At 42.0% G+C, this 144,179-nt stretch overlaps 2 protein-coding genes across 3 annotated transcripts; one reads left to right on the top strand and one right to left on the bottom strand.

The window, feature by feature from the left end:
- The first annotated feature begins 14,890 nt into the window (after window positions 1–14,890).
- rfc3 (replication factor C (activator 1) 3) lies at window positions 14,891–49,919 on the top strand. Its single transcript, XM_072577223.1, has 9 exons — window positions 14,891–15,085; window positions 20,319–20,456; window positions 24,036–24,103; window positions 28,478–28,575; window positions 31,841–32,022; window positions 34,480–34,616; window positions 35,233–35,331; window positions 40,194–40,263; window positions 49,537–49,919. The coding sequence occupies exons 1-9, from the start codon at window positions 14,999–15,001 to the stop codon at window positions 49,726–49,728; spliced, it is 1,071 nt and encodes a 356-aa protein (XP_072433324.1). The 5' UTR covers window positions 14,891–14,998; the 3' UTR covers window positions 49,729–49,919.
- A 13,783-nt stretch (window positions 49,920–63,702) lies between these two features.
- trmt9b (tRNA methyltransferase 9B) lies at window positions 63,703–121,561 on the bottom strand. 2 transcript variants are annotated; one of them, XM_072577222.1, is made up of 5 exons: window positions 121,460–121,528; window positions 103,306–103,433; window positions 86,838–87,038; window positions 79,250–79,423; window positions 63,703–65,144 (listed from the first exon to the last, which is right to left on the bottom strand). In XM_072577222.1, the coding sequence occupies exons 3-5, from the start codon at window positions 87,004–87,006 to the stop codon at window positions 64,081–64,083; spliced, it is 1,407 nt and encodes a 468-aa protein (XP_072433323.1). In that variant the 5' UTR covers window positions 87,007–87,038; window positions 103,306–103,433; window positions 121,460–121,528; the 3' UTR covers window positions 63,703–64,080. The 2 variants fall into 2 exon arrangements, with proteins under 2 accessions (XP_072433323.1, XP_072433322.1); XM_072577221.1 differs by lacking the exon at window positions 103,306–103,433 and having other exon boundaries at window positions 63,704–65,144; window positions 121,460–121,561.
- Between the last annotated feature and the right edge of the window lie 22,618 nt (window positions 121,562–144,179).

The following is a 144,179-nucleotide window of genomic DNA, read 5'->3' as shown; positions in this document are numbered from 1 at the left end:
GACTTTGCCGTACCCTTGTGCGGTAGGCTACAATGTATTGTGATGTAGGAGTCCGGAATGATGATTGCTTGAGATCCTGACTAGAAGTAGGACTGTGAGCAATTCACCGCCATTAAATATTCTAAGTGCTGGTCCAACAGTTGCGTTTGGAGTAAGCCCCATTATAATTTGATGGACAAGCTCCAGACATCATAGGTATCTCTAACTGACAACCAATCTGTTAGTCATGAACAACCCCTTTTACTTGATTTTTTATTAAAACAGCATCTAGCAACATTGCACACTCAATTTGTTTGAGCAGATAAGGGAAAATCATGAAATGGTTGAAGATCAGAAAATAAACGCATTATGTAACCATGTTATTATGCTCTAACACACATGCCCATGAAATTGGGCCACTTATTGTGGGATAGTTTCTGAAAATCCCGAATGGAATCTTGGAATTGGGATAGTATTCTTAAAAATTGATGATGAGAGAAAATAATTTCCACTTTTATCTTTGGATTTTGGGGAAATTAGTTCCAGTTTTAATTAAATGCTATTTGGGTTTAATTGTAAAGGTGAAAATTCAAATTAGTCAAGATTGGATTTCCCAAATTTGGCATCCCGCATTTTGGATTAGTGGGTCAGATTAACATGAAATGAAAATATAGAAGAACCATCAGCATCTCTAGAAGAAAAGGAAAATTTAGCAATTGGGTCTCAAATGAAATGAAAAAAAAATCAGCCTTGTCCAGTATTATTTGAGTTACAGCATCTGGAGGGCCATTTAAAAGCCCTTTCTGCTGTTTTAGACCAAGTGTACACTGTGGCCCAAGCTGAGTAATGTTATTGCAGCCTCTAGGACTGTAACATCAAACAACCATTCTGGCTCATTTGACACATGTTCTTAAAACTTCAACTGCCAAAATCAAAATCAAAAATAAACTGGAAGTCAACCAAAGGTGATTGAGACGACTGTCTGTAAATTGCTAGATCTGTCAGACAGTTTGGGTGCATCTTCGCGCAGGAGGAGTGGAGAATTTGATGACCTATCTACATAAATGCTTCACAAGGCATGATGCTACAGTTACAGCACTTCTGGATTTGCAACACAATATGGAGATGAGAGCAGAAGCTGTAAAAAGGTAAATCTCTGTGTGGAAGGAGGAAGAAGAGAAGGATGATGTAGTGGGGAAGGATTTATGACAATTTCACTCTGGCCAGACTGATGATGTGCACAGAATCAAACTTAGGTTCTCTTAGGACATCATCCATTACTGCTACTCCTTCACTATTTTCCTATCTATCTGTGACATCCCATTGTAGAATTCTCTTGATTAGAATTCTGCAATAAAACTTTCTATAATACCCTAGCAATTTAACATTAAACAATGCAAGGATCAATTAACTTTTCATCCATCTGTATTCCCTTCGTGACTATCTTGTAAGTGCTCTCACCTGTCTCAGTGCTTCAATTCTGTGCTCCTCAATGGTTGCAGCACAGTTGGTGGAAGAATACTGATTTTTCACTGTGCAAACTCAGATGGCTTTGCAGCATAACCATAATCAGCTCTCAACTTTGAGGCTACATCTTCAAATGACACCATCTCAACTTTGCTCAGAGCTGTCTGAGCTGCTGGCTAACAGTTATCAGTGAGGACACTTGTCAGCTGGCAGACATAGCAACACAAAAGCTGACATCCAAAAAGGAAAATAGATCGCTGCTCTGCAATGTCACCACCACTGCAACAGAATGGCACATCAGCAATTCTGCTAAACTGTTGGAAACTGCAATGCTGTCAGACTCTGTTTGCCCCTTTCAGTTCAGGGATCGCAGTCATGATGGTAGTGGTTGAGCTTGCACAGAAGCAAGCATAGATCTCATGGCCTCAAACTAAGCTTTCACCACAGCACAATGACATTGATTGTTTTTGTTATGTTGCAACGGAAACTAATACTTCAGCCACTAGATGCTGTACTACGCAGGACCATAAGTGCTGTCATGGAATTGGTCACCACTTTAGTGGTGGTAAGATTGAATTCAAGTTCTGTATAGGCTCCAATGGAACTGCACTCCTTTGACCTTGACAACAAACTGTCTGTCGAGACTGTAAATCCCCTATGCACCTTGTGTATATGCTCATCTGCATTCTCTTGTACATCACCGCATTTGAGTCCCGACCTGAGTTCCCTGAGAGAGGCCATAAAATGTCGGAGCAGTAGCAGGCCATTCAGCATATCGAGTATATTCTGTCATTCATTGAGATCATGGCTGATATAATAATCCTCGACTCCATTTTCCTGCCTTTTACATCTAACCCTTGATTCCCATACTAATTTAAAAAAAACTTGATCTCAGCCTGGAATAAACTTAGTGATCCAGTCTCACTAATCAAAGCAAATACAGCACTTTCTGCTGTTTTTGACCAAGTGCATACTGTGGCCCAAGCTGAGCAGCGTTATCGCAGGCATACCATTGCAGCCTCTGGGATTCCCTTACTAATTTTAAAAAAAGTGATCTCAGCCTGGAAGACACTTAATGATCCAGTCTCAACAGTCCTCAGTGGTAACAAATGCCACAGATTTGATACCCTCAGAGAAAAAAAAATCATCCTCATCACTGTCTTAAATTTGCAACCTCTTACTGTGAGTTTGTGCCCTCTGGTCCTAGACACTTCCCACAATGAGTAACAACCTTTCCACATCCACCTTGTCAAGACCCTTTGTCAATAAAGGGGAGAAAGTGAGGACTGCAGATGCTGGCGATCAGAGCTGAAAATGTGTTCCTGGAAAAGTGCAGCAGGTCAGGCAGCATCCAAGGAGCAGGAGAATCGACGTTTCGGGCATGAGCCCTTCTTCAGGAATGAGGAAAGTGTGTCCAGCAGGCTAAGATAAAAGGTGGGGAGGAGGGACTTGGGGGAGGGGCGTTGGAAATGCGATAGGTGGAAGGAGGTCAAGGTGAGGGTGATAGGCTGGAGTGGGGTGGGGGCGGAGAGGTCAGGAAGAAGATTGCAGTTTAGGAAGGTGGCGCTGAGTTCGAGGGATTTGACTGAGACAAGGTGGGGGGAGGGGAAATGAGGAAATTAGAAATCTGAGTTCATCCCTTGTGTTTGGAGGGTTCCTAGGCGGAAGATGAGGCGCTCTTCCTCCAACCGTCGTGTTGCTATGGTCTGGCGATGGAGGAGTCCAAGGACCTGCATGTCCTTGGTGGAGTGGGAGGGGGAGTTGAAGTGTTGAGCCACGGGGTGGTTGGGTTGGTTGGTCTCTGAAACGTTCCGCAAGTATGCAGCCTGTCTCCCCAATATAGAGGAGGCCACATCGGGTGCAGCGGATACAATAAGTGATGTGTGTGGAGGTGCAGGTGAATTTGTGGTGGATATGGAAGTATCCCTTGGGGCCTTGGAGGGAAGTAAGGGGGGAGGTGTGGGCGCAAGTTTTGCATTTCTTGTGGTTGCAGGGGAAGGTGCCGGGGGTGGAGGTTGGGTTGGTGGGGGGTGTGGACCTGACGAGGGAGCCACGGAGGGAGTGGTCTTTTCGGAACACTGATAGGGGAGGGGAGGGAAATATATCCCTGGTGGTGGGGTCTGTTTGGAGGTGGTGGAAATGACGATGGATGATACGCTGTATATGGAGGTTGGTGGGGTGATAGGTGAGGACCAGTGGGGTTCTGTCCTGGTGGCGATTGAAGGGGCGGGGCTCAAGGGCGGAGGAGCGGGAAGTGGAGGAGATGCGGTGGAGGGCATCGTGGATCACGTCTGGGGGGAAATTGCAGTCTTTGAAGAAGGAGGTCATCTGGGTTGTACGGTATTTGAACTGGTCCTCCTGGGAGCAGATGCGGCAGAGACGAAGGAATTGGGAATATGGGATGGCGTTTTTACAGGGGGCAGGGTGGGAGGAGGTGTAGTCCAAGTAGCTGTGGGAGTTGGTCAGTTTATAGTAAATGTCCGTGTTGATTCGGTCACCCGAGATAGAAATGGAAAGGTCTAGGAAGGGGAGGGAGGAGTCTGAGACAGTCAAGGTGAATTTGAGGTCAGGGTGGAAGGTGTTGGTAAAGTGGATGAACTGTTCAACCTCCTCGTGGGAGCATGAGGCAGCGCCGATACAGTCATCGATGTGGCAGAGGAAAAGATGGGGGGTGGTGCCAATGTAGCTGCGGAAGATGGACTGTTCCACATATTCGACGAAGAGGCAGGCATAGCTGGGGCCCATGCGGGTGCCCATGGCTACTCCTTTGGTTTGGAGGAAGTGGAGGATTGGAAAGAGAAGTTGTTGAGGGTGAGGACCAGTTCAGTCAGTCGAAGGAGGGTGTCAGTGGAAGGGTACTGGTTGGTACGGCGGGAAAGGAAGAAGCGGAGGGCTTTGAGTCCTTCATGATGGGGGATGGAGGTGTACAGGGACTGGATGTCCATGGTGAAGATAAGGCGTTGGGGACCGGGCAAGCGAAAATCATGGAGGAGGTGGAGGGCGTGGGTGGTGTCCTGAACATAGGTGGGGAGTTCTTGGATTAAGGGGGACAGGACCGTGTCGAGGTATGCAGAGCTGAGTTCGGTGGGGCAGGAGCAGGCTGAGACAATGGGTCGGCCAGGGCAGTCAGGTTTGTGGATTTTGGGCAGGAGGTAGAAACGGGCGTTGCAGGGTTGTGGGACTATGAGGTTGGAGGCGGTGGATGGGAGATCCCCTGAGGTGATGAGGTTATGGATGGTCTGGGAGATGATGGTTTGGTGGTGGGAGGTGGGGTCATGGTCAAGGGGGCAGTAGGAGGAGGTGTCCGCGAGCTGGCGTTTAGCCTCAGCGGTGTAAAGGTTGGTGCGTCAAACTACTACCGCGCCTCCCTTGTCTGCCGGTTTGATAGTGAGGTTGGGGTTGGAATGGAGGGAGTGGAGGGCTGCACATTCCGAGGGTGAGAGGTTGGAGTGGGTGAGAGGGGTGGAGAGGTTGAGGCAGTTAATGTCGCGGCAGCAGTTGGCTATGAAGAGATCGAGGGCGGGTAAGAGGCCAGCACAGGGTATCCAGATGGATGGGGTGTGTTGGAGGCGGGAGAAGGGGTCGTCAGAGGGTGTGCGAGAATCCTGGTTGAAGAAGTAGGTGCGGAGGCGAAGGCGGCGGATAAATTGTTCGATGTCACGCCGTGTTTTGAACTCATTAATCTGGGAGTTTAGGGGGATGAAGGTGAGGCCTCTGCTGAGGACTGATCTTTCATTCTCAGAGAGGGGTAGTTCTGGAGGGATGGTGAAAACACGGCAGGGCTGGGAGCTAGGCTGGTGTGGGGCTGGAGCTGGGAGTGGGGGCGGGGTTGAACCCGCGGCAGCAACCGCCGCCACGAACCATGATGTCACTTCCGCCCCCACTGACCTCGCAGCCTCCGCGATCGCCACCCAGACAACCGCCTCCACGATCGCCAGGAAGACCATCGCCGGCAGATTCGCGGCCTCCGTGGCTATCGGGAATAACACCGTTTCTGTCGTCACCACAGCCACTTCTGTCCCCAGTGACATCACTAACCTGCGCAACCACCACGCCGCATGCGTCTCCACCCCCACGCCAATCTCCGTCACCGTGCCTAACTCCGCTCCCACGCCAATCTCCGTCACCGTGCCTAAGCCCGCCCCCACGCTGATCTAAGCCCGCACGCCTAACTCCGCCCCACGCCAATCTCCGCCCTGCCCCACGCCCAACCCCGCCCCCATGCCAATCTCCATCACCATGCCTAACTCTGACCCCATGCGGATCTCCGTCCCAGTCCCCACGCCTAAGTCCACCCCCACGCTGATCTCCGTCACCATGCCTAACCCCGCCTCCACACTGATCTCTGTCCCCGCCCCCATGCCGATCTCCATCTCTGCCCCCACACCCAACCCCGCCCCCACACCTAGCTCCAGCCCCACACTAAGTCCTAGCTCCGAGCCCTGCTGTGTTTTCACCATTCTTCCAGAACTACCCCTCTCTGAGGATGAAAGATCAGTCCTCAGCAGAGGCCTCACCTTCATCCCCTTACGCTCCCGGATTAATGAGTTCAACACGCGGCGTGACATCGAACAATTTATCCGCCGCCTTCACCTCCGTGGCTACTTCTTCAACCAGGATTCTCGCCCACCCTCTGACAACCCCTTCTCCCGCCTCCAACACACCCCATCCACCTGGATACCCCGTGCTGGCCTCTTACCTGCCCTCGATCTCTTCATAGCCAACTGCCGCCAAGACATTAACCACCTCAACCTCTCCCCGCCTCTCACCCACTCCAATCCTGTCACCCTCGGAATGTGCAGCCCTCCACTCCCTCCGTTCCAACCCCAACCTCACTATCGAACCGGCAGACAAGGGAAGCGCGGTAGTAGTTTGATGCACCTTTACACCACTGAGGCTAAACGCCAGCTCGTGGACACCTCCTCCGACTGCCCCCTTGACCATGACCCCACCTCCCACTACCAAACCATCATCTCCCAGACCATCCATAACCTCAACACCTCAGGGGATCTCCCATCCACCGCCTCCAACCTCATAGTCCCACAACCCCACACCGCCCGCTTCTACCTCCTGCCCAAAATCCACAAACCTGACTGCCCTGGCCGACCCATTGTCTCAGCCTGCTCCTGCCCCACCGAACTCATCTCTGCATACCTCGGCACTGTCCTGTCCCCCTTAGTCCAAGAACCTCCTACCTACGTTCGGGACATCACCCACGCCCTCCACTTCCTCCATGATTTTCGCTTCCCCGGTCCCCAACGCCTATCAGTCCCTGTACACCTCCATCCCCCATCACGAAGGACTCAAAGCCCTCCGCTTCTTCCTTTATCACCGTACCAACCAGTACCCCTCCACTGACACCCTCCTTCGACTGACTGAATTGGTCCTCACCCTCAACAACTTCTTTTTCCAATCCTCCCACTTCCTCCAAACCAAAGGAGTAGCCATGGGCACCCGCATGGGCCCCAGCTATGCCTGCCTCTTCGTAGGATATGTGGAACAGTCCATCTTCCGCAGCTACACTGGCACCACCCCCCATCTTTTCCTCCGCCACATCGATGACCGTATCGGCGCTGCCTAGTGCTCCCACGAGGAGGTTGAACAGTTCATCCACTTTACCAACACCTTCCACCTCGACCTCAAATTTCCCTGGACTGTCTCAGACTCCTCCCTCCCCTTCCAAGACCTCTCCATTTCTAACTCAGGCGACCGAATCAACATAGACATTTATTATAAACTGATCAACTCCCACAGCTACTTGAACTACACCTCCTCCCACCCTGTCCCCTGTAAAAACGCCATCCCATATTCCCAATTCCTTCATCTCCACCGCATCTGCTCCCAGGAGGACCAGTTCAAATACCGTACAACCCAGATGGCCTCCTTCTTCAAAGACCGTAATTTCCCCCCAGACGTGATCCACGATGCCCTCCACCGCACCTCCTCCACTTCCCGCTCCTGCACCTTTGCGCCCCGCCCCTCCAATCGCCACCAGGACAGAACCCCACTGGTCCTCACCTACCACCCCACCAACCTCCACATACAGCGTATCATCCGCCGTCATTTCCGCCACCTCCAAACGGACCCCACCACCAGGGATATATTTCCCTCCCCTCCCCTATCAGCGTTCCGAAAAGACCACTCCCTCCGTGACTCCCTCGTCAGGTCCACACCCCCTCACAAACACAACCTCCAAGCCCGGCACCTTCCCCTGCAACCACAAGAAATGCAAAACTTGCGCCCACACCTCCCCCCTTACTTCCCTCCAAGACCACAAGGAATCCTTCCATAACAGCCACAAATTCACCTGCACCTCCACACACATCATTGATTGCATCCGCTGCACCCGATGTGGCCTCCTCTATATTGGGGAGACAGGCCGCATACTTGCGGAACGTTTCAGAGACCAACCAACCTAACCACCCCGTGGTTCAACACTTCAACTCCCCCTCCCACTCCACCAAGGACATGCAGGTCCTTGGACTCCTCCATCGCCAGACCAGAGCAACATGACGGTTGGAGGAAGAGCGCCTCATCTTCCGCCTAGAAACCCTCCAACCACAAGGGATGAACTCAGATTTCTCCAGTTTCCTCATTTCCCCTCCCCCCACCTTATCTCAGTCAAATTCCTCGAACTCAGCACCGCCTTCCTAACCTGCAATCTTCTTCCTGACCTCTCCGCCCCCACCCCCACTCCGGCATATCACCCTCACCTTGACCTCCTTCCCTCTATCGCATTTCCAACGCCCCTCCCCCAAGTCCCTCCTCCCTACCTTTTATCTTAGCCTGCTGGACACACTTTCCTCACTCCTGAAGAAGGGCTCATGCCCGAAACGTCGATTCTCCTGCTCCTTGGATGTTGCCTGACCTGCTGCCCTTTTCCAGCAACACATTCTCAGCCCTTTTCAATAAAGTCACCTTTTCAATAAAGTCACCTTTTGTTCTTCTAATTTATGAGTAAAGACCCAACGTAGTTAATCTCCCCTCATAAAATTGTCTTTCCATACAAGATATCAGTCAAATGAATGTTCTCTGGACTTTCTCCAATGCCAGTCTATCTTTCCTTGGATATGGGGCCCAAAACTGTTCATGGTATTCTTGATAACTTCCAAACCTTCATGTTCTTTACCTTACACCACGATAAACTCCATTAGGTTTAAGCCTTCCCACATTCCCACTCATCTTTTTATTTAACTCTTTATCTCACAACTTTACCAATGAACCCTGGGACTAAGTATAGTTATGCCAAACATTAACATATACTGTCCTCCTTAGTGAAGCCAGGATGTGGTGCTATCAATGACCACCATCCCCCCTTCAATGCATCATGCCCTCCCATGCTCTATAATTTCATGGGCAGCAGGATGGCTCAGTGGTTAGTACTGCTGCCTCACAGTGCCAGGGACTCAGGCTCAATTCCAGCCTTGGGCAACTATGTGTGTGGAGTTTGCACATTCTCCTTGTGTTTGCATGGGTTTCCTCCGGGTGCTCTGGTTTCCTCCTACAATCCAAAGTTGTGGAGGTTAGGCGAATTGGCCATGCTAAATTGCCCACAGTGTTCAGGGATGTGTTGGTTAGGTGCACTAGTTGGGGTAAATGTAGAGTAATAGGGTAAGGCAATGGGTCTGGGTAGGTTACTTTCTGGAGTATCAGTGTGGACTTGTTGGGCCAAATGGTTTGTTTCCACATTGTACAGATTCTATGATTTCCCACCATTATACATTGATTTGCTTCCTTCAAAGTTATTGTCCATCCTGCAAAGCATGCTTTCCTTGATTTGCAGTGCAAAGACTCGCAGGATTGATTCTGGGTCATCCAAGGCGGAGGATGGAAAAAATTTCTGGCTGTAACAGCTTCCCCTTTTAGAGGTATTTTAGGTGTTGGAGGTGATTTCCTCGAATTCCAGGAGCAGCAACTACTGTTTTATATGCTGTTGCATTGTTTTGGAACTTTGGAGAAAAAAAAGTCAAAACAACAGCATTTTTAAAAGGGAGAGTTACAGATAAAGGAAGGACATGGTGAGGTCAGTGCAGGAGAGAGATAGAGAAAGAAACTGACAGCAGTGAACCTGCGCAGTTACTGCCTTTGCTGTTTGAATTCATGTATCGCTGGACATGGGAGTACATTTGGGAAAATTAACAAACAGTGAAATTCACAACTAATCTAAGAGGAACTTGTTTGGGAGAGGTCACAGCACAGAAACAGAAGTGAATATTTAAGTGTGGGCTTACAGTAAGTCTGCAGTAGTGAGTAGAGTGGGTTCTTTCTTGATTATATGTTTTATTGAGATATGTCTCTTGATTAAACTTAAAATATAAGCCATAACTATTATTTTACCTGGATCAGTGTTTTGTAGAGGAATAAGAAGGTGCTATTTTCTGGGTTTGTAGATTGTGAAGAAGCAAAAATGGCCTTTAGTAGAGTGATATGCTCTTCTTGTCAGATGTGGGAGTTTAGGGAGAGTTTACAGGTTACTGAGGATTATATCTGCAATACATGCTGTTGGTTGCAAACCCTATCAGATTGAATGGATCAGTTGGTTTAGACATTTAGAGACAATGAGGAATTTACAAGAGCAAGGGGATGTGATGGATGGCAGTTATAGGAAGGGGAAAAGTCACAGAGACAGTCACATAGATGGGTTAACTCCAGGAAAGGTAAGAGAGGTAAGCAGATAGTGCAGGAGTCTTCTGTGGCTATTCCCATGTCAAACATGTATGCTGTTTTGGAAAATGTAGGGGATGGATTCTCTGGGGAACATAGTACGAACAGCCAAGTTTCTGGAATTGAGACTGGCTCTAATGCAACGAGGGTTACATTGGAATCCAAGAGATCAATTGTGTTAGGGGACTCTCTAGTCCGTGGCACAGACAGACGTTTCTGTGGCCATCAGAAAAATCAGAATGGTGTGTTGCTTCCCTAGTGTCAGAATCAAGGATGTCTCAGAGACGGTGCAGAATGTTCTCAAGGGGGAAAGGGGCCAGCAGGAGGTCATTGTAGACATTGGAACCAACAACATAGGAAGGGAAAAGGTTGAGATTCTGTAGGGAGATTACAGAATTGGGAAGGAATTTAAAAAGGTGGTCCTCGAAAGTATTAATATCTGGATTACTTCCAGTGCTATGAGCTAGTGAGGGCAGGAATAGGAGGATAGAGCAGATGAATGCATGGCTGAGGAACTGGTGTATGGGAGAAGGATTCACATTTTTGGATCATTGGAATCTCTTCTGGGCTAGAAGTGACTTGTACAAGAAGGATGGATTGTACCTGAATTTGAAGGGGACTAATATACTGGCAGGGAGATTTGCTAGAGCTGCTCAGGAGGATTTAAAGTATTAAGGAGGGGGTGGGACCCAGGGATATAGTGAGGAAAGAGATCAATCTGAGACTGATACAGTTGAGAAAAGTAGCGAATCAAGCAGTCAGGGCAGGAGGGACAAAGCAGAGAACAAGGTAGGACTGATAAATTAAACTGCATTTATTTCAATGCAAGGGGCCTAACAGGGAAGGCAGATGAACTCAGGGCATGGTTAGGAACATGGGACTGGGATATTATAGCAGTTACAGAAACATGGCTCAGGGATGGACTGGATTGGCAGCTTAATGTTACAGGATACAAATGTTACAGGAAGGATAGAAAAGGAGGCAAAAGCGGAGGGGTAGTGGTGTTTTTGATAAGGGATAGCATTACAGCTGTACTGAGGGAGGATATTCCTGGGAATACTTCCACGGAAATTATTTGGGTGGAACTGAGAAATAAGAAAGGGATGATTACCTTATTGGGATTGTATTATAGACCCCCAAATAGTCAGAGGGAAATTGAGAAACAAATTTGTAAGGAGATCTGAGTTGTCTGTAAGAAAAATAGAGCGGTTATGGTAGGGGATTTTAACTTTCCAAGCATTGACTGGGACTGCCATAGTGTTAAGGGTTTAGATGGAGAGGAATTTGTGAAGTGTGTGTAATAAAATGCTCTGATTCAGTATGTGGATGTAACTAGTAGAGAAGGTGCAGAACTTGACCTAGTCTTGGGAAATAAAGCAGGACAGGTGACTGAGGCGTCAGTGAGGGAGCGCTTTGGGGCCAGAGACCATAATTCTATTCGTTTTAAAATAGTGTTGGAAAAGGATAGACCAGATCTAAAAGTTGAAGTTCTAAATTGGAGAAAGGCCAATTTTCTCGATATTAGGCAAGAAGTTTCAAAAACTGATTACCTGCTGAATGTTCGCAGGCGAAGGGATGGTTGGAAAATGGGCAGCCTTCAGAACTGAGATAAAGAGAGTCCAGAGAAAGTATAAAGGCAGTAGGAATATACTAAAGAGGGAAATCAGGAGGCAAAAAGGCGACATGAGAAAGCTTTGGCGAATAGAATTAAGGAGAATTTGTAAAAAAAGGGTTTTTATAAATACATTAAGGTCAAAAGGGTAACTAGGAAGAGAATAGGGCCCCTTAAAGATCAGCAAGGTGGCCTTTGTGTGGAGTCGCAGAAAATGGGGGGATACTAAACGAGTATTTTGCATCAGTATTTACTGTGGAAAAAGACATGGGAGATATAGAATGTAGGGAAATAGATAATGACATCTTGAAAAATGTCCATATTACAGAGGAGGAAGTGCTGGATGTCTTGAAACACATTAAGGTGGATAAATTCCCAGGACCTGATCTGGTGTACCCTAGAATTCTGTGGGAGACTAGGGAAGAGATTGCTGGGCCTCTTACTGAAATATTTGTATCATCAATAGTCATAGGAGAAGGAAACATGTTATGAAACTTGAAAGGGTTCAGAAAAGATGTACAAGAATTTTGCCAGGGTTGGAGGATTTGAGCTATTGAGAGAGGCTGAACAGGCTGGGGCTGTTTTCCCTGGTGTGTTAGAGGCTGAGGAGTGACCTTACAGAGGTTTACAAAATTATGAGGGGCATGGATGGGATAAATAGACAAAGTCTTTTCCAATGGACGAGAGAGCATAGGCTTAGGGTGAGAGCAGAAAGACATAAAAGACATAAAAGGGGCAACTTTTTCACACAGAGTCATAGAGATGTACGCATGGAAACAGACCCTTCAGTCCAACCTGTCCACGCCGACAAGATATCCCAACCCAATCTACCCGATATCCCTCCAAACTCTTCCTATTCATACACCCATCCAAATGCCTCTTAAATGTTGCATTTGTACCAGCCTCCACCACTTCCTCTGGCAGCTCATTCCATACATGTACCACCCTCTGCGTGAAAAAGTTGCCCCTTAGGTCTCTTTTATATCTTTCCCCTCTCACCCTAAACCTATGCCCTCCAGTTCTGGACTCCTCGATCCCAGGGAAAATACTTTGTCTATCCTATCCATGCCCCTCATAATTTTGTAAACCTCTATAAGGTCACCCCTCAGCCTCCGACACTCCAGGGAAAACAGCCCCAGCCTGTTCAGTCTCTCCCTATAGCTCAAATCCTCAAACCCTCGCAACATCCTTGTAAATCTTTTCTGAACTCTTTCAAGTTTCACAACATCTTTCCGATAGGAAGGAGACCAGAATTGCACGCAATATTCCAACAGTGGCCTAACCAATGTACTGTACAGCCACAACATGACCACACAACTCCTGTACTCAATGCTCTGACCAATAAAGGAAAGCGTACCAGACGCCTTCTTCACTATCCTATCTACCTGTGACTCCACTTTCAAGGAGCTATGACCCTGCACTCTAAGGTCCCTTTGTTCAGCAACACATCCTAGGGCCTTACCATTAGGTGTATAAGTCCTGCTAAGATTTTCTTTCCCAAAATGCAGCACCTCGCATTTATCTGAATCAAACTCCATCTGCCACTTCTCAGCCCATTGGCCCATCTGGTCCAGATCCTGTTGTAATCTGAGGTAACCCTCTTCACTGTCCACTACATCTCCAATTTTGGTGTCATCTGCAAACTTACTAACTGTACCTCTGTGAGCATAAGAGGTACACTTAGTAAGTTTGCAGATGACACCAAAATTGGAGGTATAGTGGACAGTGAGGAGGGTTGCCTCAGATTACAACAGGATCTTGACCAGAGGAGCCAATGGGCTGAGAAGTGGCAGATGGAGTTTAATTCAGATAAATGTGAGGTGCTGCATTTTGAGAAAGCAGCTCTTAGCAGGACTTATACATTTAATGGTAAGGTCCTGGGGACAGTTGCTGAACAAAGAGATCTTGGAGTGCAGGTTCATAGCTCTTTGAAAGTGGAGTCGCGGGTAGATAGGATAGTGAAGAAGGTGTTTGGTATGCTTTCCTTTATTGGTCAGAGTATTGAGTACAGGAGTTGGGTGGTCATGTTGCGGCTTTACAGGACATTGGTTAGGCCACTGCTGGAATATTGCATGCAATTCTGGTCTCCTTCCTATTGGAAAGATGCTGTAAAACTTGAAAGGGTTCAGAAAAGATTTACAAGGATGTTGCGATGGTTTGAGGATTTGAGCTATAGGGAGAGGCTGAACAGGCTGGGGCTGTTTTCCCTGGAGTGTCGGAGGCTGAGGGGTGACCTTATAGAGGTTTACAACATCATGAGGGGCATGTATAGGATAAATAGATAAAGTCTTTTCCCTGGGGTGGGGGAGTCCAGTACTTAAGGGCATAAGTTTAGGATGAGAGGGGAAAAATATAAAAGAGACCTAAGGGGCAATTTTTTTCATGCAGAGGGTGGAATGAGCTGCTAGAGGAAGTGGTGGAGGCTAGTACAATTGCAACATTTAAACAGCATTTGGTATGAATTGGAAGGGTTTGGAGGGATATCGGCTGGGTGCTGGCAGATGGGACTAGATTGGGTTGGAATATCTGGTCGGCATGGACAGGTTGGACCAAAGGGTCTGTTTCTGTGCTGTACATCTCTATGATTCTATGACTTAACACAGACTGAACTGAAATGACAGCCCCAAATGATGATGACGCAGACCCCTGTTTGATCTCCGTGCAGCGCCCTGACTAACACACTACTAATCCTCAGATTTGTTGGACTTGACATGCAGGATCAAACCTGGTCCACTCCCCGGACTGCAATGACATGGATCTCCACATCACCACAGCAGCTAGCTAACCACATCCAAACTGTGGAAATGAGATCCCATTAAACCCTTGATTGACTGGCAGCAACCTTAACTGGATTAAGGTCTACACCTCTTTTACATTATACATTGGCATTTGGTTGAGACATATGTCACTTATCAACATTTCCAACTCCTTATTACAAATGAATATGACAAACTACCTAGTTTTGTGTCAGAGGTAAAAAGGCATAAGGATAGAAAGGTACTGTTCTCTTTTGAGTTCTGAATGAAGCAGCAATATGCAAAAAATAAAAGCAGATGTTGTGAGTTTCCAAGTACTGTACAAAGAAAGCAAGACGCCAGAAATGTATCCTGTTCTCACGCAGAAGTTGGATGGCTGTCATCAGTCACGTGCACACCGTACTGCGGCTGCGCGTGGCCGGAAGGCTGTTTGAGGAGAAGCGCGCGCTGGCAGTTTGTGAGCGCGGGAACTGGGTGGCGGGTTACCGATCACCGAGTACCGAGTTACCGGTTACCGACAATGAGTCTGTGGGTGGACAAATACCGGCCAACGGCTCTCAGCAAACTGGACTACCATAAGGAGCAGGCCAGTCAGCTCCGTAACCTGGTGAGTGATAGCGCTCTGTCTTCTCCATTCCAGTGTTGATCATAAAGAGTGTAAGGCCGGAGATGTACGGCATTGTATTTACTCTGCAGTTTATGAACAAGTGGCGAATTTTACCCCCGTCAGCATTGCTGCTGCAAAGAAGGATGCCGATTGCTGTGCCGTAATGATAGTTTTCTGCTGATATTGCCTTCATCTTTCCGTTCTTCTTGCTGTATTTGATAACGTTTTTAAACTGAGGATGTCTAATCTCTGGGTAGAATTGTATTGTTTCCAGTTGTGCTGAGTTTCTTCCCTCATTTAGCCTTACGGGGGATGTGGGCATTATTGGCAGGTCCAGTATTTGCTCATTCTTAATGGTCCTTGAAATTTAGATTCTTAGAGACCATTTTGGAGAGCGGTGAAGTCAACCACCTTCAACCAAATTCAGAGATATTGGAGATATTTTCTAACTAACCTATTCAAAGATGTTATAATACACCTCTGAAGCAAGTGCAACTTGAACCCAGTTCACCTGGCTCAGAGGTAGGGATGCTACCATTGCACTATTACTGAAATTTAAATGCTGTCAACCAGTGAAGCCCAAACCATCTGAATGGCTTTTGATAAATGTATAGGTTTGCTGACCTATCTACAGGGGCACCTTGCAGGAAATTAAATCAGTGCAAAATGAAAGCTAAAGGCATGTGGTTTGGAGAACTTTTCACTGGACTTCTGAAAGCATTTTGTAGTTTTGTTTAGTATGTTGTAGTATTGAAAACATGGCAGTCAATGTGTACACAGTAAACTCCCACAGTCAAGCATTTAATTGTGACCAGCTAACTGGTTTTCATGATGTTGATTTTTGGGATAAATATTCTCCAGAAAATTTGGTATAAGTGTATTGCTCTTTGAAATAGTACCATCTTTCCAAGTGGGCAAATTGTAGCATTGATTTAATATTTAATCTGAAAGATGGCACTTCTGCAATGAAGAAATCTCTGTACTGCACTTCATGCATCATATTAGCATAGACCATAGGTAAACTTTGTGTTTCTCGTTCATCAATAACACTCAGACTTGGAGCATGTGGAAGGGCATTCAGGCCATTACCAACCAAGGGAACAGCATCACTTGCTTGTGCTGGTGACACGTCCCTCCCGGATGAGTTGAACAACTTCTATGCACAGTTTGAGGCAATAACATGACATGGCAGTGAGGAAGATGCTCCCCTCCCCACCCCCCCCCCCCCGCCCCCCCCCCACCCCCCCCCGCCCCCCCCCCACCCCCCCCCCCCCACCACCACCACCAGTGACCAAGTGCTGTGCTTAGCATGATTGACGTGAGGAAAACACTATGCAAAGTTAACCCACGTAAGGCTGCTGGACCAAATAACATCCTTGACAGAGTGCTCAGAGCATGCTCTGAAGTGCTAGCGGATGTTCTCACTAACATCTTTGACATCTCCCTGAGCCACACCATAGTTCCAATGTGCTTCAAGGCTTCTACATCGTCCCCGTGCTGAAGACGTCTTCAGTGTCCTGCCTCAATGACTACCGCCCTGTTCTGCTAACACCCATCATCATGAAGTGCTTAGAGCTGCTTGTAATGAGGCATTTTAAGACCCTGCTGGCCCCCTCACTGGACACCCTGCAGTTTGCATATCATCCCAACTGCTCAACAGAGCATTTCCACCATCTTCCATCTGGCCCTTGTCCACCTGGACAAGAAGGGCATCTACGTCAGATTACTGTTCATAGACGAGGTAAAAACAATGACTGCAGATGCTGGAAACCAGATTCTGGATTAGTGGTGCTGGAAGAGCACAGCAGTTCAGGCAGCATCCAACGAGCAGCGAAATCGACGTTTCGGGCAAAAGCCCTTCATCAGGAAGGGCTTTTGCCTGAAACGTCGATTTCGCTGCTTGTTGGATGCTGCCTGAACTGCTGTGCTCTTCCAGCACCACTAATCCAGAATACTGTTCATAGACTTCAGCCCTGCATTCAACACAATCACTCCTCTGTATCTGATTGAAAAGCTGAGTCTGCTGTGCCTGAATACCTCCCTCTGTAAGTGGATCCTGGACTTCCTGACTGTGAGACCTTAGTCAATCAGGATTGGGAACAGCGTCACCATCACACTGAGCATGAGGGACCCTCAGGGCTGTGTGCTTAGTCCACTGCTGTTCACCCTGCTGGCATGACTCTGCAGTGGTGCACTGCTCGAATCATCATATCGTTAAGTTTGCTGATGACACCACTGTAGTGGGTCTCATTCGCAGGAACGATGAGTCAGCATACAGAGAGGAGGTGCAGTGGCTGACAGACTGTTGCAGAACCAACAATCAGTCTCTGAACATGGACAGAACTAAAGAGATTGTTGACTTCAGGAGGCCATGAAGTGACCATTCTCTGGACATTGACTGCTCTCCTATGGAGATCGTGAAAAGCACCTGATTTCTTGGTGTCCACCAGGCGAAGAATCTCACCTGGTCCCTCAACACCAGCTCCATAGCCAAGAAAGCCGAAACATCTCTACTTTCTGTGTAAGTTGAGCAAAGCCCATCTCCCACCTACCCCCAATCCTCACCTCTTTTTTACAGAGGGTTCATTGAGAGTACCCTGAGCGGCTGCATCACTGCCTGGTTCGCAAATTGCACCGCCTCAGATTGTAAGACCTTACATTGGATACTGAGGACAGCTGAGAAGATCATCGGGGTCTCTCCTCCCTCGATTATGGACATTTACACCACACACTGCATCCGCAAGACTAACATCATTGTGGATGATCCCACATATTCCTCATTCAAACTCTTCTCCCTCCTGTTGTCTGGCAGAAGAAACTGGAGCATTTGTTCTCTCACGGCCAGATGTGCAATAGTTTCTTCCCCCCCCCCCCCCCCCCCAAGCCATCAGGCTCCTTAACTCTCTATAATCGCACTCTCTTCCATCTGCAATTCTTTGCATGACTTTATGAATTGCTGCTAAAACAATAGTTTATTAATGATCATTCATTATTACCCTAATTTGTCCACCACTGTGCCTTTTTGTCTTGTCAGGATCACTGAGCTGTCTTGTGTGTTTTGCACTTTTCTTATGTACTTTATGCTGCCCTATGTATGACTACTCTCGTGTAATTTGTGTTGTCCATGCAGCATCTTTGGTCCAGGAGGAATGCTGTCTCATTTGTACTGTCAGTTGTATATAGTGGAAATGACAAAGCTACTCTTGATGTCTGCCTCCTGAGTTACAAATGTAGGGCAAATTTATATATCAAGTTACTTTTCAGTTTGAAACAGAATAAATAAATTACATCATATAGACAAGTTAATGGGAATAATCTTGCAACCAGTAGACGTGGTTGTAAGGAGATCAAAGCTGGAAACTGAATACAGTATTTATATGACTTCAAAGTGACAGGTAGGGAAACAATGGTATCGCATTGGGTGGCATAAATGCAATAGCAAAAAATAATATTGGATCAGAAGACATAGAATCCATATATGTGGAGGTACGGAAATCTTAAAAAAGGGGGAGAAGATACTCTTAGGAATACCAGCAGGCCCCCTAAGAGAACCTTGGTGATGAGATTGAGAATATTTCTGGTAATAATGAGGACATTTAACAAAGTCAGTATATCATCATGGGTGACTTAATATTGACATAAATTGGGATAGTCAGATTGACAGGTATCCATGAACAAAAATTCAGTGTATTTGGGAGTTTATTTTAGATCTGGTTATGTGTAATGAGGCAAGCTTCCATGGCACATTTTTCTCTTGTGAAACGGTGATTGTATTTATTTACTATCCTTATTTTGCCCCTTGAATCTTTTTAGTCAGTTTGGAATGCTATTCATGTCTTTTACTGTGAAGATTGACTTTTACAAGTATTTATTCAACTCCTTTGCTATTTCTTGGTTTCCCATTGTTATTTGCCCAGGCTCACTTGACTTCACTCTTTTAATGTAGCTGGAGATGCTCTTGATGTCCAGCTTGACATCACTTGCAAGTTTTCCCTCAAAGTTTATTTTCCTTGTCTTTATTGTGCTTTGGTCAATTTTTATTGGTTTTTTAAACTTGCCCAATCCTCTCGCTTACCTCAATAGGTCTGAGGACTAGTTCATGAAATGCATCCAAGATGGAACCACCTAAGCAATAGGCTGTTTTAGACAAGATAATATGCAATGAGACAGGTATTTGGAAATTTTATACTGAAGGATGCTTTGGGGAGCAGTGATCAAAATAGTGTAGAATTTCATATTAAGTTTTAGTGATGTGGTTAAATGCAAAACAAGATTTTTCTTTTCCCTTTGAAACAGGTAAATGGATTACTTGAAAGTTCAACATTTAACTGCATTTGCCATCTGCACAATACTTTCCTTCCTTAAATGATATTCTTTTTCAGTTTGCTGACCATTATACCTACAGGTACATAATCCTTTATCCAAAACAGAGGAGCACCTCATTTTTGGAATTCAGAATTTTTCAAATTTTGGAATGAATGATAGTTTGACAGTGAATTTTTTTAAAAATCTTACCGAACAGCAGACTCACTGTGAGCACTACAGGCCCTGAGACAGAATTTAGGCACTGCAAGTGCCGGGCCATGCCCACCCACATCGCATTGGAGTGACGTGCATTAAGTGGGTGTGGAGTTGGGTTAACTGTTTGCACGCCAAACAACCTTGTTAATGAGAAAAAAACTTTACCAAAACAACCTTCAGATTTTGGGGCTTTTCGGATTTCGGGATTTCTGAGAAAGGCTTGTCTACCTGTATTTGGATGTCATTTTCAAGTTTGTGAAATCAAAAAAATGGTGCCTAGTGTATTTCATGATCTAAGGACCTCCCAAAATGTTCTATTTCCATACAAGTACTTTCAAAATATGGTCAAAACAGAAGTGCAGCAGAACTGAGAGTGACTTCTATGAATATTTCAAAAAATATGCATTTAAAGCAGTTTTATGAGAAGGGCGAATGGATGGGTCTAAAAGTAATGGATCAAGGATGATGTGATGAATTGCTGCTTTCTGTGCTATAAACCTGATTTTTAAAAATATATTCCTAACAATATACATTACTGTCATTGGGGGAAAAAAAAAATCTTTGTTTGGCTCTTTGGACTTAATTCTACATGAGTTAGCCACTACTTTTATTCTAAGCAGTGATTTTCAAATAATGATCAAAATAGTATCATGCTGTATTTATCAAGTGAATTTCAGTGGCTATTAAGTGATCTTTGTTTTATTTCCACCAGGTTCAATGTGGTGATTTCCCTCACTTGCTTGTATATGGACCTTCAGGCTCAGGGAAGAAGACTAGGATAATGTGTTTACTTCGGGAGCTTTATGGTGCAGGAATAGAGAAGCTAAGGATTGAGCACCAAACAATTACAGTAAGGAATTGGGTTGTGTGTATGAATGTAATTATCAGCAAATTGCAGCTATTTTGAATCAATATAATTTTCATCTGGAATTTAGGTATGTTTGTGGAATAACCTGTATGTTTTTTTTTTACATATTCAGTGTTTTTTGTTTTCACAGTGCAGTTTGAGCAAAGTAACTGAAAATTCTGTTTTTGCAAGTGCCATAGGAACAGTTATTTATGGAAATTTTGCTAAATGACTTCTGTTCTTATTAGCATCAATTTGGAATACTGTACATTGTCATCTAGTCATCTCTACAAATCAGTGTGATTCTACAGCAGAATCTACTGGTCAACCAACATGGTGCTTGCTCCCAAAATTAGTGTGTAGTATATTTTAATTGTTTTAAATGCTGCAAATTTGTGATCCTGCATATTGCTTTCAATGATCCCAACCAGCAGATTTCCCAATCCCTATGAGGGATTCAGGATCCACAACTGTCTGAACACTAACTCCTCCCTTCAAATGTGTGCAAACTGGATAGGATCGGAGTGGGAATATGAATATGTTTTCTACCTGTGATCTAATTGTGCTGCAGGTGATTTTTAGGCTAACTGCTGATTTCTGTATTCTTGAATTCCATGCTTTTGTCTTGTGCCTCCCTCTATAAAATGAAGGGTACTGCATAGCTTGTTGAATGTTTCCTCAAATTACTGTGCCACAATCTACTTATGCCCTGTAAAGATCATATCTTATTTTACAGTATTTTCAATTGTGGTCTAAAATGAGCAGTTGTGAGAAGACTGGGATCCACTTTGTATCCTGTCACCAGATCCAAATTTTGAATTTAGAGGAAGTTATGGAATGTATCTTGATTTTGTAAAAAATACTCTTTGGAAGAAGTAATGATTACATTACACTGCAATCGGTTGTTGTAGTATATACTAGACTAATGGTTATGTTACAGTGCTATTAATGCAGGCCTCTGAGTTTAATGAATTCAGATCCCACCAGGGCACCTCGGAGATTTTAATTTCAGGTAGTCGTCGTCTTCAAAATTCATTTCAAAGATCAGTATTCATGAACTTAAATGACATTGTAATTTGGAGTGGACCATTTAACCCCTTTAACCTTGCACCACCATTCAATAAAATCGAAGCTGAACTGATTGTAGCTTTGACTTTTTTTTGCTGCCCCTTAAGGCAACTGCATGATTGTTATTTAAAAAGCTAATCTACTGTCCTTACCTGGTCTCATTTTATGTTTGGCTTTAGACCCATAACAGCGTGGTGTATTATTAACTTGCCTCTGAAATGGCTAAGCAAGCCACCCAGTTGACTCAGATTGTAAATAAACTTTCACAAAGCCAGATGGACCACCTGGTATCAGGCTTGGCATCAGCAAGTTATAAGATCAATGCAGCCCTGTCAACCTCTCTCATTTGTTCTAACTAATGTCTGGAAATGTGTATAAAAGTTGGGAGTGCTCTCCAACAGATGAGCCATGTACAGCCTGAGAGAGTTGCATTCACTCAACCAAATCCCAGATTTCTCTTTTACCAATGTGGTGATGGTATTATACAGAGAGGAAGAGGACCTGTGCAATAAATTGAATGTGGACTGCAGATTACATGAAGTTTTATGGTAGCAAGTTAAATATAGGCATGGAAAACTCCTTCTTATTATGCAAGGTTAGATTGGGTAGATACAGATGTCTCTGGCTAGTGGGGTTTCTGATAAAGGAAAGCCATTTATGATTGAGAGGAGGAAGAATTTCTTCACTTGGTGAATCTTTGAATTCCAATGTCTTGGTTGTTGAAGCTGATTATTTGTATTTTCAAGACCAATTGATTTAGGTTTCTGATGGATTTTAGGATGGCATGGGTAAAAATGTTTTGGTTGATCATTAGTGCTTCAATATAGTGCTGTCTTGAAGGGCTGAGCAGTCTACTCCTGTTTTCTTATGAAGACTCGTGGAAGATGTTTGCAGTCCTGAGTGGACTTGGTCTTTAAATTGGTCATCCAACAACAATTCCCACTTAGGCAGAAGCATATTGTTATTACAGTTCCATTAATCTGTTACTTATAGAAATGCTAACAATCTACTTATAAACTTTTCTCTCTCATTCTTATTCATCTTGCTGGCAAAATTATTCATTTTACCTAATATTATCATCACTCCTCTTAGAAGCTATAGTTGGACCATTTTTTCTGAGATTTCTGTTCCTTAAAGGAACTAATGTGTAAATTATTTAAACGTTAGCCATTATTGGTCTATCACACTTTTAATATTCCTCAATCTATCTTAGCCATCTCTCCCACCTGTGCCCATGTAGTTTTGCTTTGAGATTTAAAGCCTGCAGTTTTAGCCTTCACTAAATTACTTTCAATTGAATCAACTCCTGTAAGCAGTGCTTGCCAAACGATGTCCAATATAATCCCATTTTAAAATTTTAATGTTAGCCGAATCCCAAATGGCAACAAAAACTCAATAGCAATAAAGTAACATTGTAACTTTTCAATATATAACTAAATTGTGTATTATAGACCTATGTATGATTTTGGATGGACTTTTGTATGTGTTATTTTATTTCATCTACTTCACAATCTATTACTTCATGTGAACCACTCCAGTGCATAGCCCTTGAGGATCTTAAGATGGTAAAATTTGGACACCAGACTTTTCTACACTGTCAGAATGATAGCTGTGGAGCTCAAACAGGCCATAGTTCAACTATTGGAGGCATCACTGCTGTGTTCATGTCTGGGCTGAGCTTTGAAAAAAATTGAACGCTTCTGAAAAGGCATGAAAAGTAACATGCGATGATTATCGGTGACCGAGGTTTTACTACATCTCTCTTTACATTCCCTGGTGACAAGAGAGTCTGAAGCGGCCGTGATAGGAACCCCTTGTCCAGAAAGCAGTGGTGAGAGATGTAGAACCAGATGCTGCTTTGGTGTTTGTATTAATGTGGGTACAGTGGAGTTGAGGTCATAAGGCATAGTTTGGGAATAGCTGCTCAACAGGGCTCTTTTACTACGAGGTTGGGACCATAAATAACGCTTCCCTTCTTGGTTCCTCAACATACTATCACAAAACTAACTTCAGTGCGTCCATGTACTTCTCACTGCCTCTGCATATTTGGGTTTCTCATTCTGTATGAAGATTAAAGCCCCTCATTGATCACTGTATTTGACTATATATGTGCATCTACTTACTGATTTGGTGTAGCCAACAATTCTAGCTCCTACCTAGTGTGGATGGCCTGTAAGCAACTTCTATCAATATTCTCTGCCCCTTGCTGTTTCTAATTTTTTTTTTCCCAAACTAATTCTGCCTCTGAATTTTCTGAACTGGGATCCTTTCTCTATCCTTAGTCTTATCAATTTTTTTTAAAATCAAGGACATCCATTGTCTGTCTTTTTGCCAATCTCATCAAACTGTATCCTTTCACATACTACAAAGGTTCAAGAAGGTGGCTCACTGAATTTTCGAGTTCAGGATGGACAGAGGTTGTTCCTATAAACTAATGGTTGAACTCTGACAAATCAAACTGGCATGAAGTATTCATACTGTAAATTCTGACTACTTTATTGTGCATCCTTGCAGACACCATCCAAAAAGAAGCTGGAAATAAGCACAATAGCAAGCAACTATCATCTTGAAGTTAATGCAAGGTAGGTGCTTAAAATAATGAAAATTTTATTCCGTTATCTGCAGTTGTAAGAGTCTTAATCTAAAAATGGTGATGTCTGTCTGGCAAATTGAAATTGCTTTTGTTGTTGACATTTGAAATTTGTGTTTGCTATGCACTCTGACCATTTGATGCCAATTTTCCATTATTCCTGATGTGTGTCGATTTCTGAGGATTGAAACAAGATGGAAGCCTTTGTACTTCACTAATACTTACAATTCACACTATGGAAGCATTGGGTGTACCAGTTTCTAGATATCCTGTGTGTAAATGATGATACTGGAGTGTTTATTATGTCACAGCCTAGTGTGCTGCAGCATCCACTGGAATTTAGGCTTTGAGGCTGTGCCCTGGTGAAATGTTATAATAATAATGAACAGAAACAACTGTGTCCTGCTCCATTTCTTAAGAACCATATGTCCAGTTGTACTTATTTCCTCTGTCAAATGTCTTTTGTCCCTATGAATCACTTTTACATAAATACAAATGTATGAAAGTTGTGTGTTGATTCCATAGAATCATATAGCAAGGAAACAGACCCTTTCGTCCAACTCATCCATGCCACCAGACATCCTAATCTGACCTAGTCCCATTTGTCAGCATTTGGACCCATATCCCTCTAAACTCTTCCTACTCCAATATCTATGTCTTTTAAATGTTGTAATTGTATCAGCCTCCACTACTTTCTCTGGCAGCTTATTCAATACATGCAACACCCTCTGCTTGAAAAAGATAACCCACAGGTCCTTTTAAAAATCTTCCAGTGCACCAGGAGAAACAGCCCCAGGCTATTCAGGCTCTCCCGATAACTCAAACCTTTCAGTCCCTGCAACATCCTTGTAAATCTTTTCTGTACTCTCTCAAGTTTCACAACATCCTTCCGATAGAAGAGTGACCAGAATTTTACGCAATAATGTGAAAGTCTCCAGTACAGCCACAACATGAAGTCATCCAACATCTGTGCTCAGAGTTCTGACTAATGAAACCAAGTATGCCAAATGCTACCTTCACCACCCTGTTTGCCTGCAATTCTACTTTCAAGGAATTATGCACCTGCAACCCTAGATCTCTTTGTTTGGCAACACTCCCCCAGGACCCTACCATTTAAGTGTACAAGTCCTGCCCTAATTTGCCTTACTAAAATTCAACACTTTATTTATCTAAATTAAACTCCATCTGTCACTCCTTGGCCCATCAGCCCACATCATCATGGTCCCATTGTACCCTGTGATAATCTTCACTGTCCATTACACCACTTATCTTGGTGTCATCTGCAAATTTACTAACTATGACTCTGATAGTCTCATCTAAAACCATTTACATAAATGAGGAAAAACAGTAGACCAGCACTAACCCTTGTGGCATAAGGTTGGTCACAGGCATCCAGTCCAAAAAGCAACTCTATACCACCAACCTCTATCTCCTACCTTCAAGCCAATTTTATATCCAATCGGCTAGCTCCCCCGGATCCCATGTGCTCTAACCTTACTAACCAGTCTACCATGCAGAACCTTGTGAATGTTTTACTGAAGTCCATATAGACAAGTTTACCACTCTGCCATTATCAATCTTCTGTGTCACCCCTTCAAAAAAAACTAAATTTAGTGAGACATGACTTTCCATGCACGAAGCCATCTTTACTATCCCGAATCAGTCCTTGCCTTTCCAAATGCATGTAAATTCTGTCCCTCTGGATTCCCTCCCAACAACTTGTCCACTACTGATGTTAGGCTTATTGGTCTATATAGTTCTTGGCTTTTCAAAACAACCTTTCTTAAATAATAGCACCGCATTAGTCAGCCTCCACTCTTATAGCAGCTCACGCATAGGTATCAATAATGCAAATTTCTCAGAAAGGGGCCCAGCAATCGCTTCCCTAGCTTCCCACAAAGTTCTGGGAAACACCTAATCAGGTCTCAGGAATTTATCTATCTATCTATATGCATTTTAAGACATCCAGCACCTCCTATTCTGCAATATGGACACTTTTCAAGATATCACTACTTATTTCCTCAATTATTCTAGCTTTCATGTCCTTCTCTACAGTAAACACTGCAAAATACTCATTTAGTATCTCTCTTATCTCCTGTGGTTCCACATATAGATGGCCATGTTAACCTCTAAGGAGCCCTATTCTCCCCCTAGTTATTCTTTTGCCTTTACTGTACTTAGAGTCTCTCCTTTTGGATTCTCCTTTGTTCTATTTGCCAAAGCTTTCTCATGTCCCATGTTTGTCCTCCTGATTTCCTTTTAAAGTTCACTCCTACTGCTCGTGTACTTCTCAAGAGGTTCACTCGATCCCAGCAGTCTATACCTGACCTATGCTTCCAGTTTTTTCTTGACCAGAGCTCAGTTGCTCTAGTCATCCAGAATTCCTACTAGCCTTGCCCTTCACACTAACAGATAAATGTCTTCTTTTGATTGGTAACTTTTTTATTGAGTGTATTTGACTCTTGTTTCCAGCAAATGTAAATGAACCGTGTTATCAACTCAACTGATTATGTTAAATTGTTTGTGTAGTTGTTAGTGCATTCAGGATAGTTCAGTACTCTCTCAGAATGGCATATAACAATAGGCATTTTGTCTTGAACGTCAGAAGTCTATAAAGTTAATTTAATATTCCTCAAGTTGTTCATGTTTGACCTATTCATTTAACTCACAAAATGCAAACAAATATTGGCACGCTTGGATGTGATTCCATGATTGGGCTGCATTTGCTGAGTGCAGTAATAGCTACACTAAAATCAATTGAAGTCTCAACGTGGATCATATACATTCATAGTACCTGTTCACTATGACAAAGGAATATGCTCAAGGCTGACATAGTTTTTTTTTAATTATTCAGAAAAATGAGAAACTTGTAGTTCCCATTGCTTTCTGTGTAGGGCCTTGGCCGGAATTGTCTTTCTAACCAAACTATTCCTTGAATTGTGTACTTGAATTTGTCATTTTTGGGTTTGTCCTGAAAAGCGCAAGATGAAAAGTTTCTGAAACATGCCTCTCTCTTCAGTAGCTTTCAGAACTAATTGATCTAGTCTTGCATGATACCCCTTGAGCTAGCAAAAAGGCCATTTCTGGTATCCTGTTTGAATTCAAACATAGATCCCAGAAAAGTGAGAATTTGAACTCCTTCCCAATTGCTTTGCTTTTTCTCTGCACAGAGACACACATGATGACCAACATTTCTAGATACTTTCTTATCAGCTTGTTAAGAGATATTATCATACTTGTTTGATTATATCTAATGCATATGGCTTGATACTGTTCTAGTCTGCATTTTCAGTTGGACTTTTCAACCAAGTATGTGCATGGCTCTCAAAGGAACCTCAGTATGTTTTACTCTGCTTCTCTAGTAAGTAGAAAATAACACTGGGTAGATCTTATAAGGAAATTGTTAGGTTCTTTTCCTGAGGTTTCACACACCAGATATAATTCGCACACACCATTTCTGCAAACAGTTTAAAGATTATTAAAGCTTATGCAAGCTAGGTGACCCTGCCCCCCGCCCGACCCTTTTCACATGCATGCGAAGGTGAGTCAAAGTGAGGCACTGAACAAAGAACATAACCCCTTTTATACAGGTTAGTTGGTCATGCTGACAGATACTCTGGCCACTCCCCCATAGTCACATGCCACTCAAGACAATCCCCAGTCACTTCCTCAGAGTCACATATTACCCCAGGTACAATGGTACGATGAAATCATCCTCAAGAAATAATGCAAATGTAAATATCCTCATCCTGCAGAATCGTTATGCAGCTAATTTCCTGACTCAGTGACTCCCCAAGCAATGCGGGTGTGACATACCTAGCTTTAGGGGGTGGCTAGAAAGCATTTCTGAATGGAAGATATTGAACGATAGTTTAATTTGATAATAAGGGGAGTACGAGCAAATGCCTGTTTAATTGCACTATCATTTGCATTCTTTCATGAATGTTGTCCCCACCTACTTCCAAAATGTTCACTCAGTGCAGTTTAACTCTCTCTGGACACTAATGTGATATTAAAGAGAGAGTCCCATTTAATCTTTTAACATTTCAAAATGAATCTTATTTAGTGGAACCAGATTCAAATCCTGATCTCTGCTGATGCTCCGACTACAATTTGCAGCAAAATTCCTGGACTTGGGAAGAGGAAGAATCACCTGGAGTTTCTGATACTATTTATGGGCAGAATCGTTTGGTTATATAGTTTTCCCCTGATTAAATAGCTTATCAATGACATCAATCAGAGCTTGTACGAATAAAGTTTGTGTTGAATATTGGATATCACCAAGTTTGTTTCATCTTGTGCGTCCTTCAGCTGTCATATTTCTAGCTTAAACAGATCAGAATCCCAAATTATTTTTATGTTACAGTGATGCTGGGACCAGTGACCGTGTAGTTATTCAAGAACTGATTAAAACAATAGCACAATCTCAACAGCTTGAGACAAGTACTCAAAGAGACTTCAAAGGTAAGAGGCTGTACAATTTAAATCTAATCATTTAAGGATTTCACTAATTTACGTTTTGTGCACATTGCACAAAAGGGATCATAACACAAAAGACCCAAATCTACCAAACAATCTCAGGTGAGGCAAAGGTCAAAATTTAAGTACGATTGCTAAGCATGAATTAATGGATAAACCAATGATTCAATATAAATTGCTCATTAAATAGCAAATTCAAAGATTCACAAATATGTCAGACAGTCCACTCAGCACATACAACAGCAGTTTCAGCCTTTGATCTTCTTTGGGTGGAATTCCAGCTCCTTCCCTTTAATGTGGTGGTCACCAATTCTCACCAAACAACAATTTTCCCTTCAATCCAAGTCTCGTGTATAGACTTGAGGAAAATGATACACCTCTGCAAAACTTCTTCAGCCCTGCTCTTGATTTGTTTTAATGGTGACCTTTAGTCTATCACTCATTGAGAACCTTGTACATTGCATTCCTGATCTAGGTCAATCAGTTTTTTTAAAAATAATTTCTGAAACCGTGCAGCAATCTTCTTTTTTCCTCTTCCCACTCTCGGATCCAGTCTTTGTTTTTCCTTTTTCTTTACAATCTTCTTCCTCATATGAGCTATGGCTTAAAAACTAGCCAAAGTCGTATGGGGCTGTTTAGTGAACCTTTTTGCAATTGAATCCAACTGGGAGCCTGGCTTCTGGTCACCACTTTTGCCTGAATTCACACCTAGCCAAATAGCCACTTATTCTGGAGAAGCATCATTATTGTCAGCAGATGGCAAGACAAAGACTGATACAGATGTGTCTTGATTGATTGATTTTTTTTTCAACCCTTTAGACCCCTACTATCTTAAGTTGAATCATTTCTGGCAGCTCAGCCCATTGATCTTGCTGTGCCTTATTAATTAGATTGTGGTTGATCACTAACCTCTTTGCCCAATTCCTGAGCCATCTCCAAACCCTTGATAACATTTGTCGTCAAATTCTACTTTAACATGCTTGGTAATTGTACTTGCACATTTCCTGGGGTGGAGCTTTCCAAAGGTCACTACCCTCTGAAGGAATTCCTCTTCACAGATTTCAATAGCTTATCCTAATCATGAGATCATGTCACCTGGTTCTAGATTCGCCAACCATGGAAACAGCTATGTCCACCTTAACATGCTGTGTATGAATTTTTAGTCTAAGCCAGCTGCCATCTTGATGTTTGAAGGTCTAGAAAAGACAAATCCTGTGTCCTTGTTTACCACATGTGTGGAAATAGATTTTCTACTCAGCCAAAAGGAAATTAAAATTGAAAATAGCAAGAATATTATGGCTGACCTAACCTGTCCAGATTTATTACAGCATAATGTTTCCAACAGTCTGCACAGGTAAAAGAACTGCCTAACTAATGTATATTGCCCCTGTAAAAAACAAAGAGTGGAGATAAATGGTTGTTTTTCTGGTTGGCTAGTGGTGTGCCTCTGACCAATGTTGGGACCATCGTTGTTTACAATTTTCACCAATGATTTGGAGTTAGTGACTGAATGTAGTGTTTCAAAATTTGAAGATGGCACAAAGGTGAGTGGTACAGCAAAATGTGCAGAGGACACTCAGTCTGCAGAGGGATACAGATAGGTTAAATGAGTAGGCAAGGGTCTGGCAGATGGAGTACATTGGGAAATGTGAGGTCATACATTTGGTAGGAATAACAGCAAAATGGACAATTTAAATGGTGAAAAATTGCAGCATGCTACTGTGCAGAGAAACCTGGATGTCCTTGTGAATGAATCACAAAGTTGGTTTGCAGGTGCAGCAATTAATTAAGAAGGCAAATGGAATATTGACCTGTGTTGCAAGAAGGATGGAGGTTAAAAACATGGAACTTCAGCTGTATAGAGTATTGTGTACAGTTTTGGTCTCCTTACTTGAGAGAGGAGGATGTACTGGCACTGGAGGTGATGCAGAAGTAGTTCACTAGATGATTTCAGAGTTGAGAGAGTTGGCTTATGAGGAGTGAGTGAGTAAACTGGGCCTATACTAATTGGAATTTAGAACAATGAGGGAGATCTTATGGAAATGTATAAAACTATTAGTGGAATAGATATGTTAGAAGACAGACAGATGTTTCCATTGGTGGGTGAAGGTAGAATAGGAGGCATTGCATCAAAATAAGAGGGAGCAGATTTAGGACTGAGTTGAAGAGGAACTTCTTCACCCAAAGGATTGCGAATCTGCGGAATGCTCTGCCAATTGAAGCAGTCGAGGCTATCTTGTTGAATGTTTTTAAGCCAAAGTTAGATTTTTGAACAGTAAAGGAATTCAGGGTTATGGTGAATGGGCGGATAAAGAGAGCTCGGTCCACGATAAGGCAACTATAATCTTTTTGAATAGCTGAGCAGGCTCAAGGGCCCAGCTGGCCTACTGCTCCTATTTCTTATGTTTTTAGTGCTAAGGTATGTTTGGCTTTATTTTGAACCGTAGGGGTGGGCGAGCAATTTTAAACTCTAAAGTTGTCTATTCATTGTATGACAAAAATGTTTTTGTTTTTCATTGTAATGTCAATGGGTGCCTTAGCATTTTCTTCTTTTGCTATCTTGTAGCCTCCCACAGTCCATATCTCAACGTTTATCTCCCGATCTAGTGTTTTGTCTTCTGTTATCACATTCCAATTCTCCAATTTTGCCAGGACAAGGCTTTTGGGTCTTTGTTTCCAGTGCTTGTATTTGACTGTCTTCTGTCTTACTGTGGCTGGGAATCCTTTTTGATTTCTGAACAACTTCTCTTGATCCAAGCTTTCTGTACATCCAGCTGATTCTAAACATCCTCTATTATGCCGGCATTTCAAAAGCTGCTCTCCTTTATCCTTTCTTCAGAGAGTCTAACTTTTCAGCTCCATGCTGTTGCTTTTAGATTTCCAGACATTGTATAAGTGACTGGTCACATCGCTTGTTGTAACTAATCTAGCTTGAATTTCATTATTGGGTGTTAATTTGGATATTATCAAATCTTCGTACTTGGAATTGTCCACTGTCTCTCTACCTTGGTCCTTCCAATCTTAACTTTTCCATTGCTATTTTGAACCATAATATTGGTCTTTGCCTCATTTATGTTCAATTTAAAAGACACTATCTTTTGAGTAGATTTGGCATGGTCTTTAACTTTGTTCTGACAAAACAACCCAGCATGTTAAACAAATTGTTATTATAGATTTTGTTTCTACATGTACAATGTAGGAAAAAAGCAAAGCAATAAACTAAACATTCTCATTTAAATTATTCTTTCAGTTGTATTGCTGACAGAAGTTGATAGATTAACAAAAGACGCCCAGCATGCCTTGAGGAGGACAATGGAAAAGTACATGTCGACCTGCAGATTAATTCTGTGCTGTAACTCAACATCGAAAGTCATTGCACCTATTCGTAGCCGATGTCTTGCAGTGCGAGTCTCTGCGCCCAGCATTGAGGAAGTAAGTGTTCTTGGCTTGATGCAGTTCTTGATTTTAGGATTTTACTTGACCACATAAGTCATCTACTAAATTGAAATGCTTCCCTGACTGTTCATTGCATATAATAATTTCAACTTCCATAGATCATTAGTGTCATAGCTCAATCTGAACCCTTCCATATTGAGTTCTGTGGCCTCTGTCACCTGACTGAACACTTTGTCTCATTTGTATGCATGAGAAATGATGGGGATTGTAAGAGACAAATAATGTTTACTTATAGTACAGGACTGAGAGTTGGTGGTTAATCATAATATGAAAACACTGTTAACTTTTCCCTGATTTTTGGAAAATCTATTCCACAAAGAAATGTGAAAATGTGTTTTCATTTTTGTAACCGGTCAGTAAGGATCAATTGCGTCTGTTTATTTTCCCTTAATCAGTAGAAACTTAAATTTGGCAATATGATATCACTGTCCTATTTTGTCTCTCGGCTTGTTATGTCTTAAAATTTCTCTTTCTTAAAAAGGTTTTAAATGTCTGCTCGAAATAATCTTGAAATAAATCTTCAACAGTGCTATTAAGAATGTTATTATCATAATACTATCTTTAAACACAGAACCAATAATTGAATCCCAGATTATTGCTCCAATAAAACAATTTCCAATCCAATCACAGCGGCTTTAAATTTAAACTCTAATAATAGTTCTGGAATATAGAACTAGCCTCAATAATATTGACTGTGAAACTATCTATTGCCATAAAAGCCCAGTTGCTTCACTAATATCCTTTTGTTAATGGAAGCAAATCAGCAGTCCTTACCTGATCTGACATCCTCATGAGTCCTGACCTACAGTAGTTTGTTTGACTCTTAATTGCCCTCCGAGTAGGCTAGCAAACCTCTCAGTTCACAGGACAGTTGGAGTGAATAAATGCTGGCATTGCAATTAATGCCCACATCCCATGAAAGAATTATCATAAAAAGTGCAACTTAATGAGTGGCCTTAATGCATCCTAGAAAACTAGGCCACCTGTCTTACAGTCAGACCCTGGGCAAGGATTGCTAAAATACCAGTGTTCCAAACAGATATCAAATCATTAAGCTCCCAAGTTAAGGGTTAATGTGGCTCTTCCCCTTTACTCACCCATCCCCTTGGTTGGTCAGAACAAGATTAATGTAAAAAGGATGCTTTTTGTTTGTTAATGCCTTTCGCCCAAAGCAAATAATATTTTGAGGCACCAATTTAACCAGGCTTCCTGAGTTAAGAGTTTATTCAGTATTAAATGTAAACAAAATAAAACAAGCATGAATAACAGATTTAGTAATGAGATGTGAATCCAAATAAAGATTAAAGTTAAAAGATCAATGGTACCTTTGGAACATGAAGATTACAGCGGAAAGTTGGTAGTTGAATAATTGATATTGTAATTCTTGGCTTTTGCAGGTTCGTTGAAATCTGTTAGTTGTTTTTTTTTGTTCGTTGGCAGCTGTCAATTCTTGACGTCTTTTATCCTGTTGCCTTCTGATACAAGAGTCCTTTTACCTGAAACTGAGGTGATCAGAGGGTGGTTCTTCAACTGTGACGTTCATAGTACATTAATACATGAAGCTAATCAAAATATTATGCAAACCTCTGTTCATTAGCACACCTCCTTCCACATAGACTAGGGTTCCAGTCAGTTTTTAATCCTGTCCTTGTATGTTCCTGGAAGTGAAAAATACAAAATATGCCTGCAAGAGATGACCTTCTGCTGAGAGAGGAAGGCAGTCAGCATCCTGATGTCACTCTTGCGCTCACTCTCTCACACTGCTTAAAGCTTCTCTGGTATATCTGCAAGTGCAGCAGTCCATGGATCCCAGATAGGAATTTGCCAGACAACAGAATTTACATCTGCAGTCCTTTTTTGTTGTAATTCTCCTTTTATTTCTGAAAAAAAACCACTCATTTAAAAGTTTAAAAATGTGTGCAGTACTACAGGTTGCGATCTGTTGTCATGACATTCTTTAAATTCAGTTATGGTCCATTTTGTGTCCATCAGAAAAGCCAAGTAAGTTGGCTATATAAACATTTCATCAGGAAGACTATTGCAGTGTTTCTCAAATCATATTTTCCCTATTTTATCACTTTACAATTAACTCCTTACCTTCAGCCACATTTCCAACTCCTACACATTGTCCCAGCCCCTTTCCTTAGCTCTGCCCCCATATACATTGAAGTCCCTTCACTTGTACCACTCCCACAGCTATTCTCAGCTGTACCAGTTATCAGTGTCCTTTGTAGATTCTGATCATTAGCGTTCTCATTTAAATGCTTCAAAGTTATCAGTGTTTCTGACATCGATCATTTAATCTTCACACCCAGTGACAAGTGTAAAATAGATCTGAGGCAAATATTTGGAAAATACTAGGGTTGGAGGTCTTCATTTAGACCATATTTTACAACATTGTGAACATGATAATTCGTGCTTATCTGTTCCCAGATTTGTCATGTGTTGAGTGGAGTTTGCAAGAAGGAAGGTCTTGTTCTTCCTCAAGACCTGGGTAAGAAAATTGCAGAAAAATCCAATCGCAACCTGAGGAAAGCATTGCTTATGTGCGAAGCCTGCAGGGTTCAACAGTAAGTAACTCATTTTTAAAAGATATATTTAATTTATTCTTGAATATTACCGGAAATACTGTTTTACCTCCTCTCTTGAGGTAACTCTGAATTCTGTGTAACTGAATTCAACTTCTGAAGCTTGTACAGGTAGTTCTGCTATAAGTAGTATTTCATTAATGCAAATTGGCTGTAATGCAATTGGTGATGAGGGAACGCTGTTTCTAAAATGCAAACTTTTAAAGTATGTGTTAGCTATAACACAATTACATTGCCAACACTTTCTTTAATTGCATTTGTATTGCACAATTTTTGTATAACACAGGGTCGCACAGGAATGTAACTATCGCAATCTGGAAGAAATACTACGTGTTGAGACATGCATCTATTACTTGTCTCATAACATAATGATACTATAGTAACAGCTAATCTGCTATACCGTCATACCATGCTTTGTGATTTCAAGCATTTTGAAAATACTCATCATTACACACATTTTAGAACATTTTAAAGTAGCAAACTTGAAAATGCATAATTTTCTACTAATTCAACTGCTGTGCATTTGCCCCTTAGAACAGAAATGAGAGACTTGAGATTGTTTTGATTTTACTTGTAAATGTATTTTTATACTCTTTAGATATCCATTTATAGCAGATCAAGATATTCCTGAGACAGATTGGGAAATATATCTCCAAGAAACTGCTAATGTTATTGTCAGCCAGCAAACACCACAAAGGTAAAGCTCCTGGAATTTTCTTTATTTGCAACCAAAAATGGAGGGATTCATGCTTTTTTTTTTGGCCTGCAATCTATTACATGATTCTTATAGTGTTTGGGTTTTGCCATAATTGAACTTACTGTCACAAGTCTTTTTTTTCAAAGTAGATATAGACTAGGTAGACCTAATAGTTGACCTTCAGTTGAAAGCTCAATATGTCATTTCATCTTAGTTGAGGCTCAAAAGTCAGCACTTGGAACCTCACATAAGATTTAGACGTAGAATTAGGTCATTTGGCCCTTCGGCCCTTGGTCATGGCTAATAGGTTTCCAAACACCATTCTCCTGTCTTATCCCCATAATCATTGATCCCCTTACCAATCAAGACTCTTTTTCTGACTTAAATACACACAAAGACTTGGCCTCCAGAGCCCTGTGCAGAAATGAGTTCCACAGATTAACCATTCTCTGGTGGAAGAAATTCCTCCTCCTCCCCCTCCTCATCACAGTTTTAAAGGTTCGTCCCTTCATCCCGAGGCTATGACCTCTGGTCCTAGCCTCTCCTAGTGGAAACCTTATCTCCCTGTCCACAGTATCCAGGCTTCTCCATATTATGTAAGTTTCAATCAGATTCCCCCTCATTTCCAAACTGAGTGCAGACCCAGAGTCCTTAACTGTTCCTCATTGGACAAGCTCCTCTTCTCTGGAATCATTCTTCTCAACTTCCTCTGGATCCCCTGCATCAATAGCATATCCTTTCTTAGATATGGGGCCCAAAAACTTCTCTCAATGTTCCAAATCTGGTCTGACTAGAGCCTTGTATAGCCTCAGCAGTACATCTCTGCTCTTGTGATAAAGCCCTCTTGAAATGAAATGAATGGTAAAATTGTATTTGCCTTCCTACCTGTCAACTGAACCTGCATGTTGTTCTAAAGAGAATCCTGATCTAGGACTCCCAAGTCCTTTTGTGCTTTTGATTTGATTTCCAAAGTCTTTCCCCATTTATAAAATAGTCTATGCATCTCTTCTTGCTACCAAAGTGCGTAGCCTAATACTTTCACACATTTGTGTTCCATCTGCCACTTCTTTGCCCACTCTCTTAGTCCTTCCAAGTTTTTCTGCTGCATCCCCACTTCCTCAACACTATCTGCCACCTATCTTTGTGTCATCTACAAACTTAGCAACTTCAGTTCCTTCATCCAGATTGTTAATGTATGATGTGAATAGTTGTGATCTCAATAAGGTCTCCACTAGTCACTGGCTGCCATTCTGAAAAAGACCTTTTTATCCCAACTCCCTGCCTTCTGCCAGTCAGTCAGACCTTTAGCCATATCAGTACCTCACGCCTAACACTGTGGGTCCTTATCTAATATAGCAGCACTTTGTCAAAGGCTTTCTGAAAATCCAAATGGATCGCGTCCAGTGGCACTCCTTTTGTCTAACTTGTTCATTCCGGCATTACCTCCCCTTAATAAAGCCATGCTGACTCATCCCTATTTATCATGCACTTCCAAATACTCTGCAATTTCATTCTTAATAACAAACAGTAAAACCTTATCAACGACCAAGGTCAGGCTCAACACCCTATACTTTCCTGTCTTCTGCCTCCTTTCCTTCTTAAGCAATTATGTCACATAAGCCTCTAGGGCCCTCCTTGACTCCACTGATTTCTGAAAGATCACCACCAATGTCTCCACAATCTCCTCAGGTGTCTTTTCAGAAAGCTGGAGTGTAATCCATCTGGTCAAGGTGATTTATCCACCTTCAGACCTTTTCAGCTTCACTAGTACCCTCTCCTTAGTAATGACCACTACACTCACCTCTGCCTACTGACTTCCTTGAGATTCTGGTATTATGCTGGTACATCCATTGGAAAACAATGCAAAATACCTATTTAGTTCCTCTACCATTCCTTTAAAAATCACACAACACCAGGTTATAGTCCAACAGGTTTAATTGGAAGCACTAGCTTAGGAGCGCTGCTCCTTCATCACCACCTGATGAAGGAGCAGTGCTCCGAAAGCTAGTGCTTCCAATTAAACCTGTTGGACTATAACCTTATGTTGTGTGATTTTCAACTTTGTACAACCCATTTCAACACTGGCATCTCCAAACATCACCATTTCTTTGTTCCTCATTACGACTACCATAGCCTCATTTTCTAGCAGTCCAATGTCCACTTTTGCCTTTCTCTTGCCTTTTTCATTTTGTAAAAACATTCTTGCAAACTTCTTTCATGTTACTAGTTGGGTTTCTTTTTATTTCATCGTCTCACCCCCTTATTGCTTTTCTCATTACCCTCTGCTGATTTTTGAAGGCTTCCCAGTCCTCTGGCTTCCAACTAATCTTCACCACATTGTCCCTGATTTCCCTTGTCAACAGTGGTTGCATAATCCTGCATTTAATGTTTCTTCGTCCTTTGAATGAATTTCTGCTGTGCCTTCTGAGTTAGCTCCAGAAACTTACCATTGCTGCTGCACCATCTTCCTTGCCAGGGTCTCTTTTTCCAACGAACTCTGGCCACCTCCTCCCTCATGTCTTTGCAGTTGCCTTTACTCAATTGTAATACTCTTACTTCGGACTCCAACTGCTCCCCCTCAAACTGCAGGGTGACTTCTATCATATTATGGTGACTGCCCCCTTGGAGTTCCTTTATCTTCAGCTTCCTCTTCGGGCTGCTTCAAAAAAGCATCATCTAGAAATTCCATGAATTCCTTTTCTTGAAGTCTGTTACCAACCTGATTTTCCCAGTCTACCTGTATATTGAGTCTCCCAAGATTATTGTAATAATGCATTTCTAACATTCCTTCTCTAACTCCCGATTTATTTTCTTCCCCACATCCTGATTTTTGCTATCAGGGCTTTTCTTTCCCTTTACAGTTCATCAGCTGTTACCATACAGGTTCTATGCCTTCTGACTCAATATCACTTCTTACTATCGACTTAATTTCACTTCTTACTAACAAGGCAACCCTACCTCTCTATACGTTTGCCTGTCCTTTTGCTAGGACGTGTATTGTTGGATATTTAGTTCCTAATCCTGATTCCCTAACAGTCACATCTAAGATACCCACAATATTGTACCTGCTGATTTCAATCTGAGCTACAAGTTCATTTACCTTATTTCATAGACTGCATACATTTAAGTACAGAACCCTCAGTCCTGCATTTACTATCATAGTTGTCCCTGGTTGAGTTTGTCCTATTGGAACAGCTCCCTCCTTCCCCATTACTATTGCCCATTCCCATGAATTCAGACCCATTTTTCCCAAACCAATCTATGAGCCATGCATTTACCTCTTTTTATTCTTGCTGACTCTGTGCCTATTTGCTTGGCTCAGGTAGAAATCTGGAGATTATTACCTTTTTTGATTCTGCTTTTAAGGTTAATCCATAGCTGCTCATATTCACTTGCCTATACCATTGGCACCTGTGTGGACTATGACAAATGGATCTTTCCCCTCCCACTGCGCATTCCTGCGCAGCCCAGATGAAATATGTAAATGTTGGCATCGGGAAGGCAACAGGCTTCAGTACTCTGGATCCTGGCCACAGAAAACAATATCTATTTCCAACAATGCTAAGCCTGAAAACAACTAATTTTGTTTTTAAAAAAAAAGCTTACGAACTATGAGACAAAAAAGCAAGCGCAAAGCACGTCTTTTCCTCTGCCTCCAAATTCCCTGAACTATATATACACTCAGCTGTGACTCAATTTGGATGTAGTCTCTCCTTCCTGACCAAGCGAAGCTTACCAACATACAATGAGATAAGATAGTCTGTGGCAAAAACTATGCACCTGATATTAAGGCTTGTTTTATTGGGGGATGAGACCACAGAACACATTGCTCCCTAGAATGGACATGGGATTGGTGGCAAAAGTAAGTCAATTGTCTATGATAGCCATCTGGGAGATTTAGAAGGACGTAACACAAGTTGGGTTTTAAGAACGGGCCTAAGAAAGAAATTCTTTTAAGGATGAAACTAATGCAGGGCTAAGGTGTAGAGGTAGTAGAAGCTCAGGTGAAAACCGGTATGATTGCAGATCTGGAAGATGAAACCATATCCAGTAACTACTACATATGAGAATCTTACATTGAAATTTGAAACAATTAGTCTCCTGACTTCTTTTCAAAAGTAAGTAATTGCTTGTGAGCAAAATTAAGTGACAAAAGGTGCAATGCAACAACCTTTAATTTTTTTCCCCCTCCTTTTCATTTTTTCTTTTCTTTCTTGGCAGCATCAATATTTATAAGCACCTTTTCAAGCATTTGTTAGAACTTGACAAATCTTTGTTCTTAGGGTCTTGAGGTTATGTTGTCGGGAAGGTACTGTTACAATACATTTCTCCTTCCTTCCTCACTTATCCTTTCCTCTTTCCTTGAACCTATGTCAATGAATCTTTTTTTTTGCCTTCACCTTTTAGGCTATGGTAAGGTGGCACTTTGTACAGTAAATTATACACTTATTAGAAAATCTTGGAATGTATGTGCTCTATTTGGAGATTAATGATATTGCAGATTACACTGTAGATACTTTTCCAGTAGAAGTCGTCAGCTTTCTGGTTTGCTAATATTTAAACAGCATAGCATTGGTATCAGCACAATTTATAATGAAATTTTGTGAAGTCTGATCAATAAAATATCCATATAAAAATGTTATACTGTATTAAATGCAAACTTTTATGGCATTTTTGAAGCATTTTATAGTGAAGTAATAAAGGAAATAGAGGCAACAATTTTTGTTACAGTATGTAAATTAGATCACTCTCTCAAAGCATAATTAGTGCTGAAATATTAATTTGGTCCTAATGGCAATAAAAAAGGTTTCATTAAATTAATTATACAAAATGTTATTTAAGATGTTTGTCTCTGCTTTTAGACTGCTTGAAGTGCGTGGACGGTTGTACGAGCTCCTGACCCACTGCATACCACCTGAAATAATAATGAAGGTATATAACAGATTTATGACTTAATTTATGTTACATAATACTTGATGTTCTCTGGCCAACTAAAATGCTTGGTATAATTGAGCAAGTTGGCCATCTTGGTCACAAAACAATAGACGTGTCTGTGGCCCAATGGATTCTTTAAGTCCATGTTCAAGTTTAGGAAGTGAGCATCCACCACCTGCAAAACAACTGTACCCTGGATGCTCTTGGTAACTTGGTAACTCCATTGATATTAGGTGGCTGAACAGAGGCTTTGGTTTATCTGGAGACAACATAAAAGACCCATTTGCCATTGGAAATTCGAGCCAATGGCGTCTAAAATGAGTGCATTCTGGTGAATGTGTTCTCTGGCCATACGTCCACAGCTGTCAGTCAGTGTGGTAAGTTTATGGGAGGTATGGTGCAAGGGTGTCCTGCTGATTGGTCAAGGAGCTCATTGAATATGGGCAGAGTTGGGTTGGAATAGACCTATTTGTAGATTTCTGTTGCAGTTAACCTTATGATGTAAAAGGTGTAGAGCAGGAATGTTGCTCAGGGACCGATTTGAAGAGTACCTGTGATGGTGCATGTCATTTAAGTTTGTCAAGAACTGATTTGTACCATGCAAGGACATGGTATTCTCTAGTTGAGTACACGATGGCATGAGCAAAGGTCCTTGGAGACCTTGCCAGTGATCCCCATAAGAAAGAGGTACTTGTAGGTTTTAATTTTTTTCTTGTAGATATGGTGTGCTTTCTGTAATTAAGGGTTCTGCTGGTGTATCAGTTAAACTAGGTGGGGGATTATGTTTTAACGTGGTGTTTAGTTCCTTAGCATCAGTGCTGTGGAAGCAGGGCATTCAGCCCATCAAGTACACAGTGACCCTCCAAAGAGCATCCTGCCTCGGCTCACCTTGTACCCTATCCCTATAGCCCTGCATAGCTAATCCTTAAGCATCCCTGGACAATGGACAATGTAGTATGGCAATCCACCTAATCTACACATCTTTGGACTGTGGAAAGGAACACACACCTACACGGGGAGAATATGCAAACTTCACACAATCGTCCGAGCTGGAATCTAACCTGAGTCCCTGGTGCTGTGAGGCAGCAGTGCTAACTGAGCCTAGTGATTGTGCTACCCAGTGATTGTGTTAAACGATTTTACAGATCCAGAGTTTTAGACACTTTGTCTTGCAGTTGTCAGGCTCAGTTTTGCAATATTATTATTTTAACATGTCTGAACCTGTAGGTTACTAGTTTTAATTAGCATAGGTAAGCGTTTGGAACTGGATTGTGGCTAGCTTGTTGGTGTACAAGTTGAATTGAGTTGAGGTGAAGACAGATGCCTCTGATAACCTGTTCAGCTGTTTCTTCGAGCTCTAGTCTTGTTACCCAGATGTAACCTGAACCATCTGTCTCAGACTAGCAATAAAATGGCTATTCCTGATGAAGGGCTTTTGCCCAAAACGTCGATTTTTTTTTTTCCCCTGCTCCTCGGATGCTGCCTGACCTGCTTTGCATTTCCAGCACCACTCTAATCTAGACTCTGGTTTCCAGCATCTGCAGTCCTTGTTCTTAACCTAGCAATAAAATGATGTCAGTAACCTAGGGAGTGGAATATTTGATAATTTGTATTATGCTGAGCTTAATGGCAATTTTACCTGTTTAGAGATTCCATTGAAAAGCATCTTTAGTAAGAGCTATTATTATGAGGACTTAATCATGGGTGCTTCTTTCTTAAGACCTCTTTGGTGAGCACTCAATCTGCTCTCCTTTTCTAGCTTGATCAATTATCGGATAGGTGCTGCACTACAATTTTTAGGCATACAGATAACAGATATTGGCTGGGAGTTTGATAACTTTGGCTGTTTAGTTTTAGGATCTTGGTGACCTTAGACATTCACCAGGATTTTGACTTGGTTAACAATGTATGGGCTTGGGGCCAAAGTTGAAGATTTCAGTGAGCATGTTGCCGTAATGAACAGCAATGTCCACTTTGCTGATTCGTTGTACTACATGGTGTTAAGGGGTTCAGGGAAAGATCCAGAGTTGTGCTATTTATTCACTCTGGATTTGGAATTCTTCACCATTTTCCAAACAGTACCTTTCATTTGTATGAAGGATGTAACTCTACCTGATCGGCATTTTAAAAGTGCTTGGCAGTAATGGTTGCTGGGCTATTTCAAAATGGTACAGGCCTCCAGTCTGAAAAACAACCCTCCACCACCATCATCTGTATTTGACCTTTGTGTCAGTTCTGTATCCAAATGGCTAGTTCTCCCTGTATTCCATAGGATCTAATCTTGCTAACCAGTCTCCCATGGGGAACCTTGTCGAGCGCCTTACTGAAGTCCAAACAGATCATGTCCACAGCCTTGCCCTCATCAATCCTCTTGGTTACTTCATCAAAAACTCAATCAAGTTGTGAGACATTATTTCCCATGCGCAAAGCCATGCTGACTATTCTTAGTCAGTCCTTTAAGTGCAAGCAGTATATTTGACAAGTATAAAAATAACTTTAGCAGATGCATACAAAAGGCATTAATGCATAGGAAGATTTTACTTGACATGTAAGGATCTATACATCCAACCCAGATACATTCAAGACCCAGATTCTGACTTCTTCCCAGAGTCCTGCTGGGAGAATCTCATGCTAGGGAGATTGCAAGCCTATTCACCTTGTGTGTGTGGTTTAAAAGTCTCAAAGTTCTTGTCTGAACAACTTAAAAGCTTACTTAAATGATTACCACAATTGAACCTGCCCCAACTATACTTCCAGGCAGTGCATATGCTAACTACTCAGTGTGTGAATCAGCTTTTCTCGCCGCTTATTTGGCCAAACACTTCAAAATTGTGCCCTCTGGTTTCATCCATTTACTGTAACAGGTTCTCCATATCCACTCACTTATTTGAAAACTTCAATCAAATCTCCTCATAGCCCCCTCTTCTCCAAAGAAAACAGTCTCAATTTCTCCAAAGTTAAAAATTACGCAAGACCAGGTTATAGTCCAATAGGTTTATTTGGAAGCACGAGCTTTCGGAGCACTGCTCCTTCATCAGGTGGTTTTGATGAAGGAGCAGCACTCTGAAAGTTAGTGCATCCAAATAAACCTGTTGGACTATAACCTGGTGTTGTGATTTTTAACTTTGTACACCCCAGTCCATCACAGGCATCTCCAAATCATCAATTTCTCCAATTCGTCATCTTAATTAAACTTCTACACACTCACTCTGGATTTGGAATTCTTCACCATTTTGTAAAATGAGAGAATGAGGAACCTTCCATAAGTAGCACAACTCTGGATCTTGCCCTGAATCCCTTGACACCATGTAGTACAACGAATCAGCAAGCTAGACACTGCTGTTCATTACGGCAACATGCTCACTAAAGTCTTAAAAAACAGCCAGATCTGTGCACAACACTGCAGCTGAACTCTAACGTGTCTTGTAAAATTTCATCGTTATCTCCTGTTCTTATATTCAATGTCCCTATTTCTGAACCACAGGGCCCTCTGCGCTCTATTACCAATTCACATTACCTCCTCTGCCACCTGTAATGTCTTATGTAGGTCTCTCTGCTCCTGCACTCTTTAGAATAGTACCCTTTATTTTATGCTGTTTTGTACCAAAGTGTGCCACTTCACACTTTTTCATATTGAACTTCATCTGTCAGCTATCTTTCTACTAATGCTAACTTCTTTCATGTTGTCAGTTTTCCTAGTTTCTTTGAATTTCTGCATCATCTTCCATGACAATAGTCCCAGAATAATTATTTATTTTCTTTTCCATTTACCTATCCTCCATTATAAATTGTCCTGTTCTGAACTTTAATGGGCCCATATTTATCCAAGATTTTTTTTTGTATACCTAAAGAAGTTACACAATCACCCTTTTTCATTGGCCTGCCTCTGTATTCTTTTCTTTGTGTTTGTCAGTTTTATATTGCTCCCAATTCTCAAACTTACCACCTTTTTCTTGCATTGTTAAAAGCCACTTCCTTTAATGTAATGCTATCCTTAATTACTTTTATTAATCACAATTGGTTCGCCTTTCCCTTTAGGTGTTTGTGCCTTAGAAGAATGTAGATGTATTGCAGAACTTGAAATATTTATTTAAATACTGATTACTGCTTGACTCGAGTTAAAATTGTATTGTTTTCTTAATCCACACCATAGCCAAACTCTCCCCTTCCAACATTTTAGTATTGTTTGTTCAGGTTTAAGACCCTAGTTTCAGAGTTAACTATATTACATTTCAAACTTAATGTAAAATGTTATCATTTAAGGTCACAATTTCTCAAAGGCTCCTTTTTATAGTGAGGTTATTAACCCTTTCTCATTGCATAATAAATTTAAAATAACCCGATCTCTTTTTGGTTCTTCAATATACCGCTGAAGAAACCCGTCCTCTATAGTAGTGCTGATTATCGAAGTTGCCTTTTATTGTGATATTACCCACATTACATTACATTGCATTGTATCTCTAATTTCCAAGCTTATACTGTGGTCAACATTGCCACTTGATGAAGGGCTTTTGCCCGAAACGTCGATTTCGAAGCTACTTGGATGCTGCCTGAACTGCTGTGCTCTTCCAGCATCACTAATCCAGAATCTGGTTTCCAGCATCTGCAGTCATTGTTTTTACCTTACAAACAACTCCTACCAACATCTGCTTCCTCCTGCTGTTTCTTTCCTCGACCCAAACTTATTCCATATCCTTCAATTTGAGATTGTCACTTTCTGATATACTAATTTTGTCCCTTATCAAACATGCAACCCCACCTCTTTCCTTTTTGTGTATTCTCCTAAGGTATTTATTTTCTAATTCTGGTCCACCTGTAGCCACTATTCTGAAATGGCAATTAAGAAAGACGTGCACACCTGAATTTCTAACTTGTCCTCAAACATTTGTGAATGCTGAGTGCATTGGAAAGAGAGCCTTTAATTTTGCCTTAACATTATTTTTTCATTTTTGTTCTTACTTGATGCTTGATCTAGATTTGGCTCCCACCTTGCCAATCCAGTTTAAACTCTCTACATCAGCACTAGCAAATATCCCTGTAAGAGTTTTCATCCCAGTCCAGCTAAGATGCAATCCATTCATCACGTACAACTCCTAGCTACCCCAGAACTGTGCCAGTACTCAGAAATTTGAAGCTCTCCCATAAGTTCACTGGCATGTAGAACTGGATGTATGTGTCTTCTGTACAGTGCCGAGTCACACCAAATATCTGTTCAGTTCATCTGCCATTTCCCTATTTTTTGATTAATTTCCTATTCAGGTTCATGCTGTAGAAAACAAATATTCAGTTTACATGTATTTTCCTTTTAAATAACTGTAGAAATTCAATGCCTATTTATTCTTGTAGCTAGCTTTCTTTTGTACTCAAATTTACCCTTCACTAATCTTTTAGTTCTTATTCTTTAATATTCTGTTCAATCTACTGACTGGCCATTTCTCTTCACAGAATTATATGCTTTTCCTTTTTAGATTTATGCTATCTTTTAACTTTAGCTATGGATGATGCATCTTTCCCTTATCTATTTCTCTACTGTGAAGAAATACTTTTTCAAGTGTTCTGCACTATCATTTTATATTTAAATCCTTAAATGAAATATTCATCATCTTAAATATCTGGCAGTGCATCCCTACTCCACTAATCCCATAACCTAATTTCCAAGTTCACTTTAGCCAGATCTTTCGCGATGCTCTGATAATTGCCTTATTTAAATTTAAAACATTAGTGTTTAACCCTCTCTCCCTTCCCACAAACTGAATAATTGCTATCAAGCAATGCGTTTACATTTGTTGACTGTCCAGGTCATTACCTTGACCCTTTTGTTATGAACCAAATCAAACCATATCAAGGATGTATGGTCGAGCCTAACTTTTATCTCGGGTTAACTTTTAAGGTGCTACATTCCAGGTGTGACTCACTTGGTTTATTTAAGCAAAACACTTTCTTATTATACCACAGTTAAAATGCAAACAAATGAATACTTAAAATAATATATTGTTTAATTACTGCTCATCAACTGTTTTAATATAGCAGTATCCTATGCATACAACCTTGGCAAAGGCAAATTCACTTGCTATCTCCTCCAGTCCAGGAGAAGGAACACCAACTGAATGAATCCGGCAGCAAAGAGAGAGCTCTATCCAGCAGCTTCAACTCCAAACCCCAACCTCAATAATTGAAAGCAAAAACGAAAATCCTGGATCTGTGTGAGCCTGACTCCAGCCACTATGCTGCTTTTGTCTAATTTTTTTTAAATCCCAAAGCTATTTACTCTGCTTTTCATAGAGCAGAAACCTCAGCGTCATGTTTACAACCCGCCCTCCTTCAAGAAAAATAGCACAGAACAACTCCCTTTAAAGGCATATATCATCATAATTCACTGAATACAATTCTCCTATCATATTGTGCCAATAAAGAATTTCCACATTTAATATTTACATTGGAAAAAATTATAGAAAGCACACCTGGAGCTAAGATGAATTGTGATCTCTTTTCACATTATTGAGAGTCATAGAGTTGTACAGCATGAAAACAGACCCTTCGATCCAACCCGTCCATGCCGACCACTTATCCCAACCCAATCCAGCACCCGGCCCATTTCCCTCCAAACCCTTCCTATTCATATACACATCTAAATGCCTCTTGAATGTTGCAATTGTACCAACCACCTCCACTTCCTCAGGCAGCTCATTCCATACACATACTGTGTGAAAAAGTTGCCCCTTAGATCTTTTTATATCTTTTCCCCTCTCACCCTAAACTTATGCCCTCTAGTTCTGGACTCGCTGACCCCAGGGAAAAGACTTTGTCTGTTTATCCTATCCATGCCCCTCATAATTTTGTAAACCTCTGACGCTCCAGGGAAAACAGTCCCAGCCTGTTCAACCTCTCCCTATAGCTCAAATACTCCAACCTGGCAACATCCTTGTAAATCTTTTCAGAACCCTTTCAAGTTTCACAACATCTTTCTGATAGGAAGGAGACCAGATTTGCATGCAATATTCCAACAGTGGCCTAACAGATGTCCTGTACAGCCGTAACATGACCTCCCAACTCCTGTACTCAATACTCTGACCAATACAAGAAAGCATACCAAATGCTTTCTTCACTATCCTATCTACCTGCGACTCCACTTTCAAGGAGCTACGAACCTGCACTCCAAGGTCTCTTTGTTCAGCAACATTCTCTAGGACCTTACCAGTAAGTGTATAAGACCTGCTAAGATTTGCTTTCCCAAAATGCAGCACCTCGCATTTATCTGAATTAAACTCCATCTGCCACTTCTCAGCCCATTGGCCCATCTGGGCAAGATCCTGTTGTAATCTGAGATAGCCTTCTTCACTGTCCACTGCACCTCCAATTTTCGGGTCATCTGTAAACTTGCTAACTGTACCTCTTATGCTTGCATCCAAATCATTTATGTAAATAACAAAATGTAGAGGACCCAGCACCGATCCTTGTGGCACTCCACTGGTCCCAGGCCTCCAGTCTGAAAAACAACCCTCCACCACCACTCTGTCTTCTACGTTTGAGCCAGTTCTGTATCCAAATGGCTAGTTCTCCCTGTATTCTGAGAGATCTAACCTTGCTAACCAGTCTCCCATAGGGAACCTTGTCAAACGCTTCACTGAAGTTGATATAGATCACAATTATTATATATTACATATATATATATATAAAATGCAGAATATATATTACTATATTATTTATTATTATATTCAGTTCCAAATTACAATTTTAATTACATCCCTGTGACCACATTAGTGATAAATTTTCTCAATAGTCTATTCCAGCAAATTTCTATGTTACAAAGAGGTAATTTATAATCCTGTCTCATTACACCTTACTTGATTTGAATAATCTGTCTCATTGGCCATAGAGCATTTTGCTCTAAGAAAGTGTTCCGAAAGTACTCTGCCGAGGCTACCTATGTCAAACGAATTTATCTAATCTATATGGAAATTCATTGTGACAGAAGGCTGTGGAGGCAAGGTATTGAGTATATTTAAAACTGAGATAGATAGTTTCTTGAGTATCAAGAGTTACGGAAAGAAACTTACTAGCCATGATTGAATGGCAGAGCAGACTTGATGGGCCTAATTTCTTCTGTTATGTCTTATGGTCTTATAAATTAAAATCACCTTTGTCACGGGAACCCATTATTTCTTCATGTATATACTGTCCTACATTGTGATTTCCGTTGGGATCTCTGAACTGCTACCACAAGTGACTTCTTACCTTCACTCCATCTCCTCTGTACCCAAACTGATTCCATATCATGACGTCCTGAACAATGGTCATATATCCTTAATGTACCGTGCCACTATGAATTAACAGAGTTATCTCTTCACTTTTCTTTCTTGGTTCCTGTTAATCCTAAATATCACCACATCTTTGAATGTTAAGGCCCCAATCTTTGTTACCTTAACACATCGTTAATATCTGGAAGCAAACTTTGCTATATGGGTGGACTGAAGAAGGTAGGAATGAAATTTTGGCACGTCCAAACTTTATAGTTGTGCTGGCATAGACATTTGAAATTTCTCACTAATTTTGTCCTAGTGTAAAGGAAATGCAAATTCGCAATTAAATACTAAATAATAATCGGTCATAATTTTATTGGTTGTTTACCAAAACAAAGTGCTCAATGCTGTCATTTTTGTTGCAGTGTAGTACAGTTATATAGATTTTAAATACTTAATGCAAATTTTCTGAAATCTGTCTTGTCGGTTGGAAATATTCACAGGTCTCCTTTTAAATTGTGATTTTCCACATCAGTTGTTCTACATTTTACACTGTTAATGTAGGAAAAACAAACTAAATCCAAAATTTCATTTCAAAGTGGTAGTTTCACCCACATGCTTTTCTGGATACAATAATAATTGAACCGCGAGAGAATTGTTCCTTTGCTTTGAATTAATTTGTAAAATCCTGCAGGGTGCAGTTATTGAAATGATAACTTCAAGGAATTTACCTTTTATGGAATTGCATTTAATGAGCAATCAGATCAACTAATGTTGGGTTTGAATGTCTGAGTAGAATTTATGCCCAGCTATTGAAACAAATAATCGTAGGACGAAAAGAACAAAAAAAAATCACTGAAATGACTATGGTTGTTTGTGACATTTCATATTGAACTGAGTCAGAAATATGCATTAATCAAACCTTATCAGTACAATTAATGTCATTGGATAATTTGTAGTTTAGAGTCGTTCAGTCTATTTATAGTAAACTAAATTTTTAAAATCTTTTGTTTAATTTTTGTGTCTTAAGGGTCTCTTGACAGAGTTATTAAACAATTGTGACGGTCTGCTTAAGGGGGAGGTTGCACAGATGGCTGCATTTTATGAACATCGTCTACAGCTTGGCAGCAAGGCCATCTATCACCTGGAAGCATTTGTGGCCAAGTTTATGGCTATTTACAAGCAATTTATGGAAGATGGTCTGGAAGCTATGATGTTCTAATGTTATGTCTGTTTATAAAGATGTTCTGACTTCATTTTGGGAAACAGAATCATAGAAACTTTTGCTTAAGACCTTCAATATTATAGGCAACTGAATCATTCTTGTCTCCTACTTTGTCCTATTATATCAAATCTGAAACCTGTAAATAAATCTGTCTAAATCTACAATAAATAGCATCATTTCTATTAGAATTCAATCTGTTTTGTGCATTTTTTATTTTATAATTCAGGGCCGCAAACAATTGCCTGAAATCTTTTTTAACACTGGGGGGGAAAAAAATAAGGAAATGTGTAATAGTAAATCGCTGCTTTGAAAGTTATTTTCATTAATTAGATCATAAAACAGGCCCTTCAGCCCACGATGTTGTGCCGACCACTGATCCTCATGTATGCACCCTTAAATTTCTGTGACCATATGCATGTCCAGTAATGTCTTAAATGTCCCTAATGACTTTGCTTCCACAACTGCTGCTGGCAACACATTCCATGCTCTCACAACTCTGTGTAAAGAACCTGCCTCTGACATCCCCTCTATATTTTCCTCCAACCAGCTTAAAACTATGACCCCTCGTGTTAGTCATTTCTGCCCTGGGAAATAGTCTCTGGCTATTGACTCTATCTATGTCTCTCATTATCTTGTATACCTCAATTAGGTTCCCCACTCCTCCTCCTTTTCCAATGAAAAAAGTCCGAGTTCAGTCAACCTCTCCATAAGATAAGCCCTCCAGTCCAGGCAGCATATAATAGGGCGACCAGAACTGGATGCAGTATTCCAATTGCGGTCTAACCAAAGTTTTATAGAGCTGCAACAAGATCTCACGACTCTTAAACTTAATCCCCCTGTTAATGAAAGCCAAAACACCATATGCTTTCTTAACAACCCTGTCCACTTAGGTGGCTATTTTAAGGGATCTATGTACCTGCACACCAAGATCCCTCTGGTCCTCCACACTGCCAAGAATCCTATCCTTAATCCTGTACTCAGCTTTCAAATTCGACCTTCCAAAATGCATCACCTCTCATTTATCCAGGTTGAACTCCATCTGCCACCTCTCAGCCCATCTCTGCATCCTGTCAATGTCCCGCTGCAGCCTACCACAGCCCTCTATACTGTCAACGACACCTCCAACCTTTGTATCGTCTGCAAACTTGCTGACCCATCCTTCAATCCCCTCATACAAGTCATTAATAAAAATTACAAACAGTAGAAGCCAAGGACAGAGCCCCGTGGAACACCACTCACCACTGACTTCCAGGCAGAATATTTTCCCTCTACTATCACTCGCTGTCTTCTGTTGGCCAGCTAATTCTGTATCCAGACAGCTAAGTTCCTCTGTATCCCATTCCTCCTGACCTTCTGATTGAGCCTACCATGGGGAACCTTATCAAATGCCTTACTGAAGACCATATATACCACATCCACAGCTCGACTGTCATCAACTTTTCTAGTCACATCCTCAAAGAACTCTTAAGGTTTGTGAGGCATGACCTGCATTTAATCAAGCCATACTCTTCCAGATGGTCATAAATCCTATCCCTCAGAATCCTTTCTCACACCTTGCCGATGACAGATGTGAGACTTACTGGTCTGTAATTGCCAGGGATTTCCCTACTTCCTTTCTTGAAGAGAGGAATTACATTTGCCTCTCTCCAGTCCTCAGGTACGACTCCAGTGGAGAGCGAGGATGCAAAGATCTTTGCAAGTGGCGAAACAATTGCATTTTTCGTTTCCCAAAGCAGCCGAAGACAAATCTGGTCTGGGCCTGGCGACTTGTAAATCTTAACGTTTGACAAAATTTTCAGCACATCGGCTTCCTCTATCTCTATCCATTCCAGCATGCACACCTGCTCTTCAAAGGTTTCATTCACTACAAAGTCCGTTTCTTTCGTAAAGACAGAAGCAAAAAACTCATTTTAGGGCTTCCCCTACCTCCTCACACTCCACACACAAATTCCCTATGCTATCCCTGATCGGCCCTACTGTTTCTTTGACCATTCTTTGATTCCTCACATAAGCGTAAAATGCCTTTGTGTTCTCCCTAATCCGTTCTGCCAAGCCTTTCTCGTGCCCCCTCCTGGCTCTCCTCAGACCATTTTTGAGCTCCTTCCTCGCCTGCCTGTAATCCTCTAGAGCTGAGCTTGACCCTAGCTACCTCCACCTTATGTCAGCTACCTTTTTTCTTTTGACGAGAAGCTCCACCACTGTGGTGGCCAGTATATTAGGTCCAGGTTGACGAGTCTCATCCACAGACTCTATCAACAAACACATCGACCTGGACCCAATATTCTGGCCACTACAGCGGACAGCTCGAACTGACAACCGGAAGCGGCAGAGACAGGCCACTATAAATGCCGGAGAAAACAGCACAGAAGCGCTTCACAGGTGGCTCCCAAGCACTGAGGATGTCACCTAGACAGGGGACGAAACTTTTGCCAGACAAATCCCCAGCTCAGCGAACAGAACCACAACAATGGCTAAACATGTCAGGCAGAGAGTTGTGTGGAGGGATTTCCAGAATGGAAGATTTAGGCAGCTGATATCATGGCTGCTAATGATCAAGTAATTATGATGGAGAATGTACAAGAAGCCAGAATTACAATAATGAAAGATGTCTTAAAATTGTGGGTTGGAGAAGATTAGAGATTAGGAAAGGCAACAATATCAAGAGATTTGTAAAAAAAGCACTGTAATTTTACCATGTAGGTCAGCATGCTCAGGTATGACATAAAATACGATTTTTATCCAGTCAGTCTACTAATATGTGTGTGTGTGTGTTATTGCGAAGTTGGGTACAGTATTTGTGGATTGGAAGACAGGGTGTTAGCATTTGATGTTTGTAAAATGTTAGGTGGGGGGGGGGGGGGCGGAGGAGAGAGAGAGAGTGTGGTCCCTTTGAAAGATTATGGTTCCTCCCCCCGCTTAGCAATTTAAAAATGATTGTCTGGGCAGCAGCTTGCCAGTTGCAGATGCTTGAGGGAGAAATAGCCATTTGATACAGAACTGGCTCCAAGGTAGAATACAGAGGGTGGTGGTGGAGGGTTGTTTTTTCAGACTGGAGGCCTGTGACTAGTGGAGTGCCTTAAGGATTGGTGCTGGGTCCACTACTTTTTGTCATTTACATAAATGATTTGGATGTGAACAGAGACGGTCGAGTTAGTAAGTTGAGGTGCTGCATTTTGGGAAAGCAAATCTTAGCAGGACTTATACACTTAATGGTAAGGTCCAAGAGAGTGTTGCTGAACAAAGAGACCTTGGAGTGCAGGTTCATAGATCCTTGAAAGTGGAGTTGCAGGTAGATAGGATAGTGAAGAAGGTGTTTGTATGCTTTCTTTTATTGGTCAGAGTATGGAGTCTAGGAGTTGGGAGGTCATGTTACAGCAGTACAGGACATTGGTTAGGCCACCTTTGGAATATTGCATGCAATTCTGGCCTTCCTATTGGAAGGATGTGAAACATAAGGGTCTAAAAAATTTACAAGGATGTTGCCAGGGTTGGAGGATTTGAGCTATAGGGAGAGGCTGAATAGGCTGGGCTGTTTTCCCTGGAATGTCTGAGGCCAAGGAGTGACTTCACAGAGGTCTATAAAATCATGAGGGGCATAGATAGGATAAATAGCCAACGTCTTTTCCCAGGGTGAAGGAGTTCAGGATAGGAGAGCATAGGTTTAGGATGAGAGGGGCAAGATATAAAAATGGACCTAAAGGGCAATATTTTCATGCAGAGAGTGGTGCGCGTATTGAATGAGCTGCCAGAGGAAGTGGTGGAGGCTGGTACAATTGCAACATTTAAAAGGCATCTGGATGGGTAGATGAATACGAAGGGTTTGGAAGGATATGTGCCAAGTGCTGGCAAATGGGACTAGGTTAAATTGGGACATCTGGTCAGCATGGATGAGTTGGACTTAAAGGTCTGTTTCCGTGCTGTACTTCTCTCTGATTTTAATTTAAACATTTGTATCAAAAGGCTATATTGTTAGCAGGCAAAGCAACATTTTTACTAAGACAACAGAGTTTTAAATTTAGCTAATTAATTTAAACCAGGCACTTGGAGACTAAGGACCAATTAAATTTTGACAACCTAGAACCTATCTAATTGTAAGGAATAGGTCAACAGAAGACATTTGAAAATCAGCAGAGAGCAAACTGCCATCTGAAGAGGTTAACTCTGAGTAATTATCATCTGACAATGGCTCTCTTAGCTAATATTCTTGACAAGAATTTGACGGAGAGAGGTGTTCCTGATGCAAGAATTCTAAGGAGGAGGCATTCCTAAAAAAAATCAGTGGAGAGGGTGTGGAGCATTCCAGAAGACTTATTCCAGCTATAATTTCGAGAGACTAAATTCTATTGTTTTGTTATATAAGTGGGACTTGTATTTATTAGAACAGCATACCATTAGAATCTTGTTTTATTCAGAATAGTTAGTAGTTAGAGGGGAACTGTTCAGTTTGTTAGTTCTGTTAATTTGTTCATTGTTGGAGCTAGATAAATTATTATTGGGTGATTATAGAGTGAATGAAAGAATTTAATTTCATTTAGCCAGTCAGTTATAACCGATTGGGAGGTCAGAGGTAGGTTATACCACTTATCACACTTTTACTTTTGAACAGATTATGAGGAAAGGTGAGCCTATCTGGGTGTTTCTGTTTTAGTTGTCAAAGGGGCTTGACCTCTGCCTCATAAATGTACATGTTATTCACATGTACTTTAGCAATTATACTAAAATTAAAAGAACTGGAATCACAGTAGGCCACGTCTATGCCCAGGCCTTTTTTAAAATCCATTATCAGGATTTGATTTGGGACCAGCTTTAGAGCTATTCTATAGATTACTGTAAGATAACAAGGTATTGGGCACACGATCATTCCCATAATCTATATTTGAAAATAAATTGTTGTCATTCACCCCAATAGGTTAAGAATTCTTTAATTAGGATTCATTCGAAGTATAAATATTGGTTTTAATTTTGTTTTATAGCTGCTTTTGTTTATTGAACAGCAGTGCATCCTTTTAGCTATCGCTATTTTAATGATATATGCATTCCCATAAACTCTACTCCATAAGTTCTCATTAATGTAATTTCATCAATCTTGGTGCATATTGAGTTAAAGACACACTTACCTCTGGCAAAATATCATTACCCTATTATTCATTTTGTGTTTGAAAGGTTTCCTTGAGGCTTTATTATTGAATTCCTATCACTTTCTCACACAGTGGAGACCTCCTGCTTTTAAATCCAATTTGCTGCCAACATGAAATATTTCTGATATTAGCAAACTGAAATTAAATGAGTTTATAACATGAATGAAAAGAAAAATAATTAAAATAAAAGCATACCAAAGACCATGTAAAAGAGCTCAAAGAAATGATATTAACTGGTTTATTTAAAAAATTACTTTTATATAATACCTCTCATGACATCTCAAAGTACTCTACAACCAATTCAATACTTTTGAACTGTGGTTACTATTGTAATTTAGGAAATGGATAGGCAACATGTATACAGCAAATTCTCACAAACGAGAATGTTTTAATAGCCAAGCAATTGTTTTTGCAATTTCAACTGAGGGATAAATATTGCCAAGTCACTGGAAATCCCTCATCTTTGAAATCGTATTAAGATATCCTACCTGAGAGAATGCCTTGATTTAGTGTCTCATGTGAAAGATGGTACAGCTTACATTGCAGAATTCCCCCAGCGAGGTAGCAAAAACAGAAAATGCTGAAGAAAGTCAGGTGGTCTGGCAGCATCAGGAAAGAGAAAACTGAGTTAATGTTTCGAGACCAATGACACTGGACTTGATAAGAACATAAGGAGCAGAAATAGATGGTTGTTCTTGATTTTTCTTGCCTGCTTCTAATATCCCTTCATTGTAGGAAACAGAAAATCTGTATATCCCAGTCTTAAATATGTTCGACATGGAAGCATTCCTAACTCTAGCGATAAAATTCCAATGGTTCTCACCCTTTAAGTGAATATGTTCCCCCTCATCAGTCCTAAATTATTGGTCCCTTACCTTAAGGCTGTGCCCACATGTTCTTTATTCGCTAGTTAGGGGAATATCTTTTCTGTGGCTACCCTGTTAGGCCCCTTCAGAATCTTATGTTTCAATGAGATCTCCTCATTCTTCTAAACTCCAAACAGTACAGCCCAAGGTACATGAACAAAAGGCCCCCCTCAGACCCATAATCTCACTTCCTGGTACACTGACATACAGACTAGCAAAGTAACTGCAATGCAAACTGAAACACGTGGTAGAAGTCTCAATCCACTCCATCCACTGCACCCAGGAATTCCTTAACATCAAGGTAGACGAGGTGGTGGTCATGGTTTCCTTCGATGTGAAAACCCTATTCACATCAATAAACATCACCTTTGTCAAAGAAACATTGGCCTCACTACTAGATGAACCAAGGATACAAATGCTTGACAACGCCAACTCCATCAGCATGGGCAGCATCCTCAAACAAATAGACTTGGGCCTCACAGCCCGCCTCACTTTCACCAAAAAGATCCACAAGCAAATCAACGGGATGCCTATGGGATCACCAATATCAAAACTCTTAGCAGAAGCAGTTATACAGAGGTTAGAATTAATAGCCCTTCCCACGATGCAGCCCAAGCTTTGGGTCCACTATGTGGATGACACCTTTGTCATCATGAAACGCAACAAATTAGAAGAAACTCACAAGCACATTATACGAATAAAGATGTTAAGTTCACCAAAGAGGAAGAGAACAACAGACTCCTCTTCCTAGATGCAACAGTAGAACAAAAAGCCAATGGAGAGCTGCAGATCAGCGCGTACAAGAAAGCTTCACACACTGACCAGATACTCAACTACAGCAGCAATCGTCCCAACACTCACAAACTGAGTTGCATCAGGATATTATTTAAATTAGCCATAATGCACTGCAGCACCCAGGAACTATGAGAAGCTAAGGAAAAACACCTGTACAACGTATTCAGAAACAACATGTACCTGATAAGCGCAGTCTGCCGATTGCTGCACAACAGAAGACACAACACTCCCAGAGACTCTAACCACCCTGTCATTCATTAAAGACATCTCTGAGATTATGACCAGACTACTCCGGCCCCATGACATCACGGTAGCCCACAAACCTACCACCACACTGAAACAGCTCGTGATGAATTTAAAGGACCCCATATCAACAACCAGCAGTATGAACATCAGATACAAAATACCCTGCAAGGACTGCAACAAACATTACACTGGACAAACAGGCAGGAAACTAGTCACCAGGATAGATGAACACCAACTAGCTACCAAAAGACATGACTATCATGGTATCCATACCCACAGACGAAGAAGGACACCAGTTCGACTGGGACAGGCTAAATGAAGACATACACGGGAATTCCTGGAAGCCTGGCAATCAAACCAGAACTCCATTAACAAACATATCAATTTGGAAGACATTTACCAACCTCTCAGAAACAGAACTGGAAGTGATTTCACACCACAATAAACCAAGACAGATAAATAGAAAGCAGGACAGAACACCAACGGTTCACTGGAGGCTCACTGATGAAGTTACTGAGCATGGTGATGAAACGTCTGAGAACAAACCTACCATCTCAGCAAGCAAACTTACACCCTGATCCACAACCTGAGTTACAATTCTTCTCAAAAATTACACAAAATTTGAAATTATTGATGTTAAATATTTTATATCAGTGTCAATGCTATAATTAACCTAATTATAAATTATTGAAATGATGTTAAAATATGCAAAACTATATTCTAGTTAGACTGGAGTACAGTGATTTAATTTCAAATGCAAAACGTTTGATGCTGGGATAAAAAAAAAACAGGAAATGCTGGAAATACTCAGCAGATCCGGCCACATCTGTGGTGGGAGAAACAGACATTTCTGCTCAAGACCTCTCATCAGAGCATTAGTCAATTCCTTCTTAAAGTAAATGAAAGTTATTTAGAACTGTTCAAAATATACTTAGTGGTGTCCTTGCGCCCAACTGTCCCCTTCCTTGTTGGGAGTTTTATTTACTGGCTAATCCTGGATGCAACATAAAATTTTTGTTCTGCTCCTACCTTATGCACGAAAATCATATCAGTTGATACTTAGTAGTTAAAACTTCTTTCTATTACTGATTTATTATTACACTTCTCCAAAATTTGATTACTTATTTGTTCTTCTATCTCTCAATGATTTTTTGGAAGCTAATAATACAGTCAACAGTATATTTTCCCATTTTGTCTGCCTTCTACCCATATTGGCCTCACTTGATTAAGATAAAACAAAGAACTGCAGATGCTGGAGATCTGAAACAAAACTTAGAGAAACTTAGTAGGTCGAGCAGCATTTGTGGGAAGAAAGCAGAAGAGTCACTGGACTTAAAACATTAACTCTGCTTTCTTCCCACAGATGCTTCCAGCCTTACTAAGTTTCTCCAGCAATTTTAATTTTGTTTTTGGCCTCATTGGATGATCCTTCCATGATATCTTTCATTTTCAGTGCCACCATCAATTCCTTGGTCAATATTGTGACCTTGTCCTTTTCTATACCCGCTTGCAATCTCGTCTGAATACCTGAAAACCAGGAATTTCAAGCTGCCAATCCTGCCCATATTGGTCACAGCTCCAATATGATACTCTCATATGCCTATTTGTATACTCAATTTGTCTGTCTTATTCGTCAGGCTCTTTGTATTGAAATATATTCCATGTATCCTTGCTAAACTCACTTTTTTTTTTAAAGTAGCCTATTTCCTGTTTTCATCACTATCTGCAGAGAGAAACAGTGTTATTGTTTCCTGTTCAATATGACTTTTCTTTACAAGATGGACCCTTGCTTTTATTTTACACTTACTCTTAAGTATAAATTAGAAAATCTGTAATTATGTTCCAAGTCTCACTCATGGCAACTGACAGTCTTTTTGCTTTTCTGTGAGGGGTCTCGCCTCCTGTCAGTGATACTGTCCACCTGACACCTTGCCTACTCCTTTCCTAAAATGTAATTCATTTATTGCTGGACCTGTTAAAATCTCATTTTGTATTTCACAATCATATCTTTTGCCACTTAATCATTTCTGTTTTCCACTTAATATAAGCCTTCCTTTGATCTTGCCTCTCTCTCCCTCACACACGCGCACGTGCAATCACACACTTTACCTCCTACTTTAACTTTTTTCCAGTTCTAATGAAAGGTCATTGATCAAAGCATGAAGTCTGTTCTATTGGCTCAGGTATTGTTGGAGCTGTTGAGCATTTCAGTGCTTTCTGTTTTTATTTCAATTTTCTGAAAGATCTTGCTTTTGAACCTCAGGTCACTAGATGGCAGCACACTACACTTCTATGCTCCGTTTCCTTGCACAAAACAATGAAAACATGAAGATAGTTCTAAAAAAAAACCTAATTGTATTGCAAAATTATTAACAAAATAGAAATGTTATTTCTTGTAGGTGTTTTTGCCACTTCAATCCTTGTTGTAATTCTTATTCTAATTCTTTGTTCTGTTTTGTCTGTTATTTCTCCTAATCTTTACTTTTTCTTGTTAATAAAATAATTTGAGAGACATATACAAACACATTTCATATCTCTTCCCTTTTAAAAAACAATTTTTAAAAAATGATATATTCAGTTGAGATGTGGGTATCAGTGGCTGGCCAGCTTTTATTGCTCGTCCCTTGAGAAGGTGGTGCTGATCTGCCTTCTTGAACCATGGCAGTCCATGTATTGTAGGTTGACCCACAATGTGCTCAGGGGAGGGAATTCCAGCATTTTGACCCAGCAACAGTTGAGATGTATTTCCAAGTTAAGATGGTGAGTAACTTAGTGGTGGCTCAGTAGTTAGCCCTGCTGCCTCACAGCGCCAGGGACCTGGGTTCAATTCCCACTTCTGGCAACTGGCTGTGTGGAGTTTGCACATTCTCCCAGTGTCTGTGTATGTTTCCTCCGGGTGCTCCAGTTTCCTCCCACAGTCCAAAGATGTGCAGGTTAGGTGAACTGGCCATGCTAAATTGCCTATAGTGTTAGGTGCATTAGTCAGGGGTGAATGCAGGAGAATCTGTCTGGGTGAGTTACTCTTCGGAGGGTCAGTGTGGACTTGTTGGGCTAAAGAGCCTGTTTCCACACTAATAATAAAAAATGGATCATCCTCTTGGCACTTCTGGCCAAAGGTTGCTCCAAATGCTTCAGCCTTATCTTCTGCACTGATAGGGTAGGCTCTTTTGTCATTGAGAATGGGGATATCTGTGCAGCATCCTTCTCCAGTGAGTTGTTTAACTGTCCACCATCATCCACAACTGGATGTGGCAGCAGTGCAGACCATAGATCTCAGCAATTTGTGGGAATGTTTAGCTCTATCACCTGCTGTTTGTGTGGTTTGGCATGCAAGTAGTCTTGCTTGGTAGCTTCACCCAAAACATTGATTCACCTGCTCCTCAGATGCTGCCTGACCTGTTGTGCTTTTCCAGCACTACACTTTCGACTCTGATCTCCAGCCCTCACTTTCTCCTTGTTTGGTAGCTTCACCAGGTTGACATCTCATTTTTAGGTATGCCTGGTGCTGCTCCCGCTCACACACGACAAAATGTTTCCCCCCCATCAAATCACCATAACTTTTTTTTATTTTTAAACCAACAACCACCACCACCAGTAAATTACCCATGTAGCCAACTGACATTTACAAGCAAAGCCCATTATGGGCAAAGTAGACCATCAAAAGTAAGGGAAGCGTAGGAAGATCAAGAAAAGCCTAATTCAAAATGGAGTCATACTTAACCTCATTCTCAGCAATCTACCTGTTGCGTTTGGAAGTCATTTGAATCACTACGTAGTTTCTACAAGGACTAAGTCCCATCTTCACATTGGAGAACACGTCCCACAGTGCTCTGTAACATTACTAGCATGCTAAATGGGACAGACTTTTGAACAGATGTATTAACTCAAAACTGAGCAGCAATGAGGTACTGTGGGTCATCAGCAGAATTGCATTCAACCACAATTTGTAACCTCATGACCAGGCATATCCTCTAATGTACCATTATCAAGTGATTTAACAAAAAGATGCATGAGCGCATGCCAGGATTAGCACTAGGCATTAAAATCGATGTGTCAACTAGATGAAGCTATAGCACAGAACAACTTACATACCAAAGAGCAGAATCAACAAATAATTGATAAGCATAAGCAATCGGATCTAAACTCTGCAGTCTGACACATCTAGTCATGAATGGTGTTGGACAATTAAACAACTTGCTGGAGGAAATAGCTCTACAATATCTCCATCCTTAATGATGTATATGCCCAGTGCATTATTGTAAAAGACAAGATTTATGCATTTGCATCCATGTTCAGACAGAATGCTGAGTGGTAATCTATCTTGACCTCCTCTTGGGAACACCAGCATCACAGATGCTAATTTTCAACCAATTCAATTTATTCTACGCGATGTCAAGCAATAGCTGAAGGTACTGGGCACTACAAAGGCAATTTACCTGATAACATATACTCCAGAACATGCCTGCTCCCCTAGCCAAAATGCTTCAGTGCAGCTACAACACTGGCATCTACCTGCCCAACTATGTCACTTCCACAAAATGTGAGAGAAATCAAAACCACTCAATGCCTTCCTCACCTCACCCCACCCTGCCATTAGTCTACTCACAAGCAACAAAACAAGGTGATAGAAGATGTCATGAAGGTATTAACTGGTACTTGTTCAGCAATAATTTACTCACTGTAGAGTTTGAGCTCTCAGGTCTACTCAGCTCCTGATTTCATTGGTGCAGACATGCACAAAAGAGCTAAATCCCAGTGTTGAGGTGAGGTAAAAGTGATCGCACTTGACATCAAGACAGCAGTTGACTGGAAATGGCATTAAGGAGCTCTAACAATACTAGGATCACTGAAATTGGAGGGAAAACTCTGCTAGTTAGAGCCTTACTTGGTACAAAGGAAGATGATTGTGCTTATTGGAGATAAAGCATCCCTGTTCAGAACATCACTACAGGAGTTCCTCAGAATAGTGGGCTCTATCCAACTACTATCAGTTGCTTCATCAAATCGTGCCCTCCATCGTAAAGTCAGAGGTGGTGATGTTTGCTGACAATTGTGCAATATTCAACACTATTTACAATTCCTCCAACATTGAAGCAGTTCGTGTTCACATGAAGCAAAGCCTGGACAAAATCCAGGCTGGGTTGGTAAGTGGTATACCACACAGTGCCAGGTAAATAGGCAGTTCAACCATTGCAGCTTGAGTGGTATTACCAGGACTGAATCTTCACTATCAACACCTTGGGGGTTCCTGTAAACCAGAGCTGGTCCAGCCATATAAACATGGCTACAAGAGTTGATCAGAGGTTAAATATTCTGCTATGCATAAGTCAGTTTCTGACTCACCTGTCCATTGTCTAAATGGCACAAATCAGAAGTGTGAGGTAACATATTCCACTTACCTGAATGGGCGCTACTTTAACAACACTCAAGAAATTGGACACCATTCAGGACAAACTTGCCCACTTCATTACGATCCAGTTCAACAACTTCCACATTCACTCCTTTCAATACCAATGAACACTGTCCGCTGTTTTCACAATCAAAAGACAGAATAGAACCATCAGAATCCCTACAGTGTGAAAGCAGACCATTCAGCCTATTGGGTCTACACTGATCCTCTGAAGAGTATCCCACCCTATCCCTGTAACACTGCATTACCTTTGGCTAATTCACCTAGCCTGCACATCACTGGACACTATGGGTAACATAGCATGGCCAATCCAACTAACCTGCACATCTTTGGACTGTGGGAGGAAACCGGAGCAGCGAGAGAAAACCCACACAGACATGGGGATTATATGCAAACTCTGCACAGATGGTTCCTGAGGTTGGAATTGAAATTGAGTCTCTAGTGCTGTGATGCTGCAGTGCCACTGATCTACTATGCCACCCCAATGAAGACGTACTTCAGCAATTCACAAAGGCTACTGTGGCATTTTAAAAGTCAGCTGACAATGGCCTGACAAACAAAAGCTATGAAAGAAAAAAAAGGATAGATAATCTTTAGAATTCTCTTTCCCAGAAGGTGGCAAAATCTCAGTTATTAAGTTCCAAAACTGATTCTAATAGATTGTTAGTTACCAACGACATCAAGGAATATGGAGATAGCCTGGGGAGTACTGCATTGAGGTAGATAATCTGCCATGATCCTAGAATGGTAGAGCAGGCTCAAGGGACTGAATTCTGGATTAGTGGTGCTGGAAGAGCACAGCAGTTCAGGCAGCATCCAAGGAGCTTCGAAATCGACGTTTTGGGCAAAAGCCCTTTACCTCAAGGGACTGAATGGCCTACTGTTGTTCCAAAGTTCCTACTTTGGTATTCTCGTCAATGAAAAATGTTAACAAGATAACCTTTTTCAACAATAAGTGCTTGACTACCACTGATGTTCATCATGTGAATGAAAAATTGGAAAATTATGAACATTTCAGTCATGAACTTTTTTGACTCTGATAAAGGACAGCACGAGTCAAAAATAACGCTTTAATCTAGGTCTAAAATAGATGTCAATTTGGAATGGAGACAGGAATAAAAATAAGTAGGACAGCATAACAAAGAGGTCACAGCTCTTGTTTCAGTAAAACTTAGTCAAATTCTAACTTAAATAGTAAAAGTGTATTATGAACTTCAAAGTGGTCTTCAGTGGCACTGTTTCAGGTCGAGTTTAATCAAAGCTTTGATATTTGTTACGAAGATCATTTGTTGATTTGAGGAGAAAATGTGTCTGTTTCCCAGCAATAAGATTGTGATCAGTACGGAATAGAGACCTGCAATTAAACTAACCAAATGATTTTTTAGACAATACTCTAGTCTGTTTGATCAAGCTCAAGGACGGATGCTCAGAAATCAAAGTTAGGTATAACAACATTGGACGAGAAAATATTCTTGTGACCAGACAGAAAAAGAAACAAACATGTCAGCAAAATTTTAATGAGGGTATAAATGGCATTTATGACAACTCCCATAATTAATTTAAAAACAGAACATTTATTGGTAAATTGCACACTTTATTGTAGTGTAAAATAAGTTAGCAAAGTTTTACGAGCAGCTCACCATACTAGTTATTAAAACATTTCAAGGTAATAAAATTAAATTGATTGAATTAAGAGTGCAAAGTTTTATCGGTCACAGTAATTATATTTGGAAATGTATTGTTCATTTATTGTCACTATCTGTAAAGTTAAAAGGCACATCACTAACACAACTTAAATAAAGCACATCAAAACTATATGCAGGCACTTCTAAAAGATGCGAAAACCTATAACTAATGATTAGCCTTAGTCTTAGAGCAAGGTCATGGTGCAATCTCAAATTTTGCAAACTCTGACTTTTTCCACAACAACACACCAGTTAGCATGGTCATAATATGTTTGAACCACTTGCAGATCTTTGATGTGCTTTTCTATTAGTTCAATAAGCTCCCCTTGTTTGAAAACATGATAGTATCTGAGGCAAGTACTGTTGTAATTAGTCTGATCCTTTTTGTCTTTTGCCAAAACCTGAGACTCCAAAGGCCAGTTACTTGAGTCAGTAGTCACATTTCTCTGCATTTGTGGATGCACATTGTTGATGTTCTCAAAGGTGGAGTCACTTGCAGACTTATTTTCGCTTAGGCAATTGAAAGACTCATTTTGGAATAAGGGCTGTGAAGTAAGATCAGGCAAGGGAACTTCAGAACATCGATGTAAAATGCTGGAAGACTCCTGGATTTTAAATGATCCCACGCATGGATGCTCAAAGAACGGGGTGTGGGGATCTGAAATGTTGTAATGGTTAAGTGATTGTGACTTGGAAAGGACATCAAAACCATCTTCAGAACGTTGCCCATAGGAAAATACATTAGAAACAAATCTGGTCATATTGTCAGTTTTTCTTTGTTCAGAGAACTTAATATTTGTTTTAAATGAAGAAATATAATCCCAAATCATCCACATCTCTTTGAGGGATTTTGTACTATTGTTGCTGCTGAACTGTTGTGAAGAATTCAGTGATTGAGAAAATATCCACAGATTTAAAGATTTTTCAAATAGTAATGTATTCTCCATTACCAAAGAGGAAACTTGGTTTCCTTTAATGTGTTTTTTGCACAAATTGAATTCACTGTTTGCCAGTTTATTTGAATTTACAGGTTTGCCTTTGTGAAAAATTTCATGATTAATTTGTTGGATTGATGTATTTTGTTCATTTTGAATTTTGGACCTTGGTGGTGGTGCAGGGTTCCACGGAATAAAAATATCTTGCTTTTCAAATTTACGTCGATTTTGTTCCATTGCCCAAACATAGATCATCATTTTCCCTCTTACTCGCAAAATTCTCGCCATTTCTTTTATTGCTTGAACACGACGTTCTTTTGTGGAAAAATGGTGTATCACTAAAATGAAAAGTAAGATTTTAAATACTTTATTATTATACATATAGATGTGACATATGTATTGATGTTTATACACACATACATACCAAATATATGTATATTAAATCAACATATTTCCTAAGTCATGGTTAATAAAAATGATCACCTCCTCTCAATTTAAACTGTGCTGGTTCAGAAAAATACTTCATTACCTACAATACAAAAATAACAATTAACACAAACATTATAAAATCTAATTTTTTTCAGTGAGCGTTCTAAGTGGCAAAATGGACCTGAACTGGCACAATGACAGGTCTATTTCAATTAGCATTCTCAACATCTAAAATTACTCTACTTGCATGCTGTTAAGAATTCTTTAATAACATTTCTCCTCATTAGCTTTACCCGCCTGCGAGCTGAAACCTTGATTATTTCTCTTCATGAAGTTACTCCATCTTCTAGATCTATATTTTTGATTTTCATTGCTTAAAGCTTTTTGTCCCTCAATGCCTCTTTGGGCATGTACAGTCTTTTATTGCGGTTTTTCTTTTGCTTATGCTCATTCCCAAATACCACCAGCCACCAGCCCACACTTACTCAAATTGTTGCTAAAATCTCTCATTTTTTTGTGTACTTTACAAAAGGTGAAGAATGTGTTCAGGAAACATCAGTAAATTAATATGTGTAAGAGCCAAAATAAACATTCAGAGGCAAGAGAAAGGTAACAGAAAGAAAGGGAGAAGGGATCTAGAGGTAAGACATCCACACCAATGAAAAGTGTGGGGGTCATGAAGGTAGAGTGAGAAAAAAAATCATAGCAAGAAAAGGAGGCAAAAACATAGTTGTAAACATACAGAAAAAAAAGTTAGGAAGATTACAGTTCAAAGCATTTGTAAATTTCTTTGGATATCAAATACACAATGCCACATATATTAATTCTGAACTGAACTGATATTGTTTTAAACAAATGCAACAAATATCATGTGCTAATGACTCTCAGAACAGCAGAAATAAATAATTAATTGAGTTTTGGTGATAATGATTGAGGGAGAAATATTAGCCAGGTCACCATGACAACTCCCTGCTTCTCTTCAAAGACATTAAATTTATAACATCCATCTGAACCACAGAAACACCTTCTAAATCTGCAAACTCCAGCAGCTAAAAAAAACAAGGGCAGCAGATGCATGGGAACACAACCACTTGCAAGTACCCATTGAAGACATACACATCCTCATTTGGAACATTTTCACTGCCCCATCGCTAACGCTGGGTTAAACTCCTGGAGCAATTCTATTAGCATTCAATGTACCTACACTGTAAAGACTGTAGTGGTTTAAGGCAGCAGCTCACTGCCAATTTCTCAAGGGCACTTAGGGATGGACAATAAATACTGGCCAGTGAAATCCAGATCCAATGAACACATTGCCTTTTCTTAAAAAAAACAATGTGCAAGTCCAACAATGCAGCTTTCCTTGACAGCTGCACTGAATTGTTAGTCCAGTTTATAGGCAGAGAGAAAAGGTGTGGTAAATCATATCATTCACATAGGATACCACAAGAGAGACTTACTGAGGGAGGATATTCTGGGGAGTAACTGAGAAATAAGAAAGAGGATCACCATATTGTGATTGTACTGCAAACCACCACCCCCCTCCCCCCTCCCAACCCCAACAAAATTCATAAGGAGATCTCAGTTACCTATAAGAATAATACGGTGGTGATGATAGGGGATTTTAACTTTCACAGCATAGATTGGGACTGCCATAGAGTTAAGGGCTTGGATGGAGAGGAATTTGTTAAGTGTGAACAAGAAATTTTCTGATTCAGTATGTGGATGTCACTTACTAGAGAAGGAGCAAAGCTGATGTTCTCTTGGGAAATAAGGCAGGGCAAGTGACTGAGGTTTCAGTTGGGGAAGCACTGTGAGGCCTGTGATCATAATTCTATTAGTTTTAAAATATTGATGGAAAAGGATAGACTGAATCTAAAAGTTCTAAATTGGAGGAAGGCCAATTTTGACATTATTAGGCAAAAACTTTCAAAAGTTGGTCGGGGGTGGATATTCACAGGTAAAGAGACGGCTGAAAAGTGGAAAGCCTTCAAAGGAATGAGAAATGAGAGTCCAGATGCAGCATGATCCTGTTAAGATGAAGAGCAAGGCTGGTAGGCAAAAAGAATCCTTCATGACTAGAGAAATTGAGGTTTTGGTCAAGAAAAATAAAGCATATGTCAGGTATAGTCAGCAGGGATTGAGTGAATCCCTGGAAGAGTATAAGGGCAGTAAAAGTATACTGATGAGGGAATTCAGGAGTGCAGAAAGGAGACACGAGATAGTTTGGCAAATAGATTTAAAGAGAATCCAAAGGGATTCTACAAATACCTTAAGGACAAAAGAGTAACTACAGAGAGATTAAGGCACCTTATGTTCAAACAGTCCGTAGGTACCTTGGACGAGTACGCCACCACCGTCACAGACTTTATCAGCAAGTCTATGGAGGACTGCATGCTGAGGAAGTCAATCCAGGGTGTTCCCCAATAGGAAACCCTGGATGAATCAGGACATACAGAACCTGCTAAAAACCAGGTGTGAGGCCTTCAGATCAGGAGACCCACTCATATATAAGGAATCGAGCCATTTAGACAGCCAAGGACTAATACTGATCCAAACTAGAGACCCAGACAGACACCTGGCGACTGTGGCAAGGACTGAATGACATCACAGGTTCTAAAAAGAGACGGTGCAAGATAACAGACAATGACACATCCCTCCCAGATCATCTCAACGCCTTCTGTGCTCGCTTTGAGCAGAATTTCAGCGGAGAGGTAACACCTATTCCGACAGGTCCTGACGAACCTATCCCAACAATCACTGCATCAGAGGTCAGATCAGTTCTCCTTCATGTGAATCCAAGGAAAATGATGGGATCAGACGGACGACCAGGCCGTGCACACTCAGAGCATTTGCAGATCGATTGCCAGAGGTTTTCTCGGACATCTTCAACCACACCCTGCAGCAGGCCACTGTCCCTGCCTGTTCCAAAAGGGCCAACATTATCCCTGTGCCTAGGGAGGCTCATGTAGCATGTCTCAATGACTACCGCCCAGTGGTCATGAGTGCTTTGAAAGTCTGGTCATGGCATTAATCAACTCCAGCCTCCCTACTACTCTTGATCCACTCCAATTTGCCTATTGGACCAACAAATCCATGTCAGATGCCATATCACCTGCCCTTCACTCCTCCCTCAAACATCTTGACACCAAGGACAGCTACGTAAGAATCCTACTCATTGACTACAGGTCAGCCTTCAACACCATTATCCTCTCGATACTGTTTACTAAACCTAGTGATCTCGGACTAAGCCCCACTCTCTGCAACTGGATCCTCAGTTTTCTGACCCACGGTGAAGATTGGGGACAATATTTCATCCTCACTTACACTCAACACTGGAACCCCCCCCCCCCCACCCCCCCCCACAAGGGTGCGTACTTATCCCCCTACTGTACTCACTGTATACCCATGACTGCGTCGCCAATTACTAATGGCATTTACAAATTCGCTGATGACACCACCATAGTCAGTCGAATCTCAGGTGGCGATGAAACAGACTATAAATAGGAGGTGGAAGACCTGGAAGAATGGTGCACTGAGAACAACCTAGCTCTCAATGCTGGCAAAACCAAGGAACTCATTATTGGAAGGTATGGAGTGTCAAGTTCCTGGGAGCGGTCATCCACAACAAGCTTTTCCGGAGTCTTCATGTGGATGCACTGGTAACAAAGGCCCAACAATGTCTCTTCTTCCTCAGGCAGCTGAAGATATTTGGCATGACGGCGAATACCCTTGCCAACATTTAGAAGTGTGCCATCGAGAGCATTCTATCTGGATGTATCACTACCTGGTGTGGCAACTGTACCATTCAAGATTGAAGACGGTTTCAGAGAGTGGTGAACTTGGCCCGGACAACCACAAAGGCCAATTTTCCACCTACAGAACCCATCTACTAGGCCCACTGTCAAGGAAAAGCTGCCAGCATTCTCAAAGATCCATCCCACCCTGGCAATGTTTTTCTACAACCTCTACCATCTGGGAGAAGGTACAGAAGCCTGAACACATGCACCAGCTGGTTTCAAAACAGTTTCTATCAGACTGTTGTTAAAATACAGAATGGACTCTCAAACTCTTAACATTTGCCTGTACCTGCGTTTTTGTTTTTGCAGCTGTTTATCTATTATTTACTTATCTATGGTATTTAACTCTTGTGATCTGCCTGCATTACTCCCAAGACACAGCTTTTCACTGTGCCTCAGTACACATGACAATAAATTCAATTCAATTCAAAGATCAGCAGGGCCGTCTATACGTGGAACCACAGGAGATAAAGGAGATGCTAAATGGGTATTTTGCATAAGTGTTTATTGCGGAGAAGGATACAGAACCTGGGGATCTTGGGGAAATAAATAGCGACATCTTGATAAGTGTCCATATTCAGAGGAGGTAGTGCTGGACATCTTAAAATGCATAAAGGTGGATAAATCCCCAGGAGCCAATCAGGTGTTTCCCAGACCTTTGTGGGAAGCTAGAGAATTGATTGCTGGTTTCCTTGCTGAGATATCTGTACCATCAATAAGCCACAGGGGAGATATCTGAAGCGGTGCCACTCTTTAAGAAAGGAAAGCCAGGGAACTGTAGACTAGTGAACTTGACATCAGTGGTGGACAAGTTGTTGGAGTAGTTCCTGAAGGTCAGGATGTATTTAGAAAAGCAAGGACTGATTAGGGATAATCAACATGGCTTTGTTCTTGGGAAATCATGTCTTACTAACTTGATTAAGTTTTTTGAAGAAGTAACCAACAGGATTGATGAGGGTAAAGTAATAGGTGTGATCTATATGGGCTTCAGTAAGATGTTTGACAAGGTTGCACATGGTAGACTGGTTAATAAGATTTAATCACATGGAATGCAGAGAAAGTTAGCCACTTGGATACAGAACTGGCTCAAAGGTAGAAGACGGTGGTGGTGGAGGTATAATTTTCAGACCAGAGGCTTATGACCATAACAAAACTTCTGGTTCATCATGAAGAATACCACAGGGATATGGTTTATATATTTACTGTAATGACCAAGGTTTTGGGGTGGGGGAGGTGGGGATGGTGGTGGAGGCAGTGCACAATGATTTATTACTGGTCATAATTCTCCAATGGTCATAACATGATTACACCTAACCAGATTGGTAATCTGACCAATCATTTACCTCCCAGACTGTGTCACATGCAGTGTTGAGAACAAGTCAAAAATCATAACACCAGGATATAGTCCAACAGGTTTATTTGGGAGCACTAGCTAGTGTTGTGTAATTTTTAAACTTTGTCCAACCCAGTCCAACACCAGCTCCCCCACAACATGAGAATAAGTCAGCCAGGTTTTGTTAGTTAATAACAAAAAAGACTGGTTATTACCAAAACAATTTGCTCAAAACAAACCTGTAAAGATTACTGCCAAAAAAAAGGTTAGATGGTGCAAAGATCTATAATCTAACAATTCAAATGTGATGAGGCCTTTATGCATAGCAGACAAGTATTAACTGAACATCTCACAGAGTACATCAAATAACAAATGTCATCGATGTCATGAATTTCTCAGCACCCCTTGTCTCCCCCAACTGCCAAAGATATTAGTGACATTATGGGTCATCATGTCTCATTAAACATCACAGGGATTATGACTTTCCCTGACCTGACCTTGAAATTCCCTCAAAAAACTGATCCACTCTGAACTGCTCACATTCTTGTAGTTCACATTCCCTTTGTGTCTAACTCTTCTGGATTCTTGAAAAGTGCACTGTAGCACTGAGTCTGAAGTACAAATCCAGTTTGTCAGTGTTGCCCTGGACTTTTTTTCTCATCTATAATCTTGCTAAGTTGCTAGGAGAAAGTGAGGACTGCAGATGCTGGAGATCAGAGTCATGAGTGTGCTGCTGGAAAAGCACAGCAGGTCAGGCAGCATCCGAGGAGCAGGAGAATCAACGTTTCGGGCATAAGCCCTTCTTCAGGAATGAGGCTTGTGGGCCGGGGGCTGAGAGAGATAAAGGGGAAGGGGGTGGGGTTAGGGGGAAGGGCTAGGTGGATGAAGGTGAGGGAGAAGATGATCGGTCGGGAGGGTGATGGGCAGGTCAGGAGGGCGGTGCTCAATTGGAGGCTTAGGACTGAGATAACGTGGGGGGTGGGGGTGGGTGGGGAAGAGACATGAGGAAGCTGTTGAAATTCACATTTATCCCGTATGGTTGCAGAGTCCCAAGGTGGAATATGAAGCGTTCTTGACAGAGTGGGAGGGGGTGTTGGAAGGGTTCAGCCGCAGGGCGGTCCCAGAGATGTTCTCTGAAACAATCCGCAAGAAGGCATCTTGTCTCCCCGATGAAGAGGCCTTCTTGCGGATCATTTCAGAGAATTTCTCTGGGACACCCACACCCACCAAGCCCACCGCCCCGTGGCTGAACACTTCAACTCCCCCCTCCCACTCCACCAGGGACATGCAGACTCTGGGCCTCCTCCACCGCCAAACCCTTACCACATGATGTCTGAAGAAAGAACACCTCATATTATCCCAGTCGCAAGCCTCCAACTTCATCCACCTATCGTTTTCTCAGTGACCTTTCCCCAAACCCCACCCCCTCTCCATTTATCTCTCAGCCCACAAGCCTCATTCTTGATGAAGGGCTTATGCCCGAAACATCGATTCTCCTGTTCCTCGGATGCTGCTTGACCGGCTGTGCTTTCCCAACACCACACTCTTGACTGTTGCTCAGTTGCACAAAGCACTTGTTGCTTATGGGCTTTCAACAGCACCACCCACTCTCTGCTGCAGCAAGTTATTAATTGCACAATGCTTAAGGTCCAAAAGCTTAAGGACTTTTCTGGTGCCCCTTCAAGCTGCCTACTAACTCCAAGAACTTGCCCCTGGTTCTAATAGCATCAAGAAATCCAGTTGGTCAATAACTCACAGAGCCCAGAATTGCTCTGGCTCCATGTAGTTCAGGTGACTTTTCAGCAGTACAGCTTAACAGTTTTTTTTTCTGCATGAAATTATTTTTCTCTCTCTCGCTCACCAAGAATTCCCCTGAACCCCAACAACACAGAGATATTCAACAGCTCAAAGCCTTCCCTGAGCACTTCAACTACAAGGAACACATGTGGTTCAGTTAGCTAGCAGCAGCACTGCCTAACATGGAGTTTCCACCTGTTTCTTTCTCTGACTGTGAACTTACACTGCTTTTTAGTGAGCCCTTTGTAACAAGCTTTGCCCCCTATTGCTTGCCAGAATCATATGTAATTAATTTTCTAACAGTCAAATGTAGTAAAGCCTTTGTGCTCTATGTACCCCTGAACATTAGAATGTCACCATTTTCAGTACAAATTACATAGAGTCATAGACTCAGATGTACAGCATGGAAACAGACCCTTCGGTCCAACCCATCTATGCCAACCAGATATCCCAACCCAATCTAGTCCCACCTGCCAGCACCCCGCCCATATCCCTCCAAACCCTTCCTATTCATATACCCATCCAAATGCCTCTTAAAATGTTACAATTGTACCAGCCTCCACCACTTCCTCTGGCAGCTCATGCCCCACACATACCACCCTCTGCTTGAAAAGGTTGCCCCTTAGGTCTCTTTTATATCTTTCCCCTCTCACCCTAAACCTATGCCCTCTAGTTCTGGACTCCCTGACCGCAGGGAAAAGACTTTGCCTATTTACCCTATCCATGACCATCAATTTTGTAAACCTCTATAAGGTCACCCCTCAGCCTCCGACGCTCCAGGGAAAACAGCCCCAGCCTTTTCAGCCTCTCCCTATAGCTCAAATACTCCAACCCTGGCAACATCCTTGTAAATCTTTTCTGAACCCTTTCAAGTTTCACATCTTTCCAAAAGGAGGGAGACCAGAACTGCACGCAATATTCCAACAGTGGCCTAACCAATGTCCTGTACAGACGCAACATGACTTCCCAACTCCTGTACTCAATACTCTGATCGATAAAGGAAAGCATACCATATGCCTTCTTCACTATCCTATCTACCTGCAACTCCACTTTCAAGGAGCTATGAACCTTCACTCCAAGGTCTCTTTGTTCAGCAACACTCCCTAGGACTTTACCATTAAGTGTATAAGTCCTGCTAAGATTTGCTTTCCCAAAATGCAGCACCTTGCATTTATCTGAATTAAACTCCACCTGCCACTTCTCAACCCACTGGCCCATCTGGTCCAGATCCTGTTGTAATCGAAGGTAACCCTCTTCACTGTCCACTACATCTCCAATTTTGGTGTCATCTGCAAACTTACTAACTGTACCACTAACGCTCGCATCCAAATCATTTAAAACAGTTTATCATAACATGCATATAAAACTTTCCTTACATCTGTTTCCTTCCATCGCCAGACCATAGCAACATGACGGTTGGAGGAAGGGCGCCTCATCTTCCGCCTAGGAACCCTCCAACCACAAAGGATGAACTCAGATTTCTCCAGTTTCCTCATTTCCCCTCCCCCACCTTGTCTCAGTCAAATCCCTTGAACTCAGCACCACCTTCCTAACCTGCAATCTTCTTCCTGACCTCTCCGCCCCACCCCGACTCCGGCCTATCACCCTCACCTTGACCTCCTTCCACCTATCGCATTTCCAACGCCCCTCCCCCAAGTCCCTCCTCCCTACCATTTATCTTAGCCTGCTGGACACACTTTCCTCATTCCTGAAGAAGGGCTTATGCCCGAAACATAGATTCTCCTGTTCCTTGGATGCTGCCTGACCTGCTGCGCTTTTCCAGCAACACATTTTCAGCTCTAATCTCCAGCATCTGCAGTCCTCACTTTCTCCTTACATCTGTTATACTACAATAAATTTTTAGCTTTGGCAGTGAAGTATAAAACGTAATAGGGATCTTTGTAAATGCATTTGTGAAACTTGTTCCACGTGTCAAAGCCTTAGACAATACAGAAAATTAGCATTACTCTCACTGAAAAATTAAGGTGTTCATGAAGCAGTTTCAGAAGCACCAACTGAATGTGTTTTATGGAATCTGGCAGCCAAAAGGTGTGGTGTAAAAGGTAGATTTTCAAAAATTGTGTTCGTGCAAGCACACTGGCACTTAGCTGGAAGATTCCTCATGTTGCGTTGAGTGTCCCCATGTGCTGTGTAATGGCTTTAGGACTCTGGAGCAACCTTGCGATGATGTCATGAAGCAACTTCTGGCTGGGCATAAATAACAATGTGGATAGAGTTTAAAAAAAGAGAAAAGTGTACAGATGGTTAGGCAGACACCTGATGTTCAGCAATGCAAATATTAGAAACAGGTCAGAGAAGCACGTGGAGTAGACCGACAAGCTTTAGGGAGTAGAGTTAATGTAATGGTCTTTCTGTAAGGTAACAGTAAGATTAGAGCATGATATATCTATGGATACCAAATATTGTAGAATTTAGTCTTAAAATGAAATAAACAATGTTTTTAAGGAACCCAAAGGCTTCATACATGCACTCAAAGGGTATTGCATAATCACAGGGCAAGTTATGTCCCATAAAGCGTGGGACCAGGATTAGAGAACCCTGGATATCATTAGGATTAAGAAAAATAAAGAAATGAAAAAAAGATAGCACAGGTACACACATCAGGGTGGTCTGTGAAATGTTATAAGAAATTAAGAGAGAGAAGGTACAAGCAGTTTAGTAGCTTTACGCTGAAGTGTAGTGATGAAGTGTATCCCAGTCTATTGAGGGGGGCAAGGAGCAGATAACAGGGACTTTGGCAGGTAAACTTCAATTCCATTCCGGCTACAGGTGAGATGTCAGAGGACTGGTAACATTGTCCCATTATTAAATCAAAAAGGAGGAAGAGATATTCCAGGAAATTATTAGGCAGTCAGTCTAACCTCACTGATGTACAAGTTATTAGAAAGAATTCTGAGGGACAGAATCTATCTGTACATGGAGGGACACAGATATATCAAGGATAGTCAGCATATTAGGTGAAGGGTAAATGTAGGGTTGCTCTTTGGAGAGTCAGTGTGGACTCGTTGGGCCGAAGGGCCTGTTTCCACACTAAGTAAGTAATCTACTCACTCCTCAGTCACCTGACTCATCCCCAGCACCTTTCCACACAATCACAGATGTAGTAACATTTGCCTTTTTATCCTCACTTCTCACCCCTCCAAGGTTTCAAATACTCCTTCCAGGTGAAAAAAGTGATTTCTGTATAATTGCTCCGATTTAGCCTGCTGTATTCACTGCTCACCTTGTGGTCTCCTCTACACTTGGAAGACCAAATACAGATTGGAAGTGTGCTCAAAGCAGTTATCCATTCAGTCCACACTGAAGGTTCCATTGGTCTGAAATTTTGTTTCTCCACCTTGCTCTCATTTCAATCATTGACTAAACATAAAATCAACATAAAATTGAGGAACAGCATTTCATCTTTTGATTAAACACTTCACAGCCTTCTGTGGTCAACATAGTTCAACAATTTCAGACCATAATTTCTGCACCTACTTGTTTCAGTCAGCAGCATACATGTTCTCGTAAATTACTTTTTCTTGTGTTTGTTTCCCTTTTGGCCCATCACTATTTTGTTTAACCTCGTAAGACCGATTCTTCTGTCATCCAATATTTCTCATAAAAGATTCATAGAATCACTCCAGTGCAGATATAGAGACCATTTGGCCCATCAAGTCTGCACTGACCCTCCAAAGAACTTCCCACCCAGACTCATCTCCTTACCCTATTTCCTATAACCCCACATTTTCTCATGGCTAATCCACCAAGCCTGCAAATCCCTAAGCATGTGAACAATTTAGCATGGTCAACCCACCTATCCTGCACATCTTTGGATTGTGGAAGGAAACAGAGCATCTGGAGGAAACCCAGGCATGGGGAAAACATGCAAACTCCACACAGATAGTCACCCAAGGCTGGAATCGAACCCAGGTCCCTGGCATTATGAGACAACAGTGTTAACCACTGAGCCACTGTGTCACCTACATTTCTCCTCTTACATCCTATCCGAGAACTTGCTTTGGTCCTCTTCCTCCAGCCTTGCTCAAAACCTATTACATTTCTAACTTTTCTGATGAAAAAGTGCTCAACCTGAAATGTTAACCATCTCTACAATGTTGCCTGACCTCTGAATATTTCCAGCATCTTCCATATTCTGCTTTTTCAGTCACAGATTTAGCTTGGTTAATCTACTTTGCACCATCATAAGATGGTCTTTTTCAGTGGTAATGTACTGCAACGAGGGTAGGTCCGATCAAGGACAGTGGTGGGAGACTGTGTATTGAGTCGGAAGAGATAGGAGAGGTCTTGAACAAGTACTTCTCTTCAGTATTTACGAACGAGAGGGACCGTATTGTTGAAGAGGAGAGTGTGAAACGGACTGATAAGCTAGAAGAGATACCTGTTAGGAAGGAAGATGTGTTGGACATTTTGAACAACTTGAGGATAGACAAGTCCCCCGGGCCTGACGGGATATATCCTAGGATTATGTGGGAAGCAAGAGAGGAAATTGCAGTACCGTTGGCAATGATCTTCTCGTCTTCACTGGCAACTGGGGTGGTACCAGGGGACTGGAGAGTAGCGAATGTTGTGCCCCTGTTCAAAAAAGGGAATAGGGATAACCCCGGGAATTACAGGCCAGTTAGTCTTACTTCTGTGGTAGGCAAAGTAATGGAAAGGGTACTGAGGGATAGGATTTACGAGTATCTGGAAAGACACTGCTTGATTAGGGACAGCCAGCACGGATTTGTGAAGGGTAGGTCTTGCCTTACAAGTCTTATTGAATTCTTCGAGGAGGTGACCAAGCATGTGGATGAGGGTAGAGCAGTGGATGTAGTGTACATGGATTTTAGTAAGGTATTTGATAAGGTTCCCCATGGTAGGCTTATGCGGAAAGTCAGGAGGCATGGGATAGAGGGAAATTTGGCCAATTGGATAGAAAACTGGCTAACCGGTAGAAGTCAGAGAGTGGTGGTAGATGGTAAATATTCAGCATGGAGTCCAGTTACAAGTGGAGTTCCGCAGGGATCAGTTCTGGGTCCTCTGCTGTTTGTAATTTTTATTAATGACTTAGAGGAGGGAGTCGAAGGGTGGGTCAGTAAATTTGCAGATGATACAAAGATAGGTGGAGTTGTGGACAGTGAGGAGGGCTGTTGTTGGCTGCAGAGGGACTTAGATAGGATGCAGAGCTGGGCTGAGGAGTGGCAGATGGAGTTCAACCCTGCCAAGTGTGAGGTTGTCCATTTTGGAAGAACAAATAAGAATGCGGAATACAGGGTTAATGGTAGGGTTCTTGGTCAGGTGGAGGAACAGAGGGATCTTGGGGTCTATGTACATAGATCTTTGAAGGTTGCCACTCAGGTGGATAGAGTTTGTAAGAAGGCCTATGGAGTATTATCGTTCATTAGCAGAGGGATTGAATTCAAGAGTCGTGAGGTGATGTTGCAGCTGTACAGGACTTTGGTTAGGCCACATTTGGAGTACTGTGTGCAGTTCTGGTCGCCTCACTTTAGGAAAGATGTGGAAGCTTTGGAGAGGGTGCAGAGAAGATTTACCAGGATGTTGCCTGGAATGGAGAGTAGGTCGTACGAGGATAGGTTGAGAGTTCTCGGCCTTTTCTCGTTGGAACGGCGAAGGATGAGGGGTGACTTGATAGAGGTTTATAAGATGATCAGCGGAATAGATAGAGTAGACAGTCAGAAACTTTTTCCCCGGGTACAACAGAGTGTTACAAGGGGACATAAATTTAAGGTGAAGGGTGGAAGGTATAGGGGAGATGTCAGGGGTGGGTTCTTTACCCAGAGAGTGGTGGGGGCATGGAATGCGCTGCCCGAGGGAGTGGTAGAGTCAGATTCATTGGCGACCTTTAAGCGGCACTTGGATAGGTACATGGATGGGTGCTTAATCTAGGATAGAAGTTCGGCACAACATCGTGGGCCGAAGGGCCTGTTCTGTGCTGTATTGTTCTATGTTCTGTGTTCTATGTTCTAACTGCACTAAAATTTGCCATTTAATTTTGTTCATGTATGTAATAAGTCTTTCTCAGAGCATCTGTGTCACACTCTGTAAATGACACAGTTAGACTTTGTTGAAAAATGATGAATTCCAAAATAAGAATGCACGAAATAAAGGTTACGTTGTTAGTTAATTCTAAATTAAGATGACCGAGTTACCCATTAATTAGGAAGACTGAATGCTTCCTTTGCAATGGGGTCATGAATTAATGTTTTATCAGAATACCTAAGCTTTTATTTACAGGGCCCTATTTGCATTTAGTTTACCATTAAATCACATATTACCAAGGTTCAAACATATTTGAAAATCCAACAGTAAATGAATGATTTCCAAATTATGATGATTAAGACATGACTCTAATTTTTAAAGAATATATTGAATGAGTATAAATTTAATTCCCAATTCTAAGCTCAGTGAATCATTAACATTGGCAGCTTATGCATGTATAACATGTAGGGGTTTTGAGCAAGTTGGCATTAGCTGACTGCCTCTAATTGCCCTTGAACCGAGAGGCTTACTCAGTCAGTTGAGAGGGCAATTACGAATCAGCCAGACCAGAAGAGGATGGCAAATTTCATTCCCTAAAGGACATTATCGAACCACATGGAGTTTTAAGACACAGACTAACTTTTAGTGTATTTATTTTACATGTGAACAAATGCAAAACCACACAATATATTCAGGACTTGGTGCATTGTGGTACTGTCATTGGACTAAGAATCCAGGAAAAGGCTCAATGGCGTGGCACTTGGTGCAATTTGAATTCAATTAATTAACCTGAAATATTCTCTGTAATGGCGATTGTAAAACCCAAGTAGTCCACTAATGTCCTTTAGGAAGGGAAATCTGCCATTTTCACCTGATCTGGCCTATAGCAATGTAGAGCCACAGCAATGTCGTCCATTCTTAACTGCTTTCTGAAATGGTCTAGTAAGCCACTTCAATGTAGGGCACTTAGAAATAAGTAATACATACTCGCCTTGTCACTGATGCCCGCACGCCACAATACAATAAAGGAGTTTGGTTAGTATATAGAATTTAAGACAGGTAGAAGAAATTACATTCTCACCTGCTATTGATAGAATGGCATCAAAACACTGGTCCCGATATGGTAAATGCAGGCTGTCACATACCATGGCTTCATAGCTCTGCTCCTTTGCTGATTCTACTAAGGGCAGACAATAGTCACAACCTACTTTGTAGGCCTGCTTGTTGATACAAAGGTACTTTCCATTTCCACATCCTGATTTAAGGAAAAAAAGTGTTGTTGAAAAAGGTAAAACAGTACGTGCATCATTAAAATATATCATGCTATACAAAATCAAAAACAATTAAACCACTCAGAGGAAAACACTACAAGCATAAACTGATAGCTCACAAACTGCTATTCCAACTATGGCAACATCAAGTGGAAATGTCTTTCATGTTGCAAGTGTCTCATGCTGAGCTACCAAAATTAATTCTAGTGACCAAAAGCTTCAGGGTAGAAGTTTTCATGGTTTTCAAGGAAGATTGGTTTCTCCCAATGTATTTATTTTACATGTGAACAAATGCAAAACCACACAATATATTAAGGACTTGGTGCACTGTGGTACTATCATTGGACTAACAATCCAGGAAAAGGCTCAATGGCAATCACTCAGGTTTTTCCACTGCTCATCTTCCAAGGTTCCAGTGGAAGCAAGCTCCTGAAGGAAGGAATTCATGATGTATAATTCCACAGACAGCAATATTCCTCTTTTGTTTATGTTGTAAGGTTCAGTAGTTTCACCAAACTATTTGTATGCATTGCATGCTTTATTACAGCATTTTATATCAGTTATCAAATAATGGTCACTGGCACTGACCCTAAATTTAAACTGGGGCTTCTGATCGCTTTTGCCCTTAGCCCCATTAAGATTAGTTTCCACAGAAAGGAATCAAAATTGGAAACGTGTTTTGGCAGCACGATTTGGCTATAACATCACTGAAGAATTAGGGAACGGTATTTTTGAGAATGCTTACCTCCATTGGCAATAGCACTGTAACAGCGGGGATGGATTTGCGCACTTGGTTCTGCGCATACGTGGATGTCCATGCCAAAATCACCACGCCAGTCTGTGCTTGTATCAATGTCTGCGCTATTTTGTGCATGCGCTGTGTCCGCCCCATTCTACACATGTGCAACATCAGACCCAGTCTTCATGCCATTCTGCACATGCGCCAGTGTCCAGGCCAATGTCTGTGTGTCATTCTGAGCGTGCATGATGTCAGTACCGGTTTTTGTGCTGACCTGCGCATGCGCTGATGTCAGCTTTCTGAGAGAGATACTGTACTGAAAGTAGCTTTCTGACATTTTTTAAATGTGCTGTGTCAAATTTACTTTTGCTTTGTTAATAAATATGATTTCAACCTTCATTCAAGCTGTGCTATACTTGGCATCCGACCTTTTGGTGATTTTTCACAGATCAGGAGTGATTTTTTTTTGCAATCTACCCCAACCCCACTTTTCCCATTGGCTCCATTGTTTATATTAAGCAATTCTCTATTAAGCAAGGCTTTGCTGGAACACGTTATAAGAGAAATACCTGTAGCGTAGTTCAGAATCACACTCAAGAGTTTTGAGAGTTGCCACTCACTGAAAGTGGGATGTCAATGTCCAAATAATACCAGTGTGTGTTATTTAGCATCCTGGGTAGGGCACTCTAGAGAGGCAGAGGCGTAGTGGTAATGTCAGTGGACTAATAATTCAGAAACCCAGGCTAATCCTTTGATTACCTAGGGTCAAATCCCATCGGGGCAGATAGTAAAATTTGAATTCAATAAAAACAGCTGGAATTAAAAACTGGCTGAATGATGACCATGCATTCCATTGTTGATTGTTGTTGAAATCCATCTGGTTCACTACTGTTCTTTTGGGAAGCAATTCTGCCATCCTCACCTGGTCTGACATGGAAGTCATTGACTTTCAAACGTCCTGTGGGATATTTAGGATGGACAATAAACAATGGCTTAAGCAATGTCCATATTCCATCCAGGAATTTAAAAAAAAACTAACAATATTCTATCCACATGTTTCTACTAGTAGATCCTTTTAATCAAACATGGTCCGATCACATGCAATTAGGTTCACTGACTATTTACAGATTCAAATGAGCAATCTCCACACAATTTCTGATGGATTTCCAGCTGTAGAAAAGTCCAAAGGGAGGAGCAAGAGCTCACCTCTGTTCTTCTCAACAATAATATTGGCTGGTGTCACTTTGGTCCTTTGTCCTGAAGCCATCCTCCAACATGCAGCTACCATTATGTTGGCCTGGAATTGGGGACTGATCCAGGCTCTTGTTTCTCATCCACAAGCCACTGCTTGTCCATTAGGCACTACCTTGACATTGGTGTGTTAGTTCTATCAGCACTATCAAGTGGGCACCATCAAGCGACCAACTATCAGAAAACTGCAGAAAGGAAAAATCTGAAGTGTGACATTTGTACTCACTCACTGGTATTGAGCCATGTTTGGTGCATATTTAAATGACACATTTATACTTTGAGCCATTTAAGGTAGGGACTAGAGGTGAGGGTTTGCGGGAGGGGTGGACGGTGCAGGATTGGCAATGAAGAGGGAAAGAGGAAAACCTCTTTATTACTTATTTGTATCAATTGTTTCACCTTTTCTCAGGATAGGCCCTTTCCTAGAAGTGGATTAAATTGTGCAAGATGGCATCTGACCTGATTTTTAATATTTTCTAATCAATCTGTTCAAGAGATGTCACTACATACTCCTGGAGCAGTTGGGACTTGAACCTGGGACTCCTGGCTCAGAGGGAAGGTCACTACCACTACTCCACCATGACTCCAGGCTATTCATTACCTGGGAGCCTAGACAGTAAATAGGCATCCAAGGCTAATTTCCCCACAATCGTATTCGACACAGGAACACTTTCCTGTACCAATCACAAGCCACCAGGCGAGAGGGGAATCCTTGCTGGTCCTTCTCCATTCTAGTGCAGAAACATTGAGGCCAATTGGAATATTCTAATACCAAACATTGGGAGTCAAACTTGGTCAATCCTGCTTTTTATTGCTTCATATTATAGACTATCACAAAATTTGCTGTAAGCCCAAAATGAAAACTCTTAAAAACATTGAGAGATCTTCTTCCACGTACTTGTAATGCTACAATTATCAGTTATCATTCTAAACCATGATTTTGGCAGCTCACAACTCAACCTGAGTGCCCTTATCTTTCATGATTATCTCACATCAATATTCCTTTGGATACAAAACTACTTCAACAAAATGCTAAGAGACGATAATAACATTCTACTTTCTTCTGACTGAAGGTCTCAGGCTTGCCTTCCATGTGAATTCATGGGCAAACTAATTAAATGGCACATCACAATGCCGCACGCAGGCAGCCTTCCTTCTGTATATAATAGTTTCTGCAATAATTCTGCTGCAATACCAGTGCACCAGAATTCTATGTTACAAACACTTCTGTAACATTTTTCACTTAACAAAACCGCTCAATGTGCTTTACTCAGAGTGAAGAGGATGTCAGTGACCCTATGCAATAAGAGTATGATAAAAAATGAGAGATGGTCAAAAACATGGTTTTTGAGAGGACTTTGAAAACTCTTTTTTCCAAAAGGTGGAATGTAAAATATCCAGGTTTGATCAAAGAATCCCAAGTGAATTTGCATGACAGTTGAATGTTTACTTAAAAAAAAAAGAAATCATTCCTGGGATGCAGATGTCACTGACTAGGCTAGTATTTATTGTCCATTCCAAATTGCTGACAAAGATGTTGGTAATCGGTCTTTTTGACTTGTAGCATGTGACAAGGGGAAGGGAAACCCACAGTGCTGTTATATGGGGTGTTCTAGGATTTTGATGCAGCAATAATGAGGCAACAGTGATATACTTCTAAGTCAGTATGGTGTGGGGCTTGGAGGGCAACTGGCAGGCGGTGGGTGCCCATGTATCTATTGTTCTTCAAGATGGTAGAAGTCACGTGTCTGGAAGATGCTGTCGAAGCAGCCTGGGTGAGTTGTTGAGGTAAATCCTGTAGATGGTACACACTACTGTTACCGTGCATCAGAGATGAAGGGAGTGAATATTGAGGTTGTCAGGTGATGTGCCAATCAAGTGGGTTTTGTCATATATGGTATTGAGCTTCTGGAGTGTTGTTGGAACTGCACTCATTTAGGAAAGTGGAGAGTATTACATCGCATTCTTGACTTTTGCCTTTCGATGGTGGATAGATTTTGAGAAGTCATGTGGTGAGTCACACATCTGCAGAATTTCTAAACTCTGATCTATTCTTGAAACGGAGATTCAGCAGCAGTAAGGTCCCTGAGCACCAAGGGATAATGGTAGATGGTCTCTTGTTGAAGATTGTCATTACTGAGGACTTGATGGCATGAGTGCTATTTACTATTTATAAGTGCAAGCCTGCAAGTTGCCCAGTTATAGAGTCATGGAGATGTACAGCATGGAAACAGACCCCTCGGTCCAACCAGTCCATGCCAACCAAATATCCCAACCCAAACTAGTCCTACCTGCCAGCACCCGGCCCAAATCCCTCCAAACCATTCCTATTCATATACCCATCCAAATGCCTTTTGAATGTTGCAATTGTACCAGCCTCCACCACTTCCTCTGGCAGCTCAATCCATATGCATACCACCTTCTGTGTGAAAAAGTTGCCCCTAAGGTCTTTTATATATTTCTCCTCTCACCCTAAACCTATGCCCTCTAGTTCTTGACTCCCTGACCCCAGGGAAAAGACTTCATCTATTTATCCTATCCATGACCCTCATAATTTTATAAACCTCTATAAGGTCACCCCTCAGCCTCAGACACTCCAGAGAAAACAGCCCCAGCCTGTTTAGCCTAGCCCTATAGCTGAAATCCTCCAACCCTGGCAACATCCTTGCAAATCCTTTCAAACCCTTTCAAGTTTCACAACATCTTTCCGATAGGAAGGAGGCCAGAATTGTACACAATATTCCAACAGTGGCCTAACCAATGTCCTGTACAGACGCAACATGACCTCCAAACTCCTGTACTCAATACTCTGACCAATAAAGGAAAGCATACCAAACACCACCTTCACTATCCTATCTACCTGCGACTCCACTTTCAAGGAGCTATGAACCTGCACTCCAAGGTCTCTTTGTTCAGCAACACTCCCTAGGACCTTACCATTAAGTGTATAAGTCCTGCTAAGATTTGCTTTCTCAAAATGCAGCACCTCGCATTTATCGGAATTAAGTTCCATCTGCCACTTCTCAGCCCATTGGCCCATCTGGTCAACATCCTGTGGTAATGTGAGGTAACCTTCTTCGCTACACCTCCAATTTTGGTGTCATCTGCAAACTTACTAACTGTGCCTCTTATGCTTGCATCCAAATCATTTACATAAATGACAAAAAGTAGAGGACCCACCACCAACATCAGGCTCACTGGTCTATAGTTCCCTGGCTTGTCCTTACCAGCCTTCTAAAACAATGGCACCATGTTAGTCAACGTCCAGTCTTCCACCACCTCACTTTGTGACTATCGATGATACAAATATCTCAGCAAGAGGTCCAGCAATCACTTCTCTAGCTTCCCACAGAGTTCTAGGGTACACTTGATCAGGTCCTGGGGATTTATCCATCTTTACCTGTTTCAAGACATCCAGCACTTCATCCTCTGTAATATGGACATTTTGCAAGATGTCACCATCTATTTCCCTACAGTCTATATCTTCCATATTCTTTTCCACAGTAAATACTGGCAAAATACTCATTTAGTATCTCCCCCATTTTCTGTGGCTCCACACAAAGGCCGCCTTGCTGATCTTTGAGGTTATCCTTTTGTCCTAGTTGCATTTGGGCACAGACTGCCTCAGCATCTGACTCATGAATGGAGCTGATCATGGTGCGAACATCTCTGCTCTGACTTTGTGACTGCGGTTAGATCATTGATAAAGCAGTTGGAGGTTTTTGGGCGAAGGGCACATCCCTGAGGAGTTCCTAATGTGCAGCAGCCGAAATGATTGACCTCAAACAACACCATCTTCCTTTGTATCAGGTATTACTCCAACCAGTGCAGAGCATCTCCTTGATTCCTGCTGGCTTCAGTTTTGCTCAGGCTCACTGGTGCCACACTTCGTTAAATGTGGTCTTAATGTCAAAGGCAGTCACTCTCACCTCAATTCTGAATTCAGTTCTTTTATCCACAAATGAACCAAGCTTGGAGTCTGGAACGGAGTGCCCTGGGCAGAACCCAAACTGAACATCACTTAGCAGGTCATTGATCAGCAAGTGCTGCTTAATAGCACGGTTGATAACATGTTTCATCATTTTACCGATGATCGAGCATAGACTTATGAGGCAGTCATTGACCAGATTGGAATTGTCCTACAGGAGATACCTCGCAATATTCCACATTGTGGGTAGATCCCAATGTTGTAGCTGTTTTGAACTTGGGAATGACATAATTCTCGAATAATCAACTTCAAAGGTGCATCCTTCAAACAAAAATGCTGAAGAACCACTGAAGTATTTGATTTTCCACTCCACCAGAACTCCTCTGGAATTCAACATTAATATCCTGGATACTACTGCCAGCAATCCAGCAAACAGAAACAAAATCAGAAGTCCACTTTGACTTTTATTTCCATTTTCTTTAAAACTTTTATCTACAAATAAGACATAATATTAGAGGTGGGAAAACAACAATTTGATAGGTTGAAGCAGATGGGGGCCAGGAGTCGAATGATGAAATCTTCAGGAATAAGAGAAAGTGAGGACTGCAGATGCTGGAGATCAGAGTTGAAAAGTGTGGCGCTGGAGAAGCACAGGTGAGGCAGCATCCGAGGAGCAGGAGAGTTGAAGTTTCGGGCAAAACCACTTCATCAGAGCCTCATTTCTGCTTCTCAGCTGCTGCCTGACTGCCTGTGCTTTTCCAGCACCATATTTTTGAACCTTCAGGAATATGTTCAGAGTCAGTACCCTAAGGTGCAGAGGTCAGGATGATTTATAGTTCACACAAGGTAAAGTTTGGGAGCTTGGTAGGAAAAGCATTTGAGACATCAGGTATGTGGGAGCAGACAGTAGACAGCGAGATCGGGGAGAAATTTGGGGGAGTCAGGGGAAAGGAGAGCTAACTATTAATGCGTTCCTCCTGACTTAAAGGTCTGTGCTTCTGGAGCAGGGTCTACACCTGCTAGGAGCTGTAGTAACTAAATTACTTTAAATAACTGGATAAATACAGGGAAATCAACCCAAGTTTGTGCTCTGAAAGATCTTGTTGAACCCTTCCAGGTGAACTGCTATTTCTGGATTCAAGCACAAATCAGTTTCCGAAAGGTTGCAGTACTGTTGCAGCCTTCAGTAGTGACAATCTTCTCAGTGCTCTCCAATACTGGGACCAGAAGATCCATCCATTTTGTTTTTAAAATGAGGGGAGCTGAACAGGATAATTTCAATTTTGAAGGTGTTGAGCTGAAGATGGAAAATGAATGCCATATCCTGAAAATGACAACCATCCAAGAGAAGAAAATCTTTAATCAGAATGGAGAGTTTTTATATTACAGTCACTTTTAGCATCTAAAATTGAACAAAAGCTCCCTTTTGACTAAAGCATCTTATCACTCAGCTAGATTAGCAAATAGACTACATACTAACCAACATCTGCGATGAGACTGCCAGGTTCTTGTTCCAACAGGAAGTGTCGTACTCGGGGCCAGGCTTTATAACGAGAGTCATTGAAGTGAGGGGCGATCCTCTCATAGACATCATGAACATAGTCCTTCTCCAAACGACTTGCTTCTTTATCCATAGTGAAATCATGCATTCTGTCATGAAACTGTCAAAAGCCCTAAGGGGCTTAAGGGGAAAAAAAAACACCAAACAAGAAATTAACAAAAATAGAAGAAATTCGACATCGTAGTTAGTAATTTTGGAGGTGGTATCGGCACATAAACATTCAGAATATACATGAAATGTTCCCAAAGTTTCCCGTAACACTAAACTATATAAATGTTTTCCTCGGTTCTATCTGTCTTGTTCCAAAATATAGCCCTTATCCAACTTAAAAAGCCTATTTCTCTCCGGCCTCATCTCTACCCTCACATTTAATCTGGTGCCCACTAACAGGATATTCAGCCCTGGATTGCACCCTGTTCAGAGCATGCTAACTCCAAACTGAGGTCCAGCTTCAACCATCTACTTGGCTTGCAATCTCCTCCTGCACTCACATCCCAGAGCAGTCAACATCAGTATTAAGGTACTATTTGACAAACTTCAGCACCAAAGTCACATGACTGCAGGATATCCAAAACACTTTACAGCCAATGAAATATTCTGAAATGTAGTCCCTGTTGTAATGAAGGAGAAACAGTGAATTTGCACACAGCAAGCTCCCATAAAATGTGATCAAATGAGGAGTTCATAATATGATTCTCTGATGTTGACTAAGGAATAAATATTGGCCAGGACATCAAGGATAAGTTCCTTCAAAACAGTATCAAGAGATCTTTTACATTCACTTCGGGGGGCAGGCAGGGCCTCGGTTTGACATATAAAATAAAGGAAACATAAGTGTTGTGAAGAAGGATCACAACACAATATGTTAACTCTGCTTTTTTCCCCTACTGATGCTGCCCAGTTTTCCTCCAAAAATTTCTGATTTTGTTTCAGATCTCCAGCATTGGAAGTTTGTTATTTCATTAACTAAAATGATAATTTCTCCAGGATGTCCTTTGACACTGCAGTGGGAGGTTGGAAGAATCACACAGATATTTCCACTGTGTATTTTTGCTATAGTGAAGGAATACTTTTAGATGCTCTTTTACAGTGAATATAATGTATCACAAGGATCCTGGATTATTTGGCTTTATAGAGGAAGATTTCTCTGAAAAGTGCATAAGATTAATGTTATCAGAAATTATAGTTAGCCTAACCATACAAATGGTGCAAAACTGCTGAGGGTAATGTTCAACCAAAATGATCACCTGCAAATAAAATTAAACTCATTTTATAAACGTCAAATGTAAATAATGTAAAAGTAATTAAAACAGATCCAAGTCTGCATTTGAGAATGCAATGCAAATTAAGTATAAACAATATTGAAGGGCAATTAGGCAAGTTCTTCCTTCATTCTTTCAAGGTACGTGGGCATCTCCTGCTAAGCTAATACTTGTTGCTCATTCCCAATGACTCTCGAGAAGGTGGTGGTCTACTTCAACTGCTCCGATCCATCTTGTGTCCATTTTATGGAGTTGCACTTACTGTACTGTTGGGAGGGAGTTCCAGGACTTTTATTCAGTGACAGTGAAGTAATGGTGTTATAGTTCCAAGTCAGAATGGTGTTTTCCTGCAGAGCAACATGCAGATGGTGGCTTACACAGTGTCTGCTGCCATTGTCTTCCTAGGTAAAAGAGCTCACAGGTTTGAAAGATCCTGTCAAAGCAGTCATGGATAATTGCGGCAGACATCTTGTAGATGATACACATTGCTGTAATGGTGACTTGTTGGAGGAGGGAGTGAACATTGAGGTGGCAAATGGAACGTCTATCAAGCAGGTTACTTTGTGCTGTATTGTGTTTAGCTTCTTGAAGAAAACACACCAATACAGGTGAGTAATCCATCATATTCACACTAACGCCTTGTGGTTGGTCGATAGACTTTGGGGAGTCACAGATTTCCCAGTTTCTGAGCTGTGTTTTTTAGCCACAGTATTTATATGGCTGGCATAGTTCACTTCTGGTCAATGGTAACCTTCAGGTGTTGAAAGCAACTGTAATGGCATTGAATCTCAGCATCTGAGGACAGAAAATAAGTTAATGTTTTGAGTTCAGTGACCCCTTTCAAATTTGTTCAGGTCTTGCCATAAATGGACACACACTGCTTCAGTATCTGAGTCATTGCAGATGGTCCTGAACATTGTGCAATCATCACAAATGTCCCTAACTCTGAGCTTATGATGGATGGAAGGACATTATTGAAACAGCTGAAGATTATTCAGCCTAGGACAGTATCACTGAAACGCAGGAGTAGATCAACCAAATCCTTTGCTTTGCTATTCAGTATGATCATGGCAGATCCTCTATCTCAATACCTATTTCCGAACTTCTCCTCATTCTTCCGTTGCCTTTAAAATAAAAAAAAATCAAAATCTCTTTCTTGAATATATTCTGGTTCACTAATGTCCTTTAGGGAAGGAAACTGCTATCTTACCCAGTCTGGCCTACATGTGACTCCAGCAATGTGGTTGACTCTTAACTGTCCTCTGGGTAATTAGAGATGAGCAAGTATTGCCCACATCCCAAGAATGAATAAAAATACTGATGGAGATATTTTTGTTTATAATGTTTCTCCCAGTCACCAAGGCTCTGTATACTAAAAAATACTACTTTTTGTCCTTTTTCTGACCCTTTTATCTACGTAGACCACGGTAAAATGTCCAGATTAAGATTCTCTCCTTCAAACAAGACACAACAAATTACAATAATGAGCTACTGCTGGGTTAAGTGCTCACATCAACCTAATTAATTGATTGCATGGATCATAAAAAAAAAGAACCAAATACCCTGCTGGATTTGATTCCAGTTTTTAGTGATCGCACTGTTAGACTTGACGTACTGCAGTATTTTATCTTCTGTGTTAGTAATCTCACACTTTGAACCTACTGCATGCAACACAAAATGAACGACACCACAGGATAGCATGTGTAAATAGAGTGATTATGAAGTGGTGACATTTTCCCAGATTTATCATGTAACAATGCAGGTATTTGCTTCAGAAAATTAAACTGTACCTCATTTTAAACTGTACCTCATACTGGTCAAGAACATTTCCACAGTTTCCACATAAAAACCCTCCATTTTAAATACTATTTGAAGAGGAGTAATTTTGCATGCAACTTTAAACTCTGACTAACCACGTGACACACTGACACACTTAAGTCCCCTTATTTGACAGTAAAATCTGATTATGCAAATTAGAATGCTATTTAGAATAAAAATTTGTTTTACTTATGTATTGCCTTTCATGTAAAAATACAGATCACATCCTAAGTGTTATTGTCAGTTCTAAAAGAGGAAGGGCTTTACTGAAACTAGAAGCCTGTCATTTCTCTTTGCATATGTTTACTGTGTACATTAACAGCTGATTTCAAATGTTCCTAATTGAGAAAATATACAATTTTATAGAATTGATTGTTTTTTAATTCACTCGTGGAACATGCTGGTCTGGCACCAGCATTTAACGTCCATGTCTAGTTGTCCTGTAGGTGGCGGTGGTGAGCCACCTTCTTGAACTGCTGCAGTTCATTTGCTACAGATACACCTACAAGGCTGTTGCAAAGAGAACTCTACGATTTTGACCAGAGCCGGAGAAGGAAGAGTGGTGATATATTTCCAAGTCAGGATGGATATTACATTCTTTACAACATTCTCCTTTCAATTGACCACAGACAGGATTAAAAGTGTTCCATCATGACCCATTACAATTTCACAAGGTCTAAATAAAACCTCACTATAGACTAGTTTATACCAGTAATTAAGACAAAAAGATCAGGCTGTATATTCAGCAGTTTAGTGAAGAGATGTAAAGCCAATCACAGACGGGAATTCTACAGGGTGCATACTGGGAGGTGTGGGTATAAAATTGGATGAGATCATAGGTTGGATTGGCAAGTCTAACACCTTCCCACTGCTGCCATTTTAATAGTGCCAGGGAAAGTGTTGAACGACTCTCCCACCCTTAGGTGAATTCAGGTCCCTAAGTGGTCAAACAAGAGCCACCTGAGGGCCTGTTGCAGCCACTTTCATTATTTTACCAATGACAGGTGGACACTGCAAAATGTGGAGATCAGCAGTCTGATAAACAATAGAAAACACTTATACAACACGAATAACAGAGACAATCCAAAATCCTCAACTGTTAGCTATATTCTACTTCAATACACATTTAAAATGGAATCTTTCAATTGTCAAATTTACGTTATGACATTAATGGCCTCTGACCGAGTATGGCATCAAGAAAAACTGGCAAAACTCGGATTCAGGAGGAAAATTCTTGACTAATTGGAGTCATACTAGATAGTTGTAACTACTGGAGATCAGTTGCCTAAGCTCCAGGACATCTCTGCTTGGATTCCTCATGGGAGTGTCCTCAGTCCAAACACCTTCAGCTGCTTCAATGATTTGGCTCCATCATAAGGTCACAAGTGGAGATGTTCACTGATGATTGCACAAAGTTCAGCGCCATTCGTGACTCCTCATATACTGAAGCTCCAAATATAGCATGACCTGGATAATATCCACACTGTGGGCTGTGACCATCTTACCACTGCCCCTTGACATACAAGGACTTTTGGTGGGATGTTACTCATGCCCCCCCTACACATTAACAGCACAGGGATGGAACGAACAGAGAGTGCCAAGCTCCTGGGAGTGGTCATCCACAACAAGCTTTCTTGGACTCTTCACGTGGATGCACTGGTTACAGAGGACCAACAACGGCTCTTCTTCCTCAGGCAGCTGAGGAAACTTGGCATGACAGCGAATACCCTTGCCAACTATTATCAGTGCTCCATCGAGAGCATTCTGTCTGGATGTATCACTACCTGGTGTGGCAACTGTACCATTCAAGATTGGAGATTGGAGATGGTCACAGTGAGTGGTGAACTCAGCCCGGACAATCACAAAGGCCAACCTCCCATCTACAGAATCCATCTACCAGGCCCACTGTCAAGGAAAGACTGCCAGCATTCTCAAAAATCCATTCCACCCTGGCAATGATTTTCTACAACCTCTATCAGGGAGAAGGTACAGAAGCCTGAACACACGCACCAGCCAGTTTCAAAACAGTTTTTACCCTACTGTTGTTAGAATACTGAATGGACTCAAACTCAAAGCAATCGCCTATACCTGTGCTTTTGTTTTTGCAGCTGTTTACCTATTATTTACTTATCCATGCTATTTAACTATGTGATCTGCCTGTATTGCTCGCAAGACAAAGCTTTTCACTGTGCCTCAGTACATGTGACAATAAATTCAATTCAATTCAATTACTGGATCCCCCACCATCAACACTGCGAGGGCTAATACTGGCAAAAAACTGAATATATATCATGGCTACAAAAGCAGGGTAAAGGCTAGGTAACTTGCCTCTTGACTCCCCAAAGACTGTCCACCATCTACAAGGCACAAGTCAGGAGTGTGATGGAATTCTGTCCTATTACCTGGATCAGCACAACTCCAAAACACTCAAAGCTTAATGCAAAGGGTAATGCAGCCTGTCTGATTGGCTTCACCACCTCACCACTGACAGTGGTCAGCAATATATGCAAGATACATTACAGAAATTCACCAAACCACTTCAGCATCATCCAAATCTAAGAGCACTAACATCAAGATGACTAAAATATATGGGCAGATCACCATGTGCAAGCTCCATGCCATATGCCATTCACCATTCTTACTTGGAAATGTATTGCCATTCCTTTAATAGTGCAGGATCAAAATTGTGAAATTCTCTTCCTAATAGCACTGTGGGTGCATCTACAGTAAATGGATTGCCGCAATTCAATGGAAGCTCACCATCATTTTCTCAACAGGATTGTGGGATTGACAATAAATGCTGGGCCAGCCAGTAATCCCCCCTCCCATGAGTGAATTTTAAAAAAATAGTTGGGCTTGGAGAGTCTGCAGAAGGAACAACAGCCTCTTGCAGATATCATGAATGGGATTAGATTAGATAAGATTAGTTACAGTGTGGAAACAGGCCCTTCGGCCCAACAAGTCCACACTGACCCGCCGAAGCGCAACCCACCCATTCCCCGACATTTACTCCTTTACCTAACACTACGGGGCAATTTAACATGGCCAGTTCACCTAATCTGCACATTTTTGGATTGTGGGAGGAAACCCATGCAGATACAGGGAGAATGTGCAAACTCCACACAGTCAGTCGCCTGAGGCGGGAATTGAACCCGGGTATCTGGTGCTGTGAGGCAGCAGTGCTAACCACTGAGCCACTGTGCCGCCCACAAACACAGATCTTAACTCCAGTTTGGCAAATCAAGTCTATATAATAGTAACAACATCTATTTATTTGGTGTCTTTAATGTAAAAAAGAGCTAAGACATTTAAAAGGGGAATTACAGAGCAAAGTCTGATACTAGGTCACACATGGTGATGTCAAGAAGGATGGCCAAAAGCTGGCCAAAGACTTAGCCTGTAAGAAGCATCTTATAAAAGGTACAGCTGCCAGTGATCAAGTTTTTAAAATTGGATAAGCTCGAGAATACAAAATTGGAGGAGTAAAGACATCTCAGTAGTGCAGACAGCAATGTTACTGGTTGTTCAAATTATGTTTCATTCTTTTGCCACACCACAAGTGTCCATATCCCAGCTCTGTGATGTTAAGTGGCAGTAAGACCATCTTTCAAATGCACAAATGTTCAAAGGCTTTGTAACTTCTTAAATATTAGGCAATATTTCATGTAGTTAAAAACAATGACTGCAGATGCTGGAAACCAGATTCTGGATTAGTGGTGTTGGAAGAGCACAGCAGTTCAGGCAGCATCCAAGGAGCTTCGAAATCGACGTTTCAGGCAAAAGCCCTTCATCAGGAATAAAGCTTTATTCCTGAAGGGCTTTTGCCCGAAACGTCGATTTCGAAGCTCCTTGGATGCTACCTGAACTGCTGTGCTCTTCCAGCACCACTAATCCAATATTTCATGTAGTCATTCTTTCCTGAGTCTAATTATTGCTGCATTATTTGACTGTGTACTACACATTTTCCAAATTAACTAAATCCTATAGGAGTACTTGCACTTCAATTATAGTGTTGGAGGGAAACTCTCCAAATAGACACTGTCCTATAAAGTACAGTGAAGCTCATACTTCAGTATAAGTTCAAGTCATAACACAGATGTTACATTGCACTGATATCAGTGCAATGTCCATGTTAAATTTATAACACAAATGCACATTACTCATGTTATGAAGGTCAAATTGGTTAATGGCCTGAAAATGGCTTAACATTTGTGAGTAAACTTAAAAAGGAGCTTTCAGCTGAATAGTGAGGGTGCCCAAATGTTTCAGAAAGTCCTTTTAATACGCAAACTGACTCACCCAGACCCATTTCCCTCTGACTAATGCACCTAATACTATGGGCAATTTAGCATGGCCAATTCACCTGACCTGCACATCTTTGGACTGTGGGAGGAAACCAGAGCACCCGGAGGCAACCCACACAGACATGGGGAGAAAGTGCAAAGTCTACACAGTCAGTCGCCTGAGGTGGGAATTGAACTAGAGTCTCTGGCGCTGTGAGGCAGCAGTGCTAAGCACTGAGCCACCGTACCGCCCATGCTCCAATGTTTTATCAGGTCACTAGTAGAACAGGCACTTCCAGGTTAGCCCCACAAGAACAAGTTGCTATTGGCCTGAGGGGTAGACCTTAGCTTTCCCACCTCAAAGTTCACCCAAATAGGTCTACATTCCTGATAGCTAGTTTGTCTTCCAGGGAGCTCACTTGGTTTATACACCAAAAGGACAGACACCTAGCAGAAGGATCAGGCAGTCAACTGACTCATATCACCAGTCTGCCAACTGATAGCTAAAGCCTATCCTAATATACAATTCAAGATTATTTAACTGCTCCATATCCATGCTAAACATGTATACTGACATAATGGATTAAGACTAATTTCACTAGTTTCAACTGAACTATTAAACATTCTGAAACGCACTATTAAACGATTGTTTGTGGGGGAAGTGCAACTGCATGACCTTTGGAAGTATTGTGCCCTGTTGCCAAAGCTTTAATGCCAGTTCAATCATGGAGATACATAAATGTAAACAAAGCCTTTTTCAAAATAACATAACAGGTTGCCAGATTCTGTTAGCAACAATACATTTGTGGAGAATGTGGCACTCCATGCAGAAAAAAAAGCTGTATGTAATCTAATGACATTTATTGTCTTCAGTGGGAGTTGCTGCTCCTGCAAATGTTGGCTAACAATAATCAGCAAAATTTTCTTAAAAACATCTTTCAGCTTTAGAGACATTGGGCAGAATCTTATACTGTCTCCTTTTGAGTGTTTAAAAGCAGAATATTTAATAGGTGGGATGGCGGCATACGGGTACTCTGTTGCCTTCCTACATTCAGTCGAATTAAGTCAGAGGCAGGAAGACTGCTGATGCAGCCCCGCTCGTCAATCCAGAGACCCTGGAGCCTGTCATTCCAGTCGAAGCCATAGCTCCACAGTGGTGCTGTTGGCCTCGGTTTGGTTGGCAGCCCTTGCTAGGTTGGACTTCCACCCTGGGGTGCTGATTTCAGTAAAAATACCCAGTGCTAAGTTTGCAAATGCTCTAGTAGCTCATAGTTTGGCTCACATTCCTGCAAAGAGGCATCACTGTCCTCCTGCTGGTTCTCCATTCAGCAGATGAGACCCTGACTTCAACAAGACCTCACCAACACTTTTCTTCTGTCCGCATAACGTATTTATCCCATTCACTCAGAAATTCAAAAGAAAAAATGTTGGTATAGAAATCAAGGAGAAGGACTATGATATAAATAAATAAAATAGCTTGGACAGAAAGGAGGTTCTAAATAGTTTGGCAGGGTTTAATGCAGATAAATCTCCAAGGTGGAATGAAATCTATCTCAGGCTGTTGAGGAAACAGCACGGATGCTGGCAATAATTTTCAATCCCTCTCTGGCCACAGGGGAACTGCAAGAGGAATGGATAACAACCAATGTGGTACTGTAATTAAAGAGGGGAGCAAGGGATAAACTGGGAAGCTACAGGCCAGTTAGTCTAATCTCTTGGAAATTTTTGGAAATAATTCTGAAGAACAAAATTCATCTGCAATTGGAGCGGAAGGGATTAATCAAGAATAGTCAGCATGGTTTTGTTCAAGGGAGGTCATGAATTTTTCAAAGAGGTGGCTAGCTGTGTAGATGAAGGATGATGCATTTGATGTAGTCTACTTGGACTTCAGCAAGACTCTGGGTAAAGTCCTTCATGGGAGACTGATAGTGAAAATAAGAGTCCATGGGATCTAAGGAAATTTGGCAAATTGGATCCAGAATTGACCAAGCAGCAGGAAGCAGAGGACAATGGCTGACAGGTGCTTTTATGACTAAAAGCCAGTGGGTCTGCAAGTTTTGGGGCCCTTCCTTTTTGTGATAAATTTTAATATTTAGACATAAATGTTAGAGGGTTGATCAGTGTGTTCACAGATCACACAAAAATTGGTGGGGTGGCAAACAGTAAGGAGGATAGCCTTAGATTACAGGAGGATAATAAATGAGCTGATTAGTGGCACATTGAATTCAATCTGGATGAGATGTGATGCATTTGGGTAACATAAATAAGGCAATATGATAAACGGTAGCACCCTAGGAAGCACTTTGAATTAGAGGGACCTTGGTGTGAATGTCTACTGGCCCCTTTAGTAGGACAGGAAGGTTAAAAAGGAATATTTGCCCCAAATATTGAGACGCAAAGTTTAATAGTGGGAGGTTATGCTGGAACTGTTAGGCTACAGCTCGAGGATTATGTACAGTTCTGGAAACCACACTGTCGGAGGGACGTGTTGCACTGTAGTGGATGCAGAAGAGATTTACCAAAATGTTGCCTGGGGCTACTTACAAAGAGAGATTGGATGATTAGACTCCCTACAGTGTAGAAACAGGCCCTTCGGCCCAACCAGTCCACACCAACCCTCCAAAGAGTAACTCACCCAGACCTATTTCCCTCTGACTAATACACCTAACACTATGAGTAATTTAGCATGGCCAATTCACCTCACCTGCACATCTTTGGACTGTGGGAGGAAACCGGAGCACCCAGAAGAAACCCACACAGACATGGGGAGAATGTGCAACTTCCACACAGACAGTCGCCCAAGGCTGGAATTGAACCTGGGACCCTGGAGCTGTGAGGCAACATTGCTAACCACTGAGCCACCATGCCACCCATCTGGATTGGGGTTATATTCCTTGGAGTACAGAAAACTGAGGTGGGGTGCAGGGGGCATGATTGGGATATATAAAATTATGATAAGCACAGGTAAGAGAGGCAGGAAGGAACCTTTCCCCTTGGCGAATGAATCAATGTTGAGGGGCACAGATTATGGTAAGGGCCAAGAGATCTGTAGGGGATGTGAGAAAATAAAATGTTTTCACTTGTAGGGTGGTGATGTGAAAAACGCCTTGCTTGTAAGGGTGATAGAGGGAGTAGTCCTCAACATTTAACAAGTATTCAGCTGTGCACTTGTAATGTAAACTTATACAAAGCTATGGGCCACATTGTGTAAAATGTAATTAGATAGTTCAGTGCCTGTTTTGATTAATTCAAACTTGATGTGCCAAGTGGACTTTTTGTGCTGTAGATGTCTATGAGTCCAAGACGAAAGAAGACGGTGATAACATGGTAAACCCAGGGGCAGATTCAAATTCCTCCTGGACATGCCCAAAGGCTTCACTCTTGATATAAGTGAAGCATGCACCATTATTACCAGTGTCTGTTGCTGTCTCCCATAACAACAACTGCAATTCTCTCCATCCACGTTCCTGAAAATTGACTTATTGAGAGTTAATGGCCCCAAAATTTGGCTCTGGACTCTATTTATTCTCAGTGCTACCTGTGACAACCTACTTCATGGCAAAAATGGTGCCTGTGGCACATGCACAGCCTTCTGGATTAGACCACACTGAACACCATTTTGCATGTATTGACATGAATATGTGCCAGAGACATGCAAGGTAGGTATGTTGTGACTTTGGCCAACTTCTAACACTAATTTCTCTGGTGGAACCATTTTAGATCTCAATGCTCCAGCAATTTAAATGAATCATGAATCACTCTCACAACAGTTACCAATTGACTTTCACTAGTTGCTACTAATTTAGAATTTTTGATGATTTGTACTGTCTTTTAAAAGGTTAGTAAAATCATTATGGACTGTTATGGTGTATGGTGCAAGTACTGATGTTCACTTTAAAAATGTTCTCCTCAGATCACGTATTGCATTATTGATGCTTTTATTTCTAAACCCCATTTGTCTGCAGCAGGGAGAAAAAGCAAAGGTAACAAGTGCTCAGAGAGGGAAGAGGCAGCGATAAAGGACTCTCAGCAAATGGCCATAACCACCCAGAGTCTTCACAGAGCAATTCTCTCACCTCAAGATCGTCCAATCAATTACAAGTACCCAGGTAATAGATACGATGGCTTTCTTCAATGTCAGTCCATGAACTATCAGCATTTGAGCCATCAGGAGAAAGGGGAGGGTGGTGACTAGGACAAGGCCTCTTTCATGGTGATGGGAGATTTAAGCACACAGACAGCTTGAAGATCACGAAACAGAGATTCTTTATTTCACTGGCATCAGGTCTTTACAAACACGAAAGGAAATTAAGGTTAAAGTAGTAAATTAGAGTATATACACTGAATTAAATCTGTAGATTATATCTGGTTGAGGAAATCCTTTGTTTATCTGTCTATCTGGTTCTCTCCCCACGAGGTCTCTTTTCAACAAAGGAACCCTTTCCTCCAGAGCAAATCTGTTCAAGCTCACCTGCTCAGTGCCCTCCCGCATCATTGCTGCTGCTGCTGGAGGTCCTGTTACTCATTTCCCTGTTTGAGATCTGCTGCCCTGGCAACTAAACACAGCCTGTAGTGACTCTTTTTTAGCAGTTGGATGATCAGCATGTCAATTACGCACGATGGCTAGAACGTTTGGGTCCATATTAGTGGTAACATTCTCTTTTGCATCACTGATCTGGATGAATCATAAAGATGATTCAGTGTTCCCAATCAAGCATCTTGTGAGTTCTATGCAAATACACTATTTGCCCTGCTGCAGATGGTCTCCCTTGCTTTGCAAAGTGTTCTTTCCAAACATTCCAACATACATATACCAGCCAGTTTATATTTAAATTGACACTTTAGATCAGGGTGGGCAATTAATTCTTCCAAGGGGCCACATGAGAAACCTGAGTTGTGTTGGAGGGCCGAACCAACAATAAGTTGAACATAATTCTGCTCAGTATTAATTTTCTCCCATTGTAAAAAGTACTAAATTATATAGTTTTGCACTGAAACTAATATTCAAAAGAATAAAGGATATTCTGTTACAATAAAGATATGAAATTGTGGAGTAGGTCAAATATAGAACAGTAAAAACAATAATTTCACTATTTTATTTTATTTTTAACATATTAATCTCACAAACCAATAATGAAAAGCTGTTTCATTATTGTTCAGTATTACAAACAACAAACAACTCTATACAAAAAGCAATAAGTGCTTTTGATGTTTTTCAGTTCATTTTACTTGTTTCGTGGGAAAAATCCAGTCTGTTTTGGGCTTGAACAAGTGCACTGAAATCTGGGTGAATGTCTGATGTGGATATGCGAAGGACAGCTGAGAGGCAATCGTCAGTGATAGAGGATCTGTATTTGAATTTGTTGAACTTCATCACCGAGAATGTCTGTTCGCATATATAGGTAGATCCAAAAAGGACTAGAATCTTCTAAGCATGCCTCCTCATGTGTGAAAAGTTCTCCTCTGAGGGAAGAGTAAAAATCCAGCAGCGAGACTGACCTAAAGTACTCTGCCAGAAGTGTGTCAGACTGCAGCTCAATGAGTTCAAGCTGAACACTAGGTGCATTCTCCACATTGCATGTAAATAGGGAAAAAAAATCATGTGCATTTCATTCTCAACCGTTTTAAAATCTTGAAATCACCTTGAAAATTCACCATGCAGCGCTTCTAACCTGTGGAGGTGATCTGCTGAAGGTGCGGCTTCCTTCAGTGTTGGCAAGTGGATGAGAATGTTGTCCTCCATTAGGCTTGAGAAAAGCTGCAACTTTCTCATAAAAGCCTTCACCAAGTTGTACATTTCATGCACAAAAAGGCCCTTGCACTGCAGCTTCATATTTAGTTCAAAAATAAGTGCAGTCCCATCAACAGCAAAACCAAGGCCTGCAATCCAGTCTGCATATGAAAGCTATGGAATGCCATTCCCTTTCTTCACACAGAAATCTTGAATCTCTTCTCTCAGGTCCCATACACTTTTCAACATTTTGCCCAGGCTGAGCCACCTGACAGCTGTGTGGTAGCCAATGTCATGATGTTCAGTCTCACTTTCCTCAAAAAGTGCAATAAATTGCCTGTGATTCAAAGCTCTTGCCCTGACGATGTTAACTATTTTAGTTACAACATCAGCCACATGGTTAATTTTTAACATTTACACAACACTTCCTGATGTATAATACAATGCAAAAATACCAATTTCTGTCACTTTATCCCACATTCTCTTTAAGAGTCCAACATTTTTTCCCGTTAGATTTGGACAACCATCCATTGTCACACCCGCCAGCTTGTCCCATTTTAGTCCCAACATGTCCAAACATGCATTTACCTCAGTGAACAAATCATTACCAGTTGTTGTTCCTTTCATTGACTGCATGGCTGCCAGCTCCTGTGATTTTAAAGTCCGTAGTTATCCCACGTACGAAGAGGAGTAGCTGGGCTGTGTCACGTACATCGCAGCTCTCATCCAATGCCAAGGAAAAACAGTCAAAGTCAAAGTTGACAGCTGAAGCTCCAGATTTCTCGCGATGTCTCCAGTCCTTCTCGTTACAGTGTGTCGGGAGAGGGGCACATTCTCAAATGCCTTTTTCTCCGGGCATATTAGTTCGGCAGAGTTCAACAAGCTCTCCTTAATAAACTCTCCATCAGAAAATGGTTTACTGTTTCTGGCGATTTTGTGGGATATGACATAACTTGTCTTGACAGCTGCACCTCTGGATATGTGAAGTTTAATAAAATGTCTTTGCTGGGTATGCAGCTTAGTTAGTAAAGCACCCGACTCCCTTGCCCGGTGTTGATCAGACAAATTGTTGTACTTCGCGGCATGTTTGGTCACATAGTGGTGATTCAAATTATAATACTTGAATACAGCGACCTGTGCATCACAAACCAAGCACACGGCTTTACCTCCGAATTCTGTAAATAAATATCTAGCAGTCCATGTCTTGTCAAAAACGCGACATTCTGGTCTCAACCTTCCTTTTTTTGGCGTGAGCTGACATTTTGAGGGCTAGCCAGCAAGCATCACTTTTAGCTGTTCACGCACGCACATACATGCTCATGTGTGTCCATACATAAATAAAAAAAGCATCCTTTTCAATACAAAAGAAACACAGTTGTATTGCGTGCATGGCGTAAATAAATTAGAACATAAATGAAAAAGTAAGATTGACCTCATGCAGGCCGGACAGGAACGATCAAAGGGCCGGATATAGCCTGCGGGCCGTAAAATGCCCAGGTCTACTTTAGATGGTACATTTCCATAACACCAGACGTCAACACCCCAGAATGTTGCTTTCAGAAAAAGAAACAAAACCAATCAAAAGTCTTGCACCTTACTCCTTACACCTAACTGCTATATAGGAATACCTTTTGAACACTGCACTTCAGTGGATATCAGGTGAGACCAGATCTGCCAGTGATTCTCTTTAGCATCAAATTGCCTGCATCTGAAGGTCAACAGGAATGAAGCATCTGAAGAACAACTTTTAAATCATAAGAAAACAAAGAATCCATTTGGAGGAAGAAAGAGGCCAGGAGTGAACAAGGTGACACCCCAAGGCTCAAATCCCAGCACAACATAACTGTCTTTAAGGTTGGACTTTTGCACGTTCAGCTGGACTGCAAGCAAGTGCATTACATGCCACTGATACATTTTAATTTGCTCCCACAGAAACAAATTCCCTGTCAGCTTACTATTGACAATAGTCGTGGATATGTTTGCACCACATTACATCCTTCCTGGGGAAAGCTTGATAGTGGGAGAATAACAAATGGGCAGAAGCATCTTCAAATCACTTTGAATGAATTGCTTTGAAACATTCCTTGAAAGTGGAGTCGCAGGTCGATAGGACAGTGAAGGCGGCGTTTGGTATGCTTTTCTTTATTGATCAGAGTATGGAGTAGATTAGATATTTTTTGGATGATTCCCTACAGGGTGGAATCAGGCCCTTTGGCCCAACAAGTCCACACCAACCCTCCGGAGAGTAACCCACCCAGACCCATTTCGCCCTGACTAATACACCGAACACTATGGGCAACTTAGAACAGCCAATTCACCTGACCTGCACATCTTTTGAATGTGGGAGGAAACCCACACAAATACGAGGAGAATGTACATACTCCACACAGACAGTCGCCCAAGGCTGGAATCGAACCTGTGTCGCTTGCGCTGTGAGGCAACAGTACAGGAGTTGGGAGGCCAAGTTGCAGCTGTACAGGACATTGATTAGACCACTGTTGGAATATTGTGTGTAACATCCTATCGGAAGGATGTTGTGAAATCTGAAAGGGCTCAGAAAAGATTTACAAGGATGTTGCCAGGATTGGAGGATTTGAGCTATAGGGAGAGTTGAATAGACTAGGGCTGTTTTCCCTGGACCGTTGGAGGCTGAGGGGTGACCTTAGAGGTTTTAAAAATCATGAGGGGCATGGATAGGATAAATAGACAAAGTCTTTTCCTGGGGTTGGGGAGTCCAAAACTAGAGGGCATAGGGTTAGGGTGCAAGGGGAAAAATAATAAAAAAAAAGAGACCCAAGGGGCAACTTTTTTTCCCACACAGAGGGTGATACATGTACGGAATGAGCTGCCCCAGGAAGTACAATAGCAACATTTAAGAGGCATTTGGATGGGTATATGAATCGGAAGGGTTTGGAGGGATATGGGCCGGGTGCTGGCAGGTGGGACTAGATGGGTTGGGATATCTGGTCGGCATGGATGAGTTGGATCAAAGGGTCTGTTTCCATGCTGTACATCTCTATGACTATGAGTTACATGGGGATCTACAGCAATCATTCTGCAATACAAGATCATATTATGCCAATTAAATAAATGAAGAGTTAACTTGCTTCAGTGATGTTGACTGAGGGAGAACATTTTTCTCACCTAAAGTCATCCAAACAGTTGGTTTAGCATTTCATCCAAAGGCTGGGTAGAAGGTATATTTAAGGTTAAATTCTGGGAATCCTTCACATAGTCACAGACACGGACCCTTCGGTCCATACCAAACATAATTACAACTAAACTAGCCTTACCTGCCTGCTCATGGCCTGTATCCCTCCAAAGCTTTCATATTCATATAGTTATTCAAGAGTCTTTTAAACATTGTAACTGTGTCCACATCCACCACTTCCTCAGGAACTTCATTCCTCACACGAACCACCTTATGTAAAGGGAAATTTGACGGTCATCTCTTTTTTAACAGTCTCCCCTCTCACCTTAAAAATGTACCACCTCGCCTTGAAATCCCCCATACTAGGGACAAGACACCTACCATTAACCCTAAAATAATTTAAATAATGCATGCACTTCTGGACAGACACGGAGTTAAAAGGTATGGTTTAAAAACTGCATGTTACAATAGGGGAATTTTATGGAGATTGTTTAGATAAGCGCTGTCTAATAAAAATCACTAATCTAACCACAAGAATGGCTACAATGACAATATTTTAGCCCCGTGTTCTAATTTGGTGCAAAAAAGATAACTTTTCTGCGCATTCATGCCGAACAAACAACCGCCGTTCAATATGGAACTTGGTAATCCTTCTCTTTCATTCTTTTATCATACACAGTCCATCGTAACACAACTTCAAGGTTTTTGTTCAATAATTAGAACAGTACCGCAATCTTCTGCAGAATTCATTTAGATGATTAAAAAAAAACATTCTGCACCTACTTTGTATTTTAACATTCTGGTGATCATATGATACAATGATAATAGGGGAATCAATCCATCAATTAGTTAATAACAAATAAGGTTACATTCTTTAGTATACCTTTCAAATTGCCTCTCAGTTATCGCTTTTCTCATGAGACAATGCCCAGTTACATATGTGCCTTTCACAATCCTTTCCCTCCATCCCTCAATTATTAGATTAGATTCCCTATAGTGTGTAAACAGGCCCTTCAGCCAACCAGTCAACACCGACCCTCCGAAGAGTTACCCACCCAGACTCATTTCCCTCTGACTAATGCACCTAATACAATGGCCAATTCACCTAACCCCTGCACATCTTTGGACTGTGGGAGTAAACTGGAGCACCCGGAGGAAACCCACGCAGATGCTGGGACAATGTGCAAACTCCACACAGACAGTTGCCAGAGGCTGGGATTGAACCTGGGACCCTGGTGGTGTGAGGCAGCAGTGCTAACCACTGAGCCACCCTTCTTATTGCTGTCTTTGTATCCTTTCAGTAGTTGCAATAGAAACTTCACACAATCACTTTCAGAATCTCACACAGTATTTCAGGTGCGGTTACAGCAATGATTTAAACATGGCAAATTCATCTTCAACACAAACAGAAATTGCTGGAAAAGCTCAGCAGGTCGAGCAGCATCTGTGAAGAGAAATTAGAGTTAACCTTTCAGGTCGAGTGACTCTTCCGTAGAACTGTTTGTTTCTGATTTACAGCATCTGCAGTTCGTTCAGTTTTGATTAAAATTTACTGCCAATTTTGGCTTGGTGACAGTAACAAATTCCAATATACCATTTGTTTTACTCCCTGCCAACAAGCAGTGTTATGACAGCTTCAATGTATAGTCAACGGCCTCTTGTATTGCAGTGGTAGCCAGGAGGCATGGGTTTGTTCCATCTGCTCCAGAGATGTATAATAGCATCTCTGAGCCAAATCATTAGAAAATATCAATTTATATTCAAGCAGGACTCATTTGCTATGAACATTAGTTTCTTCCCATTTAGCCAATGGTTCATTCCTAGATGCTTTCAAGCATTGTGCATTAATCCATACTGAAATTCACCTGCCTTCATTTTCAAGTATACTAAAATCTACCTGTATCTCATCCACTCAGCTTTGCAGTCTTTGCTGCTTTGTTTTACTTATGAATCTATGAAACAAACAGGTCTCAAGAAATTCCTCAGGAAACCCACTGGTAATGATGTTCTCAATTTCTGTATCAATCCCCTAAGTTCTATTGCCTACTAATAAGCAGCAACCAAGAAAATAAAGCAAACACAAAAGGCAGAAAATGCTTGTACACTCTGCTTTCTATCTTTACATTCTACCAAACACAAAAGGAAAAAAAAAGTTTAATATATACACCATGTCATGATAATCACTGAGCTCAAATTCCCAATGACAATCTATTACCCACTTTTTATTTATGAATCAAGAATGCAATCAGCCATTTGTGACTACTAGATAATATATTGAACAATATTCTTGATGAATGAACCAAATTAAATGGAATAATTGGTCTTTCTGATTTATCTTATGATAATCATCATCTATATACTGCTCTCCCATTTCAGACTGTGTGCTCAGGTTCCAGAATGGGTTTGAATCCTTTGTAGCTCAGAGTTAAAAGATTAGATGTGTTTCCCTTTTCTCTGTGTGGGCTGGAAAGAGGAAGTCTATTGGCAAATACCCTATTGGATCTGAGTGACATGGGCTCTGGCAAGAATTGTGGCAGAATCAGATAAGAAGTTTGGTAAGACCTCTTTCAACACTGGGAGCATCTCGATGCTTTCACGTATTTGCCAGCAGCAAGGTATACTTCACACCAGCAAAAAAGAGATGCCAATTAAGGAGAATTGCAGCTTGTTAAAAACCTTCTTTAGATTGCAACTTGCCTCATTAATGTACAGCTTCCTACTTTATCAAATGAGGAAAAACAAGCTCGACGTTGAGAATTGTCAACATGAAATTCAGCACAAGTACCTGGTGACTTCAGCTCACTGCTGTCTGCGAGGACCCTCCACGTTGCTCAACAGATTGATTAGAAAATATCTAGAATTCACCGACAACAGCTGCACACGTCCCTCATTCACAGACATTGGCAACCAACACCTGCTAACCACTCAGGGACCTGATGGCATCTCACTGATTCACTTGCAGGCCACTTAGCAAGCACAGACCTGCACTGCTGGGTGCAGAGGCAACTAACATTAAGAAAATGCAGCAAGGACATTCTATGCACAGGGATAGGCACCCAACTCATGGATTGGATCAAGTTGCATCTCAGGGCTACTGACCTGCTCTACTAGCAATCATTCACTTACTGCCTACCTGTATGCTCAGACCAAAATTTTCCTTGCTGTGCTTATTAACATTGCAAACAGAACCAAAAACTATTAGTTTTGACATGTTATTCTACACAGACAGGTTAATTGTCAATAGAGATCTGTATTGAGAGGAGGATAATTCAGTGAACAGTGCACCAAGATGTCAATCTACCATTGAAAGATTGTGGCAGCTGCCTGCATGGCAAACATTTAACCAAATGGCCTTTTGGAAACTAGGTTGGGAGTCAGCCTCTGTCCAGTAAAGTAGGGAAGGGAATCACAGTTTGTCATAGGGTCCCAGTACCAACGGTCAGGGGCACAGTCGCATTCCAGGGGCTTGGCTGCATTCAATTGTCAAATGGCTCATGGTCAGGAAAATCTGTCCAAACACAATCCTGGGAATGGGCAGTGGTCATCCTATAAGTTGAGTACCAGCTATCAGGACAATCATATTTCATCAATCTGAAACTGCAGCTTCCATTTTATAAATGGTATCCTCATTAAATAAGCCAATCTTATTTAATCACAGCGCTATAGAAGGAAAGGCTAAAGGCAAATTTTCTCATGATTTTGACTTAATGACCAAGAATGCAATGGGATCATTATTTTTATATTTCTGGATAACAACATACTTAAATTAACCGAGATGTTTTGAAAGGTGCCTAGCAGCATTAGATTAGTTGTGGTGAAATATCAAGTGGATTCAGAAAATATTCAGAAGTAGGACCATGATTTCCCAAGTGGTGATTTCATGCTCTTGACCAGGTTTTATGATTGAAGCACTGAGTAAAGACACGAAAAACCAAGAAATAATCTCAGTAATAATCTCATTGGAACACTTAGCAACAATAGTTGGGGCATACAATTCACATTCTTAATTTTTAACCTTTGGGTTTGATCATTCTCTCTAAACAATTATAAATTTGATTGCCTGATTAACATTGACACTTAGTAAGTGGTGAAAATGTGTTGCTGGAAAAGCGCAGCAGGTCAGGCAGCATCCAAGGAACAGGAGAATCGACGTTTCGGGCATCAGCCCTTCTTCACTTAGTAAGTGGTGATAACATGTGCTTCTCAAAAGGTGAGTAGTAACATTTTCTCAACTTAGCCATTGCTGAAGTGGCAACAAAAAGTCAGCCCATTTTGCTGAGCCTCTTTGACAGAGCCATGTATTAATGTTCCACTGCCTCCCCAATTAGCTGATATGCTGGAACTGTAAAAAGAAAGAATTTCTAATTTAAAAGAGCCCATTACATAGGCGACAAAGGTACAAATGGGCATGGACTTTTGAAGGTGCAAAAACCACAGGAATGGAGAAAACACATGGGAATGCTGCAAGGAGACAACTTCCCCAAGAGTGGAAGGAATAAAGCACATTCTCCAGCCAACCAAACATGGATGGAAATGGCTGACAAGTTAGTGGTGAGTTTGGCTCCTCTGAGCAGTAGAATCCTGGACATCAAGAGAACAGGAAAGACAAGTCGAATTACACTTTCAGGCGCAAAGCCCTTTCTCAGCAAAGTCAGCACAACACACATAGTTCTGCTCTTTTTTTTGCCTCTTTCCAGACAGCTCACATTCCCATTTAAGCAGACACACTCACTCACCCTCATCTTTATGCTATTACCCCTTGCAGCAATGTCACAGAAGTGCACGAAATGTCTTCCTTCCTGCTTAACCACTCAAGTCAATACTAACTCTCATAACTCTGATTTAATATTTTTCAGAATACAGCACGAAACCTTGAGGAGGAACAGAGGCCCAAGAGGCAAGGGATGTCCCTCCATGATGGTTACCTTGGCATAGCCACTGGTAAAGCATGTCTACCTGACCCACTGGAAATCTGGTCCCAATCTCGGAGGCTACAGAGGCCAGCAGTGACCTGCCACAGAAGGCTGAATCTCTTGAAGCACTTAAGCTCACGTGTCAAGAGAATTGATCCTTTGTTAGCATACTGTAGCTGTGTTAGGGAACATCTCCGAGACACTCGCACAAATCAACCACACCGCCCTGTGGCCCAACATTTCAACTCCCCCTCCCACTCTGGCGAGAACATGCAGGTCCTGGGCTGCCTCCACCACCGCTCCCTCACCACCCAACGCCTGGAGGAAGAATGCCTCATCTTCTACATCGGAACAGTTCAATCCCAGGGCATCAATGTGGACTTCACCAGTTTCCCCATTTCCCCTGCCCACTCTCCCCACCCCACCTTACCCCAGTTCCGACTTTCCAGCTCAGCACCATCCTCATGGCCTGTCCCTACCTGCCAATCTTCCTTCCCACCTATTCACTCCACCCTCTTCTCTGACCTATTACCTTCATCCCCACCCCCATCCACCTATTGCACTCTTTGCTACCTTCTCCCCAGCCTCATCCCCCTCCCATTTATCTCCACCCTGGAGGCTCCCTACCTTCAGTCCTGATGAAGGGATTTTGCCCAAAACGTTGATTTTCCTACTCCTCGGATGCTGCCTGACCTGCTGTACTTTTCCAGCACCACTCTAGACTCTGATTTCCAGCATCTGCAGTCCTCACTTTTGCCTACTGTGTTACAGGTCTTGTCTCTTACAAGTTAGATCTCAGTGTCCACCAATTCTGCTCTGTGGAGAGACATTTGAGTGTGGAGGTTGCAGTTGGTACTTGAGTTGCTCTGTTGAGCTGTTGATCTTGTCTCTCCTCTTGTTTTTCATTTAAATGCAAGTTGAAGCTGCAGAAGCTGCTCCCATCCTCAACTGAAGGCTGGCAGCAAGGAGGTCCAATCTCAAGATGAGAAAGAACAGATTAGGCCTTTAAGGAATTTAACCATCCACATACCCAAACCCACTTCAGTTCACTAGAAGAACACTATCCAAGGGGCCCATTCAAATATTCTGCATGCGCTTTCTCGTTCAAATCACCTTACTCCTTTCACATCCTGCTTCCATTTCACCATCCCTTCTTACTAGTCTTTTCTGTACATTTTCTCTCCAAAGGCTATCATCTATCGAAGAAACCAAACATTTACCACACCATTCTCCTTGCTTTTGTGACATTAAACTGTCCAGTTCTGCAGTTCTACCTGATTTTCGCCCTGTTAACTTCCTTTAAAGAACATAGGAAAGTATAGCACAGAACAGGCCCTTTGGCTCATGTTGTTGTGCCGAGGATTAATCCTAATGTAAAATAAAATAACTTAACCTATGCACCCCTCAACTCACTGCTCTCCATGTGCATGTCTTGCAGTCGCTTAAATGTCCCTAATGACTCTGCTTCCACCACCACAGCTGACAACGCATTCCACACTTCACAACTCTCTGCGTAAAGAATCTTCCTCTGATGTCCCCTCTTTGCCTTTCTCCTAATATCTTAAAACTATGGCCCCTCTTGCCAGTCAGTCCTGCCCTGGGGAAAAGTCTCTGGCTATTGACTTTATCCATTCCTCTCATTACCTTGTATACCTCGATCAGGTCACCCCTCTTCCTCCTTCTCTCCAGAGAGAAAAGTCCGAGCTTAGTAAACCTATCTTTGTAAGGTAAGCCCTCCACTCATGGAAGCATCCTAGTAAACCTTCTTTGCACCCTCTCCAAACCCTCTGTATCTTTCCTATAGTAGGGTGACCAGAACTGGTCACAATATTCCAAGTGTGGTCTCACCAGGAACTTGTAGAGCTGTAGCAAAACCTCGCGGCTCTTAAATTCAATCCCCCTGTTCATGATGACCAAAATACCATATGCTTTCTTCACACCCTATCCACTTGTGCGTCAACTTTGAGGAATCTATGTACTTGAGCACTAAGATCCCTGTGTTCCTCCACACTGCCAAGAATCCTGTCTTTAATCCTATATTCTGTATTTGAATTCAACCTTCCAAAATGCATCACTTCGCATTTATCCAGGTTGAACTCCATCTGCCATTTCTCAGCTCAGCTCTGCAACCTGTCTATGTCGCACTGCAGTCTGCAATAGCCCTTAATACTATCGACGACACCTCTAACTTTGTGTCATCTGCAAATTTACTAACCCACCCCTCAACCTCCTCGTCCAAGTCATTTATAAAAACTACAAAGAGCAGAGGCCCAAGAACAGAGCCCTGCAAGACAACACTCAACACTGACCTCCAGCCAGAATACTTTCCATCTATAACCACTCTCTGCCTTCTGTCAGCCAGCCAATTCTGAATCCAGATAGCCAAACCTTCCTGTATCCCATACTTCCTGACTTTATGAATGAGCCTACCATGGGGAACCTTATCAAATGCCTTGCTGAAGTCCATATACACCACATCCACTGCTTGACCTTCATCAAACTGTCTTGTCACCTCCAAAAGAACTCAATAAAATTTGTGAGGCATGACCTGTCCCTCACAAAGCCATGCTGACTGCCTTTAATCACACTATGCTTTTCCAAATAGTCATAAATCCTATCCCTCAGAATTATTTCCAAAGCTTTGCTGACAACAGACAGAAGACTAACTGGTCTGTAATTGCCAGGGATTTCCCTATCACCCTTCTTGCAAAGAGGAACAACATTTGCCTTCTTCCAATCCTCCAGTATGACTCCCATGGAGAGAGAGTAAGTGAAGATCCTCGCCAGTGGCTTAGAAATCTCCTTTCTCGCTACCCAGAGCAGCCGAGGATAAATCTGGTCTGGCCCTGGAGACTTATCAATCTTAATGTTTGCCAAACTTTCCAACACACCAACTTCATGAATCTTGATCTGTTCAAGCCTGTCCCAGCTCCTTAAAGTTCTCATTCACAACAAGGTCCCTTTCCTTGGTGAAAACCAAAGCAAAAAACTCATTTAGGGCTTCCCCTATCTGCTCAGACTCCATGCACAAGTTCCCTATGCAATCCCTGATCAGCCCTACGTTCTCCCTGATCATTCTCTTATTCTTCACGTATGAGTAAATTGCCTTTGTGTTCTCCCTAATCCTTTTTGCCAAGCCTTTTTAGTGCCCCCTCCTGGCTCTGCTCAGTCTATTTCTGAGCTCCTTTCTAGCAAGCCTGGAATCCTCTAAAGCTGTGCTAGATCCTTGCTTCCTCCACCTTACGTAAGATGCCTTCTTCCTTTTGACGAGAAGCTCCTCTGTTCTTGTCATCCAAGGTTCCTTAATCTTACCCCTTCTTACCTGTCTCAGAGGAACAAATTTGTGCATTGCTCGCAACAACTGCTCCTTAAACAAACAGTCTCCACCTTTCTGTAGAACAAATGCTCCCAGTCAGTACTTCCCAACTCCTGTCTCATAGCGTCATAATTTCCTTTTCCCCAATTAAATACCTTCCCTTGATAACTGCTCCTTTCCGTCTCCAAGGCTATGGTAAATGTGAGGCAATTGTGATCACTGTCACCAAAGTGTTCTCCCACTGCGAGATCTGACACCTGTCCTGGCTCATTGCTGAGCACCAAATCCAAAATGGCCACTCCCCTCACCGGCCTGTCTACATACTAAGGAAACCCTCCTGAACACACCTGATAAAAACGGCTCCATCCAAATCATCTGCACTAAGGAGCTTCCAGTCGATAGTGTGAAAGTTGAAATCACCTATAACATTAACCCTACAACATCTGTATTTTTCCAAAATCTGCCGGCCTATGAGATCTTCAATCTCTCTACTGCTATTAGGTGATCTGTAGAAAACCCCCATTGAGGTGGCTGTTCCCTGGCTGTTCTTAACTTCCACCCATACTGACTTAGTAGACAAATCATCCTCAACAACCTTTGTTACTGTAGCTGTGATGCAATCTCTGACTAACAATGCTACACCCCCTCCTTTCTTTTCCACCCTCCCTGTTCTTTTTAAATGTTCTAAACTCTGGAACGTCAAGCAACCATTCCTGCCCCTGTAAAACCCACATCTCCGTTAAGGCCACAACATCATAGCCCCGAGTACTGATCCATGTTCTAAGCTCGTCACTTAGTTCTGACACTCCTTGCATTAAAGCAGACACATTTTAACTGATCCCTTTGTTTCATCGCGTGAGAAACCTTCCCGACATCCTGTCACAGCCCGATCTACACTGCTCCCCTCTCAGATATGTAGCTCTGGTTCCCAACCCCCTGCCAAACTAATTTAAACCCTCCCGAACCACAACCGCAAATCTCCCACCCAGGACATTTGTACCCCTCAGTTCAGGGGCAATCCGTCCTTCATGTACAGGCCCCACTTTCCCCAGAAGGTATCCCAATGGTCTAGGTATCTGAAGCCCTCCCTCCTGCACCAGCCTCACAGCCACATATCAAGCTACACTCGCTGCCTGTTCCTCACTTCACTATCGCGTGGCACCAGTGGCAAACCCGAGATTACTACTCTACTCGTCCTGCTCTTCAGCTTCCAACCTAGCTCCCTGTAGTCACTTTTCAGATCCTCACACCCTTTCCTGGCTATATCATTGGTGCCAATATGTACCACGATTTCTGGCTGCTCACCCTCCCCCTTCAGAATCCTGTAAACCCGATCGGCGACATCCCGGACCCTGGCACCGGAGAGGCAACATACCTTCCGGAGTCCCGTTCCTGACCACAAAATCTCCTGCCAATCTATCTAACTATTGAGTCCCCTACCACTAGTGCTTTTCTATTCTCCCCCCTTCCCTTCTGAGTCAAGTGCCAGGCTTAATGCCAGAGACCTGACAACTATGGCTTTCCCCTGGTAGGCCGTCCCCACCAGCAGTATCCAAAATGGTATACTTATTGCTGAGGGGAACAGCCACAGGGGATCCCTCCCCTGTCTGTTGGTTCCCTTTCCTCCCCTATCCACTATCTACTGACACACTATTTGGCATCTCCTTTATTTGTTCTGTCTTGCTCAGCCCTGATTTCCTGCAATTATATTGGGTCAATTAGCAAATAAAAGCACTTTTCTTGGCACTGATGGGCATTCTCGACAAGAGCTACAAAAGAAGTAGGACCAAGTAAAAGGCTGTAGGATGCTTAAAACAGCAGAAAAACATTGATCGGTCTACGGGATTAGATAAGCAGGCTACCATAGCTAAAGCTAGAAGGTACAAATAGCAGGATGGTATTGTTACCCAGGGTGGAAAATGTGGTAGGGCATAGAAAAGGACACGAGTCAGGAACACCAAGATGTTCAAGTTGGGATACATCAAGGGAAATGTATATTGGTCACGGATGAGAAATTAAAGCATGGTAAGTTTAAGGGAATAAGGGCTCAATGACAGTCCTTGCCTCAACTTTAGGAAAATCTGGTCACTGAACAAAGTTAGTACTAACCACATCACAGAGGGTCTGAAGTCACACATCAACCAGACCAGTTAAGGATGGTACCTTTTCCTTCCTGAAAGAATGCCAGTGATCCAGATGAGTTTTTTACTCACTTATTTTAAATCCCTGATTTAATTAATTGAATTTGAATTTTACTATATGCTGTGGTGGGATTTATGTCCAAATCCCCAGAGCATTAGCTTGAATCTTTGGATTTCTAGCCCAATAACAGAACTATTATGCCATTACCTACCCACATAAGTAGGATAGATTTACAAGGAGCTTAAAAATGTGTTGCTGGAAAAGCACAGCAGGTCAGGCAGCATCAAAAGGAGCAGGAGAATCGACGTTACGGGCATAAGCCCTTCTTCAGGAATGAGGAGGGTGTGCCAAGCAGGATAAGATAAAAGGTAGGGAGGAGGGACTTGGGGGAGGGGCGTTGGGAATGCGATAGGTGGAAGGAGGTTAAGGTGAGGGTGATAGGCCGGAGAGGGGGTGGAGGCGGAGAGGTCGGGAAGAAGATTGCAGATCAAGAAGGCGGTGCTGAGTCTGAGGGTCGGGACTGAGAAAAAGTAGGGGGAGGGGAAATGAGGAAGCTGGAGAAATCGGTCTTCATCCCTTGTGGTTGGAGGGTTCCTAGGCGTCATGTTACCATGGTCTGGAGGAAGAGCGCCTCATCTTCCGCCAAGGAACCCTCCAACTACAAGGGATGAAGGCAGATTTCTCCAGCTTCTTCATTTCCCCTCCCCCCACTTTTTCTCAGTCCCAACCCTCAGACTCAGCACCGCCTTCTTGATCTGCAATCTTCTTCCCGACCTCTCCGCCCCCACCCCCTCTCCGGCCCATCATCCTCACCTTAACATCCTTCCACCTATCGCATTCCCAACGCCCCTCCCCCAAGTCCCTCCTCCCTACCTTTTATCTTAGCCTGCTTGGCACACCCTCCTCATTCCTGAAGAAGGGCTTATGCCCAAAACATCGATTCTCCTGTTCCTTTGATGCTGCCTGACCTGCTGCGCTTTTCCAGCAACACATTTTTTAAGCTCTGATCTCTAGCATCTGCAGTCCTCACTTTCTCCTAGATTTACAAGGATGTTGCTTGGGTTGGGAGGTTTGAGCTACAAGGAGACACTGAAAAAGCTGGGGCTATATGTTCTGCAGCATCACAGGCTGTAGGTATAACCAGGGCTTTACAGAGCTGCAGCATAACCTCGTGGCTGTTAAACTCAATCACCCTGCTCACCAAAGCCAACACACCATAACCCTTCTTAGCAACCCTATCAACTTGGGTGGCAACTTTGAGGACATGGACATGGATCCCAAGATCCCTCTGTTCCTCCACAGTGCCAAGAATCTTGCCTTTAACACTGAATTCTGCATTCAAATTCGACCTTCTAAAACAAATCACTTCGCACTTTTCCGGGTTAAACTCCATTACCATGTTCTGCATCCTATCAATGTCCCCTTGTAACCTACAACAGCCTTCCATACTATCCACCACTCCACCAACTTTCGTGTCATTGGCAAACTTACTAACCCACTCTTCCACTTCCTCATCCAAGTCATTTATAAAAATGACAAAGAGCAAAGGTCCCGAAACAGATCCCTGCAGAACACCACTGGTCACCAAGCTCCAGGCTGAATACTTTCCATCTACTACCACCCTCTGTCTTCAATGGTCCAGCCAATTCTGTATCCAGGCAGCCAAATTTCCCTGTATCCCATGCCTCCTTACTTTCTGAATGAACTTAGTATGGGGAACCTTATCAAACGCCTTGCTAAAATAATGTACACCACATTAACTTCTCTACCCACAGCAATGTGGTTTACTCTTAACTGTTCTCTGAAATGGCAAAGCAAGTCATTCAGCTGTCGGGCAATTAGGAATGGGCAATAAATGTTGGCCCAACCAGAACTGCACACTTCCTATGAAACAACTTTTAAAAATACAATGACCAAATTCCAAGTATGAATTACAGAAAAAAGAAAGCCCTGAACACTTCAACCTTAATATGGAACTCCCCCGAGGCTATTCTCCCACTCTATTAATCTTTTATATATTTAATGACCTCTCTTCCAATTTGAGGTCAACCAAATATTACTCTGTTCAAATTTATACACAGCTGACACTCATCTCATCAACTTATTGCCAACAGACACCAACCCATCTAGTAAATATCCTAAATAGTTTGAACAATTCTACTGTATAATCACCTTTAATAGGAAGGATATTATTAAACTTGAGGGGATTCAGGAAAGATTTACGAGGATATTGCCAGGAATTGAGGGTTTCAATTACAAAAATTGAGACTTTTTTCACTGGAGTGCAGGAGATCTATTGGTTATAGAGTCACAGAGTCATAGAGATGTACAGCACGGAAACAGACCTTTTGGTCCAACCCATCCATGCCGACCAAATATCCCTAACCAATCTAGTCCCACCTGCCAACACCCGGCCCATATCCCCCCAAACCCTTCCTATTCATATACCCATCCAAATGCTTTTGTAATATTGCAATTGTACTAACCTCCACCACTTCCACTGGCAGCTCATTCCATACACATATCACCCTCTGCATGAAAAAGTTGCCCCTTAGTTCTCTTTTATAATTACTCCTCTCACCCTAAGCCTATGCCCTCTCATTCTGGACTCCCCCACCCCAGGAAAATGACTTTGTCTATTTATCATATCCATGCCCCTCATAATTTTGCAAACATCCGACTCTCCAGGGAAAACAGCCCCAGCCTGTTCAGCCTCTCCTGATAGCTCAAATCCTCCAACCCTGGCAACATCCTCGTAAATCTTTTCTGAACCCTTTCAAGTTTCACAACATCTTTCCGATAGGAAGGAGACCAGAGTTGCACGTAATATTCCAACAGTGACATAACCAATGTCCTGTCCAGCTGCAACATGACCTCCCAACTCCTGCACTCAATACTCTGACCAATAAAGGAAAGCATACCAAACGCTTTCTTCACTATCCTATCTGCAACTCTACTTTCAACGAGCCATGAACCTGCACTCCAAGGTCTCTTTGTTCAGCAACGCTCCATAGGACCTTACCATTAAGTGTATAAGTCCTGCTAAGTGCTTTCCCAAAATGCAACACCTCGCATTTATCCGAATTAAACTCCATCTGTCACTTCTCAGCCCATTGGCCCATCTGGTCAAGATCCTGTTGCAATCTGAGGTAACCTTCTTCGCTGTCCACTACACCTCCAATTTTGGTGTCATCTGCAAACTTACTAACTGTACCCCTTATGCTTGCATCCAAATCATTTATGTAAATAACAAAAAGTAGAGGACCCAGCACCGATCCTTGTGACACTCCACTGGTCACAGGCCTCCAGTCTGAAATACAACCCTCCACCACCATCTCTCTGTCTTCTCCCTTTGAGCCAGTTGTATCCAATTGGCTAGTTCTCCCTGTATTCTGTGAGATCTAACCTTGCTAACCAGTCTCCCATGGGAAACCATGTTGTACGCCTTATTGAATTCCATATAGATCACATCTACTGCTCTGCCCTCATCAATCCTCTTTGTTACTTCTTTAAAAATCTCAATCAACTTTGTAAGACATGATTTTCCACGCACAAAGCCATGTTGACTATCCCTAATCAGTCCTTGCCTTTGCAAATACATGTACATCCTGTCCCTCAGGATTCCCTCCAACAACTTGCCCACCACCGACGTCAGGCTCACGAGTCTATAGCTCCCTGGCTTGTCCTTACCACCCTTCTTAAAGAGTGGCAGCACGTTAGTCAACCTCCAGTCTTCTGGCACCTCATCTGTGACTATCGATGATATAAATATCTCAGCAAGAGGCCCAGCAATCACTTCCCTAGCTAGGTTTCTCTTATAGAAATTTCTAAAATCATGAAGGGCACTGATAAGGTGGATAGCAAAGGTATTTTGCCAAGATTGGGAGTGTTCAAAACTAGGGGGCATATTTTTAAGGTGAGAGGAGAAAGATTTAAAAACGACATGACGGGCAACTTTTTTAACAGAGTGGTTAGTGTGTGGAATGAACTGCATTAGGTAGTGATGGATGCAGGTAACAGTTACAACATTTAAAAGACATTTGGATATGTACATGAATAGGGAACGTTGGATGGATAGTGGCCAGCAGCTGAGACTAATTTAGTTTGGGAACATGGTTGGCGTGAACTAGTTCAACCAAAGGGTCTGTCTCTGTGCTGTATGACGCTGTGAATTAAATTAAACTGAAAATAAGTAAAATATATAGTTTAATGTTTCCATATTAATGTCAAATTCAATCACTAAAGCTGTTCTCCACCTAGATTCCTAGCCTCTTAGCACAGGATATTGCATTCTGAAAACTTTACACAATATGTCTTTTTTGATTATATACTTTTTTGATTACAAAGCTATGCTCTTTCCTTTCTTTTCCTGTAAAATATAGTGTTAACAAATAAAAATAGAATATGAGACAATACCAAAAAAAACCTACAAATTTACAAAAGCAAAAGTGAATTAATATGCTTGGTGCACAGCAACATGGGTATCAGGCAAGTAAACATTACAAGGCAGCTCATCAATATCAAAACACTTTCTGATCACAAATTAGGAGGCAGCAGACAGCTACAATTCAATAAGATCACATCTGATGTGTTTGCAACTTCAAATTTGCATTCCTCCTGACTCCAGATAACCTTTCACACCTTGCTTAACAAAAGTCTGTTTACCTCCACTTTAAAAACATTCAAAAAATATTTTGGAATGTTGCGTTCACTTCTGGCCTCCATGCTATAATAAGGATACTGTTAAACGTGAAAGGGATCAGAAAGATTTAACTGTTGTTGGGGTTGGAGGGTTTGAGATATAAGGAGAGGTTGAATACGCTGGGCTATTTTCCCTGGAGTGTCAGAGGAGTAACCATATAGAGGTTTACAAAATCATGAGGGGCATGGATATTGTAAATGGATAGGGCCTTTTTCCTAAGGGAGGACAGTCCAAAGCTAGAGGGCATAGTTTTAAAGGGAGAGGGGAAAGATTTAAAAGGCACCTAAGGGGGCAACCTTTTCACGCACAGGGTAGTGCGTGTACAGAATGCGCTACCAGATAAAATGGTGGATACTGGTACAGTTCTAATATCTAATAGGCATCTGGATGGTACATGAATAGGAAGGGTTTAAGAGGGACATAGGCTAAATGCTGGCAAATGAGACTAATCATTTTAGGATATCTGGTTGGTATGAACAAGTTGAACCGAAGGGATCATAAAAGGGAACATGGTTTTCACATTTACCCTCTTCAGACCATTCAAGATTTAACATGTTTTGGTCAAGTTACCTCTTATTCTTTTAAGCTCTATCAGATACAAACCTTGTTTCTCCAGCCTTTCCTCAAAAGACAACCCAGCCAATCCATGGATTAGTCCAATAAACACTATCCAAAATGCCAACATATTTACATCCTTCTGTAAATAAGGTGATCAATAATACAGTATGACAGGTGTGGTCTCACCAGTGTCCACAGGAAGTGAAGTATAGCTTCCTTGTTTTTGCATTCAATTCCTCTCATGGAGTTATAGCGACATACAATGCGGAAACAGACCCTTCAGTTCAACTCGTCTATGCTGACTAGATATCCTAATCTAATCTAGTCCCATTTGCCAGCACTTGGCCCATATCCCTCTAAACCCTTCCTATTCATATACCCATCCAGAAGCCTTTTAAATGCTGTAATTGTACCAGCCTCCACCACTTCCTCTAGCATCTCATTCCATTCACACCCCACCTCTGCGTGGAAAGGTTGCCCCTTAGGTCCCTTTTATATCTTTCACCCCTCACCCTAAACCTATGCCCGCTAGTTCTGTACTGCCCCATCCAAGGGACAAGACCTTGTCTGTTTATCCTATCCATGCCCCTCATGATTTTGTAAACCTCTGTAAGGTCACCCTTCAGCCTCTGACGCTCCAGGGAAAACAACCCCTGCCTATTCAGCCTCTCCCTATAGCTCAAATCCTCCAACCCTGGCAACATCCTCGTAAATGTTTTCTGAACCCGTTCAAGTTTCACAAGGAGACCAGAACTGCATGCAATCTTCCAAAAATGGCCTAACCAACATCCTGTACAGCCGCAACGTGACTTCCAACTCCAATACTCAATGATCTGACCAATAAAGGGAAGCATACCAAACACCTTCTTCATTATCCTATCTATCTGCAACTCTACTTTCAAGAAACTCTGAACCTGCCCCCTAAGGTTTCTGTTTGGCAACATTCCCTAGAACCTTCAAATGATAACATTCCATTAACTTTCCTAATTATTTGATATATCTGCATACATAGTATAGACTAGTTTGTGATGAAGAGAGTCACCTACCTCATGGGTGCAACTTTTGAATTGGTTGAGGTCACCGCGAACTTCCCATCTTTTAACTTTGCACCTTATCAGAGGCATGCTGACCCTCAGGTTAAACTCATCACCAGTCAGCTTTCACTAATGCAACAGCAGCACTATGGTCATCTGGGACAATGGTGACTTTACCCTTTTATACTTGATTCATGAGGACAACCATTTCCCTCTGCATCTCAGAGCTATGAGCTATCTCAACATTTAGGTAATATGCTTCTGAAAAATGCATTCTTCCTGCTAATTACAAAATGGAAGAGATTGTTGTACGAGCAATCCACGCTGCTGTTCATTAGGTTGTATGAGTTCTCCATACTAATGCTAAGTAGAGGATAGTAACAACAAGTCTTTCTTGGAGAGGATCTACCGTACATAGTCTGCTTGGTCTGGAAGTTGATGAAAAGACCCTGGTAGTGTAATTAGAAAATGCTCCAGTCATAAATAAGATGTTGTTTATTACATAAGAGTAGCTAGATACAATTTATATAATTGTGATAGACATTGACAAAATCCATGAGAGAGAGTTTTATTTCAAGATCCTATGCCTCACCCCAATCAAACCTGCATATCATTGTGTGAGATGTTTCTGGCATGCCTCAGTATTAACCTTTTCAGAGTTTCACACAGATTTTATTTGCTTGACTGGCACCATACCAACCACTGGATTAGTGGTGCTGGAAGAGCACAGCAGTTCAGGCAGCATCCAACGAGCAGCGAAATCAACGTTTCGGGCAAAAGCCCTTCATCAGGAACCACGCTTTGTTCATTGATAACACTACATTTTTTTATATTTTACCACTGGCACCAAGAACTGATGCAAATAAATAAGATGTGGAGGTGCTCGTGTTGGACTGGGGTGGACAAAGTTAAAAATCACACAGCACCAGATTATTGTCCAACAGGTTTATTTGTAAGTACAAGCTTTTGGAGTGCTTTCCTTCATCAGTTGACAAATCAGCAACACTCCAAAAGCTTGTACTTCCAAATAAACCAGTTGGGCTACAACCTGGTATTGTGTGTTTTTTTTCTAACTAAATAAATAAGGTGAGAGTAGCAAATGACAAAATGTGAATTACAAGTTCTTATGTTCAGTTTAAAAGCTGTAGATTATGGACTACCAGGTTCTAATATTATGATATTAAGTGTGCAAATCCACGAGTAGTTTTTTTTAAAATGAATGCAAGTGATTAGGATGTCCATCAGCATAAGACTGAGAGCATAAATTAAGAAAGTACTGAACACAATAAAGCCTTGGGCCCGGAATATGTGAATGTTCACAGTAAAAGAAATCGTTAGAGAAGTTTCTAAATTGTCACCATCAAGACCAGCACGATAGTATAGAGATGGCCACAGGTTATGAATATCGAACATTAAGATAGAACCCAGACTCAGTTTACTACAGTTTAAATAATCATCCCTCATGAACTCTGTTCAGCAACAAGTCGATCCCATTGTTCCATGCTGCAAGTGTATTTCCAGTTAGCCTTCCCCACACACAAGCTGGGACAGCTAACTTTGCTGGATGTTCAGAAGGTGGGCTTTATCTAACAAATTGTGACAGACGTACGAAAAGTACTCAGTCCACGTACCTGCCGGAATGGGATGAGTACAACCCGAGCCCGGCTGCAGGGGTTGGAACGTTGGAACACAGCCGCCTTCTGTCACAGAGACACCATTCCACGAGTAGCAAGCGTTGATTGGACCACAATGTCACGTGACGCGAGCCCGCTGCTCGGCAACCGCTCAAGTAGCAATCGCCTCACGAGGTGGGTGAGAGTGAGAGCGAAGTTCTAACCCACTCCGCCCTGCAATGTTGGGCTGTCTAGGGAGATAGGGCGGGTCATGTTCAGTTGTCGAATGTTGTGAATTCTTCACCGTAAAGAGGGAATAGGAACCTCAAGCCAATGAACGCAAAAGTTAGCAAGTAGAGACACGTCGGGCTATTCTATTCACTCATCCACATTAGAAATAGAATTTGTGTTCGGGATGTGTGGGGACATGTGAACCATTATTAAATTAGTAGTATCACATCGATAACTTTACATTGGATTGCTAGTGCGTACTGATATACTTCCAAAAGGCCTGTATTGCCGTCTGTATAATAGGCATTTTGATAATAAAATAAAATCATGTTAGCTTCTCTAGGGTTAATTAGTAAAGATTAGTAGGGTTTTTAACTATCCCTAATTTTCTTTTCAAAATGCAAGTTTCTTTCCATTGTGGTTCAATAAATTTTTACGTTCAATCATTTCAGGCAAAGGGGCACACCTTGAATGGAACTGAAAAACCAAAAAATGCTGGAGATCACCAGGTCAGGCAGCTTCTATGGAGACAGCAAGCTAAGATTTTGAGTCTCCGTGACTCTTCCTCAGACCTGACGTGAAGTGTGGAGAGGCAATATGTTGATATCGACATCCTTTCTCCCCCAGCCTCACTCCCACCATTGCATAAATGTTGCCTCCTCCGCACTTCACGTCAGCTCTGATGAGGGGTCATCTCGACTAGAAATTTTAGCTTGCTTTCTCTTCATGGATGCTGCCTGACTGTTATGATCTCCAGCGTTTTTTGTTAACAGATTTCAAGTAATTTGCTTCTGCATTGAAAGAACTTTGTTTGAAATGAACTATGCCCAGCAGCAGAACAGGCAGAATGTGCAGTTTCTATTACCTTTTCCCATTTTCAGACCATTCAGTTTCTCTAGCACCTTCTCCTTGGTGATGACCAACATACTCAGCTCTGTCCCCTCACACGCTTGAATTTTTGGGATATTACTTGTGTCTTCCACTGTGAAGACTGACACAAAGTTCCTATTCAGTTCCTTAGCCATTTCCTTGTTGCCCACTACTATGCCTTCTGTGTCATTTTCCAACTGCTCAATGTACATTTTTGCCTCTCTTTTGCCCTTTACATAACTCTTACAGATCTCCTTTTTATTACTGGCTAACCGACGCACATATTTAATCTTCTCTCTCCTTATTTCTTGTTTTGTTGCTCTCTGTTGGTCTTTGTAAGCTTCCCAATCCTCTGGTTTCCCACTGCCCTTCACCACATTACATGCTTTCTCTTTTGCTTTTATGCTATCCCTGACTTCCCTAGTCAGCCATGGTTGCCTTATCTTCCCTGCACCATCCTTCTTTTACCTCAGACTGAATCTCTGGTGTGTCTCCTGAATTACTCCCAGAAACTCCTGCCATTGCTGTTCCAATGTCTTTCCTGCTGGGCTCCTCTCCCAGTCAATTCTACCTAGCTTCTCCCTCATGCCTCAGTAGTTGCCTTTATTCAGCTGAAATACCGTTGCCTCTGATTCTATCTTTTCCCTCTCAAATTGCAGATTAAATTCAATCATGTTATGATCACTGCTTCCTAAGGGCTCCTTCACCTTAAGCTCCCTTATCAAGTCTGCCTCATTGAACAACACTAAATCCAGTATTGCCTGTCCCCTAGTGGGCTTCATCACAAGTTGCTCCAAAAAGCCATCTCATAGACATTCCATAAATTCCTTTTCTTACAATCTACTACCAATGTGATTTGCCCAATCCACCTGCATATTGAAATCCCCCATGATCACTGTAACTTTGCCTATCCTACACATATTTTCTATCTCCTGGTGTATCTACGGCCCAGCTCCTGACTATTATTTAGAGGCCTATACATAGCTCCAACTATGCATTGTTTACCTTTGCAGTTCCTCAATTCTACCCAAACAGATTCTACACTATCTGACCCTACTTCATTTCTTCCTACTGATTTAATTTCATTTCTTATGAGTAGGACAACTGCACCTCCTCTGCCCACCTGCCTATCTTATTAATTGGATATATATCCTTGGAATATTCAGCTCCTAATCCTGATTTCCTTGAAGCCATGTATCCGTAATGCCCTCCACATGATACCTGCCAATTTCAATCTGTGCCACAAGCTCAGTTCCCTTATTCCTTATATTGCGTTCATTCAGATATTACACCTTCAGTCCTATATTAACCATCCCTTTTCTTATTGTCATTCATTTATCCAGTACCGAAGATTGATTGGTAACTCTTTCCAGACACTTTGTCCGAGTTGTATCTTTGCTACAGATTTTAATAACCTCTCCTGACTTCTGCACTTTTACCTCTTTCAATTCTGGTTTTGTAATTTCCCTTTCAACTGAACCCCACACCCCACACTTAGTTTAAAACCCTGTCTACTGCCCTAGTTATGCAATTTGCTCAGACTCTAGTTCCAGCATGGTTTAGATGAGGACCATCCTATTGGAACAGGTCCCTTCTTCCTCAGTACTGGTGTCAATGTTCCATGAACTAAAAGCCATTTCTCCCGCATCAATCTTTGAGCCACGTATTTGCCTACATGGATGATGATGGGCTGAATAGCCTCCTTCTGTGCCATAACAATTCTATTTTTCTGTGAGATGGGCCATGATAAATCTGGAGATTTGCCCCTGGTCAGGGGCCTTATCAGGAGTATGGTCTGTGGATCCTGGAGAAAAACAGAGTTGCGGTTTGTTGCACGAAGTTGCTGAAGAAATGATTATGGTAAAATGCTGAATGGAGAGGCTGAAAGGTTATTGGACCATAAGGAAGGAAACACAAAAAGGAAGGGAGGAAATGTGTCTTGTATGCCAAATAAGTTGTTAATTTTAAATACGAGATAGATAATCTTTTGTTAAGCATAAGTGTCAACGGTATGGGTCAAAGGCAGATAGAAGGTGGTAGTCCATAGATTAGCCATGATCCCATTGAATGGTGGAACAGATCTGAGGTGCTGAATGACCTGCTCCTGTTCCTAGTTGAGGTTGCAAGTCACTCATAAGAATATTGATTTTATCCTAGAAATTATATTCTTATGAATTGTCCTAGTGAGTTGAAGATGAAAAGCATTGACAAATATGTCTTTTCTCAACAGTAATCAAGTTTACTACTACCAAACAACTACCTAAAGAATGGCTGCATCAAGTTAATAATGCCATTCATCTAGCTTTGATTTGCAATTCATCCGCATTGTCCAAGAATGCAATGCACATTAAGAATTATGGCCTCGAGCAAACATGGTTATTACATTGTGTGTCCTAATTGTTACCTTTCATGTTGCTAAGCTGGTATGATCAGGCAACATTTTAAAAATTATAACCTGAGCGAGCACTTCCACCTCTCCTGCTGTCTGATTTCATGAGAAGGGTTCTGAAGAGCTTGGATGCACAATTAATTAGGTGAAGAGCAGAAAGGTCACTCTAAACCATGATGGACCTCACTCGACGAACCATTTGAACTGAAAATGGGAAGTTATTTTGTTCAATCATTATTGAATGTTCATTTTAATGTCCAGTTTTCTACTTGACACTCTGTGGACATGGCTGAACTTACAGGCTCAATATGCATTGTAAAAGGCATTGTATGAGATTATCGTCAGTGGGGATAATTGAAATGTCATAGGTGAACTCAAGGCCCTGAAAGGATTCTTACAGGGCAATACCCTCCAATGGAGCTGGAGATGGAATGTCACTGATCGTTGGGCCCCTTATTTTCTTAACTTGACTGACCACACTTACCACACACAGGATGTCAGGCCCTTTCTATTTCACTTCTCCAATTTTGTGAACCCAATTCCACACTAGCACTCATTCTCCGTTGTGAGGCCTGAGCCTCTATGAAACTTGACCATTCTTCTGCTCCCTTTGTTCAGCAAATTTCACCTGCCCTCAACAACTGAACTCAAGTGCCACTGCACAAACCTGATTTGTGCATGCCACCTTTAAATAAATAGGGTTTAACAAGACTCATGTGTGCTGTAGAGTAGAACGTGAAGGTAGAACTTTATATAAAAAGTGTTTTAAGTTGATGAGTATTCATAGCTTGCAAATATACAACAAGTAGGAACCTATCACAGACAGGCATGAGGCATGAAATACTGCAAACATGCAGCTGACTTTATCTCTGCTTACTGGATTAGTGGTGCTGGAAGAGCACAGCAGTTCAGGCAGCATCCAACGAGCAGCGAAATTAACGTTTCGGGCAAAAGCCCTTCATCAGGAATAAAGCTTTATCTCTGCTTGTCCACCCATTATCAGGAAATCAAAATTTCCACCTTCCATCTAGTTCTGGCACCTGCAAGTCACATTTCCATTCTGACAAACTCCAAAAACAACTCTCTCCCACTGCCTTTGATGCTTCAACAGCTGTGATGGATAAGTTGAGAGTAGCTGCCTTTGACATCACAATTGCATTCGACCAAATGTGGCATCAACGAGCCTTGACGAAATCAAAATCAGAGGGAAAACTTTCCAATGGATGGAATCGTAGTTAGTGGAAAGGAAGATTGTTGTAGTTGTTGGTTTTCAATCACCTTAGCCCGAGGAAATCACTGTTGGTGTTTCTCAGGGTGGTGTCCTAGGCCCAATTATCTTCAGCTGCCTCATCAATGATCTCCGAAAGTGAGAAATGGGGACATTCACCGATTATTGATCAATGTTCAATTGTAACAGTTGATACTGAAGCAATCAATGTTCATATGCAGAAAGATCTGGGATGCCAGGTAGCAAATAACATTTGTGTCAAATTAGTGCCAAGCAATGAGTAGCTTCAAGAGAGAATCTAATCATTACCTCTTGATATTCAATGGCATTATCATTCCTGAATTCCACATCCTGAGACTTACCATTGACCAGTATCATTTATATGGACTGGCAATATCAATACTGTGGTTACAAAAGCAGATTAGTGGCTGGAATCTTGCAGCAAGCATTTCACTTATTGGCTTCCCAAAGCCTGTCCACTATCTAAAAGGCACAAATTACACTTACCATTTGCTTGGATGAACGATGTTCCAGGAACATTCCAGACGCTTGGCACCATCCAGGACAAAGCAGCCCGCTTGATTAGCATCTTATCCATGGTGTCTACAAGGCTTCTCTACCAGCACTTTAAAACCTTTGAGCTGTATAATCTAGAATGTCAAGGGCAGCAAATACATGAACACCACCACTTGAATATTCCCCTCCAAGCCACATATTATCCCAATTTGGAGTTAAACTACTGTTCCTTTACTTCTGTTTTTCAAAATCCTGGAACATCCTTTCCGTCAGCAAGGGAAACGCCGTAGGCATTTCTGCACCCTAAGGACTGCATACTTTAAGAAGGCAATTTGCTATCACTTTTTTCAGGGCAATGAGGGATGGGCAATAAATGCTGGTCTTGTCACTGATGTCCATATCTCAAGAATGAATAAAATGAAAGCCGCTAACCTTCTAAAGGGCAGAGAGGAGGAAGAGTTCTTAAATTATATTCAAAAGAATTTTCTACATCAGTATGTTTCTAATTCACTGAACAAGGAAGCATTGATAAATCTATTCCAAGAATGAGGTGATATATGTGGACAACATACCTCTTGCGTAATGCTTAGGGAACAATAATCATAACATTTAGGCCAGCAATGGAAAAGGGCAAAAAACAATCCATAATTAAAATTATTTGATGGAGGTTCAAGTTTAGTGGACCAATGAGTGGCAGATGGAGTTTAATTTCAACAAATGTGAGGTGCTGTGTTTTGAAAAGGCAAATCACAGTAGAACTTATATACTCAATGATAAGGTCCTGGGGAGTGTCGCAGAATAAAGAGACCTTTAAGTGCAGGTTTATAGTTTGTGAAAGTGGAATTGCAGGACGATAGGATAGTGAAGGAAGTGTTTGGTATGCTTGTCTTTATTGGTCAGTGCAATGAATATAGGAGTTGGGAGGTCATGTTGCAGCTGTATAGGACATTGGTTAGGCTACTATTGGAATACTGCATGCAATTCTGGTCTCCCTGCTATAGGAAGGATATTGTGAATCCTAAAAGGGTTCAGAAAAGATTTACAAGGATGTTGCCAGGTTTGGAGGGTTTGAGCTATAGGGAGATGGTGAATAGATTGGGGCTATTTTCCCTGGAGCATCAAAGGTTGAAGGGTGACCTTATAGAGGTTTATAAAATCATGAGGCATGGATAGGATAAATAGACAAGGTTTTTTTCCCCAAGGTGGGGGAATCCAAAACAAGAGGGCATAGGTTTAAGATGAGAGGGGAAAGATTTAGAAGGGACCTAAGGAGCAACCTTTTCATGCAAAAAATGGTGCCTATATGGAATGAGCTGCCAGAAGAAGTGTCAGAGGCTGTTACAATTACATCATTTAAAACATGCTTGGATGGGTAGATGAATAGGAAAGATTCAGAGGGACATAGGTCAAATGCTGGCAAGTGTGATTAGATTAATTTAGGATAAGTGATCGGCGTGGATGAGTTGGACCGAAGGGTCTGTCACTCTTTCGAATCTGGGCCCGGGAAAATAGGATTAAAAAATTGACATAAAACTGTAATGGAAAATAAGTTGCATTTAAAAAATATATTTCAGATATAATCAAGGTATATTCTCAGAAGAAGGAAAGGTAAAACAAACAAAACTAGATATGCCTGCATAACAAAATCGCTTGTGAGTAAGATAAAGCAGAAAAAGGGTGTGTATGCAAATATCAGATTGATAACAAAAGTGAGAAGCTGGCTGAATACAGAAAGGTCAGTGAAAAAGGAAAAGGAAGTAACAAAAGCGATGAGCAGAGAATAGAAAATATGAGGAAGGACTGGCAATTAGCATAAAAGTGAACCCAAAAGTCTTTTCAGTCGTATAAGTGGACAAAGGCTGATAAAAGAATGAATGAGATCAATTAGAGACCAAGAAGGTGACTTGAGTATGAAGACAGAGGGTTTGATTGAGGTACAATGTGAGGTGCTTGTTTTTTAAACTTATTCATAAGTCACCTCAGGAGACTGACTGTGTGGAGTTTGCACATTCTCCCCATGCCTGCATGGGTTTCCTCCAAGTGCTCCGGTTTCCTCCCACAGTCCAAAGATGTGCAGGTCAGGTGAATTGGCCATGCTAAATTGCCCGTAGTGTTAGGTGAAGGGATAAATGTAGGGGTATGGTGGGTTGCGCTTCAGCGGGTCGGTGTGGACTTGTTGGGCCGAATGGCCTGTTTCCACACTGTAGATAATCTAATCTAATCTAATAAAGGCATAATTTGTTAAGTTAGCACTTGCAATGCAAATCTTATCGCCTTAATAAATTGGTGGTGAACTGCCTTCCTAAACTGCTGCAGGCTATGAGGTGTAGGTCCACCCATAGTAATGTTAAGGAGGGAATTCGGTAATATGATGAACTGACACTGAAGGAATAACAATTTAGTTCCAAATCAAGATGGTTAATAGCTAACAGGTTTCGTTGTTCCCATACAACTGGTTACTTTGTCTGTCTTGTGTATGAGGTCGCAGGTTTGAAACATACTTTTGGAGGACCCTTTATGAGTTGTTAACAGTGCTGCTGCCCCAGCATGTTGCTGTTAGAGGGAATGAATATTGAAGCTGTATGATGCCATTAAATCGGGTAGCATTGTGCTGGATAGTGTGTAGCCGCTTGAGAGTTGTTGCAGTTGTACTCATCTGAGTAAGTGCAAAATGTTCCAACGCAACCCTAATTTGCACATTCCAGGCTAGAATGAGTCAGGAGACATTACTCATTGCATTGCAGAATCTAGTGGGTATCTGAGCGATATGGGCAATGGCAAGATTTGTGGCAGAATCAAGCGAGATATTCAGTGAGGCTTATCTCAATGTGAGAAGTGACCTATAGTCTCTTTTATGCATTTGCTGAGTATCTGAATTTGTTCCTTGCTTGGCAGCAGCAAGTTGGCAACTATAGGACGTAATAGCTTGTTAAACCACTTATAAACACCTCAACATGGTGTCATTAGTATTCCTATCTGACCAAATGTGTGAAACAAGCTAGACGTCTCAAAACTATAATTAAATTGACTTCCTTCCAACCTAAAAACTTCAACTTACTGCTAATTGTGAGGATCCTCTATGGCTCTATAACTATGATCAGTATCTCAGGGCATGGTCCATGGCTACCAGCCACATCCACTCTTCATCTACAGACATTGGCATCTGTCATTTTCCAACATCCCAATCATCATGGGACCTCTCTGATACACACGCAGGCCACTTAGGAAGCAGAGACTTGCATTGCCTGGTAGACTACCAATAAGCATTGAAAGGCTTACACCTTACATGCAGATACAGACACCAGCTCATAAGTTAAATCAGACTGTATCTTGACATTGCTAATTTGCTATTTTAGTACTCACTTAATTAGCACCTGCCTCGCAGGACCTACGCCTTGCCTTGACATTGGCACATCAGCCTGATTCAAAGGTTATCAGTACTACCGTGCAACTTTGTGCAGGCACACAGACGGAAGATTTGTCTCATTAAGGATCCCTCCAGGTGAGGCAACACCTTATTGTATGATACACCAAGACATCAGTCTAACACCTACAGTTCATGTATTCAATCACATGACCATGTCATTAAGTGGATGGAGTCTAGTCCTCAGTCTAGTCCAGTCAAGAAGGTCAGCTGTGTTGCTCAATGGATCCTGGTAGATAGTCAGTTCCTCCACATTCTGCACACAGTTCAGGGGCTTAGCCGCAGTCTGTCATTCAGTTAGGATGCTAACAAATAACAAGGAGGTTCAAGAACAGCTTCTCCCTTGAAGTTATTAGACATTGAACGGACCTCACAAATGTTAATTCTGATCCCTTTCTCTGCACCTTCTCTATGGCTGTAACACTGTTCTGCTACCCTGATACACTTTGTATGGTACGATCTGCATAAATAGTTTGCAAAATAACACTTTTCACTGTATCTCGATACATCTGACAACAATAAATAAAACACAAACTCACTCAAACTCAAATCTGTCTGGTTGTCTTCCAGGGTGTAGACAATGATCACTCCTTTAGTGGCAGCAGCAGCAGACACCAGAATAACATATCACACGTAGGCAGTAGCAAACACACCAGTCATAAATCTGTGTAGGAACTGGCTGTCACAGTTGGTCAGAAGCTGGAGTGAATATAGCCTTAGTAGACCATTCATTAGTTATTAAGGGGGATGCAAGGGAGACTTATGGAATAGCAGAAGATCACTGCCAAAGGGTTGGGTGAGTTAGGCTATGGGGAGGTGGCAGCATAGGGAAAGGAGAGGGCTTTGCAGGGGTAGAAACAAGGATGGTAATGGCATAAACTCACTGTGAATGAAACAAGGATGGTGATGGGGTAAACTCACTGTGAATGAAACAACGCTGGTGACAGGGTCAACTCACTGTGTATGAAATAAGGATAGTGACAGGGTAAACTCACTGTGTATGAAACAAAGATGGTGACAGGCTAATATGGACGTGTCCTCTCGACAGGCCCTTCTTCAGAAATGAGGAAAGTGTGCCAAGCAGACTAAGATAAAAGGTAGGGAGGAGGGACTTGGGGGAGGGGTGTTGGAAATGCAATAGGTGGAAGGATGTTAAGGTGAGGGTGATAGGCCGGAGTGGGGGTGGGGGCGGAGAGGTCAGGAAGAAGATTGCAGGTTAGGAAGGTGGTGCTGAGTCCGAGGGTTGGGACTGAGACAAGGTGAGGATAAGGGAAATGAGGAAACTGGAGAAGTCTGAGTTCATCCCTTGTGGTCGGAGGGTTCCTAGGCAGAACATAAGGCGCTCTTCCTCCAGCCGTCGTGTTGCTATGGTCTGGCGATGGAGGAGTCCAAGGACCTGCATGTCCTTGGTGGAGTGGGAGGGGGAGTTTAAGTGTTGAACCACGGGGTGGTTGGATTGGTTGGTCCGGGTGTCCCAGAGGTGTTCTCTGAAACGTTCCGCAAGTAGGCGGCCTGTCTCCCCAATATAGAGGAGGCCACATCGGGTGCAGCGGATGCAGTAAATGATATGTGTGGAGGTGCAGGTGATTTTGTGGCGGATATGGAAGGATCCGTTGGGGCCTTGGAGGGAAGTAAGGGGGGAGGTGTGGGCGCAAGTTTTGCATTTCTTGCGGTTGCAGGGGAAGGTGCCGGGAGTGGAGGTTGGGTTGGTGGGGGGTGTGGACCTGACGAGGGAGTCACGGAGGGAGTAATCTTTTCAGAATGCTGATAGGGGAGGGGAGGGAAATATATCCCTGGTGGTGGGGTCCGTTTGGAGGTGGCGGAAATGACGACAGATGATACGATGTATATGGAGGTTGGTGGGGTGGTAGGTGAGGACCAGTGGGATTCTGTCCTGGTGGCGATTGGAGGGACGGGGCTCCAGGGTGGAGGAGCGGGAAGTGGAAGAGACGCGGTGGAGAGCATCGCCGATCACGTCTGGGGGGAAATTGCGGTCCTTGAAGAAGGAGGCCATCTGGGTTGTACAGTATTGGTACTGGGAATTGGGAAGGAATTGGGAATATGTGTGGCGTTTTTACAGGGGGCAGGGTGGGCGGAGGTGTAGTCTAGGTAGCTGTGGGAGTCGGTCGGTTTATAGTAAATGTCCGTGTTGATTCGGTTGCCCAAGATAGAAATGGAGAGGTCTAGGAAGGGGAGGGAGGAGTCTGAGACGGTCCAGGTAAACTTGAGGTTGGGGTGGAAGGTGTTGATAAAGTGGATGAACTGTTCAACCTCCTCGAGGGAGCATGAGGCAGCACCGATACAGTCATCGATGTAGCAGAAGAAAAGGTGGGGGGTGGTGCCAGTGTAGCTGCGGAAGATGGACTGTTCCACATATCCTACGAAGAGGCAGGCATAGCTGGGGCCCATACGGGTGCCCATGGCTACTCCTTTGGTTTGGAGGAAGTGAGAGGATTGGAAAGAGAAGTTGTTCAGAGTGAGGACCAGTTCATTCAGTCGAAGGAGGGTGTCAGTGGAAGGGTACTGGTTGGTACGGCGGGAAAGGAAGAAGTGGAGGGCTTTGAGTCCTTCATGATGGGGGATGGAGGTGTACAAGGACTGGATGTCCATGGTGAAGATAAGGCGTTGGGGACTGGGGAAGCGAAAATCATGGAGGAGGTGGAGGGCGTGGGTGGTGTCCCAAACGTAGGTGGGGAGTTCTTTCACTAAGGGGGACAGATCCGTGCGAGGTATGCAGAGATGAGTTCCGTGGGGCAGGAGCAGGCTGAGACAATGGGTCAGCCGGGGCAGTCAGGTTTGTGGATTTTGGGCAGGAGGTAGAAACGGGCAGTGTGGAGTTGTGGGACTATGAGGTTGGAGGCAGTGGATGGAAGATCCCCTGAGGTGATGAGGTTCTGGATGGTCTGGGAGATGATGGTTTGGTGGTGGGAGGTGGGGTCATGGTCAAGGGGGCAGTAGGAGGAGGTGTCCGCGAGCTGGCGTTTAGCCTCAGCGGTGTAAAGGTCAGTGCGCTAAACTACTACCATGCCTCCCTTGTCTGCCGGTTTGATAGTGAGGTTGGGGTTGGAACGGAGGGAGTGGAGGGCTGCACGTTCCGAGGGTGAGAGGTTGGAGTGGGTGAGAGGGGTGGAGAGGTTGAGGTGGTTAATATCGCGGCGGCAGTTGGCTATGAAGCGATCGAGGGCAGATAAGAGGCCAGCATGGGGTATCCAGGTGGATGGGGTGTGTTGGAGGTGGGAGAAGAGGTCGTCAGCGGGTGGGTGAGAATCCTGGTTGAAGAAGTAGGTGCGGAGGCGAAGGCGGCGGAAGAATTGTTCGATGTCTCGTCACATGTTGAACTCGTTAATCCGAGAGCGTAGGGGAATGAAGGTGAGGCCTCTGCCGAGGACTGATCTTTCATCCTCAGAGAGGGGTAGTTCTGGAGGGATGGTGAAAACACGGCAGGGCTGGGAGCTAGGACCTGGTGTGGGGCTGGAGCTGGGAGTGGGGGCGGGATTAGGCGTGGGGGCGGGGTTGGGCATGGGAGCGGAAACGGAGATTGGGGCTGGGTGGGGTTCGGCGTGGGGGCAGGGTTAGGCGTGCGAACGGAGATCGGCGTGGGGGTTGGATTGGGCGTGCGGATGGAGATTGGTGTGGGGGCGGGGTTAGGCATTGTGACGTGTATCGGCGTGGGGGCGGAGACGCATGAGGCGTGGTCGTTGTGCAGGTGAGTGATGTCACTGGGGGCAGAAGTGGGTGCGGCAATGGCAATCTCGGGGGCAGAAGTGGCTGTGGCGACGGCAGAAATGGCGTTGTTCCCGATACCTGTGGACCCCATGGAGGCTGCGAATCTGTCGGTGATGGTCTTCCAGGCAATCATGGAGGCGATTGTCTGGGCGGCGATCGCGGAGGCGGCAAGGTCAGTGGGGTCGGAAGTGACGTCATGGTTCACGGCGGCGGTTGCTGCCGTGGGCGCTGCCGCAGCCGCGTGGTTAATGGCGCCAGAGTCATTTCGGAGGCCGATGGAAGATTCTGACCTTAACCTCCTTCCACCTATCACATTTCCAACACCCCTCCCCCAAGTCCCTCCTCCCTACCTTTTTTCTTAGTCTGCTTGGCACGCCCTCCTCATTCCTGAAGAAGGGCTCATGCCCGAAATGTCGATTCTCCTGCTCCTTGGATGCTGCCTGACCTGCTGCGCTTTTCCAGCAACACATTTTCAGCTACCAGGATAGGGATTTGGACATTTAGGGACTCATCCAGTCATTGAGGCAGAGGCTGGGAGCCACTGACTGAAGTGTGCTCATGTTTACCTTATATCATTCTGGAAATCTAAAATACATAATGGGGAAGAAACAGCTGCAAGCAAACTTGGAGTGGGTGGGGTAATTGATTCAATCTGTGAGGGAGGAGACTGCAGAACCCACTGATGTTAGGTCTTTCATAGAGAGAGATAATCCTGATAAGATTAGAGTCAGGTTTGACCTATACCACTGACCCATGTACTATTCGGGATGCAAAGCTGCAGGGTCCCTGTTCCCTGGTCATCTTTTCATTTCCCTGTTGTGTATGTTGTATCTCCCAGACATAGACATTGCTGAACAACTCATTCACAATGGCTAGGGAGATGGATGTGGAGGTGCTGGTGTTGGACTGGGGTGGACAAAGTCAGAAGTCACATGACACCAGGTAATAGTCCAACAGGTTTATTTGAAATCACAAGCTTTTGGAGCACTCCTTCATCAGGTGAAGGGAGGTGGAGTATAGGTTTGTGCATCTCTCCAGCAGACCCTGAGTGTGTCGGACCTGGCTCTGAATGGCAGTCACTAACTTGTCCATGCACGTGGGCAGATGGTCCCATGATTCATTGCAATGGTGCAACTCTGAACAACGAGGGCTAAAGTGTCCCATTTACCTGTCTGTCACTCCTGTTCCTCCCAATGCATGTGGACAAAGTCTCTGAATGGCAAGACAACAGGATTCTCCCCAGCTTAGTCCTGACCATTTGCCTGATGCCCAAAAATCCTCTGAATGTCAATGGGTCTGGTTTGTCCAGCTGTAGTGCTCTTGCAGTGAGGCATTCATGAAATTTTATCCCCACACTCTCTAAACCTAATGTTCCCACCGAAATGTCAGAATCTGTGCCAATGGAGGTTGCCGGGAATTATAATGCTGATGCTTCATTTGAGGCCTTGCTATCTTGAGCTCAGAATTCGAGGAGGCAGCTGCTTAAGAAGCTTGGCATTTCACTTTGGATGTAGAACCTGGAAAATAAAAGAGAGAGAATGCATTGGAGCAAATGGTTAGCAGCGCTATGCACTGGATAACACTGATGTTGGGATTATTGCAAGAATTGCAGTGGAATGACGTGGTATTTATTTAGTTGACAAGACATGAATATCTCAGCATTCTTACAGGAGCAGTTCTGGTCCATCTCTTGTGAAGGCCAAGACTCTCTCCATGTGTGCCTTATGTCAGGCTGAAAACCCCAATGCATTCTGGACTTAGCCAAAAAGATATAAAATTAAGTGTAATGTTTGATTTGAATAGGGACACTTCTTACAGTACTATACTCGTTCTGCACCGTACTAGTTCTGCTTAGCCATTTATAGTCTTATTCCTGGAGTTGGACTTGAACCTGCACTCTGTTAACTCAAATGTTAGAAGGCTGCTTTATAAGCTACTGCTGTTTCCTACAACTCGTCCAGAGTTATTTTTGTTTTGAATTATAATGCACACTCAACCTCATCAACTGAAATGTTTTCAAACAAAGTTTCCTGGAACATCGATCATGCTCTAAGATCCAACATTTTAAAAAACCTGGGCTGACTCTCTCAGTAACCTTCAGATTTCCCACTGTGTACATCAACTTTACCCCAAATTCTAGGCAAAATCTGTGATCTTGTTGGATATACTGTTAAGATAGTGAAGACGACAACCAAATTTATATTATGATCTGATGAGGTACCAATAACATTTTTTGTTGAATGTGGATGAAATTTGAAATCATAAATATTTATTTAATAAGAGAATGAAATAATAAAAGATTCAGTGGACTTGACAAAAAAACCCTACTTTTTATTGTTCAAAATTAGAAAGCAAATCAATCTATAATATATGTCGACTATACATGTCAGATGAACATAATGAAAATATAAATTACACCAAATTGTGGTCAAACACCCCATAAACTGCACTTTAAATGGTTGATACAATTGAAGCCGATCCCACTAGACATTAATGACACTATGGGTCACCAATTCTCATTAAAACCCATTTTGCTTTGCAAGAGATTCCAAATCTTCACTTTTAAACTTCTACTTTGGAAACATCCTCAAAAGCCTCTCTGACTCCAACTTGCTTAATGACTGCTCACATTTTAGTAGTTCAATCTCTTCTCCCAAGACCAAATTTCCTAAAACTCCTGAGACTACTCCAATACACCTAATTACTGTTATAATATCAGCTTTTATAAAATACCTGTCTTCACCAATTTGCACTAAATTTCTTCAAGCTTGAACTGTTCTCATCTGCGTCATACAAATATTGCTTGTAGAGTTCCTTTACTTCAAACTCAGGTACATTGAATTATTGATGCCTTCCAGGGACCTCTCCTTCCTAACTGCCTTGAATTTGCTCACAACAACACTTATGCTGACTGAAACCACTTTGTTTGAGCAGTCTCCACAGCTTCAAGTTGCAACCAACATCTCCCAGTAAATGCATACCCCATAAAATGAAAAGAGAGAAAGCTTCACCCATCTCCATGACAACATAGCCTGCTGTAACCTAAACATTAACATTTACTGATTATTTAATACCTAATTTAGCTGTAATGCCTTTGAATTGCCATTACTGCAATCTTTGCTGACACTATATCTCCAGTTAGTCAAGCACCTGCTATTTGTATAGTACTATCTCTTTGAATCTAATTCTATTCAAGAAATATCAGTAACTTTCTGAACTATGATTTGTATTATGTTCTGACAATCACAAGAGCCCAGTATTTTAATTACATTACTTTCTGAGCTGTTAATCTGTTAAAGTAACATGACCCCAACTTCTTAAGTGTGCTAGATGTTGGGGTGATTCATTTGGCTTTATGGCATTTTCTATTTTTTTTAATGTTGTAGATGTAAGTTTGCTTGCTGAGCTGGCAGGTTTGTTTTCAGATGTTCCATCACCATGCTAGGTAACATCATCAGTGAGCCTCTGGTGAAGCGCTGGTGTTCATTATGTTAACCTTGCATGTATAGTCTACATATATTTTAGATTGATTTGCTTTCTAATTTTGTACAATAAAACATAGTTTTTATGTGTCTTGGTCTCTTAAGGTGGGTGATATCATTTCCAGTTCTTTTTCTCAGAGGTTGGTAAATGGAGTCCAAATTGATGTGTTTATTGATAGAGTTCTGGTTTGAATGTTAGGCCTCTAGGAATTCCTGTGCGTGTCTCTGTTTAGCCTGTCCTCTGATGGATATGTTGTCCCAGTCGAAATGGTGTTCTTCTTCATTTGTACGTAAGGACACTTGTTATAGTTGGTCATGTCTTTTGGTGACTAGTTGGTGTTTGTGTATCCTGGTGGCTAGTATTCTGCCTGCCTGTCCGATGTAGTGCTTGTTACAGTCCTTGCAGGGTATTTGGTAAATGACATTCATTTTGCTGGTTGCTGGTACAAGGTCCTTCAGATTCATCAGTGGCTGTTTCAGTGTGTTGGTAGGTTTGTGGGTCACCATGATGCCAAGGAGTCAGAGTAGTCTGGTGGTCATCTCTGAGTTGTCCTTGATGTATGGTAGTGTGGCTAGAGTTTCTGGACGTGTTGCATCTACTTGTTTGGGTTTGTTGTTTAAGAATTGGCAGACTGTGTTCATTGGGTACCTGTTCTTCTTGATTACATTGTATATTTTTGTTCTGCTGCTAATAGTTCCTGGATGCTGTAGTGTGTTGTGGCCCATTTAAATAATATCCTGATGCAGCTGTTTGTGGGTGTTAGGATGATTGCTTCTGTCGTTAAGTATCTGGTCTGTGCGTATTGCTTTCCTGTAGATGCTGGTCCGCAGTTCTCCATTCAGTGTTCCACTGTGACATCTAGGAAGGGAAGTCTGTTGTTATTCTCCTTCTCTTTTGTGAAATTTATGCGAGTAAGGATGTTGTTGATGTTGTAGCTACCTACAATGTGCAAGGACTATAATAAACACTAGATCAGACAGACAGGCAGAAAACTAGCCTGAACACCAGCAAGCCACCAAAAGACATGACCAACTATCACTAGTATCCTTACTAGTATTCTTCGTGACTTGCAACACATTATCAATGAGGACCTTCCCCACACCTCCACTACTTGCCTTTAAACAAACGCCAAACCTCAAACAGATTGTTGTTCGTAGCAAGCTGTCTGGCTCTCAGGACAACTCCATACAACCCTGTCACGGTAGACGCTGCAAGATGTGTCAGAGTGTAAAAATACCACCATTACGCATTGGGAAACCTCCCACCTTGTACATGGCAGGTACTCATGTGACTCAGCCAACATTGTCTATCTTATACGTTGCACGCACGGATGCCCGCAGGCATGGTATATTGGGGAAACCGAGCAAAGGCTACGATAACGGATGAATGGGCACCACACAACAATCAACAGACAGGAGGGTTCCCTCCCAGTTGGGGAACACTTCAGTGGTCCAGGATATTCAGCCTTGGACCTTCGGGTGATCATCCTCCAAGGCGGACTTCGGGACAGGCAGCAGAGAAAAGTGGCCGAGCAGAGGCTGATAGCTAAGTTCGGTACCCATAGGGAGGGCCTCAACCGGGACCTTGGGTTCATGTCACATTACAGGTGACCACCATTGCACTATACACACACACACAGATACTCCTACACACACAGGCACTCCTATACACACGGACACACATACATACAGACATGCACACAGACACCCACACACACCCTTACAGACACACACACTCCCACACTCACACATGCACCCCCTCACAGACCTAAGACACTCTGCACTCACTACACACACACATACACTTTCTTACACTCACAACCCCCAACCCAGACAGACAGACAGACACACACACACACAGACAAAGACCCACATGCACACATATATTTTGTGGGGTGAATTTGTACTTGCAGGGTTACATTGTACTTTGCTGAAAAACTGCATGCATTCATGTTGAACTCTGAGCTCAAAAACTGCATGATTTTATGTAAAACTCCGTTATCTCACTTTTTAGATTAGAATCAATCTAAACATCAGGTCATAGACAGAGAACACAGGGAGGCTAACAACTTCAACATATTGTCTAGCTATCATCATTGTTAACAGCTAACCCGAGAATGCAACTTTTTAAAAAAAAGGTTTTTTGATTTACACATGAAAGAAGTGAAACTATCACTGTATTCTAACAGATGAAAGGCTGAACAGACAATCAATTTTTCAATGTATAATTTCAGTTACATCACACTGTAAATTTTTGCTATAAATTCTGTGTTAGGATTGAGCCCTCCACTATCACCTGATGAAGGAGCGTTGCTCCGAAAGCTACTGTGCCTCCAATTAAACCTGTTAAACTATAACCTGGTGTTGTGTGATTTTTAACTTAGTATCCTTACATACAGATGAAGAAACTCACCATGTTGACTGGGACAACATAGCCACCATGGGATAGGCAAAACAGAGACACGCACGGAATTCCTAGAGGCCTGGCATTCTAACCGAAACGCCATCAGTAAACGCATCAATTTGAACCCCATTTACCAACCTCTGAGAAAAAGAACCGGAAATGATATCACGATGGTAACAGCTCAAGACTCACAAATAGAAAGTGGGATAGAACACCAGTGCTTCACCGGAGGCTCATTGGTGATGTTATTTAACATGGTAATGAAAAGTCTGAAAACAAACCTGCCAGCTCAGTGAGCAAACTTACAATCTAAACCCTAACCTGAGCTACAAATCTTCTCAAAAATCTTAAACTTTTATTCCTAACACCAGAAGTCATAGACTAAAACATTTGAGCCATGAAGTATATATTTCAAAACAGTACAGATTAGATTACTTACAATGTGGAAACAGGCCCTTTGGCCCAGCAAGTCCACACTGACCCTCCGAAGAGCAACCCACCCAGACCCACTCCCCTACATTTACCCTTTCAGCTAACACTATGGGCAATTTAGCATGGCTAATTCACCTAACCTGCACATTTTTTGGACTGAGAGGAAACCGGAGCACTTGGAGGAAACCCACGCAGACACGGGTAGAATGTGCAAACTCCACACTCCTGCCTGAGGCAGGAATTGGACCTGGGTCTCCAGCGCTGTGAGGCAGCAGTGTTAACCACTGTGCCGCCCCTGTAGATAAATTTATAAAGAAACCCCATATCTCACTGCATTTCAGCCTAAATCCGCATGATAAGGGTTATTTTCTAGACTGTTGTTGAGTGATAAATTATGAAGTTGTTTCTCTGCTTTGGTATTTTCCGACTCTAGTCTCATTAAAGAGGAACATCATTGTTAGTATAATTCATACAATGGAAATCCATTGTTGTCATTTGTTTCTGACAGTACTTAACAATTTAGACATTTCTCAACTTTTCTGGGCTGAATCCTAACAAAAGCATAGTTTTACATGCTTATAAATAAAGACTACTTATTGATTACATATCTGATGTTATTCCAGAAGATTTCATGAATGGCATTTGTCCAAAGTATTATTTTGAAGTTGAATTTGAGAGAATCTTGTAAACAAATCTCCACATTGGCTGCAGAGACTATAACATTGTGAAACCTGAGCACATAGAAAAATTATTTGAACAAATTCTAATGGGGTTGGAAGCCATGGCTGAAACCTGGTAAGCTCGCTCAAATTGCAAGGATTGTATGTGCAAAAATTTAAAATGCCCAACTGATTCAGGTGAGGCTTACTGCTATTAGGTGGAGACAAAGTCACATTGATGTTCTTCTGATAAAGGATGAAGAAATTCAGAGACAGGTTTCAGAATGACCTACTAAGAAGATGCAGAAAATAAATCTTGAAAATGCATGAACATCCTGTTGTTTTTCTCTAACTGCTTTGTCTAGTTTTCAACAAGATTTATTGAGTGACTTCATTTTAGCACATCTATGCTACTATGGAAAATAGATGTACCATGAACTGCTCTTAAAAAAAAATCTACATCAGCCTGTTAGATAAATTTATTCAAAAATGCTGCACCTGGTCAAATCATTATCTCTCTTTTAGAACTGCGAATTAGAATTCATAACCTAACAATAGTTTCCATAAGCAATTCACATCTCCAGTGAAATGAAACTCATCCTTATTTTTGACTTTAAAAGAATAGTATGCCATAGACAGTTGCCTTTCTATAGCACAATGTGATAGTCTCTATGTATCTCAATGTATCCATCTGACAACTCCAAAAAATGATAAATCACACTGTCAGACCATTCTGGTTTAAGATAAAATGAATGGATTTATTCAACTTAGGTAATCATTTGGAATCAGAAAAATTCATTTAAAGAAGTCACATGCCTGACCTGCACAATACAGAAACAGTTTCAAAAATTACCAGTCTGAAATATTAATTATTCTTTTCAGCAACTCTTAATTGAGTAAATGAGGACATATGAATGTCTCGAGTGTGTATGTAGAACCTAGAGGAAATAAAAGTATGAAATCTTCATTAGAGAGTGAATAGCCTGGGTGATGGATGTAAGAAGTCTTTTCTGTAAAGAAGGAATATTCTGCTTCTGCATTTTTATCAAGGCTGTAATGAATCCTTCTTAGTGTTACAGGCAGTAGGAAAGTTAGTGGGTATGTGAGAGAGAGAGAGAGAGAGAGATTGTCACCATGTTGGGCAGTGATGAATTTAGCTATACTGCTGGCAAGGCAACTAAAATACATAGGTTCTGTATAGGGGTTTCAGCGAGAAGTCAAGAGCTGTTGGCTATCTCTCTGCTGTTAGAACTTAGGAAGAAGTTCCAGGATTTAGTAGACCTCTAACTGTGAGGATCAGGACCGGTGTTCCTTTTAATTTTCTTTTTGGTGAATGTGTTTCCAAAGCCAACGAACAAGAGTTGATACCGCAACTGACGTGCTGACACTGATTGCTGTGTGCAGAACATTGGAATGGCTGCATGTGCAGGGAACATTGGTCAGGTCACCAGGATGGTCCTGAGCACTGTGGTTATTCAGAAGAAGTAATGTTCCACTGATCGGTTCATGCCGCTGTGAGAATGGGATGTCCCATAGCAGGATTTGCTTTGTGAAGCTGAGAAAGATTAGAAAAATGTACAAGATATACTAGCTTGGTGGAACTAGCTGTCTGCAGACTGTTATGAAGATGTTTCATGTTTAATAGTAATTTATGGGCTTGAGTTTTGAAGTATTGTGGAAAAAATGATCATTTAAGGATTTTTTGCCTGGAAAGCTCAGTGTCAGAGACTTGGGAGCAATAAACAGGACCTTCAGAGTCAAAGATTTACAGCAGAGAAAAAGATCCTTTAGCCCATTGCATCCATGCTAGTAAAAAAACAACCTCCTAACCACTTTAATGCCATTTTCTAGCACTTGGTCCTTAACTTGTATCCCTTGGCATCATCAGGGAATATCTAAACACTTCTTAAATTTGTGGTTCTACCTCGACCACCCTCACTTCCAGATTCCCACTCTCTGGGTTTTCCTCACATCTGTTCTAAACCTTCTGCCCCTTACATTAAATCTATGACTTCTTGGTCATTGATCCCTCCATCAAGGGTAAAAAAAAATCTTCTTGTTTACCTTATTTGTGCTTCTCATCATTTTATAAATCTCAATCATGAACCACGTCAATATCTTTTGTTCTAAGGAAAACGATTCTAGTCTATTCAACCTTCTTCATAACTGAAACTCTGCAGCCCAGACAACATCCAGCATTATTGCATCCTCCCTCGAATGTGGATTCCAGAACTACATAGACCTGCCCAGATAATTATCCCAGAAATAGGATGCTAGTTAGTACATGGTCTAACTCAGAGATTAGCCAGTTTAACTGAACTGAGCACCATCACTTATCTTGACCAAGCAAATATCGATTATAACCTGATTACTCCTCTGACATAACTACTCCAGAACAGACCATCTGCCTGACCCAACTCTCTTTTCCACAACCTTCCAAACCTCCTGACATGATCAGACTCAACCACCTTAGCTGACAAGCGTCCCATCCACTTAACCTTCTTAACCACCCACAAACTGATAACCACTATTCATACCAAGATACAACTAGCCACTCCAGGACCAGTCAGAAACCTGACTCAAATTGACTACCCTCCCTTATCAAGAACAGCTCCCGAACTGACTATTAGCCCTGGCCCAAGCGTCATGTTAACACCACCTCCTCCCCAGCCCAACTGCACACCAATCCCGTCTTCCCACTCACTTAGTCTTTATTAGATGAAAGTGGGTACTGCAGATGCTAGGGATTAGAGTAAAGATTAGAGTGGTGCTGGAAAAGCACAGCAGGTCAAGCACCATCCGAAGAGCAGGAAAATTGACATTTTGGACAAAAGCCCTTCATCAGGATGTTGCTTGCCTGCTATGCTTTTCCGGCACCACTAATCTTTACTCTTTATTAGACCGTCACAGTCACACTCACTCGCCCACCATTTACCCACACAATCACCACTCATTGTTCCATTCACTCACTCAGCTATATGTCTACCCACTCATTTATTTGCCAACCTCCCACTCATTTTCTCAATCATTGTACACCTATTCACTCACCTAATTACTCATTTACTCAGCCAGTCACCCACCTACCTATTCTTCTCTCTCTTATTCATCCATGCCCGAGCATTCATCAAACTTTTCACTCACTAATCCATTCATCCATCCACTGAGCCTCCTCTAAGGTTTTTTCCGAAGTGTGGAGACCAAAACCACATGCAATACACGAGGTGAGTTCTATAGGAGGCCCTATACAACTGCAAAAAGACATCATTGCCCCTGTATTCAAATACTTTTAGAACAATAGGCAATGAATGCCATTCCTACTATCTGCTAGCATTCAGTGACTGGTGTTGAAGTGTTATGAAGGTGTAGGTGTGTACTGT

This window comes from Chiloscyllium punctatum, chromosome 9 (assembly GCF_047496795.1).
Source record: "Chiloscyllium punctatum isolate Juve2018m chromosome 9, sChiPun1.3, whole genome shotgun sequence".
Lineage (NCBI taxonomy): Eukaryota > Metazoa > Chordata > Chondrichthyes > Orectolobiformes > Hemiscylliidae > Chiloscyllium > Chiloscyllium punctatum.
The sequence above is the reverse complement of the archived record's forward strand: the minus strand, read 5'-3'. Positions and strand labels throughout refer to the sequence as shown.

Bases quoted from the DNA above. Each gene is read 5' to 3' on its own strand.
- rfc3 (XM_072577223.1), top strand. From the start codon at position 14,999: ATGAGTCTGTGGGTGGACAAATACCGGCCAACGGCTCTCAGCAAACTG. The intron at 28,576-31,840 runs GTAAGAGGCTGT...TTATTCTTTCAG, and splicing joins TACTCAAAGAGACTTCAAAG to TTGTATTGCTGACAGAAGTT. The intron at 32,023-34,479 runs GTAAGTGTTCTT...ATCTGTTCCCAG, and splicing joins CTGCGCCCAGCATTGAGGAA to ATTTGTCATGTGTTGAGTGG.
- trmt9b (XM_072577221.1), bottom strand. From the start codon at position 87,006: ATGCATGATTTCACTATGGATAAAGAAGCAAGTCGTTTGGAGAAGGAC. The intron at 79,424-86,837 runs GTTAGTATGTAG...TCCTTAAATCAG, and splicing joins CAGTCTCATCGCAGATGTTG to GATGTGGAAATGGAAAGTAC. The intron at 65,145-79,249 runs GTGAGAATGTAA...TTTTCATTTTAG, and splicing joins TGCCATTCTATCAATAGCAG to TGATACACCATTTTTCCACA.